We start from the raw sequence: 144,179 nt of genomic DNA on the forward strand, positions 1-144,179 counted from the left end.
CTAGTGCTTATGTGAAAGCTTGTTCACAAACCTTGAAAGATACAGATGTAGCTGACAGATAGATGCATAGATAGAAAAATGTCATTAAATCAAAGCTCCAGGAAAGGTTTGGAAAATGCCCTTTATTGCATAGGACGCTTCTATTGTCATATGATGTTAGACTGAGTGCCGGTCCCTTCATCCTCCTTCAGACCACGGCATTCTGTCTGCTACTCTCCCGAGGGTCCTTTCTTCTCCCTGGAAGGGATAAAGCAAATGAGGTAGAACAGGAAGAGACAAGAAGCACTCCAAGCTCTGCTGGTCAGGGTTACCCTCCAGCATTGCCTTAATGCTCAGAGCCACACACACCACAGTGAGCTTGGCTCCAGATCAACTACCACGCCACGAAGGTTCTGGAACATTTCCATATCTCGGGGGACCTCATTTCCACGTGACTCTCTTTCCTATTCCCCTTTGTCACAGAAGGCTAGGTCCAGTGGTCAGGGTGAGATCTCGGCTCAGGCCCAAGGCTCTCAGACCTCAAAGTTCTGGTCCTGCAAGGGCCCCTGTCCTCTCTTGAGACCACTCCTGGCTCTCTCTGCCGAGAAGGAGCTGCTGGCAGTACGTCCTCTAAGAGTTGAGGTCCATCGTGCAGACCCTGAGAAAACTCCTAGGAAAAGGCTCCACCTTCTTGTTTACGTCAACAGAGGTCAATGCCTTTGTTAGTGCTGGGTGTGTCCCATTTGATGCAACTGCAGAGCCATTAGGTCAACCAGCACATGTGTGCGGCCCCTTCCCTTAGACTCCTCTGGGCCCTCGTGACATAGGCTCAGAAGACTGCCAGCCTCAAGCCTTACCTCTTCCAAGGGACGGCCACACCGTCTTCCAGGATCTTCTGTCCCATGAATCTCAGTTGCTGTTTGGAACTCAAAGGAGAGAAAAGACCCTGCCTGCGGGGTCTCTTTGGGCTGGGGCCTTCCCCCGTGGGCTGCTCTCCCTCATTCTCCTTTTCTTCTTGCTTCTCTTCATCCTCCTCCTCCTCCTCCTCCTCCTCCTCGTTCTCCTCCTCCTCCTCCTCGTCCTCCTCCTCATGCATGCTCTCGGATTCCACATTGCCCATCCACTGGGCCATGTTGAGATGAAAGACACGGCAGCTGAAGCCCTGCAGGACACTGAACTTCACGTGCTGCTGGAGGATCTCCAAGGTGGGGAAGACCCGGCAGCAGGCCATGCACCTGAAGCCGGTCTCCATGGTCACCATCCAGTCCGCTGTCTTGGCGCTGGGTCTCTCCTCGACGGCAGGTGGCCCTGATGGGCTGCCTGGCTCTGCCCTTTCCTCATACTCTTTCTCCTCCCCAGTGGGCTCACTGTCAGACAGGAGGCTTTCGGTGGACACATTAGAAGAGGGGTCAGTGGCTACTGCACACACATCCTCAGGAAGGGTCACTTCTTCTATCGTCAGCTGCTTTTCAGGCAACTCCAAGGGTTTCTTTGTCTTCCAGGAGACAGCGACACCCTTGTTCACTTGTACCTGCATGTAGTATATTTTCGTGCCCCTTTCCTCTTTGTCTGGGTGCAGATAGTTCTTACAGGGTGAAGAGGGTGAGGAGGAGACACAGTGTGATGGGGAAGCGGTCTCTCCTTCTTCCTGATCCTGGGCTAGGGGTGGTCTAGGCTGGGCAGTGTCTCGATGAAATCTCCGGATTCCTGAAAAAGGAAATGAAAATCATAATAACATGCATGGGCCATGCCGGAAGCTGAGGGAGCAGGTGTGGTAGACGAGAGAGGGACATTGGCATGACATAGCTATGTCGTGAGCTTGGTGTCTATTGGCCGTAGGACGGAGTGGTGTATCTGGTGTCATCTGTGGGCTTTTCATGTGCGTGGGGGGGGATACTGGAGCGGTGTCTGTATTCAGGGGTGTGGAGTATGGTGGTGAGGGCTGTAGTATGTGAGGGATGCGGCTGGATGCGTGTACGACGAGGAGTGTGAGTTTGGGAATATCGGTGGTGCATTCCTTGTGGAATGGGGCTGTGGTGCAGGAGAGTACTGTGGAGCACGTGCTTGGGGTTGATGTGCACTGAGAAGGGCTGTGCCTGGAGGGCGCGTGTATGTGTGAGCTGTGTGGACCTGAGCTGGATGGTCCTGCTCTCAGGCTGGAGGTGTATAATGCAGAACTCTGTCCTTCTCTGGAAGCAAAGGCAAAGACAAAGCCTACATTTTCCTCTGAAGATGCTTAATCTGGTCCCTCTTCCCTCCACCTCAAGCCCAGACCTTTCCGGCCCCTGCTTCTTGACTTCCCCACCATGGTAGTAGCAGTATTCACACACACACTCCCAGACTCAGCTGGCATCCATGCCCTCGTAACAGCTCAGCCATCCTGCCCAGGCTCCTCCACAGAGCCCTCATCACCTCTGATGACCCTGGATTTCCTCTCAGCCTCCCTGGGATCTGTGTGCCTCCTGCCTCACAGCCAAGCACCCCCTCACCTGAGGAGCCCCGCGCCCTTACCAGCGTAGCTGAGCTTGTGCAGAGTAGAAGTACAGAAGAAGTCTTTAGAGGCAGAGGAGACCTCCCCTGCCCCTGGGCTGCAGCCTTGGGCCACCACAGTGGATCCAAGGCGAGGGGGATCCTCTCGTGACTTCGAGATTCCTGAGGGAGGAATGAAAGGCTCAGGGTGGGTTCATCAGTCCTCTGTCCACAAATATTTACTGAGTGTGTGACACGTGTCAGGTGCAGTGAATACACACAGTTGAGAGTGTGGTTCCCAGTGGATCCTCCAGGATTTAATTCCAATCAATACTTATTCTCTCACTGTCTAGTTGGTAATGAAGGCCTCGGTGGTGACTGTGAGTGTGTGGGAAGAGTGAGTGATGTGTATCAGTTAAGTCTGTGGTAAGTGTGGGGTTGGCATGGGGAGCACAGTGCAGACGTGTCTATCTGTGTCTGTGGCCTTTGTGTGCATTTTTTCTTTTCACAAGTCAGGAATTCTGGGACATGTAACTTTTCCTCATTACATGGTGTGGCTTGTATTTATGGTGCGTGTTCATTCATTCATTCACCAAGATTCAGTAAGCAGCTACTCCTGTGTATCCGGCACTCTTCCATTGTTGTAGTCTTTGGTAACGCTGCACATTCTAGTAGGGGAAGACACACACTAAACAAAACTACAATAAATATATAATACATCAGCTGGTGGTAAGTATATAAGGGTTGCCAGACTTAGCGAACAAGAATACAAGGCACCCAGTTAAATTTCAGTTTCAGATAAACCCAGAATAATTTTTAGTGTAAGTATTCCCATGCAGTATTTGTTCTTACTTAGTTTTATTGTAAGTATGACCCATACAATATGTGGGACATACGGATACTGAAAAATTACTTGTTGTTTATCTGGAATTCAAATTGAACTGGATAGCCCATATTTTCTCTGGCAATCCTGACATGGGTTACTGAGACTGTGGTTTACTGTGGTTTGTACAAAGCGGGTCTGGCATTACTCAAGAATGTGTTACAAGTGTGGTGTGTATGACACGTGACTGGATCTTACAGTGGTATTTAGCGATGGCTGAAGTTAGCTGTGTTTGTGCAAGAGTTGAGGAGATACATGTATATATAGTGTGTGTGTGTGTGTGTGTGTGTGTGTCCTATATATATAGTGTGTGTGTCTATATACATATCTCATCTCCAGCGTTTGGTGTTGGAGGAGAGGATTGTGATACAGGTGGGTTGTATGAGAACGTAGTACAGGAGGGATCCGTGTATATACCTCCATGTGCTGTGTGTGGTTTACTAAGGAAGTTATATGTGGGGTGTGTGATATTTTTGCTGCATCAGAGTGTACATGGGTGTATGAGTTACTGTCTCATAAAACACCCCTAACAACAATTCTGTATACACTCTTACGTACACCGAGTGTCAGCCAGGTCCAGGCAGGGTGACAAGAACTTTACCATGCAGACTTTATATCTGGTAAGCACTCTAACCCCATTCATCTCGCTCTTCTCTGCACTACCACACACACACACACAGACACACACACACACACAAACACACAGGAACATAGAGCAAAATATTCTGAATGGTCAGGTGCAGTCATTGCCTTCCCCAGCCTGTCTCAGCCACTGCCTGGAAATCTGCCTGCTGTGTAGAGCTCCATTCCCAGGGTCCATCCTACAGTCTCCAGGGCCCTGGGCCTGGTAGGAGCTACTGGGCTCTAATCTGGGGCAGAGGGCTCTACCTGGAGCTCTGGGGTGACCACCCCTCTCCCAGGGCAAGCTACTCGCCTACGTTTAATGCACACAGGCACCACGTGGCCCGTGGCTCTCAGCTCCCCACAGGACCCTGAGGACATTTCTCACCCCCGCTCACGCGGTCTCAGTCTCTGGAAAACCCTTCCCTTCCCTTGATCTCCTTTGGGAAATTCTTCCTGTTGAAGGAATAAATCCTCCTTGCTTTCAATATGACACCATCCCTAGACAAACAATCTTCTTTCAAAGTACATTCCACTTGTCAAGATATTTTTCAACAGGGCCTTCAACTCATGGGGCTTCTCTTTCCACTTTGGTAAAAGAGGCCAAGCAACTCATGGGTCTCTCTCAGCATCCTTGCATCCTTCACATCCCCCACCTCATGACCCCAGGGAAAGATCCAAGAGAATAAGAGAGAAATCGGGGACTGAGAAAAGCTGCACCTCTAGGTCTGTGCAAGCAGGATGCAGCCTGCTGTGAGTCCGACAAAGCTCCAGGCCTGGCTGCCCCAGGAGAGAGTCCTCAGACCAGCGGAGCTGACCTCCCATCTCCCAGGGGGCATCTGGCCGTTCTGTGCCGTCTTACACCACAGGGGCCCTCCAGATAGATACGGCAGCATCAGTGAGACAAGGTCTCTCGCTCCCTGCTTCACAGGTGACACGTTCTCAGTCCCCCGCTTCCTAGAGAAGGTTCAGTTTGGCAGAAACCCATGTGCCCCAGACAAGTTGCCCCCCACATACCTCCTCCGTTCTCGGCAGGTTCCTGGGACTCTTCATTTTCCAGATGTTTCCTCTTTTGTCGCCGTTCCATCGTACCAACTAGAAGTCTCCCTTAGAAGATGCCTCAAGAGATGTCCAACTCCTCCTCTTCCCTACAGGTTGGCCCTTCTTGGCTCTTGGGCAATCCATTGAAATGATTCAATACAAACAAAAATAGTCAAGTCTCCTAAATGGCTGAAAAACTTGTACCACTTAGTGAACCAGCAGTACTGCCTAGTGATCACCAGGGCTGTTATGTTTGCAAGGTTGCCAGGCACACAGTGGAATTCTGTGACCTCAGTGCTGACATCAGAGCATTCGGTGGACCTAGGTTGAGCACAGTGTCTGCAGTAGCACAGGCCCCATTTTCAAGAACAATTCCTTTTTCCCAGCCGAACCTTTCCCGTGAAAGGGAAAGGTTCATACCTTATCTATTATAAATTGTATCATACCATGTCTATTATAAAATTCACATTTTGATTGGAGATCTTTTAATGTCTTTTCTAGAGAGATTTAATATGAATATTTTAAATGGTCTCCAGTTTCCCTGTGGATTATTGACATTTTAAACTCTGCACTTCAATTTTCCCTCAATACGTGTAATTTTGTCACGGCTATTTCTGTACTTAAAGATGAGGAACTATATACTTGATTTCTTCATTTTTTCCCCATCTCTTTCCAAGGTACTGCATTTGATTGTGTCTTGCGACTGAGTGAAAAATGCTAGTCCTTGAGTCAGGACATTGGGCCCTTTACCAAGTAACTCAACCTATCTGGGCTTCAGCTTCTGTATGTGCGATCAAGAGGCTTGGACTAGCTGACTTTTCAAATGCTGTGTTTCTTTGATTCACTCTCACTTACTGATCTGCTCCGTAAGAAGAGGGTCTGTTCTCATAAAGTAACAACAGTCTTTTCCTAACCTTGGGTTGGGCGGAGTTTAACTGTTCGTACTCAGTTTGTTAGTTATATTGCCTTCTATGTATGCTTAGCTCTAAATAATTTATATGGCTCTTGTGACTATTTTTAGATCTTCTTTTTTTCTTATTTTCTTTTACAGTTTCTAATTTGTTATCGCCAGTGTAGAGGAGCCTGATTGAGTTTTAAAATTTCTTGATCTTGTATGTGTGTGCCTTGTTGAACCGTCTTATTAGTTCCTGCTAGTTTATCTGTGGGTTCTTTTGGGTCTCCTAAATAAATGAGCATATTAAATGTAAATAATGTGTTCTTTGGATAAAGTTTATTTTCTTGCATCTCTCTATATAGAAGCAATATGTTGAATTGATTTAAATATTTAAATACTTACATACCTGTTATCACAATCTAACATTCTTTATCTTATTTTCTTTCAATCAATATTATGTTTTCAAGATTTATCCACGTGAATCCATATAGATCTAGGTCTTTGATTTTTGACTGTTTGATATTATTTGATCACATGCATATAGCATCATTTATTTTCCATTCAAGCATTATTGGACAATTGGATTGTTTCCCTCCCTTCTCTAGAACAAACAATATTTCCTAGAATATCCCTGAAGACGTCTGACAGTCGAGAAGGGCCAGGCTGCCCGAAGGATTGCTACTTGCTTTTAGCCACCTTCCAACAGGCCGTCTCCAGCCAGCAATTTGAAGCACAGCTGAAATGAGAACTGCCCCAAATGTGAAGATCTTAGGAGCTTCCTAGAAGGTGGGAGGTTAATGATAGGCATCCTGCTGGGATCCCAGGGGAGTCTGAGCTGGCCTGAAGCTCATCTTCCTCCTCCACCTCTCAAGAGAAATGTGGAGGAAAGGAGACTTCAAAAACTGTGAGCAGGCAGAGGGAGAGATATTGGGGGCCGAAGCTGTAACTGAGGTCTTGGAGTGGGCTGTGAGCACGCAGAGCCTCTAGAGAGCCAGGCTCTGCCTTCTGAGGACTTCTCCCCTAAGGCTGCTCATAATTCACGTGATACCAGCCATATAGAGCCGACTTGGCCCACACTGTCACAGAAAGCCTTATCAGAATCTCTTCTTCTTCATACACTCTTGTGTCTGTTACTTGGTTATTGCCTTTGGTACTCCACTGATGTGAACCAGAGTCGCCGGGGGATGGAGGACACTAGTGACCCATCTTGCTCTGTGGCCTCAGTCCACAGCTTGAGGGTAAGGGAAGAGGCCAAATGAAGGTTAAGAAGGAAAGATGGAGTTTGAAGAGAAGACCTGAGTTAAGGGTGACTTCTCAAGTCCTGTTGACTGAAATGTAGCTCCAGTACCTGAAGTCCTGCTTGTTCTCAAGGCTGACCGCGGGGCTGGGTGCACTCAGTGAAGGAACCGTATACACTTAGTATTTCCTTGCTTGCTCACACTTGCCCTCCTCTGATACACCCTCTGCAAGACTGATCTTCCCCTGAAACAACTTTCCACCTGCCACTGTCATCTCATGAACATTTGCTTCCCCTTCCTAGTGTCCCCCTAGAATGCCATTGCAGCCAATTCATAATTTGATAATCATGCTGCTTACCATATTCTCAGCAACTTCTGATAAATTTTATTCACTTTATTCCATAGTCTTCACCCATCAATAATCTTCCTTAACTTCCTAGCTGCAGGTTAACCCATTCGGAATCATTTCTTTTTCTTTCTCTTCTTTGCCAAATCCTTTCTATATTTTAAGGTCTTTTTCTTGTCTCTCTACCATCTTGCCTTCGTGAACTCTTTTTTTTTTTTCGTTTATGTAACCTTTCAATCTCCTTCCCCAATTTCCTCATAAACATTGAGAGTTTATTCCTCACACGTTAGACAGCGGTTTATGAATGGCCAGGCATAACGGACTCAGAATGAGTTGGCAACACCGAGGTACCTGTCTTGCTGGGGAGCCACAGGTGAAGGGCTGTTTGCTGGACATATGTTTGCATGGAGTCAGGCTGAGTGGCCTCAGGGTGTTTCCTCTGCACTTGTGTGTGTTTCTCTCTAGTTGGTTTCCTTGTCCAGCCACCTGTGACCTCCCTCCATCCAGCCCAGGGAATCCTTCTCATCACAGGGGTAGGATGTTTGTCTCATTTTCCATCACATGCTTTCCCCAAAGTTTGGTTGTGAGTTGTTCCCATTCCAAAGACCTTTCCTCTTTGAAGAGAAAAGAGAAAATCTTTTCTCTCCTTTCTTCTCACTTCACTTCTGCTCTATTATCTCCTCCGTCCAGAATGGCCCACTGACTCACATGGGTGTAGATCCGAAGATGGCAAGAACTGCCAGCAATTCTGAGATAATAATATGGATGGATCAGGAAAACTTGAAAACCTTTATCCCGCCACATTAAAAAAATTTGCACTTCCAGTGTATTCAGAGTCTCAGTGTAGAAACACAAATGATAGAGAAATTGAATGACACTCAAGTTTTTCTTTCCTCCTTTCCTGATTTATTCTAATCCTCCATGCTAACATGATGAACTATTTGTTAGGTAAAGTTTCAGACATTTTCTACCCATGCACACTTTTCTTCTTTTCACATAAGAGTGTGAACTAGGTCACTTTCAACATGCTGTGATTCTGTGATTCACTGTCTCCCACCGTGTCATGCACTGATAAAGTCATCTGTTTCACGGAGAACTATTTCCAATAGCTAATAGCCAATGTCTGTGGAGTGCTTACTCTGTGTCGGTTTCTTGTTACTACCTTACAGATCATTGGTACAACGTACCCATGGACCAGGTACAATTATGACCCCCAAGAGACAGATAAGTGCAGATAAGTACAAATAAATACAGAGGCCAAGTGACTTGCCCAAGACACTGGAGCAAATCAAAATCCATGCCTCTGTAATCATTTTGCTCTATTGCCTCTGTCTGGGAGGCTTGATGATTTGGCAACTAAAACCTTAAATAGCATGTTCCATTTTTATACCTGTGACACAAGCGTGGGGCTGTGATATGGGGTAACTAACCTGACTACTTTTGAAAACCCTTATGCACCTGGATGAAAGTAAGCCAGGGACTGCAAGCTATAGATTTAAGGTTTCCTACCAACTTTTTTTTTTTTTTTTTTTTTTTTTTTTTTTTTTTTTTCTTTTTGCGGTATGCGGGCCTCTCACTGTTGTGGCCTCTCCCGTTGCGGAGCACAGGCTCCGGATGCGCAGGCCCAGCGGCCATGGCTCACGGGCCCAGCCGCTCCGCGGCATATGGGATCCTCCCAGACCGGGGCACGAACCCGTATCCCCTGCATCGGCAGGCGGACTCTCAACCACTGCGCCACCAGGGAGGCCCCTCCTACCAACTTTTAAAAATAGCTTCTTGAATGCAATTTACGTAGTGTCAAGTCTAGGATGTAGTCCAAATAGTAACAGAAAAATGGAGATATGTAGAAAAATACTTAAAGTTGACAAGTATTGGGAGTGTAGTATTTTGGGGGCCAGTGTGTAGACCACAGGAAAACTTGCTGTTTCCATCCCAAAGGGAAGAGCCCTACCTTGCAACTGCCAAGGTCCCTGGGGCAGCAAGTTTGCTCACTGCTTAGTAAAGAAGCATCCTCAGTTTGATAGAATCATATGGGAGCCTTACATTTGGTTAGCAGTTCTACATTCTTGATGTAAAAATATTTTCAGGGTGTGGGAGGGTATCAAGCTCTGAAAATACCCTTGGAGAGATTTGCTTATTAAGTTTGGCTTTTTCAATCTCCCTACTACTTCTTGACTAAACACCAGACGGTTTCCTTCACTTTTCAGAACCATGTTGTTTTTCCCTTGTCTAATGAACTTTGAAATACTTTTGGATGAGCTATTAAGTTTGGGAGAAAATAAACATCTCTTTAAAATAAGGAAGATAATAACAATGACAAGTAGAAAAAGCTCTAAAACAGAGAATATCCTCCATTCTAGCCAATGACTGGGAGTGGAAGGTGCGTGCTCGCTGTCCAGGACATAGAAATAAAAGCTGAGGAGGCGCTGAGGCGTCTCCTGGATCTCTATGAGCCTCCTTCATTTCTGAAGGGTAGGGTTGACAGATAAAATATAGGCTGTTTAGATAAATATGAATGTCAGAAAAACAACAAGTATATTTTTAAGATAAGTATGCCCCAAATAGTTCATAGGATCTACTTATACTAAAAATAATGACTTATTATTCATGTGAAGTTCAAGTTTAACTGGGTATCCTGTACTTTTATTTACTAAATCTGACAGCCCTACTGATGATCCACAATGGAGGCAGTTGAGGAGCGGTACATGCTGGCTCTCGGACAGTCAGAAATGGCTTCAGCAGATCCAGGTACAGTATGAAATTCTTTTTGGATGTAGCTCAGAAGCCATGGCCAGCCCTTGACTGCAAGTACTGCCTCGGGTTTCCCTGAGGTGGGGTAAACCTTCCTCTTAATGGCCTTTTGGTAAGTCTGGAAGACCATATCCAAGGGGAGCCCCAAAGTCAGTTTCATCCTCACAACCATGTTTCCAATTCCTGGAATTGGCTGCATGTGACTCACAAGAGCTGAGGAGGTTTGTGGAAATTGGGAGTGTCATAGCTTGAACCCTTTGTAGGTAAAGTTTTGCTGTTGTGAGAGTTTTAACAGGAGCAATGTGAAAGACTCCAGGTCCCCAGGTAGATAGAAATAATCCTGTTCTACTTCTGTGTATGTGACAAGTCTCTAATAGTTCAGAGAGCAAGTATCTGGTCTTAGAAAGACTGATCCAAGCTTGGATGTTTCTGGCGACAAGGCAAGGTCCTGAGTTTCAAGTTCACCTTTTATGGTTGAGGAGACAATAAGGTGGTCAGAAGGGAAATCATGGAGGAGACGTTGGCTTCATCCATTGTGCAGGCTTGTATATGTGGTTCTATGTAGATTGTGTTTCAAAGGTGGAGCTTGTTTACAACTATGAACATTCTCCGATGTGCTTTTTGGACTTTCATTCCCAGAGCGAGAGCAGTGCCGAGGCTCTAGAAATGCCATGGATATTCTGAGCTGTCAGTGGCATTTCCCAGGTACTGTTCCCCTGGTGCCGCTCTTAGAAATGTCCGAAGGGATTATCATCTGTCTTGTGGCGGGTCCTAGCATTGTGAAAGGAAGCTGCTGCACCTGGCTCAGAGGACTTCGGATGTGGTGGGAGGAGTAGTAGTACTACGACTATAAATTGTATCACAGCATATCAATTCCATCTTGAGAGTGGGGTTGGGGGGTTATGAAGGGGGGCTTTTATTGTACTTTTTTACATTGTACCCTTGAAACTAATTCAATTTTTTAAAATTAATTAATTTATTTTGGGCTGCATTGGGTCTTTGTTGCTGCTAGCGGGCGTTCTCTAGTTGCAGTGCGCCGGGGCTCCTCTTGGCTGCGGTGCATGGGCTTCTCATTGCAGTGGCTTCTCTTGTTGCGGAGCATGGGCTCTAGGCACGCAGGCTTCCGTAGTCGTGGCACGTGGGCTCGGTTGATGTGGCACACGGGCTCTAGAGCGCAGGCTCAGTAGTTGTGGCGCGCGGGCTTAGTTACACCGTGGCACGTGGGATCTTCCCAGGCCAGGGCTCGAACCCATGTCCCCTGCATTCGCAGGCATATTCTTAACTACTGCTCCACCAGGGAAGCCCAATAATTCAGTTTTTTATAAAGAGAAGTTTCCTAATATTATTCCAAAATTTTAAAAATATGTAGTTGGATAACACTATGAAAAATTAACTGATATATTCTTTTATTATTTCTCTTTGCTCCCTGGATTTTTTTTCCTCATCCAGTCAGCTAGGCACTGTGAGCTCACTGCATTAGGAAGGTAAAGACTCAGCAGAAATGAGGGAGAAAAAAAGAAAATTCTCAGCTTTGGAATGTTCACAACGGAGGCCACAGTAGAAGAGGTGAGAATTCTGTGAACAAAAAATAAATGTCGTCTCAAATGCAAAAATGTATTCTCTGCACTGGGAGGCAGGAGAGGGAGGGAGGGAAGGACTGAAGGAGAGAGATCAGTGTGGCCAGGGACATGGAAACTGTGCTTGAGGACGATAGGCCCAGGAAGAGAATCAGAATCTGGAGAAGGTTCAGCCTGCACGTGATCATTGTCTCCAGCCAGCACCCTCATCTCAGACGTTGGGAAATTCAGAGAGAGAGTGGGAGTACGTCAGGAGGGCCACGCGCAGAGTCTGTGTGGCAGGGGTTGTGGCCGTTCCCTATTTGTGAGGAGTCCCCAGCAATTTGCAGGCCTCTTCTGGAAAATGCTGGCGGACGTCTCTAGTGCTTATGTGAAAGCTTGTTCACAAACCTTGAAAGATACAGATGTAGCTGACAGATAGATGCATAGATAGAAAAATGTCATTAAATCAAAGCTCCAGGAAAGGTTTGGAAAATGCCCTTTATTGCATAGGACGCTTCTATTGTCATATGATGTTAGACTGAGTGCCGGTCCCTTCATCCTCCTTCAGACCACGGCATTCTGTCTGCTACTCTCCCGAGGGTCCTTTCTTCTCCCTGGAAGGGATAAAGCAAATGAGGTAGAACAGGAAGAGACAAGAAGCACTCCAAGCTCTGCTGGTCAGGGTTACCCTCCAGCATTGCCTTAATGCTCAGAGCCACACACACCACAGTGAGCTTGGCTCCAGATCAACTACCACGCCACGAAGGTTCTGGAACATTTCCATATCTCGGGGGACCTCATTTCCACGTGACTTTCTTTCCTATTCCCCTTTGTCACAGAAGGCTAGGTACAGTGGTCAGGGTGAGATCTCGGCTCAGGCCCAAGGCTCTCAGACCTCAAAGTTCTGGTCCTGCAAGGGCCCCTGTCCTCTCTTGAGACCACTCCTGGCTCTCTCTGCCGAGAAGGAGCTGCTGGCAGTACGTCCTCTAAGAGTTGAGGTCCATCGTGCAGACCCTGAGAAAACTCCTAGGAAAAGGCTCCACCTTCTTGTTTACATCAACAGAGGTCAATGCCTTTGTTAGTGCTGGGTGTGTCCCATTTGATGCAACTGCAGAGCCATTAGGTAAACCAGCACATGTGTGCGGCCCCTTCCCTTAGACTCCTCTGGGCCCTCGTGACATAGGCTCAGAAGACTGCCAGCCTCAAGCCTTACCTCTTCCAAGGGACGGCCACACCGTCTTCCAGGATCTTCTGTCCCATGAATCTCAGTTGCTGTTTGGAACTCAAAGGAGAGAAAAGACCCTGCCTGCGGGGTCTCTTTGGGCTGGGGCCTTCCCCCGTGGGCTGCTCTCCCTCATTCTCCTTTTCTTCTTGCTTCTCTTCATCCTCCTCCTCCTCCTCCTCCTCCTCCTCCTCCTCCTCCTCCTCAGGGGTGCTCTCGGTTTCCACATTGCCCATCCACTGGGCCATGTTGAGATGAAAGACACGGGAGCTGAAGCCCTGCAGGACGCCGAACTTCACGTGCTGCTGGAGGATCTCCAAGGTGGGGAAGACCCGGCAGCAAGCCATGCACCTGAAGCTAGTCTCCATGGTCAGCATCCAGTCTGCTGTCTTGGCGCTGGGTCTCTCCTCGACAGCAGGTGGCCCTGATGGGCTGCCTGGCTCTGCCCTTTCCTCATACTCTTTCTCCTCCCCAGTGGGCTCACTGTCATACAGGAGGCTTTTGGTGGACACATCAGAAGAGGGGTCAGTGGCTACTGCGCACACATCCTCAGGAAGGGTCACTTCTTCTATCGTCAGCTGCTTTTCAGGCAACTCCAAGGGTTTCTTTGTCTTGCAGGAGACAGCGACACCGTTGTTCACTTGTACCTGCATGTAGTATATTTTCATGCCCCTTTCCTCTTTGTCTGGGTGCAGATAGTTCTTACAGGGTGAAGAGGGTGAGGAGGAGACACAGTGTGATGGGGAAGCGGTCTCTCCTTCTTTCTGATCCTGGGCTAGGGGTGGTCTAGGCTGGGCAGTGTCTCGATGAAATCTCCGGATTCCTGAAAAAGGAAATGAAAATCATAATAACATGCATGGGCCATGCCGGAAGCTGAGGGAGCAGGTGTGGTAGACGAGAGAGGGACATTGGCACGACATAGCTATGTCGTGAGCTTGGTGTCTGTTGGCCGTAGGACGGAGTGGTGTATCGGGTGTCATCTGTGGGCTTTTAATGTGCGTGGGGGGGTATACTGGAGCGGTGTCTATATACAGGGGTGTGGAGTATGGTGGTGAGGGCTGTAGTATGTGAGGGATGCGGCTGGATGCGTGTACGACGAGGAGTGTGAGTTTGGGAATATCGGTGGTGCATTCCTTGTGGAATGGGGCTGTGGTGCAGGAGAGTACTGTGGAGCACGTGCTTGGGGTTGATGTGCACTGAGAAGGGCTGTGCCTGGAGGGCGCGTGTATGTGTGATCTGTGTGGACCTGAGCTGGATGGTCCTGCTCTCAGGCTGGAGGTGTATAAGGCAGAACTCTGTCCTTCTCTGGAAGCAAAGGCAAAGACAAAGCCTACATTTTCCTCTGAAGATGCTTAATCTGGTCCCTCTTCCATCCACCTCAAGCCCAGACCTTTCCGGCCCCTGCTTCTTGACTTCCCCACCATGGTAGTAGCAGTATTCACACACACACTCCCAGACTCAGCTGGCATCCATGCCCTCGGAACAGCTCAGCCATCCTGCCCAGGCTCCTCCACAGAGCCCTCATCACCTCTGATGACCCTGGATTTCCTCTCAGCCTCCCTGGGATCTGTGTGCCTCCTGCCTCACAGCCAAGCACCCCCTCACCTGAGGAGCCCCGCGCCCTTACCAGCGTAGCTGAACTTGCGCAGAGTAGAAGTACAGAAGAAGTATTTAGAGGCAGAGGAGACCTCCCCTGCCCCTGGGCTGCAGCCTTGGGCCACCACAGTGGATCCAAGCCGAGGGGGATCCTCTTGTGACTTCGAGATTCCTGAGGGAGGAATGAAAGGCTCAGGGTGGGTTCATCAGTCCTCTGTCCACAGATATTTACTGAGTGTGTGACACGTGTCAGGTGCAGTGGATACACACAGTTGAGAGTGTGGTTCCCAGTGGATCCTCCAGGATTTAATTCCAATCAATACTTATTCTCTCACTGTCTAGTTGGTAATGTAGGCCTCGGTGGTGACTGTGAGTGTGTGGGAAGAGTGAGTGATGTGTATCAGTTAAGTCTGTGGTAAGTGTGGGGTTGGCATGGGGAGCACAGTGCAGACGTGTCTATCTGTGTCTGTGGCCTTTGTGTGCATGGTTTCTGTTCACAAGTCAGGAATTCTGGGACATGTAACTTTTCCTCATTACATGGTGTGGCTTGTATTTATGGTGCGTGTTCATTCATTCATTCACCAAGATTCAGTAAGCAGCTACTCCTGTGTATCCGGCACTCTTCCATTGTTGTAGTCTTTGGTAACACTGCACATTCTAGTAGGGGAAGACACACACTGAACAAAACTACAATAAATATATAATACATCAGCTGGTGGTAAGTATATAAGGGTTGCCAGACTTAGCGAACAAGAATACAAGGCACCCAGTTAAATTTCAGTTTCAGATAAACCCAGAATAATTTTTTAGTGTAAGTATTCCCATGCAGTATTTGGCCTGACTTAGTTTTAGTGTAAGTAGGGCCCATACAATATGTGGGACACACGGATACTGAAAAATTACTTGTTGTTTATCTGGAATTCAAATTGAACTGGATAGCCCATATTTTCTCTGGCAATCCTGACATGGGTTACTGAGACTGTGGTTTCCTGTGGTTTGTACAAAGCGGGTCTGGCATTACTCAAGAATGTGTTATAAGGGTGGTGTGTATGACACGTGACTGGTTCTTACAGACGTATTTAGAGATGGCTGAAGTTAGCTGTGTTTGTGCAAGAGTTGAGGAAATACATGTATATATAGTGTGTGTGTGTGTGTGTGTGTCATATATATATAGTCTGTGTGTCTCTATACATATCTCATCTCCAGCGTTTGGTGTTGGAGGAGAGGATTGTGATACAGGTGGGTTGTATGAGAACGTAGTATAGGAGGGATGCGTGTATATACCTCCATGTGCTGTGTGTGGTTTAATAAGGAAGTTATATGTGGGGTGTGTGATATTTTTGCTGTATCAGAGTGTACATGGGTGTATGAGTTACTGTCTCATAAAACACCCCTAACAAGAATTCTGTATACACTCCTAGGTACACCGAGTGTCAGCCAGCTCCAGGCAGGGTGACAAGAACTTTACCACACAGATGTTATATCTGGTAAGCACTCTACCCCCATTCATCTCGCTCTTCTCTGCACTACCACACACACACACGCACACACACACACACACACAGTCACTCTCTCACACACAAACACACAGGAACATAGAGCAAAATATTCTGAATGGTCAGGGGCAGTCATTGCCTTCCCCAGCCTGTCCCAGCCACTGCCTGGAAATCTGCCTGCTGTCTAGAGCTCCATTCCCAGGGCCCATCCTACAGTCTCCAGGGCCCTGGGCCTGGTAGGAGCTACTGGGCTCTAATCTGGGGCAGAGGCCTCTAGCTGGAGCTCTGGGGTGACCACCCCTCTCCCAGGGCAAGCTACTCGCCTACATTTAATGCACGCAGGCACCACGTGGCCCGTGGCTCTCAGAGCTCCCCGCAGGACGCTGAGGACATTTCTCACCCCCGCTCACGCGGTCTCAGTCTCTGGAAAACCCTTCCCTTCCCTTGATCTCCTTTGGGAAATTCTTCCTGTTGAAGGAATAAATCCTCCTTGCTTTCAATATGACACCATGCCTAGACAAACAATCTTCTTTCAAAGTGCATTCCACTTGTCACGATATTTTTCAACAGGGCCTTCAACTCATGGGGCTTCTCTTTCCACGTTGGTAAAAGAGGCCAAGCAACTCATGGGTCTCTCTCAGCATCCTTGCATCCTTCACATCCCCCACCTCATGTCCCCAGGGAAAGATCCAAGAGAATAAGAGAGAAATCGGGGACTGAGAAAAGCTGCATCTCTAGGTCTGTGCAAGCAGGATGCAGCCTGCTGTGAGTCCGACAAAGCTCCAGGCCCGGCTGCCCCAGGAGAGAGTCCTCAGGCCAGCGGAGCTGACCTCCCATCTCCCAGGGGGCATCTGGCCATTCTGTGCCGTCTCACACCACAGGGACCCTCCGGATAGATACGGCAGCATCAGTGAGACAAGGTCTCTCGTTCCCTGCTTCACAGGTGACACGTTCTCAGTCCCCCGCTTCCTAGAGAAGGTTCAGTTTGGCAGAAACCCATGTGCCCCAGACAAGTTGCCCCCCACATACCTCCTCCGTTCTCGGCAGTTTCCTGGGACTCTTCATTTTCCAGATGTTTCCTCTTTTGTCGCCGTTCCATCGTACCAACTAGAAGTCTCCCTTAGAAGATGCCTCAAGAGATGTCCAACTCCTCCTCTTCCCTACAGGTTGGCCCTTCTTGGCTCTTGGGCAATCCGTTGAAATGATTCAATACAAATAAAATGGTCAAGTCTCCTAAATGGCTGAAAAACTTGTACCACTTAGTGAACCAGCAGTACTGCCTAGTGCTCACCAGGGCTGTTATGTTTGCAAGGTTGCCAGGCGCACAGTGGAATTCTGTGACCTCAGTGATGACATCAGAGCATTCGGTGGACCTAGGTTGAGCACAGTGTCTGCAGTAGCACACGCCCCATTTTCAAGAACAATTCCTTTTTCCCAGCCGAAGCTTTCCCTTTGAAATAGAAAGGTTCATACCATATCTATTATAAATTGTATCATACCATGTCTATTATAAAATTCACATTTTGATTGGAGATCTTTTAATGTCTTTTCTAGAGAGATTTAATATGAATATTTTAAATGGTCTCCAGTTTCCCTGTGGATTATTGACATTTTAAACTCTGCACTTCAATTTTCCCTCAATACGTGTAATTTTGTCACGGCTATTTCTGTACTTAAAGATGAGGAACTATATAATTGATTTCTTCATTTTTTCCCCATCTCTTTCCAAGGTACTGCATTTGATTGTGTCTTGCGACTGAGTGAAAAATGCTAGTCCTTGAGTCAGGACATTGGGCCCTTTAGCAAATAACTCAACCTATCTGGGCTTCAGCTTCTGTATGTGCGATCAAGAGGCTTGGACTAGCTGACTTTTCAAATGCTGTGTTGCTTTGATTCACTCTCACTTACTGATCTGCTCCGTAAGAAGTGGGTCTGTTCTCATAAAGTAACAACAGTCTTTTCCTAACCTTGGGTTGGGCGGAGTTTATCTGTTCGTACTCAGTTTGTTAGTTATATTGCCTTCTACGTATGCTTAGCTCTAAATAATTTATATGGCTCTTGTGACAATTTTTAGATCTTCTTTTTTTCTTATTTTCTTTTACAGTTTCTAATTTGTTATCGCCGGTGTAGAAGAGCCTGATTGACTTTTAAAATTTATTGATCTTGTATGTGTGTGCCTTGTTGAACCGTCTTATTAGTTCCTGCTAGTTTATCTGTGGGTTCTTTTGGGTCTCCTAGATAAATGAGCATATTAAATGTAAATAATGTGTTCTTTGGATAAAGTTTATATTCTTGCATCTCTATGTATAGAAGCAATATGTTGAATTGATTTAAATATTTAAATATTACATACCTGTTATCACAATCTAACATTCTTTATCTTATTTTCTTTCAATCAATATTATGTTTTCAAGATTTATCCACGTGAATCCATATAGATCTAGGTCTTTGATTTTTGACTGTTTGATATTATTTGATCACATGCATATAGCATCATTTATTTTCCATTCAAGCATTATTGGACAATTGGATTGTTTCCCTCCCTTCTCTAGAACAAACAACATTTCCTAGAATATCCCTGAAGATGTCTGACAGTCGAGAAGGGCCAGGCTGCCCGAAGGACTGCTACTTGCTTTTTGCCACGTTCCAACAGGCCGTCTCCAGCCAGCAATTTGAAGCACAGCTGAAATGAGAACTGCCCCAAATGTGAAGATCTTAGGAGCTTCCTAGAAGGTGGGAGGTTAATGATAGGCATCCTGCTGGGATCCCAGGGGAGTCTGAGCTGGCCTGAAGCTCATCTTCCTCCTCCACCTCTCAAGAGAAATGTGGAGGAAAGAAGACTTCAAAAACTGTGAGCAGGCAGAGGGAGAGATATTGGGGGCCGAAGCTGTAACTGAGGTCTTGGAGTGGGCTGTGAGCACGCAGAGCCTCTAGAGAGCCAGGCTCTGCCTTCTGAGGACTTCTCCCCTAAGGCTGCTCATAATTCATGTGATACCAGCCATATAGAGCCGACTTGGCCCACACTGTCACAGAAAGCCTTATCAGAATCTCTTCTTCTTCATACACTCTTGTGTCTGTTACTTGGTTATTGCCTTTGGTGCTCCACTGATGTGAACCCGAGTCGCCGGGGGATGGAGGACACTAGTGACCCATCTTGCTCTGTGGCCTCCGTCCACAGCTTGAGGGTAAGGGAAGAGGCCAAATGAAGGTGAAGAAGGAAAGATGGAGTTTGAAGAGAAGACCTGAGTTAAGGGTGTCTTCTCAAGTCCTGTTGACTGAAATGTAGCTCCAGTACCTGAAGTCCTGCTTGTTCTCAACGCTGACCGCGGGGCTGGGTGCACTCAGTGAAGGAACCGTATACACTTAGTATTTCCTTGCTTGCTCACACTTGCCCTCCTCTGATACACACTCTGCAAGACTGATCTTCCCCTGAAACATCTTTCCACCTGCTACTGTCATCTCATGAACATTTGCTTCCCCTTCCTAGTGTCCCCCTAGAATGCCATTGCAGCCAATTCATAATTTGATAATCATGCTTCTTACCATAGTCTCAGCAACTTCTGATAAATTTTATTCACTTTATTCCATAGTCTTCACCCATCAATAATCTTCCTTAACTTCCTAGCTGCAGGTTAACCCATTTGGAATCATTTCTTTTTCTTTCTCTTCTTTGACAAATCCTTTCTATCTTTTAAGGTCTTTTTCTTGTCTCTCTACCATCCTGCCTTCCTGAACTTCTTTTTTTTTTCCGTTTAAGTAACCTTTCAATCTCCTTGCCCAGTTTCCTCATAAACATTGAGAGTTTATTCCTCACACGTTAGACAGAGGTTTATGAATGCCCAGGCATAACGGACTCAGAATGAGTTGGCACCCCAGAGGTACCTGTCTTGCTGGGGAGCCACAGGTGAAGGGCTGTCTGCTGGACACATGTTTGCATGGAGTCAGGCTGAGTGGCCTCAGGGTGTTTGCCCTGCACTTGTGTGTGTTTCTCCCTAGTTGGTTTCCTTGTCCAGCCACCTGTGACCTCCCTCCATCCAGCCCAGGGAATCCTTCTCATCACAGGGGTACGATGTTTGTCTCATTTTCCATCACATCCTTTCCCCAAAGTTTGGTTGTGAGTTGTTCCCATTCCAAAGACCTTTCCTCTTTGAAGAGAAAAGAGAAAATCTTTTCTCTCCTTTCCTCTCACTTCACTTCTGCTCTATTATCTCCTCCGTCCAGAATGGCCCACTGACTCAGATGGGTGTAGATCCGAAGATGGCAAGAACTGCCAGCAATTCTGAGATAATAATACGGATGGATCAGGAAAACTTGAAAACCTTTATCCCGCCACATTAAAAAAATTTGCACTTCCAGTGTATTCAGAGTCTCAGTGTAGAAACACAAATGATAGAGAAATTGAATGACACTCAAGTTTTTCTTTCCTCCTTTCCTGATTTATTCTAATCCTCCATGCTAACATGATGTACTATTTGTTAGGTAAAGTTTCAGACATTTTCTACCCATGCACACTTTTCTTCTTTTCACATAAGAGTGTGAACTAGGTCACTTTCAACATGCTGTGATTCTGTGATGCACTGTCTCCCACCGAGTCATCCACTGATAAAGTCATCTGTGTCACGGAGAACTATTTCCAATAGCTAATAGCCAATGTCTGTGGAGTGCTTACTCTGTGTCGGTTTCTTGTAACTACTTTACAGATCATTTGTACAACGTACCCATGGACCAGGTACAATTATGACCCCCAAGAGACAGATAAGTGCAGATAAGTACAAATAAATAGAGAGGCCAAGTGACTTGCCCAAGACACTGGAGCAAATCAAAATCCATGCCTCTGTAATCATTTTGCTCTATTGCCTCTGTCTGGGAGGCTTAATAATTTGGCAACTAAAACCTTAAATATCATGTTCCATTTTTATATCTGTGACACAAGCGTGGGGCTGTGATATGGGGTAACTAACCTGACTACTTTTGAAAACCCTTATGCACCTGGATGAAAGTAAGCCAGGGACTGCAAGCTATAGATTTAAGGTTTCCTACCAACTTTTAAAAATAGCTTCTTGAATGCAATTTACGTAGTGTCAAGTCTAGGATGTAGTCCAAATAGTAACAGAAAAATGGAGATATGTAGAAAAATACTTAAAGTTGACAAGTATTGGGAGTGTAGTATTTTGGGGGCCAGTGTGTAGACCACAGGAAAACTTGCTGTTTCCATCCCAAAGGGAAGAGCCCTACCTTGCAACTGCCAAGGTCCCTGGGGCAGCAAGTGTGCTCACAGCTTAGTAAAGAAGCATCCTCAGTTTGATAGAATCATATGGGAGCCTTACATTTGGTTAGCAGTTCTACATTCTTGATGTAATAATATTTTCAGGGTGTGGGAGGGTATCAAGCTCTGAAAATACCCTTGGAGAGATTTGCTTATTAAGTTTGGCTTTTTCAATCTCCCTACTACTTCTTGACTAAACACCAGGCGGTTTCCTTCACTTTTCAGAACCATGTTGTTTTTTCCCTTGTCTAATGAACTTTGAAATACTTTTGGATGAGCTATTAAGTTTGGGAAAAAACAAACATCTCTTTAAACTAAGGAAGATAATAACAATGACAAGTAGAAAAAGCTCTAAAACAGAGAATATCCTCCATTCTAGCCAATGACTGGGAGTGGAAGGTGCGTGCTCGCTGTCCAGGACATAGAAATAAAAGCTGAGGAGGCGCTGAGGCATCTCCTGGATCTCTATGAGCCTACATCATTTCTGAAGGGTAGGGTTGACAGATAAAATATAGGCTGTTTAGTTAAATATAAATGTCAGAAAAACAACAAGTATATTTTTAAGATAAGTATGCCCCAAATAGTTCATAGGATCTACTTATACTAAAAATAATGACTTATTATTCATGTGAAGTTCAAGTTTAACTGAGTATCCTGTACTTTTATTTACTAAATCTGACAGCCCTACTGATGATCCACAATGGAGGCAGTTGAGGAGCAGTACATGCTGGCTCTCGGACAGTCAGAAATGGCTTCAGCAGATCCAGGTACAGTATGAAATTCTTTTTGGATGTAGCTCAGAAGCCATGGCCAGCCCTTGACTGCAAGTACTGCCTCGGGTTTCCCTGAGGTGGGGTAAACCTTCCTCTTAATGGCCTTTTGGTAAGTCTGGAAGACCATATCCAAGGGGAGCACCAAAGTCAGTTTCATCCTCACAACCATGTTTCCAATTCCTGGAATTGGCTGCATGTGACTCACAAGAGCTGAGGAGGTTTGTGGAAATTGGGAGTGTCATAGCTTGAACCCTTTGTAGGTAAAGTTTTGCTGTTGTGAGAGTTTTAACAGGAGCAATGTGAAAGACTCCAGGTCCCCAGGTAGATAGAAATAATCCTGTTCTACCTGTGTGTATGTGACAAGTCTCTAATAGTTCAGAGAGCAAGTATTTGGTCTTAGAAAGACTGATCCAAGCTTGGATGTTTCTGGTGACAAGGCAAGGTCCTGAGTTTCAAGTTCACCTTTTATGGTTGAGCAGACAATAAGGTGGTCAGAAGGGAAATCATGGAGGAGACCTTGGCTTCATCCATTGTGCAGGCTTGTATATGTGGTTCTATGTAAATTGTGTTTCAAAGGTGGAGCTTGTTTACAACTATGAACATTCTCCAATGTGCTTTTTGGACCCTCATTCCCAGAGCGTGAGCAGTGCCGAGGCTCTAGAAATGCCATGGATATTCTGAGCTGTCAGTGGCATTTCCCAGGTACTGTTGCCTTGTGCCGCTCCATGAAATGTCCAAAGGGATTATCATCTGTCTTGTGGCGGGTCCTAGCATTGTGAAAGGTAGTTGCTGCACCTGGCTCAGAGGATTTCGGATGTGGTGGCAGGAGTAGTAGTACTACGGCTATAAATTGTATCACAGCATATCTATTCCATCTTGAGAGTGGGGTTGGGGGGTTATGAAGGGGGGCTTTTATTGTACGTTTATACATTGTACCCTTGAAACTAATTCAATTTTTTTAAATTAATTAATTTATTTTGGGCTGCATTGGGTCTTTGTTGCTGCTAGCGGGCGTTCTCTAGTTTCAGTGAGCGGGGGCTACTCGTGGCTGTGGTGCACGGGCTTCTCATTGCAGTGGCTTCTCTTGTTGCGGAGCATGGGCTCTAGGCACGCAGGCTTCCGTAGTTGTGGCACGTGGGCTCAGTAGTTGTGACAAATGGGCTCTAGAGCGCAGGCTCAGTAGTTGTGGCGCGCGGGCTTAGTAACTCCGTGGCACGTGGGATCTTCCCAGGCCAGGGCTCGAACCCATGTCCCCTGCATTCGCAGGCATATTCTTAACCACTGCCCCACCAGGGAAGCCCGATAATTCAGTTTTTTATAAAGAGAATATTCCTAATATTATTCCAAAATTTTAAAAATATGTAGTTGGATAACACTATGAAAAATTAACTGATATATTCTTTTATTATTTCTCTTTGCTCCCTGGATCTTTTTCCCCATCCAGTCAGCTAGGCACTCTGAGTTCACTGCATTAGCAAGGTAAAGACACAGCAGAAATGAGGGAGATAAAAAGAAAAGTCTCAGCTTTGGAATGTTCACAACGGAGGCCACAGTAGAAGAGGTGAGAATTCTGTGAACAAAAAATAAATGTCGTCTCAAATGCAAAAAAAGTATTCTCTGCACTGGGGGGCAGGAGAGGGAGGGAGGGAAGGACTGAAGGAGAGAGATCAGTGTGGCCAGGGACATGGAGACTGTGCTTGAGGACGATAGGCCCAGGAAGAGAATCAGAATCTGGAGAAGATTCAGCCTGCACGTGATCATTTCTCCAGCCAGCACCCTCATCTCAGACGTTGGGAAATTCAGAGAGAGAGTGGGAGTACGTCAGGAGGGCCACGCGCAGAGTCTGTGTGGCAGGGGTTGTGGCCGTTCCCTATTTGTGAGGAGTCCCCAGCAATTTGCAGGCCTCTTCTGGAAAATGCTGGCGGACGTCTCTAGTGCTTATGTGAAAGCTTGTTCACAAACCTTGAAAGATACAGATGTAGCTGACAGATAGATGCATAGATAGAAAAATGTCATTAAATAAAAGCTCCAGGAAAGGTTTGGAAAATGCCCTTTATTGCATAGGATGCTTCTATTGTCATATGATGTTAGACTGAGTGCCGGTCCCTTCATCCTCCTTCAGACCACGGCATTCTGTCTGCTACTCTCCCGAGGGTCCTTTCTTCTCCCTGGAAGGGATAAAGCAAATGAGGTAGAACAGGAAGAGACAAGAAGCACTCCAAGCTCTGCTGGTCAGGGTTACCCTCCAGCATTGCCTTAATGCTCAGAGCCACACACACCACAGTGAGCTTGGCTCCAGATCAACTACCACGCCACGAAGGTTCTGGAACATTTCCATATCTCGGGGGACCTCATTTCCACGTGACTCTCTTTCCTATTCCCCTTTGTCACAGAAGGCTAGGTACAGTGGTCAGGGTGAGATCTCGGCTCAGGCCCAAGGCTCTCAGACCTCAAAGTTCTGGTCCTGCAAGGGCCCCTGTCCTCTCTTGAGACCACTCCTGGCTCTCTCTGCCGAGAAGGAGCTGCTGGCAGTACGTCCTCTAAGAGTTGAGGTCCATCGTGCAGACCCTGAGAAAACTCCTAGGAAAAGGCTCCACCTTCTTGTTTACGTCAACAGAGGTCAATGCCTTTGTTAGTGCTGGGTGTGTCCCATTTGATGCAACTGCAGAGCCATTAGGTCAACCAGCACATGTGTGCGGCCACTTCCCTTAGACTCCTCTGGGCCCTCGTGACGTAGGCTCAGAAGACTGCCAGCCTCAAGCCTTACCTCTTCCAAGGGACGGCCACACCGTCTTCCAGGATCTTCTGTCCCATGAATCTCAGTTGCTGTTTGGAACTCAAAGGAGAGAAAAGACCCTGCCTGCGGGGTCTCTTTGGGCTGGGGCCTTCCCACGTGGGCTGCTCTCCTTCATTTTCCTTTTCTTCTTGCTTCTCTTCATCCTCCTCCTCCTCCTCCTCCTCCTCCTCCTCCTCGTTCTCCTCCTCCTCCTCCTCGTCCTCCTCCTCAGGGATGCTCTCGGATTCCACATTGCCCATCCACTGGGCCATGTTGAGATGAAAGACACGGCAGCTGAAGCCCTGCAGGACACTAAACTTCACGTGCTGCTGGAGGATCTCCAAGGTGGGGAAGACCCGGCAGCAGGTCATGCACATGAAGCCGGTCTCCATGGTCAGCATCCAGTCTGCTGTCTTGGCGATGGGTCTCTCCTCGACGGCAGGTGGCCCTGATGGGCTGCCTGGCTCTGCCCTTTCCGCATACTCTTTCTCCTCCCCAGTGGGCTCACTGTCAGACAGGAGGCTTTCGGTGGACACATCAGAAGAGGGGTCAGTGTCTACTGCACACACATCCTCAGGAAGGGTCACTTCTTCTATCGTCAGCTGCTTTGCAGGCAACTCCAAGGGTTTCTTTGTCTTCCAGGAGACAGCGACACCCTTGTTCACTTGTACCTGCATGTAGTATATTTTCATGCCCCTTTCCTCTTTGTCTGGGTGCAGATAGTTCTTACAGGGTGAAGAGGGTGAGGAGGAGACACAGTGTGATGGGGAAGCGGTCTCTCCTTCTTCCTGATCCTGGGCTAGGGGTGGTCTAGGCTGGGCAGTGTCTCGATGAAATCTCCGGATTCCTGAAAAAGGAAATGAAAATCATAATAACATGCATGGGCCATGCCGGAAGCTGAGGGAGCAGGTGTGGTAGACGAGAGAGGGACATTGGCACGACCTAGCTATGTCGTGAGCTTGGTGTCTCTTGGCCGTAGGACGGAGTGGTGTATCTGGTGTCATCTGTGGGCTTTTCATGTGCGTGGGGGGGGATACTGGAGCGGTGTCTGTATACAGGGGTGTGGAGTATGGTGGTGAGGGCTGTAGTATGTGAGGGATGCGGCTGGATGCGTGTACGACGAGGAGTGTGAGTTTGGGAATATCGGTGGTGCATTCCTTGTGGAATGGGGCTGTGGTGCAGGAGAGTACTGTGGAGCACGTGCTTGGGGTTGATGTGCACTGAGAAGGGCTGTGCCTGGAGGGCGCGTGTATGTGTGAGCTGTGTGGACCTGAGCTGGATGCTCCTGCTCTCAGGCTGGAGGTGTATGATGCAGAACTCTGTCCTTCTCTGGAAGCAAAGGCAAAGACAAAGCCTACATTTTCCTCTGAAGATGCTTAATCTGGTCCCTCTTCCCTCCACCTCAAGCCCAGACCTTTCCGGCCCCTGCTCCTTGACTTCCCCACCATGGTAGTAGCAGTATTCACACACACACTCCCAGACTCAGCTGGCATCCATGCCCTCGGAACAGCTCAGCCATCCTGCCCAGGCTCCTCCACAGAGCCCTCATCACCTCTGATGACCCTGGATTTCCTCTCAGCCTCCCTGGGATCTGTGTGCCTCCTGCCTCACAGCCAAGCACCCCCTCACCTGAGGAGCCCCGCGCCCTTACCAGCGTAGCTGAGCTTGTGCAGAGTAGAAGTACAGAAGAAGTATTTAGAGGCAGAGGAGACCTCCCCTGCCCCTGGGCTGCAGCCTTGGGCCACCACAGTGGATCCAAGCCGAGGGGGATCCTCTCGTGACTTCGAGATTCCTGAGGGAGGAATGAAAGGCTCAGGGTGGGTTCATCAGTCCTCTGTCCACAAATATTTACTGAGTGTGTGACACGTGTCAGGTGCAGTGAATACACACAGTTGAGAGTGTGGTTCCCAGTGGATCCTCCAGGATTTAATTCCAATCAATGCTTATTCTCTCACTGTCTAGTTGGTAATGAAGGCCTCGGTGGTGACTGTGAGTGTGTGGGAAGAGTGAGTGATGTGTATCAGTTAAGTCTGTGGTAAGTGTGGGGTTGGCATGGGGAGCACAGTGCAGACGTGTCTATCTGTGTCTGTGGCCTTTGTGTGCATTTTTTCTTTTCACAAGTCAGGAATTCTCGGACATGTAACTTTTCCTCATTACATGGTGTGGCTTGTATTTATGGTGCGTGTTCATTCATTCATTCACCAAGATTCAGTAAGCAGCTACTCCTGTGTATCCGGCACTCTTCCATTGTTGTAGTCTTTGGTAACGCTGCACATTCTAGTAGGGGAAGACACACACTAAACAAAACTACAATAAATATATAATACATCAGCTGGTGGTAAGTATATAAGTGTTGCCAGACTTAGCAAACAAGAATACAAGGCACCCAGTTAAATTTCACTTTCAGATAAACCCAGAATAATTTTTAGTGTAAGTATTCCCATGCAGTATTTGTTCTTACTTAGTTTTAGTGTAAGTATGACCCATACAATATGTGGGACATACGGATACTGAAAAATTACTTGTTGTTTATCTGGAATTCAAATTGAACTGGATAGCCCATATTTTCTCTGGCAATCCTGACATGGGTTACTGAGACTGTGGTTTACTGGGGTTTGTACAAAGCGGGTCTGGCATTACTCAAGAATGTGTTACAAGTGTGGTGTGTATGACACGTGACTGGATCTTACAGAGGTATTTAGCGATGGGTGAAGTTAGCTGTGTTTGTGCAAGAGTTGAGGAGATACATGTATATATAGTGTGTGTGTGTGTGTGTGTGTCCTCTATATATAGTGTGTGTGTCTATATACATATCTCATCTCCAGCGTTTGGTGTTGGAGGAGAGGATTGTGATACAGGTGGGTTGTATGAGAACGTAGTACAGGAGGGATCCGTGTATATACCTCCATGTGCTGTGTGTGGTTTACTAAGGAAGTTATATGTGGGGTGTGTGATATTTTTGCTGCATCAGAGTGTACATGGGTGTATGAGTTACTGTCTCATAAAACACCCCTAACAACAATTCTGTATACACTCTTACGTACACCGAGTGTCAGCCAGGTCCAGGCAGGGTGACAAGAACTTTACCATGCAGACTTTATATCTGGTAAGCACTCTAACCCCATTCATCTCGCTCTTCTCTGCACTACCACACACACACACACAGACACACACACACACACAAACACACAGGAACATAGAGCAAACTATTCTGAATGGTCAGGTGCAGTCATTGCCTTCCCCAGCCTGTCCCAGCCACTGCCTGGAAATCTGCCTGCTGTGTAGAGCTCCATTCCCAGGGCCCATCCTACAGTCTCCAGGGCCCTGGGCCTGGTAGGAGCTACTGGGCTCTAATCTGGGGCAGAGGCCTCTAGCTGGAGCTGTGGGGTGACCACCCCTCTCCCACGGCAAGCTACTCGCCTACATTTAATGCACACAGGCACCACGTGGCCCATGGCTCTCAGCTCCCCACAGGACCCTGAGGATATTTCTCACCCCCGCTCACGCGGTCTCAGTCTCTGGAAAACCCTTCCCTTCCCTTGATCTCCTTTGGGAAATTCTTCCTGTTGAAGGAATAAATCCTCCTTGCTTTCAATATGACACCATCCCTAGACAAACAATCTTCTTTCAAAGTACATTCCACTTGTCAAGATATTTTTCAACAGGGCCTTCAACTCATGGGGCTTCTCTTTCCACTTTGGTAAAAGAGGCCAAGCAACTCATGGGTCTCTCTCAGCATCCTTGCATCCTTCACATCCCCCACCTCATGACCCCAGGGAAAGATCCAAGAGAATAAGAGAGAAATCGGGGACTGAGAAAAGCTGCACCTCTAGGTCTGTGCAAGCAGGATGCAGCCTGCTGTGAGTCCGACAAAGCTCCAGGCCTGGCTGCCCCAGGAGAGAGTCCTCAGACCAGCAGAGCTGACCTCCCATCTCCCAGGGGGCATCTGGCCGTTCTGTGCCGTCTCACACCACAGGGGCCCTCCCGATAGATACGGCAGCATCAGTGAGACAAGGTCTCTCGCTCCCTGCTTTACATGTGACACGTTCTCAGTCCCCCGCTTCCTAGAGAAGGTTCAGTTTGGCAGAAACCCATGTGCCCCAGACAAGTTGCCTCCCACATACCTCCTCCGTTCTCGGCAGTTTCCTGGGACTCTTCATTTTCCAGATGTTTCCTCTTTTGTCGCCGTTCCATCGTACCAACTAGAAGTCTCCCTTAGAAGATGCCTCAAGAGATGTCCAACTCCTCCTCTTCCCTACAGGTTGGCCCTTCTTGACTCTTGGGCAATCCGTTGAAATGATTCAATACAAACAAAAATAGTCAAGTCTCCTAAATTGCTGAAAAACTTGTACCACTTAGTGAACCAGCAGTACTGCCTAGTGATCACCAGGGCTGTTATGTTTGCAAGGTTGCCAGGCGCACAGTGGAATTCTGTGACCTCAGTGATGACATCAGAGCATTCGGTGGACCTAGGTTGAGCACAGTGTCTGCAGTAGCACACGCCCCATTTTCAAGAACAATTCCTTTTTCCCAGCCGAACCTTTCCCGTGAAAGGTTAAGGTTCATACCTTATCTATTATAAATTGTATCATACCATGTCTATTATAAAATTCACATTTTGATTGGAGATCTTTTAATGTCTTTTCTAGAGAGATTTAATATGAATATTTTAAATGGTCTCCAGTTTCCCTGTGGATTATTGACATTTTAAACTCTGCACTTCAATTTTCCCTCAATACGTGTAATTTTGTCACGGCTATTTCTGTACTTAAAGATGAGGAACTATATACTTGATTTCTTCATTTTTTCCCCATCTCTTTCCAAGGTACTGCATTTGATTGTGTCTTGCGACTGAGTGAAAAATGCTAGTCCTTGAGTCAGGACATTGGGCCCTTTTCCAAGTAACTCAAACTATCTGGGCTTCAGCTTCTGTATGTGCGATCAAGAGGCTTGGACTAGCTGACTTTTCAAATGCTGTGTTTCTTTGATTCACTCTCACTTACTGATCTGCTCCTTAAGAAGAGGGTCTGTTCTCATAAAGTAACAACAGTCTTTTCCTAACCTTGGGTTGGGCGGAGTTTAACTGTTCGTACTCAGTTTGTTAGTTATATTGCCTTCTATGTATGCTTAGCTCTACATAATTTATATGGCTCTTGTGACAATTTTTAGATCTTCTTTTTTTCTTATTTTCTTTTACAGTTTCTAATTTGTTATCGCCAGTGTAGAGGAGCCTGATTGAGTTTTAAAATTTATTGATCTTGTATGTGTGTGCCTTGTTGAACCGTTTTATTAGTTCCTGCTAGTTTATCTGTGGGTTCTTTTGGGTCTCCTAAATAAATGAGCATATTAAATGTAAATAATGTGTTCTTTGGATAAAGTTTATTTTCTTGCATCTCTCTATATAGAAGCAATATGTTGAATTGATTTAAATATTTAAATACTTACATACCTGTTATCACAATCTAACATTCTTTATCTTATTTTCTTTCAACCAATATTATGTTTTCAAGATTTATCCACGTGAATCCATATAGATCTAGGTCTTTGATTTTTGACTGTTTGATATTATTTGATCACATGCATATAGCATCATTTATTTTCCATTCAAGCATTATTGGACAATTGGATTGTTTCCCTCCCTTCTCTAGAACAAACAATATTTCCTAGAATATCCCTGAAGATGTCTGACAGTCGAGAAGGGCCAGGCTGCCCGAAGGACTGCTACTTGCTTTTTGCCACGTTCCAACAGGCCGTCTCCAGCCAGCAATTTGAAGCACAGCTGAAATGAGAACTGCCCCAAATGTGAAGATCTTAGGAGCTTCCTAGAAGGTGGGAGGTTAATGATAGGCATCCTGCTGGGATCCCAGGGGAGTCTGAGCTGGCCTGAAGCTCATCTTCCTCCTCCACCTCTCAAGAGAAATGTGGAGGAAAGGAGACTTCAAAAACTGTGAGCAGGCAGAGGGAGAGATATTGGGGGCCGAAGCTGTAACTGAGGTCTTGGAGTGGGCTGTGAGCACGCAGAGCCTCTAGAGAGCCAGGCTCTGCCTTCTGAGGACTTCTCCCCTAAGGCTGCTCATAATTCACGTGATACCAGCCATATAGAGCCGACTTGGCCCACACTGTCACAGAAAGCCTTATCAGAATCTCTTCTTCTTCATACACTCTTGTGTCTGTTACTTGGTTATTGCCTTTGGTACTCCACTGATGTGAACCAGAGTCGCCGGGGGATGGAGGACACTAGTGACCCATCTTGCTCTGTGGCCTCAGTCCACAGCTTGAGGGTAAGGGAAGAGGCCAAATGAAGGTTAAGAAGGAAAGATGGAGTTTGAAGAGAAGACCTGAGTTAAGGGTGTCTTCTCAAGTCCTGATGACTGAAATGTAGCTCCAGTACCTGAAGTCCTGCTTGTTCTCAAGGCTGACCGCGGGGCTGGGTGCACTCAGTGAAGGAACCGTATACACTTAGTATTTCCTTGCTTGCTCACACTTGCCCTCCTCTGATACACCCTCTGCAAGACTGATCTTCCTCTGAAACAACTTTCCACCTGCCACTGTTATCTCATGAACATTTGCTTCCCCTTCCTAGTGTCCCCCTAGAATGCCATTGCAGCCAATTCATAATTTGATAATCATGCTGCTTACCATATTCTCAGCAACTTCTGATAAATTTTATTCACTTTATTCCATAGTCTTCACCCATCAATAATCTTCCTTAACTTCCTAGCTGCAGGTTAACCCATTCGGAATCATTTCTTTTTCTTTCTCTTCTTTGGCAAATCCTTTCTATCTTTTAAGGTCTTTTTCTTGTCTCTCTACCATCTTGCCTTCGTGAACTCTTTTTTTTTTTTCGTTTATATAACCTTTCAATCTCCTTCCCCAATTTCCTCATAAACATTGAGAGTTTATTCCTCACACGTTAGACAGCGGTTTATGAATGGCCAGGCATAATGGACTCAGAATGAGTTGGCAACCCTGAGGTACCTGTCTTGCTGGGGAGCCACAGGTGAAGGGCTGTCTGCTGGACACATGTTTGCATGGAGTCAGGCTGAGTGGCCTCAGGGTGTTTGCCCTGCACTTGTGTGTGTTTCTCCCTAGTTGGTTTCCTTGTCCAGCCACCTGTGACCTCCCTCCATCCAGCCCAGGGAATCCTTCTCATCACAGGGGTAGGATGTTTGTCTCATTTTCCATCACATCCTTTCCCCAAAGTTTGGTTGTGAGTTGTTCCCATTCCAAAGACCTTTCCTCTTTGAAGAGAAAAGAGAAAATCTTTTTTCTCCTTTCCTCTCACTTCACTTCTGCTCTATTATCTCCTCCGTCCAGAATGGCCCACTGACTCACATGGGTGTAGATCCGAAGATGGCAAGAACTGCCAGCAATTCTGAGATAATAATATGGATGGATCAGGAAAACTTGAAAACCTTTATCCCGCCACATTAAAAAAAATTGCACTTCCAGTGTATTCAGAGTCTCAGTGTAGAAACACAAACGATAGAGAAATTGAATGACACTCAAGTTTTTCTTTCCTCCTTTCCTGATTTATTCTAATCTTCCATGCTAACATGATGAACTATTTGTTAGGTAAAGTTTCAGACATTTTCTACCCATGCACACTTTTCTTCTTTTCACATAAGAGTGTGAACTAGGTCACTTTCAACATGCTGTGATTCTGTGATTCACTGTCTCCCACCGTGTCATCCACTGATAAAGTCATCTGTTTCACGGAGAACTATTTCCAATAGCTAATAGCCAATGTCTGTGGAGTGCTTACTCTGTGTCGGTTTCTTGTAACTACCTTACAGATCATTGGTACAACGTACCCATGGACCAGGTACAATTATGACCCCCAAGTGACAGATAAATGCAGATAAGTACAAATAAATACAGAGGCCAAGTGACTTGCCCAAGACACTGGAGCAAATCAAAATCCATGCCTCTGTAATCATTTTGCTCTATTGCCTCTGTCTGGGAGGCTTGATGATTTGGCAACTAAAACCTTAAATAGCATGTTCCATTTTTATACCTGTGACACAAGCGTGGGGCTGTGATATGGGGTAACTAACCTGACTACTTTTGAAAACCCTTATGCACCTGGATGAAAGTAAGCCAGGGACTGCAAGCTATAGATTTAAGGTTTCCTACCAACTTTTAAAAATAGCTTCTTGAATGCAATTTACGTAGTGTCAAGTCTAGGATGTAGTCCAAATAGTAACAGAAAAATGGAGATATGTAGAAAAATACTTAAAGTTGACAAGTATTGGGAGTGTAGTATTTTGGGGGCCAGTGTGTAGACCACAGGAAAACTTGCTGTTTCCATCCCAAAGGGAAGAGCCCTACGTTGCAACTGCCAAGGTCCCTGGGGCAGCAAGTGTGCTCACTGCTTAGTAAAGAAGCATCCTCAGTTTGATAGAATCATATGGGAGCCTTACATTTGGTTAGCAGTTCTACATTCTTGATGTAATAATATTTTCAGGGTGTGGGAGGGTATCAAGCTCTGAAAATACCCTTGGAGAGATTTGCTTATTAAGTTTGGCTTTTTCAATCTCCCTACTACTTCTTGACTAAACACCAGGCGGTTTCCTTCACTTTTCAGAACCATGTTGTTTTTTCCCTTGTCTAATGAACTTTGAAATACTTTTGGATGAGCTATTAAGTTTGGGAGAAAATAAACATCTCTTTAAAATAAGGAAGATAATAACAATGACAAGTAGAAAAAGCTCTAAAACAGAGAATATCCTCCATTCTAGCCAATGACTGGGAGTGGAAGGTACGTGCTCGCTGTCCAGGACGTAGAAATAAAAGCTGAGGAGGCGCTGAGGCGTCTCCTGGATCTCTATGAGCCTCCATCATTTCTGAAGGGTAGGGTTGACAGATAAAATATAGGCTGTTTAGATAAATATGAATGTCAGAAAAACAACAAGTATATTTTTAAGATAAGTATGCCCCAAATAGTTCATAGGATCTACTTATACTAAAAATAATGACTTATTATTCATGTGAAGTTCAAGTTTAACTGGGTATCCTGTACTTTTATTTACTAAATCTGACAGCCCTACTGATGATCCACAATGGAGGCAGTTGAGGAGCGGTACATGCTGGCTCTCGGACAGTCAGAAATGGCTTCAGCAGATCCAGGTACAGTATGAAATTCTTTTTGGATGTAGCTCAGAAGCCATGGCCAGCCCTTGACTGCAAGTACTGCCTCGGGTTTCCCTGAGGTGGGGTAAACCTTCCTCTTAATGGCCTTTTGGTAAGTCTGGAAGACCATATCCAAGGGGAGCCCCAAAGTCAGTTTCATCCTCACAACCATGTTTCCAATTCCTGGAATTGGCTGCATGTGACTCACAAGAGCTGAGGAGGTTTGTGGAAATTGGGAGTGTCATAGCTTGAACCCTTTGTAGGTAAAGTTTTGCTGTTGTGAGAGTTTTAACAGGAGCAATGTGAAAGACTCCAGGTCCCCAGGTAGATAGAAATAATCCTGTTCTACCTGTGTGTATGGGACAAGTCTCTAATAGTTCAGAGAGCAAGTATCTGGTCTTAGAAAGACTGATCCAAGCTTGGATGTTTCTGGCGACAAGGCAAGGTCCTGAGTTTCAAGTTCACCTTTTATGGTTGAGGAGACAATAAGGTGGTCAGAAGGGAAATCATGGAGGAGACCTTGGCTTCATCCATCGTGCAGGCTTGTATATGTGGTTCTATGTAGATTGTGTTTCAAAGGTGGAGCTTGTTTACAACTATGAACATTCTCCGATGTGCTTTTTGGACCTTCATTCCCAGAGCGAGAGCAGTGCCGAGGCTCTAGAAATGCCATGGATATTCTGAGATGTCAGTGGCATTTCCCATGTACTGTTCCCCTGGTGCCACTACTTGAAATATCCAAAGGGATTATCATCTGTCTTGTGGCGGGTCCTAGCATTGTGAAAGGAAGCTGCTGCACCTGGCTCAGAGGATTTCGGATGTGGTGGGAGGAGTAGTAGTACTACGGCTATAAATTGTATCACAGCATATCTATTCCATCTTGAGAGTGGGGTTGGGGGGTTATGAAGGGGGGCTTTTATTGTACGTTTATACATTGTACCCTTGAAACTAATTCAATTTTTTTAAATTAATTAATTTATTTTGGGCTGCATTGGGTCTTTGTTGCTGCTAGCGGGCGTTCTCTAGTTGCAGTGCGCCGGGGCTCCTCTTGGCTGCGGTGCACGGGCTTCTCATTGCAGTGGCTTCTCTTGTTGCGGAGCATGGTCTCTAGGCACGCAGGCTTCCGTAGTTGTGGCACGTGGGCTCAGTAGTTGTGACAAATGGGCTCTAGAGCGCAGGCTCAGTAGTTGTGGCGCGCGGGCTTAGTTACTCCGTGGCACGTGGGATCTTCCCAGGGCAGGGCTCGAACCCATGTCCCCTGCATTCGCAGGCATATTCTTAACTACCGCTCCACCAGGGAAGCCCAATAAGGTTTTCAAGTTTTCCTGATCCATCCGTATTATTATCTCAGAATTGCTGGCAGTTCTTGCCATCTTCGGATCTACACCCATGTGAGTCAGTTGGCCATTCTGGACGGAGGAGATAATAGAGCAGAAGTGAAGTGAGAGGAAAGGAGAAAAAAGATTTTCTCTTTTCTCTTCAAAGAGGAAAGGTCTTTGGAATGGGAACAACTCACAACCAAACTTTGGGGAAAGGATGTGATGGAAAATGAGACAAACATCCTACCCCTGTGATGAGAAGGATTCCCTGGGCTGGATGGAGGGAGGTCACAGGTGGCTGGACAAGGAAACCAACTAGGGAGAAACACACACAAGTGCAGGGCAAACACCCTGAGGCCACTCAGCCTGACTCCATGCAAACATGTGTCCAGCAGACAGCCCTTCACCTGTGGCTCCCCAGCAAGACAGGTACCTCGGGGTTGCCAACTCATTCTGAGTCCATTATGCCTGGCCATTCATAAACCGCTGTCTAACGTGTGAGGAATAAACTCTCAATGTTTATGAGGAAATTGGGGAAGGAGATTGAAAGGTTATATAAACGAAAAAAAAAAAAAGAGTTCACGAAGGCAAGATGGTAGAGAGACAAGAAAAAGACCTTAAAAGATAGAAAGGATTTGCCAAAGAAGAGAAAGAAAAAGAAATGATTCCGAATGGGTTAACCTGCAGCTAGGAAGTTAAGGAAGATTATTGATGGGTGAAGACTATGGAATAAAGTGAATAAAATTTATCAGAAGTTGCTGAGAATATGGTAAGCAGCATGATTATCAAATTATGAATTGGCTGCAATGGCATTCTAGGGGGACACTAGGAAGGGGAAGCAAATGTTCATGAGATAACAGTGGCAGGTGGAAAGTTGTTTCAGGGGAAGATCAGTCTTGCAGAGGGTGTATCAGAGGAGGGCAAGTGTGAGCAAGCAAGGAAATACTAAGTGTATACGGTTCCTTCACTGAGTGCACCCAGCCCCGCGGTCAGCCTTGAGAACAAGCAGGACTTCAGGTACTGGAGCTACATTTCAGTCATCAGGACTTGAGAAGACACCCTTAACTCAGGTCTTCTCTTCAAACTCCATCTTTCCTTCTTAACCTTCATTTGGCCTCTTCCCTTACCCTCAAGCTGTGGACTGAGGCCACAGAGCAAGATGGGTCACTAGTGTCCTCCATCCCCCGGCGACTCTGGTTCACATCAGTGGAGTACCAAAGGCAATAACCAAGTAACAGACACAAGAGTGTATGAAGAAGAAGAGATTCTGATAAGGCTTTCTGTGACAGTGTGGGCCAAGTCGGCTCTATATGGCTGGTATCACGTGAATTATGAGCAGCCTTAGGGGAGAAGTCCTCAGAAGGCAGAGCCTGGCTCTCTAGAGGCTCTGCGTGCTCACAGCCCACTCCAAGACCTCAGTTACAGCTTCGGCCCCCAATATCTCTCCCTCTGCCTGCTCACAGTTTTTGAAGTCTCCTTTCCTCCACATTTCTCTTGAGAGGTGGAGGAGGAAGATGAGCTTCAGGCCAGCTCAGACTCCCCTGGGATCCCAGCAGGATGCCTATCATTAACCTCCCACCTTCTAGGAAGCTCCTAAGATCTTCACATTTGGGGCAGTTCTCATTTCAGCTGTGCTTCAAATTGCTGGCTGGAGACGGCCTGTTGGAACGTGGCAAAAAGCAAGTAGCAGTCCTTCGGGCAGCCTGGCCCTTCTCGACTGTCAGACATCTTCAGGGATATTCTAGGAAATGTTGTTTGTTCTAGAGAAGGGAGGGAAACAATCCAATTGTCCAATAATGCTTGAATGGAAAATAAATGATGCTATATGCATGTGATCAAATAATATCAAACAGTCAAAAATCAAAGACCTAGATCTATATGGATTCACGTGGATAAATCTTGAAAACATAATATTGATTGAAAGAAAATAAGATAAAGAATGTTAGATTGTGATAACAGGTATGTAATATTTAAATATTTAAATCAATTCAACATATTGCTTCTATACATAGAGATGCAAGAAAATAAACTTTATCCAAAGAACACATTATTTACATTTAATATGCTCATTTATCTAGGAGACCCAAAAGAACCCACAGATAAACTAGCAGGAACTAATAAGATGGTTCAACAAGGCACACACATACAAGATCAATAAATTTTAGAAGTCAATCAGGCTCTTCTACACTGGCGATAACAAATTAGAAACTGTAAAAGAAAATAAGAAAAAAAGAAGATCTAAAAATTTTCACAAGAGCTATATAAATTATTTAGAGCTAAGCATACGTAGAAGGCAATATAACTAACAAACTGAGTACGAACAGATAAACTCCGCCCAACCCAAGGTTAGGAAAAGACTGTTGTTACTTTATGAGAACAGACCCACTTCTTACGGAGCAGATCAGTAAGTGAGAGTGAATCAAAGAAACACAGCATTTGAAAAGTCAGCTAGTCCAAGCCTCTTGATCGCACATACAGAAGCTGAAGCCCAGATAGGTTGAGTTATTTGCTAAAGGGCCCAATGTCCTGACTCAAGGACTAGCATTTTTCACTCAGTCGCAAGACACAATCAAATGCAGTACCTTGGAAAGAGATGGGGAAAAAATGAAGAAATCAATTATATAGTTCCTCATCTTTAAGTACAGAAATAGCCGTGACAAAATTACACGTATTGAGGGAAAATTGAAGTGCAGAGTTTAAAATGTCAATAATCCACAGGGAAACTGGAGACCATTTAAAATATTCATATTAAATCTCTCTAGAAAAGACATTAAAAGATCTCCAATCAAAATGTGAATTTTATAATAGACATGGTATGATACAATTTATAATAGATATGGTATGAACCTTTCTATTTCAAAGGGAAAGCTTCGGCTGGGAAAAAGGAATTGTTCTTGAAAATGGGGCGTGTGCTACTGCAGACACTGTGCTCAACCTAGGTCCACCGAATGCTCTGATGTCATCACTGAGGTCACAGAATTCCACTGTGCGCCTGGCAACCTTGCAAACATAACAGCCCTGGTGAGCACTAGGCAGTACTGCTGGTTCACTAAGTGGTACAAGTTTTTCAGCCATTTAGGAGACTTGACCATTTTATTTATATTGAATCATTTCAACGGATTGCCCAAGAGCCAAGAAGGGCCAACCTGTAGGGAAGAGGAGGAGTTGGACATCTCTTGAGGCATCTTCTAAGGGAGACTTCTAGTTGGTACGATGGAACGGCGACAAAAGAGGAAACATCTGGAAAATGAAGAGTCCCAGGAAACTGCCGAGAACGGAGGAGGTATGTGGGGGGCAACTTGTCTGGGGCACATGGGTTTCTGCCAAACTGAACCTTCTCTAGGAAGCGGGGGACTGAGAACGTGTCACCTGTGAAGCAGGGAACGAGAGACCTTGTCTCACTGATGCTGCCGTATCTATCCGGAGGGTCCCTGTGGTGTGAGACGGCACAGAATGGCCAGATGCCCCCTGGGAGATGGGAGGTCAGCTCCGCTGGTCTGAGGACTCTCTCCTGGGGCAGCCGGGCCTGGAGCTTTGTCGGACTCACAGCAGGCTGCATCCTGCTTGCACAGACCTAGAGATGCAGCTTTTCTCAGTCCCCGATTTCTCTCTTATTCTCTTGGATCTTTCCCTGGGGACATGAGGTGGGGGATGTGAAGGATGCAAGGATGCTGAGAGAGACCCATCAGTTGCTTGGCCTCTTTTACCAACGTGGAAAGAGAAGCCCCATGAGTTGAAGGCCCTGTTGAAAAATATCTTGACAAGTGGAATGCACTTTGAAAGAAGATTGTTTGTCTAGGGATGGTGTCATATTGAAAGCAAGGAGGATTTATTCCTTCAACAGGAAGAATTTCCCAAAGGAGATCAAGGGAAGGGAAGGGTTTTCCAGAGAGTGAGACCGCGTGAGCGAGGGTGAGAAATGTCCTCAGGGTTCTGCGGGGAGCTCTGAGAGCCACGGGCCACGTGGTGCCTGCGTGCATTAAATGTAGGCGAGTAGCTTGCCCTGGGAGAGGGGTGGTCACCCCAGAGCTCCAGCTAGAGGCCTCTGCCCCAGATTAGAGCCCGGTAGCTCCTACCAGGCCCAGGGCCCTGGAGACTGTAGGATGGGCCCTGGGAATGGAGCTCTAGACAGCAGGCAGATTTCCAGGCAGTGGCTGGGACAGGCTGGGGAAGGCAATGACTGCCCCTGACCATTCAGAATATTTTGCTCTATGTTCCTGTGTGTTTGTGTGTGAGAGAGTGACTGTGTGTGTGTGTGTGTGTGCGTGTGTGTGTGTGGTAGTGCAGAGAAGAGCGAGATGAATGGGGGTAGAGTGCTTACCAGATATAACATCTGTGTGGTAAAGTTCTTGTCACCCTGCCTGGAGCTGGCTGACACTCGGCGTACCTAGGAGTGTATACAGAATTCTTGTTAGGGGTGTTTTAGGAGACAGTAACTCATACACCCATGTACACTCTGATACAGCAAAAATATCACACACCCCACATATAACTTCCTTATTAAACCACACACAGCACATGGAGGTATATACACGCATCCCTCCTATACTACGTTCTCATACAACCCACCTGTATCACAATCCTCTCCTCCAACAGCAAACGCTGGAGATGAGATATGTATATAGACACACACACTATATATATAGGACACACACACACACACACACTATATATACATGTATTTCCTCAACTCTTGCACAAACACAGCTAACTTCAGCCATCTCTAAATACGTCTGTAAGAACCAGTCACGTGTCATACACACCACCCTTATAACACATTCTTGAGTAATGCCAGACCCGCTTTGTACAAACCACAGGAAACCACAGTCTCAGTAACCCATGTCAGGATTGCCAGAGAAAATATGGGCTATCCAGTTCAATTTGAATTCCAGATAAACAACAAGTAATTTTTCAGTATCCGTATGTCCCACATATTGTATGGGCCCTACTTACACTAAAACTAAGTCAGGCCAAATACTGCATGGGAATACTTACACTAAAAAATTATTCTGGGTTTATCTGAAACTGAAATTTAACTGGGTGCCTTGTATTCTTGTTCGCTAAGTCTGGCAACCCATATATACTTACCACCAGCTGATGTATTATATATTTATTGTAGTTTTGTTCAGTGTGTGTCTTCCCCTACTAGAATGTGCAGCGTTACCAAAGACTACAACAATGGAAGAGTGCCGGATACACAGGAGTAGCTGCTTACTGAATCTTGGTGAATGAATGAATGAACACGCACCATAAATACAAGCCACACCATGTAATGAGGAAAAGTTACATGTCCCAGAATTCCTGACTTGTGAACAGAAACCATGCACACAAAGGCCACAGACACAGATAGACACGTCTGCACTGTGCTCCCCATGCCAACCCCACACTTACCACAGACTTAACTGATACACATCACTCACTCTTCCCACACACTCACAGTCACCACCGAGGCCTACATTACCAACTAGACAGTGAGAGAATAAGTATTGATTGGAATTAAATTCTGGAGGATCCACTGGGAACCACACTCTCAACTGTGTGTATCCACTGCACCTGACACGTGTCACACACTCAGTAAATATCTGTGGACAGAGGACTGATGAACCCACCCTGAGCCTTTCATTCCTCCCTCAGGAATCTCGAAGTCACAAGAGGATCCCCCTCGGCTTGGATCCACTGTGGTGGCCCAAGGCTGCAGCCCAGGGGCAGGGGAGGTCTCCTCTGCCTCTAAATACTTCTTCTGTACTTCTACTCTGCCCAAGCTCAGCTACGCTGGTAAGGGCGCGGGGCTCCTCAGGTGAGGGGGTGCTTGGCTGTGAGGCAGGAGGCACACAGATCCCAGGGAGGCTGAGAGGAAATCCAGGGTCATCAGAGGTGATGAGGGCTCTGTGGAGGAGCCTGGGCAGGATGGCTGAGCTGTTCCGAGGGCATGGATGCCAGCTGAGTCTGGGAATGTGTGTGTGAATACTGCTACTACCATGGTGGGGAAGTCAAGAAGCAGGGGCCGGAAAGGTCTGGGCTTGAGGTGGAGGGAAGAGGGACCAGATTAAGCATCTTCAGAGGAAAATGTAGGCTTTGTCTTTGCCTTTGCTTCCAGAGAAGGACAGAGTTCTGCATTATACACCTCCAGCCTGAGAGCAGGACCATCCAGCTCAGGTGTACACAGCTCACACATACACGTGCCCTCCAGGCACAGCCCTTCTCAGTGCACATCAACCCCAAGCACGTGCTCCACAGTACTCTCCTGCACCACAGCCCCATTCCACAAGGAATGCACCACCGATATTCCCAAACTCACACTCCTCGTCGTACACGCATCCAGCCGCATCCCTCACATACTACAGCCCTCACCACCATACTCCACAACCCTGTATATAGACACCGCTCCAGTATACACCCCCACGCACATTAAAAGCCCACAGATGACACCCGATACACCACTCCGTCCTACGGCCCACTGACACCAAGCTCACGACATAGCTATGTCGTGCCAATGTCCCTCTCTCGTCTACCACACCTGCTCCCTCAGCTTCCGGCATGGCCCATGCATGTTATTATGATTTTCATTTCCTTTTTCAGGAATCCGGAGATTTCATCGAGACACTGCCCAGCCTAGACCACCCCTAGCCCAGGATCAGAAAGAAGGAGAGACCGCTTCCCCATCACACTGTGTCTCCTCCTCACCCTCTTCACCCTGTAAGAACTATCTGCACCCAGACAAAGAGGAAAGGGGCATGAAAATATACTACATGCAGGTACAAGTGAACAAGGGTGTCGCTGTCTCCTGGAAGACAAAGAAACCCTTGGAGTTGCCTGAAAAGCAGCTGACGATAGCAGAAGTGACCCTTCCTGAGGATGTGTGTGCAGTAGCCACTGACCCCTCTTCTGATGTGTCCACCAAAAGCCTCCTGTCTGACAGTGAGCCCACTGGGGAGGAGAAAGAGTATGAGGAAAGGGCAGAGCCAGGCAGCCCATCAGGGCCACCTGCTGTCGAGGAGAGACCCAGCGCCAAGACAGCAGACTGGATGCTGACCATGGAGACTAGCTTCAGGTGCATGGCTTGCTGCCGGGTCTTCCCCACCTTGGAGATCCTCCAGCAGCACGTGAAGTTCGGCGTCCTGCAGGGCTTCAGCTCCCGTGTCTTTCATCTCAACATGGCCCAGTGGATGGGCAATGTGGAATCCGAGAGCACGCATGAGGAGGAGGACGAGGAGGAGGAGGAGGAGAACGAGGAGTAGGAGGAGGAGGAGGAGGAGGAGGATGAAGAGAAGCAAGAAGAAAAGGAGAATGAGGGAGAGCAGCCCACGGGGGAAGGCCCCAGCCCAAAGAGACCCCGCAGGCAGGGTCTTTTCTCTCCTTTGAGTTCCAAACAGCAACTGAGATTCATGGGACAGAAGATCCTGGAAGACGGTGTGGCCGTCCCTTGGAAGAGGTAAGGCTTGAGGCTGGCAGTCTTCTGAGCCTATGTCACGAGGGCCCAGAGGAGTCTAAGGGAAGGGGCCGCACACATGTGCTGGTTGACCTAATGGCTCTGCAGTTGCATCAAATGGGACACACCCAGCACTAACAAAGGCATTGACCTCTGTTGACGTAAACAAGAAGGTGGAGCCTTTTCCTAGGAGTTTTCTCAGGGTCTGCACGATGGACCTCAACTCTTAGAGGACGTACTGCCAGCAGCTCCTTCTCGGCAGAGAGAGCCAGGAGTGGTCTCAAGAGAGGACAGGGGCCCTTGCAGGACCAGAACTTTGAGGTCTGAGAGCCTTGGGCCTGAGCCGAGATCTCACCCTGACCACTGGACCTAGCCTTCTGTGACAAAGGGGAATAGGAAAGAGAGTCACGTGGAAATGAGGTCCCCCGAGATATGGAAATGTTCCAGAACCTTCGTGGCGTGGTAGTTGATCTGGAGCCAAGCTCACTGTGGTGTGTGTGGCTCTGAGCATTAAGGCAATGCTGGAGGGTAACCCTGACCAGCAGAGCTTGGAGTGCTTCTTGTCTCTTCCTGTTCTACCTCATTTGCTTTATCCCTTCCAGGGAGAAGAAAGGACCCTCGGGAGAGTAGCAGACAGAATGCCGTGGTCTGAAGGAGGATGAAGGGACCGGCACTCAGTCTAACATCATATGACAATAGAAGCGTCCTATGCAATAAAGGGCATTTTCCAAACCTTTCCTGGAGCTTTGATTTAATGACATTTTTCTATCTATGCATCTATCTGTCAGCTACATCTGTATCTTTCAAGGTTTGTGAACAAGCTTTCACATAAGCACTAGAGACGTCCGCCAGCATTTTCCAGAAGAGGCCTGCAAATTGCTGGGGACTCCTCACAAATAGGGAACGGCCACAACCCCTGCCACACAGACTCTGCGCGTGGCCCTCCTGACGTACTCCCACTCTCTCTCTGAATTTCCCAACGTCTGAGATGAGGGTGCTGGCTGGAGGCAATGATCACGTGCAGGCTGAACCTTCTCCAGATTCTGATTCTCTTCCTGGGCCTATCGTCCTCAAGCACAGTTTCCATGTCCCTGGCCACACTGATCTCTCTCCTTCAGTCCTTCCCTCCCTCCCTCTCCTGCCTCCCAGTGCAGAGAATACATTTTTGCATTTGAGACGACATTTATTTTTTGTTCACAGAATTCTCACCTCTTCTACTGTGGCCTCCGTTGTGAACATTCCAAAGCTGAGAATTTTCTTTTTTTCTCCCTCATTTCTGCTGAGTCTTTACCTTCCTAATGCAGTGAGCTCACAGTGCCTAGCTGACTGGATGAGGAAAAAAAATCCAGGGAGCAAAGAGAAATAATAAAAGAATATATCAGTTAATTTTTCATAGTGTTATCCAACTACATATTTTTAAAATTTTGGAATAATATTAGGAAACTTCTCTTTATAAAAAACTGAATTATTGGGCTTCCCTGGTGGAGCGGTAGTTAAGAATATGCCTGCGAATGCAGGGGACATGGGTTCGAGCCCTGGCCTGGGAAGATCCCACGTGCCACGGAGTAACTAAGCCCGCGTGCCACAACTACTGAGCCTGCGCTCTAGAGCCCGTGTGCCACATCAACCGAGCCCACGTGCCACGACTACGGAAGCCTGCGTGCCTAGAGCCCATGCTCCGCAACAAGAGAAGCCACTGCAATGAGAAGCCCGTGCACCGCAGCCAAGAGGAGCCCCGGCGCACTGCAACTAGAGAACGCCCGCTAGCAGCAACAAAGACCCAATGCAGCCCAAAATAAATTAATTAATTTTAAAAAATTGAATTAGTTTCAAGGGTACAATGTAAAAAAGTACAATAAAAGCCCCCCTTCATAACCCCCCAACCCCACTCTCAAGATGGAATAGATATGCTGTGATACAATTTATAGTCATAGTACTACTACTCCTCCCACCACATCCGAAATCCTCTGAGCCAGGTGCAGCAGCTTCCTTTCACAATGCTAGGACCCGCCACAAGACAGATGATAATCCCTTCGGACATTTCTAAGAGCGGCACCAGGGGAACAGTACCTGGGAAATGCCACTGACAGCTCAGAATATCCATGGCATTTCTAGAGCCTCGGCACTGCTCTCGCTCTGGGAATGAAAGTCCAAAAAGCACATCGGAGAATGTTCATAGTTGTAAACAAGCTCCACCTTTGAAACACAATCTACATAGAACCACATATACAAGCCTGCACAATGGATGAAGCCAAGGTCTCCTCCATGATTTCCCTTCTGACCACCTTATTGTCTCCTCAACCATAAAAGGTGAACTTGAAACTCAGGACCTTGCCTTGTCGCCAGAAACATCCAAGCTTGGATCAGTCTTTCTAAGACCAGATACTTGCTCTCTGAACTATTAGAGACTTGTCACATACACACAGGTAGAACAGGATTATTTCTATCTACCTGGGGACCTGGAGTCTTTCACATTGCTCCTGTTAAAACTCTCACAACAGCAAAACTTTACCTACAAAGGGTTCAAGCTATGACACTCCCAATTTCCACAAACCTCCTCAGCTCTTGTGAGTCACATGCAGCCAATTCCAGGAATTGGAAACATGGTTGTGAGGATGAAACTGACTTTGGGGCTCCCCTTGGATATGGTCTTCCAGACTTACCAAAAGGCCATTAAGAGGAAGGTTTACCCCACCTCAGGGAAACCCGAGGCAGTACTTGCAGTCAAGGGCTGGCCATGGCTTCTGAGCTACATCCAAAAAGAATTTCATACTGTACCTGGATCTGCTGAAGCCATTTCTGACTGTCCGAGAGCCAGCATGTGCCGCTCCTCAACTGCCTCCATTGTGGATCATCAGTAGGGCTGTCAGATTTAGTAAATAAAAGTACAGGATACCCAGTTAAACTTGAACTTCACATGAATAATGTCATTATTTTTAGTATAAGTAGATCCTATGAACTATTTGGGGCATACTTATCTTAAAAATATACTTGTTGTTTTTCTGACATTCATATTTATCTAAACAGCCTATATTTTATCTGTCAACCCTACCCTTCAGAAATGATGGAGGCTCATAGAGATCCAGGAGACGCCTCAGCGCCTCCTCAGCTTTTATTTCTACGTCCTGGACAGCGAGCACGCACCTTCCACTCCCAGTCATTGGCTAGAATGGAGGATATTCTCTGTTTTAGAGCTTTTTCTACTTGTCATTGTTATTATCTTCCTTATTTTAAAGAGATGTTTCTTTTCTCCCAAACTTAATAGCTCATCGAAAAGTATTTCAAAGTTCATTAGACAAGGGAAAAACAACATGGTTCTGAAAAGTGAAGGAAACCGTCTGGTGTTTAGTCAAGAAGTAGTAGGGAGATTGAAAAAGCCAAACTTAATAAGCAAATCTCTCCAAGGGTATTTTCAGAGCTTGATACCCTCCCACACCCTGAAAATATTATTACATCAAGAATGTAGAACTGCTAACCAAATGTAAGGCTCCCATATGATTCTATCAAACTGAGGATGCTTCTTTACTAAGCAGTGAGCACACTTGCTGCCCCAGGGACCTTGGCAGTTGCAAGGTAGGGCTCTTCCCTTTGGGATGGAAACAGCAAGTTTTCCTGTGGTCTACACACTGGCCCCCAAAATACTACACTCCCAATACTTGTCAACTTTAAGTATTTTTCTACATATCTCCATTTTTCTGTTACTATTTGGACTACATCCTAGACTTGACACTACGTAAATTGCATTCAAGAAGCTATTTTTAAAAGTTGGTAGGAAACCTTAAATCTATAGCTTGCAGTCCCTGGCTTACTTTCATCCAGGTGCATAAGGGTTTTCAAAAGTAGTGAGGTTAGTTACCCCATATCACAGCCCCACGCTTGTGTCACAGGTATAAAAATGGAACATGCTATTTAAGGTTTTATTTGCCAAATCATCAAGCCTCCCAGACAGAGGCAATAGAGCAAAATGATTACAGAGGCATGGATTTTGATTTGCTCCAGTGTCTTGGGCAAGTCACTTGGCCTCTGTATTTATTTGTACTTATCTGCACTTATCTGTCACTTGGGGGTCATAATTGTACCTGGTCCATGGGTACGTTGTACCAATGATCTGTAAGGTAGTTACAAGAAACCGACACAGAGTAAGCACTCCACAGACATTGGCTATTAGCTATTGGAAATAGTTCTCCGTGAAACAGATGACTTTATCAGTGGATGACACGGTGGGAGACAGTGCATCACAGAATCACAGCATGTTGAAAGTGACCTAGTTCACACTCTTATGTGAAAAGAAGAAAAGTGTGCATGGGTAGAAAATGTCTGAAACATTACCTAACAAATAGTTCATCATGTTAGCATGGAGGATTAGAATAAATCAGGAAAGGAGGAAAGAAAAACTTGAGTGTCATTCAATTTCTCTATCATTTGTGTTTCTACACTGAGACTCTGAATACACTGGAAGTGCATTTTTTTTTTAATGGGGCGGGATAAAGGTTTTCAAGTTTTCCTGATCCATCTGTATTATTATCTCAGAATTGCTGGCAGTTCTTGCCATCTTCGGATCTACACCCATGTGAGTCAGTGAGCCATTCTGGATGGAGGAGATAATAGAGCAGAAGTGAAGTGAGAGGAAAGGAGAGAAAAGATTTTCTCTTTTCTCTTCAAAGAGGAAAGGTCTTTGGAATGGGAACAACTCACAACCAAACTTTGGGGAAAGGATGTGATGGAAAATGAGACAAACATCCTACCCCTGTGATGAGAAGGATTCCCTGGGCTGGATGGAGGGAGGTCACAGGTGGCTGGACAAGGAAACCAACTAGGGAGAAACACACACAAGTGCAGGGCAAACACCCTGAGGCCACTCAGCCTGACTCCATGCAAACATGTGTCCAGCAGCCAGCCCTTCACCTGTGGCTCCCCAGCAAGACAGGTACCTCTGGGGTGCCAACTCATTCTGAGTCCGTTATGCCTGAGCATTCATAAACCTCTGTCTAACGTGTGAGGAATAAACTCTCAATGATTATGAGGAAACTGGGGAAGGAGATTGAAAGGTTACTTAAACGGAAAAAAAAAGAAGTTCAGGAAGGCAGGATGGTACAGAGACAAGAAAAAGACCTTAAAAGATACAAAGTATTTGTCAAAGAAGAGAAAGAAAAAGAAATGATTCCAAATGGGTTAACCTGCAGCTAGGAAGTTAAGGAAGATTATTGATGGGTGAAGACTATGGAATAAAGTGAATAAAATTTATCAGAAGTTGCTGAGAATATGGTAAGAAGCATGATTATCAAATTATGAATTGGCTGCAATGGCATTCTAGGGGGACACTAGGAACGGGAAGCAAATGTTCATGAGATGACAGTGGCAGGTGGAAAGTTGTTTCAGGGGAAGATCAGTCTTGCAGAGGGTGTATCAGAGGAGGGCAAGTGTGAGCAAGCAAGGAAGTACTAAGAGTATACGGTTCCTTCACTGAGTGCACCCAGCCCCGCGGTCAGCCTTGAGAACAAGCAGGACTTCAGGTACTGGAGCTACATTTCAGTCATCAGGACTTGAGAAGACACCCTTAACTCAGGTCTTCTCTTCAAACTCCATGTTTCCTTCTTGACCTTCATTTGGCCTCTTCCCTTACCCTCAAGCTGTGGACTGAGGCCACAGAGCAAGATGGGTCACTAGTATCCTCCATCCCCCGGTGACTCTGGTTCACATCAGTGGAGCACCAAAGGCTATAACCAAGTAACAGACACAAGAGTGTATGAAGAAGAAGAGATTCTGATAAGGCTTTCTGTGACAGTGTGGGCCATGTCGGCTCTATATGGCTGGTATCACGTGAATTATGAGCAGCCTTAGGGGAGAAGTCCTCAGAAGGCAGAGCCTGGCTCTCTAGAGGCTCTGCGTGCTCACAGCCCACTCCAAGACCTCAGTTACAGCTTCGGCCCCCAATATCTCTCCCTCTGCCTGCTCACAGTTTTTGAAGTCTTCTTTCCTCCACATTTCTCTTGAGAGGTGGAGGAGGAAGATGAGCTTCAGGCCAGCTCAGACTCCCCTGGGATCCCAGCAGGATGACTATCATTAACCTCCCACCTTCTAGGAAGCTCCTAAGATCTTCACATTTGGGGCAGTTCTCATTTCAGCTGTGCTTCAAATTGCTGGCTGGAGACGGCCTGTTGGAACGTGGCAAAAAGCAAGTAGCAGTCCTTCGGGCAGCCTGGCCCTTCTCGACTGTCAGACATCTTCAGGGATATTCTAGGAAATGTTGTTTGTTCTAGAGAAGGGAGGGAAACAATCCAATTGTCCAATAATGCTTGAATGGAAAATAAATGATGCTATATGCATGTGATCAAATAATATCAAACAGTCAAAAATCAAAGACCTAGATCTATATGGATTCACGTGGATAAATCTTGAAAACATAATATTGATTGAAAGAAAATAAGATAAAGAATGTTAGATTGTGATAACAGGTATGTAATATTTAAATATTTAAATCAATTCAACATATTGCTTCTATACATAGAGATGCAAGAAAATAAATTTTATCCAAAGAACACATTATTTACATTTAATATGCTCATTTATCTAGGAGACCCAAAAGAACCCACAGATAAACTAGCAGGAACTAATAAGACGGTTCAACAAGGCACACACATACAAGATCAATAAATTTTAGAAGTCAATCAGGCTCTTCTACACCGGCGATAACAAATTAGAAACTGTAAAAGAAAATAAGAAAAAAAGAAGATCTAAAAATTGTCACAAGAGCCATATAAATTATTTAGAGCTAAGCATACGTAGAAGGCAATATAACTAACAAACTGAGTACGAACAGATAAACTCCGCCCAACCCAAGGTTAGGAAAAGACTGTTGTTACTTTATGAGAACAGACCCTCTTCTTACGGAGCAGATCAGTAAGTGAGAGTGAATCAAAGAAACACAGCATTTGAAAAGTCAGCTAGTCCAAGCCTCTTGATCGCACATACAGAAGCTGAAGCCCAGATAGGTTGAGTTATTTGCTAAAGGGCCCAATGTCCTGACTCAAGGACTAGCATTTTTCACTCAGTCGCAAGACACAATCAAATGCAGTACCTTGGAAAGAGATGGGGAAAAAATGAAGAAATCAATTATATAGGTCCTCATCTTTAAGTACAGAAATAGCCGTGACAAAATTACACGTATTGAGGGAAAATTGAAGTGCAGAGTTTAAAATGTCAATAATCCAGTGGGAAACTGGAGACCATTTAAAATATTCATATTAAATTTCTCTAGAAAAGACATTAAAAGATCTCCAATCAAAATGTGAATTTTATAATAGACATGGTATGATACAATTTATAATAGATATGGTATGAACCTTTCTATTTCACGGGAAAGCTTCGGCTGGGAAAAAGGAATTGTTCTTGAAAATGGGGCCTGTGCTACTGCAGACACTGTGCTCAACCTAGGTCCACCAAATGCTCTGATGTCATCACTGAGGTCACAGAATTCCACTCTGTGCTGGCAACCTTGCAAACATAACAGCCCTGGTGAGCACTAGGCAGTACTGCTGGTTCACTAAGTGGTACAAGTTTTTCAGCCATTTAGGAGACTTGACCATTTTTATTTGTATTGAATCATTTCAACGGATTGCCCAAGAGCCAAGAAGGGCCAACCTGTAGGGAAGAGGAGGAGTTGGACATCTCTTGAGGCATCTTCTAAGGGAGACTTCTAGTTGGTACGATGGAACGGCGACAAAAGAGGAAACATCTGGAAAATGAAGAGTCCCAGGAAACTGCTGAGAACGGAGGAGGTATGTGGGGGGCAACTTGTCTGGGGCACATGGGTTTCTGCCAAACTGAACCTTCTCTAGGAAGCGGGGGACTGAGAACGTGTCACCTGTGAAGCAGGGAGCGAGAGACCTTGTCTCACTGATGCTGCCGTATCTATCCGGAGGGTCCCTGTGGTGTGAGATGGCACAGAATGGCCAGATGCCCCCTGGGAGATGGGAGGTCAGCTCCGCTGGTCTGAGGACTCTCTCCTGGGGCAGCCGGGCCTGGAGCTTTGTCGGACTCACAGCAGGCTGCATCCTGCTTGCACAGACCTAGAGATGCAGCTTTTCTCAGTCCCCGATTTCTCTCTTATTCTCTTGGATCTTTCCCTGGGGACATGAGGTGGGGGATGTGAAGGATGCAAGGATGCTGAGAGAGACCCATGAGTTGCTTGGCCTCTTTTACCAAAGTGGAAAGAAAAGCCCCATGAGTTGAAGGCCCTGTTGAAAAATATCTTGACAAGTGGAATGCACTTTGAAAGAAGACTGTTTGTCTAGGGATGGTGTCATATTGAAAGCAAGGAGGATTTATTCCTTCAAAAGGAAGAATTTCCCAAAGGAGATCAAGGGAAGGGAAGGGTTTTCCAGAGACTGAGACCGCGTGAGCGGGGGTGAGAAATGTCCTCAGTGTCCTGCGGGGAGCTCTGAGAGCCACGGGCCACGTGGTGCCTGCGTGCATTAAATGTAGGCGAGTAGCTTGCCCTGGGAGAGGGGTGGTCACCCCAGAGCTCCAGCTAGAGGCCTCTGCCCCAGATTAGAGCCCAGTACCTCCTACCAGGCCCAGGGCCCTGGAGACTGTAGGATGGGCCCTGGGAATGGAGCTCTAGACAGCAGGCAGATTTCCAGGCAGTGGCTGGGACAGGCTGGGGAAGGCAATGACTGCCCCTGACCATTCAGAATATTTTGCTCTATGTTCCTGTGTGTGTGTGTGTGAGACAGTGAGTGTGTGTGTGTGTGTGTGTGCGTGTGTGTGTGTGGTAGTGCAGAGAAGAGCGAGATGAATGGGGGTAGAGTGCTTACCAGATATAACATCTGTTTGGTAAAGTTCTTCTCACCCTGCCTGGAGCTGGCTGACACTCGGCGTACCTAGGAGTGTATACAGAATTCTTGTTAGGGGTGTTTTAGGAGACAGTAACTCATACACCCATGTACACTCTGATACAGCAAAAATATCACACACCCCACAAATAACTTCCTTATTAAACCACACACAGCACATGGAGGTATATACACGCATCCCTCCTATACTACGTTCTCATACAACCCACCTGTATCACAATCCTCTCCTCCAACCCCAAACGCTGGAGATGAGATATGTATATAGACACACAGACTATATATATAGGACACACACACACACACACACACTATATATACATGTATTTCCTCAACTCTTGCACAAACACAGCTAACTTCAGCCATCTCTAAATACCTCTGTAAGAACTAGTCACGTGTCATACACACCACCCTTATAACACATTCTTGAGTAATGCCAGACCCGCTTTGTACAAACCACAGGAAACCACACTCTCAGTAACCCATGTCAGGATTGTCAGAGAAAATATGGGCTATCCAGTTCAATTTGAATTCCAGATAAACAACAAGTAATTTTTCAGTATCCGTATGTCCCACATATTGTATGGGCCCTACTTACACTAAAACTAAGTCAGGCCAAATACTGCATGGGAATACTTACACTAAAAAATTATTCTGGGTTTATCTGAAACTGAAATTTAACTGGGTGCCTTGTATTCTTGTTCGCTAAGTCTGGCAACCCTTATATATTTACCATCAGCTGATGTATTATCTATTTATTGTAGTTTTGTTCAGTGTGTGTCTTCCCCTACTAGAATGTGCAGCGTTACCAAAGACTACAACAATGGAAGATTGCCGGATACACAGGAGTAGCTGCTTACTGAATCTTGGTGAATGAATGAATGAACATGCACCATAAATACAAGCCACACCATGTAATGAGGAAAAGTTACATGTCCCAGAATTCCTGACTTGTGAACAGAAACCATGCACACAAAGGCCACAGACACAGATAGACACGTCTGCACTGTGCTCCCCATGCCAACCCCACACTTACCACAGACTTAACTGATACACATCACTCACTCTTCCCACACACTCACAGTCACCACCAAGGCCTACATTACCAACTAGACAGTGAGAGAATAAGTATTGATTGGAATTAAATCCTGGAGGATCCACTGGGAACCACACTCTCAACTGTGTGTATCCACTGCACCTGACACGTGTCACACACTCAGTAAATATCTGTGGACAGAGGACTGATGAACCCACCCTGAGCCTTTCATTCCTCCCTCAGGAATCTCGAAGTCACAAGAGGATCCCCCTCGGCTTGGATCCACTGTGGTGGCCCAAGGCTGCAGCCCAGGGGCAGGGGAGGTCTCCTCTGCCTCTAAATACTTCTTCTGTACTTCTACTCTGTGCAAGCTCAGCTACGCTGGTAAGGGCGCGGGGCTCCTCAGGTGAGGGGGTGCTTGGCTGTGAGGCAGGAGGCACACAGATCCCAGGGAGGCTGAGAGGAAATCCAGGGTCATCAGAGGTGATGAGGGCTCTGTGGAGGAGCCTGGGCAGGATGCCTGAGCTGTTCCGAGGGCATGGATGCCAGCTGAGTCTGGGAGTGTGTGTGTGAATACTACTACTACCATGGTGGGGAAGTCAAGGAGCAGGGGCCGGAAAGGTCTGGGCTTGAGGTGGAGGGAAGAGGGACCAGATTAAGCATCTTCAGAGGAAAATGTAGGCTTTGTCTTTGCCTTTGCTTCCAGAGAAGGACAGAGTTCTGCATTATACACCTCCAGCCTGAGAGCAGGACCATCCAGCTCAGGTGTACACAGCTCACACATACACGTGCCCTCAAGGCACAGCTCTTCTCAGTGCACATCAACCCCAAGCACGTGCTCCACAGTACTCTCCTGCACCACAGCCCCATTCCACAAGGAATGCACCACCGATATTCCCAAACTCACACTCCTCGTCGTACACGCATCCAGCCGCATCCCTCACATACTACAGCCCTCACCACCATACTCCACACCCCTGTATATAGACACCGCTCCAGTATCCCCCCCACGCACATTAAAAGCCCACAGATGACACCAGATACACCACTCCGTCCTACGGCCAACAGACACCAAGCTCACGACATAGCTATGTCGTGCCAATGTCCCTCTCTCGTCTACCACACCTGCTCCCTCAGCTTCCGGCATGGCCCATGCATGTTATTATGATTTTCATTTCCTTTTTCAGGAATCCGGAGATTTCATCGAGACACTGCCCAGCCTAGACCACCCCTAGCCCAAGATCAGGAAGAAGGAGAGACCGCTTCCCCATCACACTGTGTCTCCTCCTCACCCTCTTCACCCTGTAAGAACTATCTGCACCCAGACAAAGAGGAAAGGGGCATGAAAATATACTACATGCAGGTACAAGTGAACAAGGGTGTCGCTGTCTCCTGGAAGACAAAGAAACCCTTGGAGTTGCCTGAAAAGCAGCTGACGATATAAGAAGTGACCCTTCCTGAGGATGTGTGCGCAGTAGCCACTGACCCCTCTTCTGATGTGTCCACCAAAAGCCTCCTGTATGACAGTGAGCCCACTGGGGAGGAGAAAGAGTATGAGGAAAGGGCAGAGCCAGGCAGCCCATCAGGGCCACCTGCTGTTGAGGAGAGACCCAGCGCCAAGACAGCAGACTGGATGCTGACCATGGAGACTAGCTTCAGGTGCATGGCTTGCTGCCGGGTCTTCCCCACCTTGGAGATCCTCCAGCAGCACGTGAAGTTCGGCGTCCTGCAGGGCTTCAGCTGCCGTGTCTTTCATCTCACCATGGCCCAGCTGATGGGCAATGTGGGATCCGAGAGCACCCCTGAGGAGGAGGAGGAGGAGGAGGAGGAGGAGAAGGAGGAGGAGGAGGAGGAGGAGGAGGAGGAGGAAGAGAAGCAAGAAGAAAAGGAGAATGAGGGAGAGCAGCCCATGGGGGAAGGTCCCAGCCCAAAGAGACCCCGCAGGCAGGGTCTTTTCTCTCCTTTGAGTTCCAAACAGCAACTGAGATTCATGGGACAGAAGATCCTGGAAGACGGTGTGGCCGTCCCTTGGAAGAGGTAAGGCTTGAGGCTGGCAGTCTTCTGAGCCTATGTCACGAGGGCCCAGAGGAGTCTAAGGGAAGGGGCCGCACACATGTGCTGGTTGACCTAATGGCTCTGCAGTTGCATCAAATGGGACACACCCAGCACTAACAAAGGCATTGACCTCTGTTGACGTAAACAAGAAGGTGGAGCCTTTTCCTAGGAGTTTTCTCAGGGTCTGCACGATGGACCTCAACTCTTAGAGGACGTACTGCCAGCAGCTCCTTCTCGGCAGAGAGAGCCAGGAGTGGTCTCAAGAGAGGACAGGGGCCCTTGCAGGACCAGAACTTTGAGGTCTGAGAGCCTTGGGCCTGAGCCGAGATCTCACCCTGACCACTGGACCTAGCCTTCTGTGACAAAGGGGAATAGGAAAGAGAGTCACGTGGAAATGAGGTCCCCCGAGATATGGAAATGTTCCAGAACCTTCGTGGCGTGGTAGTTGATCTGGAGCCAAGCTCACTGTGGTGTGTGTGGCTCTGAGCATTAAGGCAATGCTGGAGGGTAACCCTGACCAGCAGAGCTTGGAGTGCTTCTTGTCTCTTCCTGTTCTACCTCATTTGCTTTATCCCTTCCAGGGAGAAGAAAGGACCCTCGGGAGAGTAGCAGACAGAATGCCGTGGTCTGAAGGAGGATGAAGGGACCGGCACTCAGTCTAACATCATATGATAATAGAAGCATCCTATGCAATAAAGGGCATTTTCCAAACCTTTCCTGGAGCTTTGATTTAATGACATTTTTCTATCTATGCATCTATCTGTCAGCTACATCTGTATCTTTCAAGGTTTGTGAACAAGCTTTCACATAAGCACTAGAGACGTCCGCCAGCATTTTCCAGAAGAGGCCTGCAAATTGCTGGGGACTCCTCACAAATAGGGAACGGCCAAAACCCCTGCCACACAGACTCTGCGCGTGGCCCTCCTGACGTACTCCCACTCTCTCTTTGAATTTCACAACGTCTGAGATGAGGGTGCTGTCTGGAGGCAATGATCACGTGCAGGCTGAACCTTCTCCAGATTCTGATTCTCTTCCTGGGCCTATCGTCCTCAAGCACAGTTTCCATGTCCCTGGCCACACTGATCTCTCTCCTTCAGTCCTTCCCTCCCTCCCTCTCCTGCCTCCCAGTGCAGAGAATACTTTTTTGCATTTGAGACGACATTTATTTTTTGTTCACAGAATTCTCACCTCTTCTACTGTGGCCTCCGTTGTGAACATTCCAAAGCTGAGAATTTTCTTTTTTTCTCCCTCATTTCTGCTGAGTCTTTACCTTCCTAATGCAGTGAGCTCACAGTGCCTAGCTGACTGGATGAGGAAAAAAAATCCAGGGAGCAAAGAGAAATAATAAAAGAATATATCAGTTAATTTTTCATAGTGTTATCCAACTACATATTTTTAAAATTTTGGAATAATATTAGGAAACTTCTCTTTATAAAAAACTGAATTATTGGGCTTCCCTGCTGGAGCGGTAGTTAAGAATATGCCTGCGAATGCAGGGGACATGGGTTCGAGCCCTGGCCTGGGAAGATCCCACGTGCCACGGAATAACTAAGCCCACGCGCCACAACTACTGAGCCTGCGCTCTAGAGCCTGGGTGCCACATCAACCGAGCCCACGTGCCACGACTACGGAAGCCTGCGTGCCTAGAGCCCATGCTCCACAACAAGAGAAGCCACTGCAATGAGAAGCCCGTGCACCGCAGCCAAGAGGAGCCCCGGCGCACTGCAACTAGAGAACGCCCGCTAGCAGCAACAAAGACCCAATGCAGCCCAAAATAAATTCATTAATTTAAAAAAATTGAATTAGTTTCAAGGGTACAATGTATAAAAGTACAATAAAAGCCCCCCTTCATAACCCCCCAACCCCACTCTCCAGATGGAATAGATATGCTGTGATATAATTTATAGTCGTAGTACTACTACTCCTCCCACCACATCCGAAATCCTCTGAGCCAGGTGCAGCAGCTTCATTTCACAATGCTAGGACCCGCCACACGACAGATGATAATCCCTTTGGACATTTCAAGGAGCGGCACCAGGGGAACAGTACGTGGGAAATGCCACTGACAGCTCAGAATATCCATGGCATTTCTAGAGCCTCGGCACTGCTCACGCTCTGGGAATGAAGGTCCAAAAAGCACATCGGAGAATGTTCATAGTTGTAAACAAGCTCCACCTTTGAAACACAATCTACATAGAACCACATATACAAGCCTGCACAATGGATGAAGCCAAGGTCTCCTCCATGATTTCCCTTCTGACCACCTTATTGTCTCCTCAACCATAAAAGGTGAACTTGAAACTCAGGACCTTGCCTTGTCGCCAGAAACATCCAAGCTTGGATCAGTCTTTCTAAGACCAGATACTTGCTCTCTGAACTATTAGAGACTTGTCACATACACACAGGTAGAACAGGATTATTTCTATCTACCTGGGGACCTGGAGTCTTTCACATTGCTCCTGTTAAAACTCTCACAACAACAAAACTTTACCTACAAAGGGTTCAAGCTATGACACTCCCAATTTCCACAAACCTCCTCAGCTCTTGTGAGTCACATGCAGCCAATTCCAGGAATTGGAAACATGGTTGTGAGGATGAAACTGACTTTGGGGCTCCCCTTGGATATGGTCTTCCAGACTTACCAAAAGGCCATTAAGAGGAAGGTTTACCCCACCTCAGGGAAACCCGAGGCAGTACTTGCAGTCAAGGGCTGGCCATGGCTTCTGAGCTACATCCAAAAAGAATTTCATACTGTACCTGGATCTGCTGAAGCCATTTCTGACTGTCCGAGAGCCAGCATGTACCGCTCCTCAACTGCCTCCATTGTGGATCATCAGTAGGGCTGTCAGATTTAGTAAATAAAAGTACAGGATACCCAGTTAAACTTGAACTTCACATGAATAATAAGTCATTATTTTTAGTATAAGTAGATCCTATGAACTATTTGGGGCATACTTATCTTAAAAATATACTTGTTGTTTTTCTGACATTCATATTTATCTAAACAGCCTATATTTTATCTGTCAACCCTACCCTTCAGAAATGATGGAGGCTCATAGAGATCCAGGAGACGCCTCAGCGCCTCCTCAGCTTTTATTTCTACGTCGTGGACAGCGAGGACGCACCTTCCACTCCCAGTCATTGGCTAGAATGGAGGATATTCTCTGTTTTAGAGCTTTTTCTACTTGTCATTGTTATTATCTTCCTTATTTTAAAGAGATGTTTCTTTTCTCCCAAACTTAATAGCTCATCCAAAAGTATTTCAAAGCTCATTAGACAAGGGAAAAACAACATGGTTCTGAAAAGTGAAGGAAACCGCCTGGTGTTTAGTCAAGAAGTAGTAGGGAGATTGAAAAAGCCAAACTTAATAAGCAGATCTCTCCAAGGGTATTTTCAGAGCTTGATACCCTCCCACACCCTGAAAATATTATTACATCAAGAATGTAGAACTGCTAACCAAATGTAAGGCTCCCATATGATTCTATCAAACTAAGGATGCTTCTTTACTAAGCAGTGAGCACACTTGCTGCCCCAGGGACCTTGGCAGTTGCAACGTAGGGCTCTTCCCTTTGGGATGGAAACAGCAAGTTTTCCTGTGGTCTACACGCTGGCCACAAAAATACTACACTCCCAATACTTGTCAACTTTAAGTATTTTTCTACATATCTCCGTTTTTCTGTTACTATTTGGACTACATCCTAGACTTGACATTACATAAATTGCACTCAAGAAGCTATTTTTAAAAGTTGGTAGGAAACCTTAAATCTATAGCTTGCAGTCCCTGGCTTACTTTCATCCAGGTGCATAAGGGTTTTCAAAAGTAGTCAGGTTAGTTACCCCGTATCACAGCCCCACGCTTGTGTCACAGATATAAAAATGGAACATGATATTTAAGGTTTTAGTTGCCAAATCATCAAGCCTCCCAGACAGAGGCCATAGAGCAAAATGATTACAGAGGCATGGATTTTGATTTGCTCCAGTGTCTTGGGCAAGTCGCTTAGCCTCTGTATTTATTTGTACTTATCTGCACTTATCTGTCACTTGGGGGTCATAACTGTACCTGGTCCACGGGTACTTTGTACAAATGATCTGTAAAGTAGTTACAAGAAACCGACACAGAGTAAGCACTCCACAGACATTGGCTATTAGCTATGGAAATATTTCTCCATGAAACAGATGACTTTATCCTTGGATGACTCGGTGGGAGACAGTGAATCACAGAATCACAGCATGTTGAAAGTGACCTAGTTCACACTCTTATGTGAAAAGAAGAAAAGTGTGCATGGGTAGAAAATGTCTGAAACTTTACACAACAAAGAGTTCATCATGTTAACTTGGAGGACTAGAATAAATCAGGAAAGGAGGAAAGAAAAACTTGAGTGTCATTCAATTTCTCTATCATTTGTGTTTCTACACTGAGACTCTGAATACACTGGAAGTGCAATTTTTTTTAATGTGGCGGGATAAAGGTTTTCAAGTTTTCCTGATCCATCCGTATTATTATCTCAGAATTGCTGGCAGTTCTTGCCATCTTTGGATGTACACCCATGTGAGTCAGTGGGCCATTCTGGACGGAGAATATAATAGAGCAGAAGTGAAGTGAGAGAAAAGGAGAGACAAGATTTTCTCTTTTCTCTTCAAAGAGGAAAGGTCTTTGGAATGGGAACAACTCACAACCAAACTTTGGGGAAAGGATGTGATGGAAAATGAGACAAACATCCTACCCCTGTGATGAGAAGGATTCCCTGGGCTGGATGGAGGGAGGTCACAGGTGGCTGGACAAGGAAACCAACTAGAGAGAAACACACACAAGGGCAGAGCAAACACCCTGAGGCCACTCAGCCTGACTCCATGCAAACATATGTCCAGCAGACAGCCCTTCACCTGTGGCTCCCCAGCAAGACAGGTACCTCGGGGTTGCCAATTCATTCTGAGTCCCTTATGCCTGGCCATTCATAAACCACTGTCTAACGTGTGAGGAATAAACTCTCAATGTTTATGAGGAAATTGGGGAAGGAGATTGAAAGGTTACATAAACGGAAAAAAAGAAGTTCAGGAAGGCAGGATGGTAGAGAGACAAGAAAAAGACCTTAAAAGATAGAAAGGATTTGCCAAAGAAGAGAAAGAAAAAGAAGTGATTCCAAATGGGTTAACCTGCAGCTAGGAAGTTAAGGAAGATTATTGATGGGTGAAGACTATGGAATAAAGTGAATAAAATTTATCAGAAGTTGCTGAGAATATGGTAAGCAGCATGATTATCAAATTATGAATTGGCTGCAATGGCATTCTAGGGGGACACTAGGAAGGGGAAGCAAATGTTCATGAGATGACAGTGGCAGGTGGAAAGTTGTTTCAGGGGAAGATCAGTCTTGCAGAGGGTGTATCAGAGGAGGGCAAGTGTGAGCAAGCAAGGAAATACTAAGTGTATACGGTTCCTTCACTGAGTGCACCCAGCCCCGCGGTCAGCCTTGAGAACAAGCAGGACTTCAGGTACTGGAGATACATTTCAGTCATCAGGACTTGAGAAGACACCCTTAACTCAGGTCTTCTCTTCAAACTCCATCTTTCCTTCTAGACCTTCATTTGGCCTCTTCCCTTACCCTCAAGCTGTGGACTGAGGCCACAGAGCAAGATGGGTCACTAGTGTCCTCCATCCCCTGGCGACTGTGGTTCACATCAGTGGAGTACCAAAGGCAATAACCAAGTAACAGACACAAGAGTGTATGAAGAAGAAGAGATTCTGATAAGGCTTTCTGTGACAGTGTGGGCCAAGTCGGCTCTATATGGCTGGTATCACGTGAATTATGAGCAGCCTTAGGGGAGAAGTCCTCAGAAGGCAGAGCCTGGCTCTCTAGAGGCTCTGCGTGCTCACAGCCCACTCCAAGACCTCAGTTACAGCTTCGGCCCCCAATATCTCTCCCTCTGCCTGCTCACAGTTTTTGAAGTCTTCTTTCCTCCACATTTCTCTTGAGAGGTGGAGGAGGAAGATGAGCTTCAGGCCAGCTCAGACTCCCCTGGGATCCCAGCAGGATGCCTATCATTAACCTCCCACCTTCTAGGAAGCTCCTAAGATCTTCACATTTGGGGCAGTTCTCATTTCAGCGGTGCTTCAAATTGCTGGCTGGAGACGGCCTGTTGGAAGGTGGCTAAAAGCAAGTAGCAATCCTTCGGGCAGCCTGGCCCTTCTCGACTGTCAGACATCTTCAGGGATATTCTAGGAAATGTTGTTTGTTCTAGAGAAGGGAGGGAAACAATCCAATTGTCCAATAATGCTTGAATGGAAAATAAATGATGCTATATGCATGTGATCAAATAATATCAAACAGTCAAAAATCAAAGACCTAGTTCTATATGGATTCACATGGATAAATCTTGAAAACATAATATTGATTGAAAGAAAATAAGATAAAGAATGTTAGATTGTGATAACAGGTATGTAAGTATTTAAATATTTAAATCAATTCAACATATTGCTTGTATATATATAGTTGCAAGAAAATAAACTTTATCCAAAGAACACATTATTTACATTTAATATGCTCATTTATCTAGGAGACCCAAAAGAACCCACAGATAAACTAGCAGGAACTAATAAGGGTCCATCAAGGCACACACATACAAGATCAATAAATTTTAAAAGTCAATCAGGCTCCTCTACACTGGCGATAACAAATTAGAAACTGTAAAAGAAAATAAGAAAAAAAGATCTAAAAATTGTCACAAGAACCATATAAATTATTTAGAGCTAAGCATATGTAGAAGGCAATATAACTAACAAACTGAGTACGAACAGTTAAAGTCCGCCCAACCCAAGGTTAGGAAAAGACTGTTGTTACTTTATGAGAACAGACCCTCTTCTTAAGGAGCAGATCAGTAAGTGAGAGTGAATCAAAGAAACACAGCATTTGAAAAGTCAGCTAGTCCAAGCCTCTTGATCGCACATACAGAAGCTGAAGCCCAGATAAGTTGAGTTATTTGCTAAAGGGCCCAATGTCCTGACTCAAGGACTAGCATTTTTCACTCAGTCGCAAGACACAATCAAATGCAGTACCTTGGAAAGAGATGGGGAAAAAATGAAGAAATCAATTATATAGTTCCTCATCTTTAAGTACAGAAATGGCCGTGACAAAATTACACGTATTGAGGGAAAATTGAAGTGCAGAGTTTAAAATGTCAATAATCCACAGGGAAACTGGAGACCATTTAAAATATTCATATTAAATCTCTCTAGAAAAGACATTAAAAGATCTCCAATCAAAATGTGAATTTTATAATAGACATGGTATGATACAATTTATAATAGATATGGTATGAACCTTTCCCTTTCACGGGAAAGCTTCGGCTGGGAAAAAGGAATTGTTCTTGAAAATGGGGCCTGTGCTACTGCAGACACTGTGCTCAACCTAGGTCCACCGAATGCTCTGATGTCATCACTGAGGTCACAGTATTCCACTGTGCGCCTGGCAACCTTGCAAACATAACAGCCCTGGTGAGCACTAGGCAGTACTGCTGGTTCACTAAGTGGTACAAGTTTTTCAGCCATTTAGGCTGTTTGTATTGAATCATTTCAACGGATTGCCCAAGAGCCAAGAAGGGCCAACCTGTAGGGAAGAGGAGGAGTTGGACATCTCTTGAGGCATCTTCTAAGGGAGACTTCTAGTTGGTACCATGAAACGGCGACAAAAGAGGAAACATCTGGAAAATGAAGAGTCCCAGGAAACTGCCGAGAACGGAGGAGGTATGTGGGGGGCAACTTGTCTGGGGCACATGGGTTTCTGCCAAACTAAACCTTCTCTAGGATGGGGGGGACTGAGAACGTGTCACCTGTGAAGCAGGTAGTGAGAGACCTCGTCTCACTGATGCTGCCGTATCCATCCGGAGCGTCCCTGTGGTGTGAGACGGCACAGAACGGCCAGATGCCCCTGGGAGATGGGAGGTCAGCTCCGCTGGTCTGGCGACACTCTCCTGGGGCTGGCGGGCCTGGAGCTTTGTCGATCTCACAGCAGGCTGCATCCTGCTTGCACAGACCTAGAGGTGCAGCTTTTCTCAGTCCCCGATTTCTCCCTTATGCTCTTGGATCTTTCCCTGGGGTCATGAAGTGGGGGATGTGAAGGATGCAAGGATGCTGAGAGAGACCCATGAGTTGCTTGGCCTCTTTTACTAAAGTGGAAAGAGAAGCCCCATGAGTTGAAGGCCATGTTGAAAAGTATCTTGACAAGTGGATTGCAGTTCGAAAGAAGAGTGTTTGTCTAGGGATGATGTCATATTGAAAGCAAGGAGGTTTTATTCCTTCAACAGGAAGAATTGCCCAAAGGAGATCAAGGGAAGGGAAGGGTTTTCCAGAGACTGAGACCACGTGGGCGGGGGTGAGAAAGGTCCTCATGGTCCTGCGGGGAGCTCTGAGAACCACGGGCCACGTGGTGCCTGCGTGCATTAAATGTAGGTGAGTAGCATGCCCTGGGCGGGAGTGCTCACCTCAGAGTTCCAGCTAGAGGCCTCTGCCCCAGATTAGAGCCCTGTAGCTCCTACCAGGCCCAGGACACTGGAGACTGTAGGGTGGGCCCTGGCAATGGAGGTCTAGACAGCAGGCAGATTTTCAGGCAGTGGCTGGGACAGGCTGGGGAAGGCAATGACTGCCCCTAACCATTCTGAATATTTTTCTCTATGTTTCTGTGTGTGTGTGTGTGACTGTGTCTGTGCGTGTGTGTGTGTCATAGTGCAGAGATGAGCAGGATGAATGGGGGTAGAGTGCTTATCAGATATAAAGTCTGCGTGGTAAAGTTCTTGTCACCCTGCCTGGACGTGGGTGACACTCGGTGTACGTAAGAGTGAATACAGAATTCTTGTTAGGGGTGTTTTATGAGACAGTAACTCATACACCCATGTACACTCTGATACAGCAAAAATATCACTCACCCCATATATAACTTCCTTAGTAAACCACACACAGCACACGGAGGTATATACACGCATCCCTCCTATACTACGTTCTCATACAACCCATCTGTACCACAATCCTGTCCTCCAACACCAAACGCTGGAGATGAGATATGTATATAGACACACACACTATATATATAGGACACACACACACACACACACACTATATATATATGTATCTGCTCAACTCTCGCACAAACACAGCTAACTTCAGCCATCTCTAAATACCTCTATAAGAACCAGTCACGTGTCATACACACCACACTTATAACACATTCTTGAGTAATGCCAGACCCGCTTTGTACAAACCACAGTAAACCACAGTCTCAGTAACCCATGTCAGGGTTGCCAGATAAAATATGGGCTATCCAGTTCAATTTGAATTCCAGATAAACAACAAGTAATTTTTCAGTATCTGTATGTCCCAAATATTGTACGGGCCATACTTACACTAAAAGTAAGTAAGACCAAATACCGCATGGGAATACTTACACTAAAAAATTATTCTGGGTTTATCTGAAACTGAAATTTAACTGGGTGCCCTGTATTTTTCTTTGCTTAGTTTGGCAACCCTTATATACTTACCAGCAGCTCAGGTATTATATATTTAATGTATTTTTGTTTAGTCTGTGTCTTCCACTACTAGAATGTGCAGCATTACCAGAGACTAGAACAATGGAAGAGTGCCAGATACACAGGAGTAGCTGCTTACTGAATCTTGGTGAATGAATGAATGAACACACACCATAAATACAAGCCCCACCATGTAATGAGGAAAAGTTACATGTCCCAGAATTGCAGACTTGTGAACAGAACCCATGCACACAAAGGCCACAGACACAGATAAGACACATCTGCACCGTGCTCCCCATGCTAACCCCACACTTACCACAGACTTAACTGATACACATCACTCACTCTTCCCACATACTCACAGTCACCACCGAGGCCGACATTACCAACAAGACAGTGACAGAGTAAGTACTGATTGGAATTAAATCCTGGAGTATACACTGGGAACCACACTCTCAACTGTGTGTATTCACTGCACCTGACACGTGTCACACACTCAGTAAATATTTGTGGACAGAGGACTGATGAACCCACCCTGAGCCTTTCATTCCTCCCTCAGGAATCTCGAAGTCACAAGAGGATCCCCCTCGGCTTGGATCCACTGTGGTGGCCCAAGGCTGCAGCCCAGGGGCAGGGGAGGTCTCCTCTGCCCCTAAACACTTCTCCTGTGCTTCTTCTCCGCACAAGCTCATCTACGCCGGTAAGGGCGTGGGGCTCCTCAGGTGAGGGGGTGCTTGGCTGTGAGGCAGGAGTCACACAGATCCCAGGGAGGCTGAGAGGAAACCCAGGGTCATCAGAGGTGATGAGGGCTCTGTGGAGGAGCCTGGGCAGGATGGCTGAGCTGTTACGAGGGCGTGGATCCCAGCTGAGTCAGGGGTGGGGGGCGGGTGTCAATCCTGGTACTACCATGGTGGGGAAGTCAAGGAGCAGGGGCCGGAAAGGTCTGGACTTGAGGTGGAGGGAAGAGGGACCAGATTAAGCATCTTCAGAGGAAAATGTAGGGTTTCTCTTTGCCTTTGCTTCCAGAGAAGGACAGAGTTCTGCATCATAGACCTCCAGGCAGAGAGCAGCACCATCCAGCTCAGGTCCACACAGCTCACACACACATGCACCCTCCAGGCACAGCCCTTCTCAGTGCACACATGAACCCCAAGCACGTGATCCACAGTACTCTCCTCCTGCACCACCGCCCCATTCCACAAGGAATGCACCACCGATATTCCCAAACTCACACTCCTCATCATACACGCATCCATCCGCATCCCTCACATACCACAGTCCTCACCACTATACTCCACACCCGTGTATACAGACACCACTCCAGTATCCCCCAACACGCAGAAAAAAGCCCACAGATGACACCAGATACACCACTGCCTCCTACGGCCAACAGACACCAAGCTCATGACATAGCTACGTCATGCAAGTGTCCCTCTCTCGTCTACCACACCTGCTCCCTCAGCTTCTGGCATGGCCCATGCATGTTATTATGTTTTTAATTTCCTTTTTCAGGAATCCGGAGATCACATCGAGACACTGCCCAGCCTACCGCACACCTAGCCCAGGTTCAGGAAAAAGGGGAGACCGCTCCCCCATCACACTGTGTCTCCTCCTCACCCTCTTCACCCTGTAAGAACGATCTGCACACAGACAAAGAGGAAAGGGGCATGAAAATATACTACATGCAGGTACAAGTGAACAAGGGTGTAGCTGTCTCCTGGAAGACAAACAAACCCTTGGAGTTGCCTGAAAAGCAGCTGACGATAGAAGAAGTGACCCTTCCTGAGGATGCGTGCACAGTAGGCACTTACCCCTCTGATGTGTACACCGAAAACCTCCTGTCTGACAGTGAGCCCACTGGGGAGGAGAAAGAGTATGAGGAAAGGGCAGAGCCAGGCAGCCCATCAGGGTCACCTGCCGTCGAGGAGACACCCAGGGCCAAGACACCGGACTGGATGGTGACCATGGAGACCGGCTTCAGGTGCATGGCCTGCTGCCGGGTCTTCCCCACCTTGGAGGTCCTCCAGCAGCACGTGAAGGGCGGCGTCCTGGAGGGCTTCAGCTGCCGTATCTTTCATCTCAACATGGCCCACTGGATGGGCAATGTGGAATCCGAAATCACCCCGAGGAGGAGGACAAGGAGGACGAGGAGGACGAGGAGGAGGAGGAAGAGAAGCAAGAAGGCCCCAGCCCAAAGAGACCCCGTAGGCAGGCTCTTTCCTCTCTTTTGATTTCCACACAGCAACTGAGATTCATGGGACAGAAGATCCTGGAGACGGTGTGGTCTTGGAAGAGGTAAGGCTTGAGGCTGGCAGTCTTCTGAGCCTATGTCACGAGGGCCCAGAGGAGTCTAAGGGAAGGGGCCACACACATGTGCTGGTTTACCTAATGGCTCTGAAGTTGCATCAAATGGGACACACCCAGCACTTCCAAAGGAATTGAGCTCTGTTGACTTAAACAAGAAGGTGGAGCCTTTTCCTAGGAGTTTTCTCAGGGTCTGCACGATGGACCTCAACTCTTAGAGGACGTACTGCCAGCAGCTCCTTCTCGGCAGAGAGAGCCAGGAGTGGTCTCAAGAGAGGACAGGGGCCCTTGCAGGACCAGAACTTTGAGGTCTGAGAGCCTTGGGCCTGAGCTGAGATCTCACCCGGACCACTGGACCTAGCCTTCTGTGACAAAGGGGAATAGGAAAGAGAGTCACGTGGAAATGAGGTCCCCCGAGATATGGAAATGTTCCAGAACCTTCGTGGCGTGGTAGTTGATCTGGAGCCAAGCTCACTGTGGTGTGTGTGGCTCTGAGCATTAAGGCAACGCTGGAGGGTAACCCTGACCAGCAGAGCTTGGAGAGCTTCTTGTCTCTTCCTGTTCTACCTCAGTTGTTTTATCCCTTCCAGGGAGAAGAAAGCACCCTCGGGATAGTTGGTAGTAAACCAGGGTATATCCTCCCTCAAGGGGACACGGCCTGCCCTTCATTCAAGATGCTCTGGAAATGGGAACTGACTCATGTTATCGAATTGGCTGAGGGAGCACAACTCCCATGTTGATTCCGGTCAGACATGTTCATCAGACCTAGAGCTTTTCTCCTGATTCAAATCAAGTAGGGTATTAGTAGACTTCCCATTTATTTCAGCCCTAGAGATAGCACATGAGCAAATATAAAAAATCTCTGTGTATCAAAGCATTCTAATGAGCCCTTTCATTTTGCTGTTCATTGTGAAAAACACGCTCACTTTATCTCTGCCAATGAAGTGTTTCCACTTGACCCATGATGCCCCACGATCCCATTAGCCTCACTGAATTTAGGGAGCCCATTATGATGACATAATTTCCCTCTCATTCCTGGCCTGCAGAGAAGAGCAGCTACAGAGCATTCCAAGACTGCTAACGCTCCTCTCACCAATACGTTTCTTAAACCTCTGGCAAAGGAAGTGTCCTCTGAGCCCTCCCAGGGCACATAGGGGGTTTGGGTGAGCAGATCTTATGTGATAAACCCACTCCAGTGGTCTGGCATTCCTATGCCTTTGTAAACCTTCTACAATGGTGGTTCTCAGCTGGGGACACTTTTGGTCCCCCCTCCCAGGAAATATGTGGCAGTGTCTTGAGACTTTTTTTTTTTGTGTGGTATGCAGGCCTCTCACTGTTGTGGCCTCTCCTGTTGTGGAGCACAAGCTCCGGACGCACAGGCTCAGTGGCCGTGGCTCACGGGCCTAGCTGCTCCACGGCATGTGGGATCTTCCCGGGCCCTGGCACGGACCCATGTCCCCTGCATCGGCAGGCGGACTCTCAACCACTGCGCCACCGGGGATGCCCCTTGAGACTTTTTTCTTTAAGGAGCTGTGTTATGAATGAGCCCCACGTGGCTGGTGCACACGGATGTATCAAGGCACTTTTTTTTTGGTATGTGGGCCTCTCACTGTTGTGGTCTCTCCCGTTGCGAAGCACAGGCTCCGGACGCACAGGCTCAGCGGCCATGGCTCACGGGCCCAGCTGCCCCGCGGCATGTGGGATCTTCCCGGACCGGGGCACAAACCCGTGTCCCCTGCATCGGCAGGCGGACTCTCCATCACTGTGCCACCAGGGAAGCCCTCAAGGCACTTTTTATTGTTACAACTAGGGTGGCAGGGAAGAGTATGTGCCACTGGCCCATCTTACATTGCACAGGACAGCTCCCAACAACAAAGAGCTATCCAGTTCAAAATGTCAGTCATGCCAACGTCAAGAAATTTTGCTACAACATACTTAGAAAGTCCTGGCATTTTGACTTTAGCATACACTAACTTTGGGTACAGGTGTCAGTCATTTGAGCAAACTGTTGAAGGCATTCCCAGGTAGCCAAGCTAACACGCTGAGTCTGGAATGGGTGTTGAATGCACTCGTATCAACAAATCCAGCCTAACCCAATATTACATTACTCCCACCTGCTTCAATACCTACAAAATCCACACACATTATTTCTCAGGTTTCTATTGATATAAATTATACAATTCCTTATTTTAGCAGATAGTGTCTCCTCATGGTCATCCTTTATACCCGGTGGGTACCCACCCCTTCCCTGCTCCCGTCCCCATTTCAAGGACTCTAGTCTGATTACTAGGTCTGGAAAAACGAGAGGTAGTGGAGGCAAGTCTTGAGGATCCACAGACCCCTGCAAGGAAACTATCTCAGAGTAGAGGCAGACTTCCTTCTAATAGCACAGCAGGCTCAACTAAGAGGTCACAGGTCAGAGGTCACAGGCCTCAGCTTTGTTGGAATCTGCCCATGTATTTCCACCTCAAAGTTCCAGGATTCTACTCCTTCCCACTGATGCCCTAGGACATAAGAGAATCTACAAGGTTGTGAATCAATGTGTTGTCATTCAGCCACTGACTGAATTTGACTTTGGATCCCCTTAAAAAAATAAATAAATAAAAAGGAAGGAAAGAAAGATAGAAATGCTGATTATAACAAGTCCCCCAAAGTGTTGCTATGTAGCCAAGCTCAAAGCTAAGACAGAAAATCCCCAACGGTAAAAACAGATTTCGAGCTCAAGCTATCAACTGGGAGTTGAAACTGAAGGCCCTACAAAGGCCAATGGAACTGGATACAAAGCTAAAGATTTAGTCTTTAGCATAGGTGGGAGTCAAGGTTAGAGGAAGCCATGCACTGGGAGTGAGTTGTGAACTACTCAACACTAAGAATGGAAGAGCAGCTCTTTCATTGAATGTGAAGAAAGAAACAGGTAGTCCCTAGTTGCTACCACTGTCTTTGAACCAAACTAAAGAACAAGGTCAACCAGAAGGGCAGATATGAGAATCAAAAAGGAAACCTCTCTGGAATCCTCACTGAACCAAGTCTAAGTTCTGCTCTACTTGTGGTCTTTCACTTACAGAGACAAACCTTTTGGGCTTACCACAGGGGATCAACAGACTTTTTCTCTCAAGGGCCAGAAAGTAAATAGTTTAGGTTTTGTGGGCCATCAGTGCTCGTCACAACCACTGAACACTGTCAGCACAATGGGAAACACTCAAAGATGGTAAATAAATGGATGGGCCAATAAAGAGCTTTTATGTTCCAATAAAGCTTTAAAGGCAATGAGCCAGGTTGGGCTCACAGGAGGTAGTTTTCCAGCCCTTGACTTAACTCACTAAACTACAAATTACCTTGAGAGTTGGTGGTTTGATAGCTACCAAACCAAACCAAACAAGAAAGCCCTAGGATTTCTGACATCTAATGCAATGCAATTTGAGGTAGCATGGACTTTACATACACATGTGAAGGTGTGGTCTAGGAAACCAATCTTGGAAACCTGCCTCTCACATTAAATACATCTTTTGCTGAGTAAAGCCCTTTAACCAAGTAAGTGTTAAACATCAGTGAAATGACTAAGAAGTAGGAAATGGTATGCAAACCTCCTCCTTAGCAACTTGTTCCCATCATTCTAGGTTTCTTCCCTATGCACATTTTTCCTTAGGGAATCGTTGATAAATTTTACCTCTAAAACTTACCTATTTCCACTCTCTATCTTCAGGATTTGCCCAATCACTGTTACTTTGTAAACAATTTTAAAAAGTTTTTTTGGGGGGTAAGTTCCTTTTTCCCTACAGCTAATGGTTCTCTGTGTCATAGTGTCTGGAGCGACCCAGCTACTTCTCCAGTCAGACCAAGCACTTGAAAGGACAAGCCGGTACCCCGAGCTATCCATCCATTCACCCAGTAAGGAAGCCTGATGAGGAGAACTAGGATGTGTAAATTTCTACTGTTGGAATTAAAACAGAATATTCTGGGCTGCATGGATTTATCCTAAACTTCAAATGCATTAATTATAAATAGACCGTTACACTGACTACTATTCTGTATCTTTGAATAACCATATACATTTTTTCTTTTTATAACTGATTTCTAGAGGTCTATTCCTTAATTTTGGCCATATATATGTAGACCTCATGATGATAGGATTTCTTACTGTGAGGGATTAATATGTTCTTAGTAATTTTTAATATTATATTTTACATTATTTTACTACCTATGTTACTATAAAAGTAACAGTATTTTACTGGAAAATTGATGCTCAATGAAAAATTTAAAATATGGAAGTTACATGTGGAAAAAATCCCTGAAAATCTTGCCACTGTTTACCGAAGGGTGAATATCCCTTTACAGATGATAGGATGCATTAACACACACACATACATGTTTGATTAAGGTATGTGATGTACCTACCTAAAATACATTAAACTGTTACATGCTTCTGTCATTAAGTTTAAGCCATCATTTTAACAGACCTGTTATTACATAACTATCTTAAAATATAAAGACATTCCTATTGAATATTTCACTTTTACAAAATTTAGTAACATTGACATGCTACTCACCTTTTCTATTTGAATTTCCTAATTATACGGTCCTATTCTGTGATTTCTATATCAAAGGGACGCACGTTCTATGTTTTGATATGTACTCAGCAACTTCACTTTGAAAATCAATTTTTCAATCCACCGCTAGGAAAAAGTGTGCAAGTCAGTCGTTGAATAAATATGTTTGATGAAATTACCAGATTTCAACAAATAATTTTTTTCTTTTTATCTCAGGCCAGAGAGGAGTAAGGAGATAGAGAACTTGACAAAAGTAATCTACTTCAAACAGCCTCTTTTCTCTACTTAAGAAGTCTTGATGAAAGTAATGCTAAAACCCTTGGGAGACAATCACATCAAAACCTAGACGGAAATGTGGTGAATAAGAAACCAACGATCAGTTCATTTACTAAGAAATGTTTGTCCTCTGTCACTGTCATTAGTAACTCTTTCTGACACTTAAACCTCTGCCTTGACATTCTTGAAAAAAGGGTCAACAGTATGCTTTCTGTATTGCAAGATGAACAATCCATTTTCAGTAAGTCTATACTGTCACAAAAGATAACTAAATTTGTACTGTATAAGATTCACAGAATATTAGATAGACGAAGTCCAAGATAAGATCCAACTTGAAGCGAGGCTGGGGGGAGACAAATGGAGCTCATCATAACAGGACGATGCCACATTAATATTACAAATTGCAATACTGAGTGGTTTTCTAACACTTCAAATTTTTGTCTCCCTGAATTACTTTTAAGGCCAGATTTAGGTTAACTGCTCTGAATACAAATTTTTATGAAATTTTGGAGGGGATTGCAACATAATTTTCAAAAAGTTTTTCCTCATTCATTAACTGAACAAATATCGAGCACCTACAAAGTAGCTGACAATGTTCAGACTGTAGATTCAGAACAAACGTCGCTGCATTCGTGGAATTTACGTTGTAATGGGCATACATTTTGGCATGTTCATCATACTTTTGTACAAGGCCTGCTAAAACTCACACTAAGGCTTCTCCCCTAATATTTAATAGAGGTCAAAGTTCCAACTTACTACACCATTTACCAGAGTTCTCTGCCGTGTGGCCTCCTGACTACTGGGACATGTTGAGCTATGGCTGAAACACCGACTTTAATGAAACAAATGATTTATTTTTCTTTTGAACTTGATGACTGGAAGAATTCACATGACACCTGAGTTGTTTTTGTTTTTGTTTTACTCATTTTATGGAACTTTTCTCGTGTGTGGGCTCTCTGATGGTCTTACCACTCCTCTCACTTTTATAGGATTTATCAGCAGCATGGATTCTGTGATGAACTGTTAGACTGGAGCGCCAACTGAAGCTCTTACCACAGGTCTCACACTTGTAAGGCTTCTCCCCTGTGTGCACTCTTTGATGAGACTGTAGCTGTGAAGGCCGACTGAAGACCTTACTGCATCTGTCACATCTGTACGGCTTCTCTCCAGTGTGGACGCTTTGATGAAGCTGAAGACTTGAGGCCTGAATGAAGTGCTTCCCACACTCCCCACACTTATATGGTTTCTCTCCTGTGTGGACCCTCTGATGCATGTCGAGGTTCAGGCTCCACTTGAAGCCCTTCCCACACTCCTCACATTTGTATGGCTTTTCTCCAGTGTGGACTTTTTGATGGGCTTGAAGGTGTGAACTCCGACCAAAGCTCTTCCCACACTCTTCACATTTGAATGGTTTTTCTCTGCTGTGGACTCTCTCATGGGCCAGAAGATTTGAGGCCTGCCTGAAGACTTTCCCACACTCCTCACAATTATACGGTTTCTCTCCGGTGTGGATTCTGCAATGAATTTTAAGATCTGCTCTACGACTGAATCCCTTCCCACACTCTTCACATTTGTATGGTTTCTCACCGGTATGGATCAGCTGGTGGATCTGAAGTCGTGAACTCTGATTGAAGCCCTGCCCACACTCCTCACACTTGTAAGGTTTCTCTACACTGTGGGCCTTCTGATGGATTTGAAGATATGAACTCTGACGGAAGCCCTTCCCACATACCTCACATTTATAGGGCTTCTCCCCTGTGTGGACAACCAGATGAACTTGATAATGGGAGTTCCTCCTGAAGCTCTTCCCACACTCATTACATGTGTATGGTTTCTCTCCTGTATGGACTCTTTGATGTGCCTGAAGGTTTGAACTCAGAGTAAAGCCTTTACCACACACATTGCGTATGTATGATTTCTCTCCAGTGTGGACTCCCTGATGGGCCTGAAGACTTGAAGGCCGACTAAAGCCTTTCCCACATTCCTCACATTTGTAGGGTTTTTCTCCTGTGTGGACCCTCTGATGAATGTATAGATTTGAGCTACAAATGAAGCCCTTCCCACACTCCTCACATTTGTACGGTTTCTCTCCCGTATGGACTCTCTGATGGGACTGAAGTTGTGAATTCCGACTGAAGCTCTTATCACATGTGTCACATTTGAATGGTTTCTCCCCAGTGTGGACTCTCTGATGGTCCTGAAGGTGAGAGGCCTGACTGAAGGCCCTCCCACACTCCTCACAATTACAAGGTTTCTCTCCCGTGTGGACTTCACAATGAATAGTTAAGTGCTGACCTACGGCTGAAGCCTTTCCCACATTCCCCACATTTGAATGGTTTCTCTACAGTGTGGACTTTCTGAGGAGTCTGCAGCTGTGAGCTCTGACTGAACTCCTTGCCACACTCATCACACTCACTATGTTTTCCTCCCGCGTGAACTCTCTGATGAATATGAAGAACCGAGCTGTAACGGAAGCCTTTTCCACACTCACTGCACGTATGAGACTTCTCTTTTGAGTGCAATTGCTGGTGAAGATCAAAGGTGGAGAGGTCGGTGAAGGTTTCTTTACGTTCATTACACTGGTAAGGTTTTTGTCCTGTGTGAATCATGGTATTCTGATCCAGTGTTGAAACCCTCGTGCTATCTTTTCTATAATCACTGTAGCCATAAGATTTTTGACCCTTGTGTACTCCATGAGCATCAAGGTGGTGTGAAATCCAACTGATGGTGTCAACATCCTCTTTACACTGACACCGTTTATTTTTCATGGAAATTTGCTGGTGTCTATTCTGATCATTCTGTGACTCAGCCAATGAAGTTTTCCTCCAAGAATCCTGGGCTCTCAAAGTTGCAAGCCTTGCATTTCCAGTACTACTGGGATCACCTGCTTTATCATTTCATATACGGTTCTCACCTTCAGAAATTTGAATAGAGTCCTGCCCCAATCTGGCAGGGGGAATCACCTTGTTTGTGGAACTGACAACTATTTATCATGGAGTCTTGGCATCTGGTTAAGTCATTTGCAATTTGTTGCCAGATTTTCCAGCAGGAAAGCTCTTCACGTGATCCTCTGTCTTGAACGGCCCTCAACTCACTTTGATTGTTTTCTTCTAGAAGGACAGAGAATTCAGAGATGTGGACACGTGAAAGCTTTGTTCAAAGATTCAAGATTTTACACTTAAGACACAGTGTGAGACTTTAATGAGCCTCAGGATGGTTCAGCTTATCTTTCGCACGACAAATGAAGTTCTCTGGTTTATATACTAACAGAAACCAAGAGATGGTCTGTTAAACTCCCAAATACTTAGCATTAATGAAACCCATTTAAAACCAAATGACTACTCTGACATACTATTTAAATCATCTTTCAAAAATTACATGTCATTCCTACCATAACACAGTATCAATAAAGACAAGCATTTTGCTGTGCTCACAGCTTTAACAGTGCCTAGCAGTTAGTCAGGGCTCAAGAAATGCATGCACAGGTGAACTCAGTTTGATTTCTAGGATTCTCTACAATTCTGAATCCCAGGTTAAGTTTGAACCAAGTCAGAGAAGCGAAACAGCTTTTACAAGTCAGGTATCAGATACAGGAAAAGGACTGGAAAGTACAGTTTTGCTTAAGTTGAAAGGCTGCACCCGAGGTGGCAGCACACCAAGGGGGTTAGTGCTGAGGAGGATATGAAAGGGGCTAAAAACCGGGACTGCCCCGGTGGCACAGTGGTTAATAATCTGCCTGCCAGTGCAGGGGACACAGGTTCGAGCCCTGGTCCGGGAAGATCCCACATGCCGCAGAGCAACTAAGCCCGTGAGCCACAACTACTGAGCCCACGTGCCACAACTACTGAAGCCCGCGTTCCTAGAGACCGTGCTCTGAAACAAGAGAAGCCACTGCAATGAGAAGCCTGCGCACCACAACCAAGAGCTGCTCCCACTCACCACAACTAGAGAAAAGCCCATATGCAGCAATGAAGACCCAATGCAACCAACAATTAATTAATTTTAAAAAAGGGTCTAAGAATCAGTGGGGTTAAAAAAGAGCATGAAGACCTATGCACTGGATCCTTCTCAGGCATTTGTGCTGCCTAATATGTTCCTCCACTCCCCCTGCCAAGCAGGAGTCAAAATTTAGAGGCTAGGGAAGAATGCTGTCTCTTTAAAAACAGCATGGAAAATTTTTGGACACAGATACATTGGTCTTTAACAAGAATGAGTTCCAAAGTGAAGAATGGGCTTTATGAGTGAGCTGGGAATAAATTCCATAGCCTGTGATAAGTATTGAGAAGAAACAGACTAGAAACTATTGAAGAATGATCAAAGCACTCAAGGTGACATTATCTAAAATGCCTTCTACAAGGTACATACAAATGCACACACACACACACACAAAATGTTTGTAGAGCTAACAAAGATCGATTTCTTATTAGTGAGGTGGGCTTTGGAGGAGGCAAATGGGACGCAGCGGGGCAAATCTTTTAAGGGAAAGGCTAACTCACCAGCTGGCTGTTTTCTGAGACCTGTTCTCCCCTGGTATAAGGGATAAGGAAATAGAAATTTCTTTCCTTCTATGGGAGGGTTACCTAAGAAGTAGACATAAGAATCCTCATTCCAAACACTATTTCCTCCCCAAATGAATTTGCTCTGCTACTGAGAGCTCAAGGAAAGTCACAGGGAAAGCATTTTACTCAGTTTGGTTATAATTACAGGTTCTATACATATTTTTTGTGCAAGTTGATGAGGGCCAACTTGTGCAGAAAGGCAAACACACACATACACACATCATGGGCACCTGAGAAGTTAGAATTAGGCTAGGAATTCATTTGAAGACAAAAAAACATTTAGCAATATCCCTTATTCACTCGGATTTGTTCACCGCCTACTAGCTATTTTCATGGAAGGCTAATTTCTCTATCCATTAACTCATTCGTTTATTCAAGAAATATTTAAGAGTTCCTGTCATGTACCAAGACTATGCTAAGCACTGAGGCTAGTGAGCAATAAACATATAACAGCCCGAATTCCTCCTGCACTCCTGGATTACCCTCCAGTGGAAGACAGAGAGGTGAGAAACAGGTGAACAAAATGTACATGAGTGAAACGCTTAGAGACAAAACAAGGCAGGGCAGAGAGAGTAAGAAAGAGAGGACTGTATTTTCCATAGGGTGGTCAGAGGACAGCCACCTCCTCATCTTTAAGGTGACTGACTGAAAGAAGTAGAGGCCTAAAAGATTACAGGTGAAAGAGTATTCCAGGCAGACAGAAGGACCAGGAAAAGGCTCTGTGGCAGAAGCATCCTCTGCAGGTCTGGAAAAGATAGGGTAAGAGGGAGGAGAGGTGGTGTATTCAGGGAGGTGGTGGAGAACGAACAGCAGCCCACAGAAGGCTCTAGAAGCCACTTTAAGTGGTTTTTATTCTAAGTAAAAGAAGCCACAAGAGAATTTTGAAACAAGAACATAACCTGACTTAAAGTTACAAAAGATCACTTTGCCACCTAAAGAACAAACTGTGGGAGGAGAAGGGTGGCAACAGGTGACCAGTACAAAGACTATGCAATAATCCTGGAAAGAGATTTCCAACTGGGACCAGGTGATGGACAGCACAGGGCTGGTGAGAAGCAAAACAGATAGAGAGCTAACCACAGGAACTCACGGCTGCTTGGTTCTCACCTAAATTTCTATCTGGGTTGCTGAATTCATCAACCAAAGCCTCTCTTCTCTTTCTATATGTTTTGTATCTCGGTTGAAGAATGAGAACATGCAAAGTCACAAGTTCACATGAACGGGCTAGAGCGAAAGTTTACTAGAAATTTGAGTTCCAACTGCATATTCAAGGTATTGAAAGCTGTGTTTTTCAAACTTTGTATCACGACCCACTGAAGAAACAGCATTTATTTCACAACCTAGATACACAGGTAGAAAAGTATACATTACTAAAACGAAGCTTGAATGACCTATATCTAACCAATGTCTCCTTTCATGAAATCTGTTCCCACTGGCTCTCACACCACTCATGCCATCGCCCAGAGTTTCTGCTGCAATGTGTTGTACTCTTCCTAAGAAACTCTGATATTTTCTATACTATTTTATTTCATTAAAAAATCACACGTAGGGCTCAATAAATTGGCTTTATGATCCACTAATGGCGGGGAGGGAAATCTGAAGAAGAATACACAAGGTACAGCAAGATACTGTCGATTTACAGTTCTTTTACAAAATAATTGAAAAGGACCTGAAACACACTGTTTGGAAAGACCAGAGACATCCTCTCGTGTCCCACAGGAATTGCAAAAGTCTGGTCCCCAAACTCAGGGAACCACCTCAAGAGGCCCAAAGCCTTGAAACACCAAGGTCACAAAGACACTCGCAGAGAAAGGCTGTCCTCACCCACTGAGACCAGGTTCCGGAAGTTTTCCACCATCACATCCTGGTACAGCTTCCTCTGGGCCGAGTCCAGCAGCCCCAGCTCCTCCTCTGTGAAGGCCACGGCCACGTCCTTGAAGGTCACCGCCTCCTACGACAAACAACACCACCTCAATCTTATACCCAGTGGCCAGTGGAAGAGGGGCAGCCCCGAGGAGACGAGGAGGATGGGAAGTTGCTCCGGCTCCTGTGAGGTGTGCAGACTTCCCAGCACCCCCTCCTTCCATCCTGCCAATGCCACACACTGACTTTCCTCAGCCTCACCGGACGTGCAGCTATGAAAGAGAAAGCTTTGTGTATTTACCTGGGGCTCTCAGACAACTCATAAGTAAACTCCCTAGAATTCTAACCACTGGATCCTGAACTAAAAAGCTTTCACTCTTTAATTATTATTGCCAAGTGCCCCAGAAACAGTTACCAATTTAGTCCTGGCAGTATTTGATGGCACCTGCTTTCTCACTGAGGTGGGAACCAGCTGAGAAGGAGTGTTATATGTGGAAACTAACCAAAAGGCCGTGCCAGGTCTCTGAATGAAAACTCTCTCTTTCCCCGTTCCTGTCTTTCGCTTGAATGCAATACTCTGACTCCAGACCCTTGGTTTTCTGGGTGAGTCTGAGTTGGTTCCTCCTTTTTTCACAACCCCGATTCTTTATATTTAAAACAAAGATGAAACCAAGCACCTCTTTATACAATTGTTCTGAGCTGTCTATGCAGTGACAAGTGCTTTAAGTACCACTGGACTTTTTCAACTAAGGTCATGTATTACTCTGATTAGAAAAAAATATAAGATGGAAAAAGAAACAAACCAGTAAATAAAATACACAAAGGGTCTGACTCAAGCATGGGGAAGACTGAATCTAACTCTGGTCGTGAGAAAACTTCTAACAATACATGACTTTTTCTGCGTGAAGCAGCAGTTTGATCCTGCTGTGCTCTGCCGTATTTGGATATTCTACCAAAAAACATCCAAGGCACCACATGTAAAACATACCTCTTAAATTCTGAATACCTAAACCTACTATGTTAAGGGCAAAAAGGGGCAATATTCTTCAGAACAGATATTTTGAGAAACAGGTTAAATCAGGAAAACCGTCACTGTAGTGCTCCTGAAACAGGAGAAGTCTTTAAACTAAATGTCTGTGAATAAAGAATAGTTTAAAAAATAGGTGCAGGGCTCCCCTGGTGGCGCAGTGGTTGAGAGTCCGCCTGCCGATGCAGGGGACACGGGTTCGTGCCCCGGTCCGGGAAGATCCCACATGCCGCGGAGCAGCTGGGCCCGTGAGCCACGGCCGCTGAGCCTGCGCGTCCGGAGCCTGTGCCCCGCAACGGGAGAGGCCACAACAGTGAGAGGCCCGCATACCAGAAAAAAAAAAAAAAGGTGCATAAGTTTGCAGGAACATGATAAAGCAATTAAAAGTGAACGTTAGCTAGTATTAAATGAAAAAAACAATTTAAAACTGTATCTATGTTATAAATACAAATACACATCCATGAATACATATGATGGAGAGATTACAGAAATATAAAAGCAGCTAATTTGTAAGCAGGTAAGCAGTAGACTGGAAGATGTCCTTCATTTCCCTTAATTTTTCTTTTACTTGTAAAATAAAAAAAGATGAAATAAAACAAAAATTAAAACCGAAACCAATTAAATTTAACAGGAATTTTTAAAAAAAGCACACATGGCACACTCAGGTCCTCATATGCTTAGACTCTCCTTGAAAGAGAAAACCCATATGGAACTATACCCAATATTTCGTAATAACCTATAAGGGAAAAGAATCTGAAAATACATGTACATATATGTATAACTGAATCACTTTGCTGTACACCTGAAATTAATACATTGTAAATCAACTATACTCCAATCAAAAAAAAAAAAAGAAAAAGGAAAAAAAAGAGGAAAACCTGTGTCCAACCTGAGTACAAAAATGGCGTTTTTAACAGCAAGAAAGGCAAGCTCTACTCACCTGGAATGTGCTCATTTTCTCTCTCCTTCTGGGGCAGTGCAGAGTCCTAGCAAGACAGACAGGGAAAGAAGAAGTCAAACTGGAAACTGGTTTAAAGAAAAAGAAGTCACTAACCCACGTGGTGCTCATTGTGAATTACCAAGGCTCCCAGTCCTCGGGGTGGCTACAGCTGATTATGCTTGATGAGCAGAGCCCCACGCAGATACCAGATGCCCCCGTGAACCCCCTCAGTGGCTGTGTGAGGAATGACCTGCCCATCCATACACAGTGGCCCCCTCACAGGGTGCCTGCAGCTTCCACAGGGGTCATTCTTATTCTGGGTATGGTGTAAACAGAGACCATGTAAGTCAGAGTAGGTTTTGGAGTCAATATGCGTGGGCTCTGATCAGGCTACGCCATTCACGAGCAGTGTCACCCTGGGCAAGTTATTCACATCTCTTCGCCTCAGTTCTGTCCTCTGCCAGTAGGGGAGAACACGGGCATCCACCTCGTGAGATCGTCATAAGGTAGGAAGCTCTGAGAACACCACTGTCAGGGTTTCTTATTTCTTAGCAACTGCGGTAAAGCAGATGATATTTTAGTGAGAAATTATCCTTAGAGATGTGATTTCTACCAACAGAAGACTGTCAGACATGTGGAGGTCCTACGTTGTTGCCCTGTTATGTGAGAGTCTTTATAGACTTCTGAAAATCTCTGCTTGTCTTCCTAAAGATTTTGTGACTGCAACAATAATATTTAAATTGACATGGACAACTTTTTACAAAAGGTATAAAAAGACGTTAAGTTTCCTTTTAAACAGGAAGTACCCTTTTGACAATTATGCACAGAGGTAAAGAGAACTAATAAAAGCCAGGATTCTGCAACAACAGTAAAAAATAGTTTGACAGTCCATACCTAATTCAAATGAAAAAAAGACAGGAATCTGAATTGTAATTATATCATTATAAATATAGGAAAGTTTAAGAAATAAATGGGAGACTTCCCTGGTGGTGCAGTGGATAAGACTCCACATTCCCAATGCAGGGGGCCCGGGTTCGATCTAGTACAAAAGATGGCAATGATTCCACTCCCCAAAGCTTGGGAGAGAGATATCTTCACAACTTCTAACGACCTCCATTTTGACTCTACACTTGCTAGCTGTCTTCTGCTCAATTCAGGATTCTGAAAGGGGCCCTGACAGTTGACAATAATTAGTGGGGGAATAAAATCATTGGACTAAGTAGGCCTTTTGTGAGTCCAGCTCAGTTTTATCTGTGACATCCAGCAGGGTCAATTTCCTCGGCCTCAGTTTCCAGAAAAGACCCTCTCTTGAGCTTCTCGAATTTTCACGTGCATGTGAATTACTGCGGGATCTTGTTGGAACGCAGCCTCCTGGACCCCCTACGCAGAAATTATAAATCCGAAGGTCTCGAATGGGGCTCAAGGCTGGGCACTTCTATCCAAGTGATGCCAAGGCCGCTGGTTTGTGGACCACAATTTGAGTAGCCCTGCAGTGTAACATCAGTCCCACAAAAAACAGCCTCCACTACACAGAAACATACACAAAGAGTAACCAGACAAAAAGGCACGAAAACATTAACAACTGGTATCTTTACATCCTAAAGTTACAGATAATTAAAATTTTTCTTTATGTATATATCTGCATTTTTCCATAATGATTATGCTACTTCTATGATATACATATTATTTGAAATAAAATAAATGACCCAGTTGAGAAAACTATCTTAAAAACTCATAAAATAGCCTAAACCTTGCTCTCAAGGTCCCCACAATTAAGTCCCGACCTCCTTTCATGATATGATTCTAGCCAGTACCCTATGCTCAAAGAGAATATACCAAAGGGATTAGCAAACTCAGCTGCTGGACTCAAACTGCCTGGGTCCCAACCCCAGCTCTGCCTCCTACCATCTGGGTGAGGATGGGCCAACAGGGTTGTGTTCCCTGCCCCCAGCTCCTCAGCCTTAAAGTAGAGAAAACAGCAGTACCAATTCACAGAGCCACCGCCTGATGGAAAAGTGTTCATTTGCATAAAGCTTTTAGAATGGAAATTAGTGACCAAGGCTCAGTTATCATCGTTACCCATGTCTCATACGTTCTACAATTTATAGGAATACCTTAAGGAGAAGAATGCCAAGTCCTACTCACGTGGGGCTCTGTTGCCTCTTCCTCCGTGCAGTGCTTTGTGAGAAGCCAGGGCTGGGGAAGGAAAGGAGACTGTGAAATACCAGGGCTGTGTTTCCATCCCCACTAATTCATACCGCACCCCCTTCCGCCCCCGTACCAGCTACAAGTCCTCTCCTCCCAAAACAGGCCAGGAGTCCAGGACAATTCAGCTTCCTGGGCTCACAGAATCCCGCTGCGAAATGGGTGCCTCCCGAATTAGCGTAGTATTAATACCAACCATGTATCAGGCAGTTGTAGACCTTTTACTTGTGCTATCTCGTTTCTTCTCACAACACTATATTAACAAGGCGTTCCTTTTTCCCCCCTTTTACCGAACAGCAACCGAGGCACAGAGGAGTTAAGCAACTCACCCAGTGTGACGCCGTATGAAGCGGTAGGGCTAGCTCATAGGTGGGGGACGGGGTCAGGTTAGGGGTGAAGAAAACCGGGGAGACCCTCAAACCCCAGGAGGCACGACCTGAGCCCACCCCATCCCGGGTACGTTACCAAACGCAAAGAAGCTCCGCCCGCGGGGCGTACATCACCACTCCAGGCCCTCAAACCTCCGCTTTTAGCCGCTCCTCCTCTTTCTCCCCAAACGAAAGGTCTGCAAAGGGGAAGCTTGAATGGGTCGTGAAGAGCGGACCTGAAACACCGTCATCAGGCAAAACATGGCTGCTGCGTGTCCTCCTGGGGCGGAAGTGCCTGCGACTAACCCGGAACTCCTGGACCACATTTCCCAGAATTCCGCGGGTAAACCTTTACAGCGAAGCGTTACTGTAGCTGCAGTATATGGGACTACACGAGTTTACGAGCTCTGGACTACATGTCCCAGAATGCAAGGGTGGTTGCGGGGGTGTCTACCGGCACGAGCTCTGGACTACATGTTTTCACTCTGGTTTTCACTTTCCGGAATCCCTGAGAAGGTCTCAGGCCGTCTTGCCGTTCTACTGTGTAGGCCTCAGAAGAGTGTAGATTCTGTTCATTGAAAGGCGTACAAACTCAGTAGAATTTTGGACGTCTTCCAGAGGCTAAGCGACATAAAAGCATTACCAGCCACGAAGGCTTCCTGGTAAACCCCAAAGAGTTTCACCATTGGAATAAGGGGAGAAGGAAACTGGGCTTTCTTTGGCAGGGACTGAAGCCAAACGCCAAAACACCTCATTCCCTGAAATTGTGTAAAGGTGAACGTGTTTTGTTAGCATCTTACAACCCGTGCAGAAGCAAGGGAAAATCCTTTCTAGAGACAGACATCAACATCCTAGGTCTCAAGTTATTTCTGTAATTATAAAATCTGTGACATTGCTATTTGACCAAGTGAACTTTAAGGGGAAGGAAAAAGCATTACTTGACATACGGAGGGACACTTCACAGTCATAAAAGTTTCAAATTCTCAGAAACTAATAACTTCAGCTGATAATTTATAAAGCAAACATTGACAGAACCATGAAGAGAAACATTCAAATTCATAATTGGATCTGGAGATTTGAACACATACATAGAGGGAAATGTTGAGCCTTAAAAGCATATATTAAAGTAGAAAGGGGGGCTTCCCTGGTGGCGCAGTGGTTGAGAGTCCGCCTGCCGATGCAGGGGACACGGGCTCGTGCCCTGGTCCGGGAAGATCCCACATACCACGGAGCGGCTGGGCCCGTGAGCCATGGCCGCTGAGCCTGGGCGTCCGGAGCCTGTGCTCCACAACGGGAGAGGCCACAACAGTGAGAGGCCCGCGTACAGCAAGGAAAACAAAAACAAAACAAAACAAAACAAAGTAGAAAGGAAGTTGAAAATTGATTCAGAAAACATCCATTTCAGGAAATTAATAAATGAATAATAAAACTGAAGAAGGCAGATGGAAAAATATAAGATCAGATGAATGAAATACAAAATAAAGTAGATCCCACACACCCCCACAAAACAGAAATTAAAGAAACAAACAAAACAAACAAAAAAAGATCATCCATAGTATAAACAAAGATTTTTTCAAAAATGTGTTCCAAATTCTTTCAGGAGAATATCCTCCAAGAACTATTCCTGACTTAAGCCAACATAGCACACAGGATTTCTTTCCACTACAAGTAAAGTGAAATCTTGGATATAGCATGATGAAATACGGTAACATGATTAAGTTTTATTTATTCACCTCCTGTTCCCTATGGCACCCTCCACTCCCTTCTCTACCCCGTAAGCTACCATTCTAATTTGTTTGATGTGTTTTCTTTTGGGTGTGTTCTTGTGCAAAATGTGCACTTGTGTATAGTTTCAATTCATATAAATAATATTGTGTCATACAATTCATTCTGGTGTTTATTTCCTTCATTCAGGAGTATATTTTTAAGATTCACCCATCCAGGCTTCCCTGGTGGCACAGTGGTTGAGAGTCTGCCTGCCGATGCAGGGGACGCGGGTTCACGCCCCAGTCTGGGAAAATCCCACATGCCGTGGAGCGGCTGGGCCCGTGAGCCATGGCTGCTGAGCCTGCACGTCCGGAGCCTGTGCTCCGCAGCGGGAGAGGCCACAACAGCGAGAGGCCCACGTACCGCAGAAAAACAAACAAACAAAAAAACATTCACCCATCTATCTAATTTGTTTCATAGAGTTCCATTTTCTGCACCCACATTTTACCTGTACTCTTCCAACTGCCATGCCAATGATAATAAAATAAACATCTTCTTACATTTGTTTATAGACGTATCTGAGAATTTCTTTGGAGTACATACCCGAGGGAAATTATTTCATAGCAAATATGTATACCTTAATAATATAGCCAGATTGACTTCCTGAACGGCTACACCAGTCCAGATTATCAAAGAGTTGCACGTCAGGTTTTTGTGCAACTACTTACCTTCATTTGGACGACTCATCACCATTTTGCTAGTGTATTAAATGTATAGTAGTATCTTGTTTTAGTTAAATTTCTCTGATTTCTAATAAGTTTGATCTTTTTTTCAAATGCTTGGTAGCTTCATCTATAAGTGTCTACTTACAACTTTTGCCCCATTTTCTAATGTGGATGCTATCTTTTTCTTCCTCATTTCTATTACATATTCTGATTATTAATACCTTTTCAGTTTTACCAATTACAAGTATCCTTTCCTAATTGGGCACGTGTTTCTAAAATTTTTCTATTGTGTTCTTCATGGAATAGAAGTCTTTAATTATAAGATAATCAACCAATAATTTCTTCATATCTGTGCTTCTGAAACTCCTCAGGTGAAAAAATATATTTCTACCTTTTAAAAATTAACTTTCTAGACTTATCTTTCACATGTAGGTCCTTTAAATATTTTGGAGTCTATTTATGTACATTTTATTACATGGGATCCACTTTTATTTTTCTCCAAGAGAAATTCTTAAAAATAGTGATATTCATGGCTTGAAGGTTCAATATTACAAAGATATCAGTAATCCTCAAAATGATCTATAGGCTCAATCAAACCCCAATAAAAACATCAGCATTTTTTCCCTTGGAAATTGATGAGATGTTTACAAATATTATGTGGGAAAGCAAAGAGCTACAAGAAGAGCTGGGGGCTTCCCTGGTGGCGCAGTGGTTGAGAATCTGCCTGCTAATGCAGGGGACACGGGTTTGAGCCCTGGTCTGGGAAGATCCCACATGCCACGGAGCAACTAGGCCCGTGAGCCACGTACTGAGCCTGCGCGTCTGGAGCCTGTGCTCCACAACAAGAGGCCATGATAGTGAGGCCCACGCACCATGATGAAGAGTGGCCCCCACTTGCCACAACTAAAGAAAGCCCTCGCACAGAAACGAAGACCCAACACAGCAAAAATAAGTAAATAAACTCCTACCCCCAACATCTAAAAAAACATAAAAATAAAAAATAAAAGAAGAGCTGGGACAATCTGAAAGAAGAATGAAAAGAAAGATATGAGTCACATTAAATCTTACTATAAATCTACAATATAAGATAGTCTGGTGTTTGCTCAAGGATAGACAAGATAATACACATCAAAATCCATGTTGAAACAGACATTATAACAACGTGTAAAAAGAAAACACTGCAGGGAACTCCCTGGTGGTCTAGTGGTAAGGATTTGGTGCTTTCACTGTGGTGACCCTGGTTCAATCCCTGGTCAGGGAACTGAGATCCTGCAAGCCACGCAGCACGGCCAAAAGAAAAAAGAAAGAAAAGAAAACACTGCAGCAGAGAGGGGAAAGAACTCTTGTTAATACAGTTGATCCTTGAACTAGGGTTCAAGGGGGTTAGGGGTGCCAACCCTCTGCTAAGTTGAAAATCCAAGTATAACTTATAGCCAGTCCTCTGTACGTACATGGTTCCTCCATAATCGGCAATTCTGCATCTGAGGATTGAACCAACCTTGGATCGTGTAGTAGTGCAGTATTTACTATTAAAAAAAAATCCTCGGGCTTCCCTGGTGGCGCAGTGGTTGAGAATCTGCCTGCTAATGCAGGGGACACGGGTTCGAGCCCTGGTCTGGGAGGATCCCACATGCCATGGAGCAACTAGGCCCGTGAGCCACAACTACTGAGCCTGCGCGTCTGGAGCCTGTGCTCTGCAACAAGAGAGGCCGCCATAATGAGAGGCCCGCGCACCGTGATGAAGAGTGGCCCCCACTTGCAACAACTGGAGAAAGCCCTCGCACAGAAACGAAGAGCACACAGCAAAAATAAATAAATTAATTAATAAACTCCTACCCACAACATCTTCTTTAAAAAAAAAAAATCCTCGTATAAGTGCACTTGTGTAGTTTAAACCCATGTTGTCCAAGGGTCAACTATTGGTTCTCAGTCAGCTGGATATCCATATGGGAAAAATATTAATCATTACTGCAAAGGATATAAAAATATAAATTCCAGAAGATCTGCAGACTTAAATTTGAAAAGTAAACAATGATGCTTTAGGAAAGAAACGTAAGATAACAGCCTTTTTGCCTTGGAGTAGGAAGAATTTCTTAAGACCAAAAAAATCACCAACTGTGAAAGAAAAAATTGAAAAATTAGACTATTTCAAAGTTAAGAAACACCGTAAACCCAAACGCAGCACTCTTGGGCCAAAAGTGAGAGAGATTTTAAAAACATCTATGGAATAAAAGACTCAGATGCATCCCTCATGCCCATGCATTCTTCAAGGGTCAACTGTATCTACCAAAGTTGAACATATACCCTATAACCCTTTGGTTCCACCCATAGAAATATCCCTCAAACAAGTGCACAAGGCACATTCTAGATTGCTCACATCACCACTAACTGTGATAGCCAAGAATGGGGAAGTACCCAATACCCACCAATAATGGGATTAATAAATAGATTTTGATATGTTTACACACTGCAATAATATCCACCAATGAAAATGAATCAACGGTATCCACTCCCATCAATATGGATAAATGTCATGGATATACTGTGGAGCAAATGAAGCCAACACAAAATAGCACCTATTACATGACTCCATTTATATCAAGTACAAAATAGGCTAAGTGAATCTACACCATTACAAACTAGTGGCTACCATATGGAAAGGAAGGTTACTAGAAAGAGCCAAAAAGGGATGCTTCTAGGGTTTGGGGTTTGTCCTGGTCCTCCAAGAACTAGACGGCAAAGTGCTGAGAAAGACTTTAATGAACAAATATTTCATTAGGGGAAACATCGGAGAGAAAATGGCAGGGAGCTCTGGAAGGCTGGCAGAACTATCAGCGCATAGTGCAAGTCTGACCCTGAGTGAAGATTTGGAAGAAAGATTTGGTAAATCATCCGAGACTGCCTTGTCATCTACGTAAAATCCTTCAAGGCTGTCAGAGTCCTTGAAAACAGGTCACTGGACAGAGGAATCCTGGTCTCCAAGAAATGGCCTGCCTTAGGATCCCTGCTGTGCTGACTAGGAGCAATCAGGGGCAAGGCCGGCCTCCAGGCAAACGTGGTGATGGATTTAAGAGCAGCAGCTGGGACCTTTGGCCAGTTATGCTCCCTGTGGTCATAACTGTGAAACAGGAGACTCTCAACGTGGATGCTTCCTTGTGATAAGATCGGGTTGTTTATTTCTGTCAGAAATAATACTGAAGCAACGTTGCGTCCTTCTCAGTATATCATACCCCAGAGATCTAAAACGTTCGTTTGTTCTGTTATTGATAATGTTCACCTCTTGGCTAAGGTAGTGTTCACCAAATTTATACCTACTCTATTTCTTGTTGTGATCAATACTTTGTGGAGAGATATTTTGGGTTTTGTAGCATCCTGCTCCTTGTAAACTTTCAACCAGTAGTTTTATAATTCATTGATTACTCTTGCCAGAACCTATCATTACTATGATGGTTGTAAATAATGATTTTTACATTACGTCATTCCTTCTATATATTTATGGTTTGGCATTCTATTATGAGAGCCCTTCCTTCCCTCCCTTCCTCTTTTTTTATTCATATTCTGTATGATAATTATTTATTTTAGGGTCAAATTGCTCAGATTTACCCAGTGTGAGTCTCTTCAAGCTGGATCTTTTTACACGTCCCACCACTCTTTCCTACTTTCTGGCACAGTAAATTTTCTCCAGGATCATTCTACACTTTCCTTGCTCCAGCCCTGAAATAGAAACGTGGATATACATGCTTATATACATCACATGCACATGTGTGTGTTTGTATATCCTCGCACTTCCATATCTACTTCTGTAAATACCTAGCACGTGCACTCACTCCCTCTCTCTCTCTACAGATGGGTGGACGGATGGATGGATGGGTAGACAGATCTGTATAAATAACTTATGGTCAGACTTCCATATCCGTGGTTCCTCTGTATCTGCAATTCTGCAACCATGGGTTCAACCAACCACAGATCATGTAGTACTGTAGTAATTACTATTAAAAAAAACCCTGCATATAAGTGGACCTGCCCAGTTCAAACCCATATTGTTCAAGGGTCAACTGTAACTTGCTAAATAAAGCCCTTTAACCAACTATATTAAAAATACCACCATTGGTCTGCGTATGGAATGCCATCCAAACCTGCTTTGTCCTTACTGGTTCCACATCCAGAGGGTCCTCTGCTATTATGCTCAGTTCTCTCCTCATGTGCATCTTTTCAACAAGAGAGACTTTTTTTTTTTAAACCTCCACAATGTAGGTATATCCACTTTTGTTTCTAGCTCCAGGATTTTCCCTCTCCCTATTATGGATCTGTAGTTAAAGCACAGCATAAATAATAAAGCTTCAACTGTTGAAACTCATGAATTTTTCTGTGTATGCAAAATAATCTGAGAACTGTTTTGTTTTTGAAATTGGCTTCCAGAGTTCATACCATAATTTTGATCTTATATGCCTTATGACAATATAGAACAATCATATGAGGTCTTAACTGCAAGGGATAATTATTTAATACTTTTTCTAATTCTATTAAAATAATTTCCTGCTTTGGCAATACCCACTATTCAATGAAAAAAATATAACATGAAGTTATAAAATGGAAAAATATCACAAAATGCTCCTTGCCTAGGAAAACCACTCTGGAAGAGTATCCCTTTACACATGATCTTATGCATGTACACATACATGTGTGCACATGCACACATACACAAACACTAACAAAGATTTATGGTTGATTATACTATGAAGGCTACAATCTGTGACCTCTCAAAGCCCATATTGTGTATCTCCTGCGATTATGATATGTCATAAATTTTTAAAATAAATTTTTATTTAATTTATTTATTTTTGGCTGCATTGGGTCTTCGTTGCTGCGTGCGGGCTTTCTCTAGTTGCAGTGAGTGTGGGCTACTCTTCATTGCGGTGCACGGGCTTCTCATTGCAGTGGCTTCTCTTGTTGCGGAGCACAGGCTCTAAGCACGTAGGCTTCAGTTGTTGTGGCACACAGCCTCAGTAGTTGTGGCACACGGGCTTAGTTGCTCCACAGCATGTGGGATCTTCCTGGACCAGGGCTCGAACCCGTGTCCCCTGCATTGGCAGGCGAATTCTTAGCCACTGTACCACCAGGGAAGTCCCTGTCATCATTTTACCGGCTTCAGATTAATATAGGAATCTATCAAAACTCAAATTCTTACAGCTGTACACTAATTTCCATTAAAAAATTTAGTGACATCATTGATGTGGTGTTCATCTTTTTGGTATTTTAATCTCATAATCAATAACTTCCAATTCTATGATTTCTAAATCAAAGAGATCTAATATATTCTGATATATATACTCCTTTCCTGAAACCATGCTTTACTGCAACCAATAGGGAAAAGCACATAAATGTCAGTCTTGTCTCAATAATACACTGGATAATTTTATCAAATTCCTACAAGTTTTCTGGGTATTTGCCTCATGGATGTGGGGGAAGAATATGGCATAGCCCCTACCTGAGAAGTTTAGAAGAAATGCTACAATAATTAGAAGGCAAACATTTCAAAGTCTGGATGAAAATGCAGAGAAATAGAAATCAGTAAGTTCAAGGTCAACTAAAAATTTTTTTTCTAGGGACAAACAATTTTTGTGATACTTTCAAAGTGTTACAGTAAACCCTGCCTTAATATTGACAGACAAAAAATCAATTGTATACCATGCAGTTACTGTTGTTGCAAAGTTAATCATGTTTTTTCACTCTGTACCATCAGAAAAAAAAATCACAAGGTAGTTCAATTTCTACTGAACACAGTCCTTGGAAAACTAGACGGGGTCTCAAATAACCACCCAACTTGAGAACAGAGGCTGCGGGAGGCAAGGAGCCAGTTGCGATAGGCTAATAGCATATTAATATTGAAGACTGGGGGGCTTCCCTTCCCTGGTGGCGTAGTGGTTAAGAATCTGCCTGCCAATGCAGGGGACACGGGTTTGAGCCCTGGTCCAGGAAGATCCCACATGCTGCACAGCAGCTCAGCCGCGTGCCACAACTACTGAAGCCTGCACACCTAGAGCCCGTGCTCCACAAAGAGAAGCCACTGCAATGAGAAGCCCACACACTGCAATGAAAAGTAGCCCCCACTCACTGCAACTAGAGAAAGCCTGCGTGCAGCAATAAAGACCCAAGGCAGCCAAAAATAAATTAAAAAAATATATATTGCAGATTGGTTTTCTGCAGTGGTTTTCAGTATTTCAACAAAAGTTCATGTCCTGAATTAATTTTATTTTGCAGGTTTCCCCATCTGGATACAACTTTCATATATTATACATTTCCCCCTTTTGGTTTATTTAAAACACAAGTACTGAGCACACCTAAAAGCACTAGTCAATGATAAGGTTGTGTAGATTCAGCAGCCAAGTCCCTGCCCTCATGGAGCGCACATTCTCATGGACATCAATTTTGACTAGCTCATCCTTACACTTTTGTTAAAGCCCAGACCAAACTCTTTTCCTTTCTAAGTGCTATCTCCTAAGTGACATCTGATAAATGTCAAAGTTCTGAATGCAGCCCTTACTGCACCACTCAGAAGGGATCTCTGCTGGGTGCTCTGCTGAACACTAGGATCTGTTTAGCTACTGCTTCAACACCAACTAATTTAAAATACTTTCTCTCCTATGAGACCTGACGCTTGCAAGAATTCACGTTGCACGTGAGTTTTTTGAAAACAACATTTTGTAGAACTTCTATCCTCTGACAGTTCCTTGATGTTCTTACCACTCTCACTGCTTTCATAAAATGTATCCCCAGTATGCATTTTGTGATGACTTATAAGATTGGAGCACCAACTGAAGCTTTTACCACACGTCTCACACTGGTAAGGTTTCTCCCCTGTATGAACTCGCCTGTGATACTGAAGCTGTGAAGACCGACTAAAGACTTTACCACACACATCACATCTGTATGGCTTCTCTCCAGTGTGGATGCTCTGATGAAGCTGAAGACTTGAGGCCTGACTGAAGTGCTTACCACGCTCCCCACACGTATATGGTTTCTCTCCTGTGGGGACCTTCCGATGCATGTCGAGGTTCAGGCTCCACATGAAGCCCTTCCCAGTGTCTTGGGCAAGTCACTAGGCCTCTGTATTTATTTGTACTTATCTACACTTATCTGTCACTTGGGGGTTATAATTGTACCTGTTTCATGGGTACGTTGTACAAAAGATCTGTAAAGTAGTTACAAGAAACGGACACAGAGTAAGCACTCCACAGACATTGGCTATTAGCTATTGGAAATCTTTCTCCATGAAACAGATGACTTTATCAGTGGATGACTCGGTGGGAGACAGTGAATCACAGAATCACAGCAAGTTGAAAGTGACCTAGTTCACACTCTTATGTGAAAAAAAGAAAAGTGTGCATGGGTAGAAAATGTCTGAAAGTTTACATAACAAATAGTTCATCATGTTAACTTTGAGGATTAGAATAAATCAGGAAAGGAGGAAAGAAAAACTTGAGTGTCATTCAATTTCTCTATCATTTGTGTTTCTACACTGAGACTCTGAATACACTGGAAGTGCAATTTTTTTTAATGTGGCGGGATAAAGGTTTTCAAGTTCTCCTGATACATCCGTATTATTATTTCAGAATTGCTGGCATTTCTTGCCATCTTTGGATCTACACCCATGTGAGTCAGTGGGCCATTCTGGACGGAGGAGATAATAGAGCAGAAGTGAAGTGAGGAAAGGAGAGAAAAGATTTTCTCTTTTCTCTTCAAAGAGGAAAGGTCTTTGGAATGGGAACAACTCACAACCCAACTTTGGGGAAAGGATGTGATGGAAAAGGAGACAAACATCCTAAACCTGTGATGAGAAGGATTCCCTGGGCTGGATGGAGGGAGGTCACAGGTGGCTGGACAAGGAAACCAACTAGCGAGAAACGCACACAAGTGCAGAGTAAACACCCTGAGGCCACTCAGCCTGACTCCATGCAAACATATGTCCAGCAGACAGCCCTTCACCTGTGGCTCCCCAGCAAGACAGGTACCTCGGGGGTGCCAACTCATTCTGAGTCCATTATGCCAGGCCATTCATAAACCACAGTCTAACGTGTGAGGAATAAACTCTCAATGTTTATGAGGAAATTGGGGAAGGAGATTGAAAGGTTACTTAAACGGAAAAAAAAGAAGTTCAGGAAGGCAGGATGGTAGAGAGACAAGAAAAAAACATTAAAAGATAGAAAGGATTTGCCAAAGAAGAGAAAGAAATAGCAATGATTCCGAATGGGTTAACCTGCAGCTAGGAAGTTAAGGAAGATTATTGATGGGTGAAGACTATGGAATAAAGCGAATAAAATTTATCCGAAATTGCTTAGAATATGGTAAGAAGCATCAGTATCAAATTATGAATTGGCTGCAATGGCATACTAGGGGGGCGCTAGGAAGGGGAAGCAAATGATACTGAGATGACAGTAGCAGGTGGAAAGTGGTTTCAGGGGAAGATCAGTCTTGCAGAGGGTGTATCAGAGGAGGGCAAGTGTGAGCAAGCAAGGAAATACTAAGTGTATACGGTTCCTTCACTGAGTGCACCCAGCCCCGTGGTCAGCCTTGAGAACAAGCAGGACTTCAGGTACTGGAGCTACATTTCATACATCAAGACTTGAGAAGACACCGTTAACTCAGGTCTTCTCTTCAAACTCCATCTTTCCTTCTTGACCTTCATTTGGCCTCTTCCCTTACCCTCAAGCTGTGGACGGAGGCCACAGAGCAAGATGGATCACTACTGTCCTCCATCACCTGGCGACTGTGGTTCACATCAGTGCAGTACCAAAGGCAATAACCAAGTAACAGACACAAGAGTGTATGAAGAAGAAGAGATTCTGATAAGGCTTTCTGTGACAGTGTGGGCCAAGTCGGATCTATATGGCTGGTATCACCTGAATTATGAGCAGCCTTAGGGGAGAAGTTCTCAGAAGGCAGAGCCTGGCTCTCTAGAGGCTCTGTGTCCTCACAGCCCACTCCAAGACCTCAGTTACAGCTTCGGCCCCAAATCTCTCTCCATCTGCCTACTCAGAGTTTTTGAAGTCTTCTTTCCTCCACATTTCTCTTGAGAGGTGGAGGAGGAAGATGAGCTTCAGGCCAGCTCAGACTCCCCTGGGATCCCAGCAGGATGACTATCATTAACCTCCCACCTTCTAGGAAGCTCCTAACATCTCCACATTTGGGGGAGTTTTCATTTCAGCTGTGCTTCAAATTGCTGGCTGGAGATGGCCTGTTGGAAGGTGGCTAAAGGCAAGTAGCAATCCTTCGGGCAGCCTGGCCCTTCTCGACTGTCAGACATCTTCAGGGATATTCTAGGAAATGTTGTTTGTTCTAGAGAAGGGAAGGAAACAATCCAATTGTCCAATAATGCTTGAATGGAAAATAAATGATGCTATATGCATGTGATCAAATAATATCAAACAGTCAAAAATCAAAGACCTAGATCTATACGGATTCACGTTTATAAATCTTTAAAACATAACATTGATTGAAAGAAAATAAGATAAGATAAAGAATGTTAGATTGTCATAACAGGTATGAAAGTATTTAACTATTTAATTCAATTCAAAATATTGCTTCTATATATAGAGATGCAAGAAAATAAAATTTATCCAAAGAACACATTATTTACATTTAATATGCGCATTTATCTAGGAGACCCAAAAGAACCCACAGATAAACTAGCAGGAACTAATAAGACGGTTCAACAAGGCACACACATACAAGATCAATAAATTTTAAAACTCAATCAGGCTCCTCTACACTGGCGATAACAAATTAGAAACTGTAAAAGAAAATAAGAAAAAAAAGAAGATCTAAAAATTGTCACAAGAGCAATATAAATTATTTAGAGCTAAGCATATGTAGAAGGCAATATAACTAACAAACTGAGTACGAACAGTTAAACTCCGCCCAACCCAAGGTTAGGAAAAGACTGTTGTTACTTTATGAGAACAGACCCTCTTCTTAAGGAGCAGATCAGTAAGTGAGACTGAATCAACGAAACACAGCATTTGAAAAGTGAGCTAGTCCAAGCCTCTTGATCGCACATACAGAAGCTGAAGCCCAGATAGGTTGAGTTACTTGGTAAAGGGCCCAATGTCCTGACTCAAGGACTAGCATTTTTGACTCAGTCGCAAGACACAATCAAATGCAGTAACTTGGAAAGAGATGGGGAAAAAATGAAGAAATCAAGTATATAGTTCCTCATCTTTAAGTACAGAAATAGCCGTGACAAAATTACACGTATTGAGGGAAAATTGAAGTGCAGAGTTTAAAATGTCAATAATCCACAGGGAAACTGGAGACCATTTAAAATATTCATATTAAATCTCTCTAGAAAAGACATTATAAGATCTACAAACAAAATGTGAACTTTATAATAGATATGGTATGATACAATTTATAATAGATATGGTATGAACCTTTCCCTTTCACGGGAAAGGTTCGGCTGGGAAAAAGGAATTGTTCTTGAAAATGGGGCCTGTGCTATTGCAGACACTGTGCTCAACCTAGGTCCACCGAATGCTCTGATGTCATCACTGAGGTCACAGAATTCCACTGTGCGCCTGGCAACCTTGCAAACATAACAGCCCTGGTGAGCACTAGGCAGTACTGCTGGTTCACTAAGTGGTACAAGTTTTTCAGCCATTTAGGAGACTTGACCATTTTTATTTGTATTGAATCATTTCAACGGATTGCCCAAGAGCCAAGAAGGGCCAACCTGTAGGGAAGAGGAGGAGTTGGACATCTCTTGAGGCATCTTCTAAGGGAGACTTCTAGTTGGTACGATGAAACGGCGACAAAAGAGGAAACATCTGGAAAATGAAGAGTCCCAGGAAACTGCCGAGAACGGAGGAGGTATGTGGGGGGCAACATGGCTGGGGCACATGGGTTACTGCCAAACTGAACATTCTCTAGGAAGCGGGGGACTGAGAACGTCTCACCTGTGAAGCAGGGAGCGAGAGACCTTGTCTCACTGATGCTGCCGTATCTATCCGGAGGGTCCCTGTGGTGTGAGACGGCACAGACGGCCAGATGTCCCCTGGGAGATGGGAGGTCAGCTCCTCTGGTCTGAGGACTCTCTCCTGGGGCAGCCGGGCCTGGAGGTTTGTCGGACTCACAGCAGGCTGCATCCTGCTTGCACAGACCTAGAGGTGCAGCTTTTCTCAGTCCCCGATTTCTCTCTTATTCTCTTGGATCTTTCCCTGGGGTCATGAGGTGGGGGATGTGAAGGATGCAAGGATGCTGAGAGAGACCCATGAGTTGCTTGGCCTCTTTTACCAAAGTGGAAAGAGAAGCCCCATGAGTTGAAGGCCCTGTTGAAAAATATCTTGACAAGTGGAATGCACTTTGAAAGAAGATTGTTTGTCTAGGCATGGTGTCATATTGAAAGCAAGGAGGTTTTATTCCTACAACAGGAAGAATTTCCCAAAGGAGATCAAGGGAAGGGAAGGGTTTTCCAGAGACTGAGACCGCGTGAGCGGGGGTGAGAAATGTCCTCAGGGTCCTGCGGGGAGCTCTGAGAGCCACGGCCCACGTGGTTTCTGCGTGCATTAAATGGAGGCGAGTAGCTTGCCCTGGGAGATGGGTGGTCACCCCAGAGCTCCAGCTAGAGGCCTCTGCCCCAGATTAGAGCCCAGTAGCTGCTACCATGCCCAGGGCCCTGGAGTCTGTAGGATGGGCCCTGGGAATGGAGCTCTAGAGAGCAGGCAGACTTTCAGGCAGTGGCTGGGACAGGCTGGGGAAGGCAATGACTGCCCCTGACCATTCAGAATATTTTGTTCTATGTTCCTGTGTGTGTGTGTGTGTGTGTGTGTGTGTGTGTGTGTGTGTGGTAGTGCAGAGAAGAGCAAGATGAATGGGGGTAGAGTGCTTACCAGATATAAAGAGTGCGTGGTAAATTTCTTGTCACCCTGCCTGACCTGGCTGACACTCGGTGTACGTAAGAGTGTATACAGAATTCTTGTTAGGGGTGTTTTATGAGACAGTAACTCATACACCCATGTGCACTCTGATACAGCAAAAATATCACACACACCACATATAACTCCCTTAGTAAACCAAACACGACACATGGAGGTATATACACGCATCCCTCCTATACTACGTTCTCATACAACCCACCTATATCACAATCCTCTCCTCCAACACCAAACGCTGGAGATGAGATATGTATATAGACACACACACTATATATATAGGACAAACACACACACACTATATATATATATATGTATCTCCACAACTCTCGCACAAACTCAGCTAACTTCAGCCATCACCAAATACCTCTGTAAGAACCAGTCACGTGTCATACACACCACACTTGTAACACATTCTTGATTAATGCCACACCCGCTTTGTATAAACCACAGTAAACCACAGTCTCAGTAACCCATGTCAGGATTGCCAGAGAAAATATGGGCTATCCAGTTCAATTTGAATTCCAGATAAAGAACAAGTAATTTTTCAGTATCAGTATGTCCCAAATATTGTATGGGCCCTACTTACAGTAAAACTAAGTAAGAACAAATACTGCATGGGAATACTTACACTAAAAAATTATTCTGGGTTTATCTGAAACTGAAATTTAACTGGGTGCCTTGTATTCTTGTTCACTAAGTCTGGCAACCCTTATATATTTACCATCAGCTGATGTATTATATATTTATTGTAGTTTTGTTTAGTGCGTGTCTTCCCCTACTAGAATGTGCAGCGTTACCAAAGACTACAACAATGGAAGAGTGCCGGATACACAGGAGTAGCTGCTTACTGAATCTTGGTGAATGAATGAATGAACACGCACCATAAATACAAGCCACACCATGTAATGAGGAAAAGTTACATGTCCCAGAATTCCTGACTTGTGAACAGAAACCATGCACACAAAGGCCACAGACACAGATAGACACGTCTGCACTGTGCTCCCCATGCCAACCCCACACTTACCACAAACTTAACTGATACACATCACTCACTCTTCCCACACACTCACAGTCACCACCGAGGCCTACATTACCAACTAGACAGTGAGAGAATAAGTATTGATTGGAATTAAATCCTGGAGGATCCACTGGGAACCACACTCTCAACTGTGTGTATCCACTGCACCTGACACGTGTCACACACTCAGTAAATATTTGTGGACAGAGGACTGATGAACCCACCCTGAGCCTTTCATTCCTCCCTCAGGAATCTCGAAGTCACAAGAGGATCCCCCTCGGCTTGGATCCACTGTGGTGGCCCAAGGCTGCAGCCCAGGGGCAGGGGAGGTCTCCTCTGCCTCTAAATACTTCTTCTGTACTTCTACTCCACGCAACCTCAGCTACGCTGGTAAGGGTGAGGGGCTCCTCAGGTGAGGGGGTGCTTGGCTGTGAGGCAGGTGGCACAAGGATCCCAGGGAGGCTGAGAGGAAATCCAGGGTCATCAGAGGTGATGAGGGCTCTGTGGAGGAGCCTGGGCAGGATGGCTGAGCTGTTCCGAGTGTGTGGATGCCAGCTGAGTCTGTGGGGGCGGTGTGAATACTGCTACTACCATGGAGGGGAAGTCAAGGAGCAGGGGCCGGAAAGGTCTGGGCTTGAGGTGGAGGGAAGAGGGACCAGATTAAGCATCCTCAGAGGAAAATGTAGGCTTTGTCTTTGCCTTTGCTTCCAGAGAAGGACAGATTTCTGCATCATACACATCCAGCCTTAGAGCAGGACCATCCAGCTCAGGTCCACACAGCTCACACATACATCTGCCCTCCAGGCACAGCCCTTCTCAGAGCACACATAAACCCCAACCACCACAGCCCCATTCCACAAGTAATGCACCACCGATATTACCAAAATCACACTCCTCGTCGTACACGCATCCAGCCGCATCCCTCACATACCACAGCCCTCACAACCATACTCCACACCCCTGTATACAGACACCGCTCCAGTATCCCCCCCACGCACATGAAATGCCCACAGATGACACTAGATACACCGCTCCATCCTACAGCCAACAGACACCAAGCTCACGACATAGCTACATCATGCAAATGTCCCTCTCTCGTCTACCACACTTGCTCCCTCACTTCCGGCATGGCCCATGCATGTTATTATGGTTTTAATTTCCTTTTTCAGGAATGCGGAGATTTCGAGACACTGCCTGGCCTACAGCACCCCTAGCCCACGTTCAGGAAGAAGGGGAGACTGCTCCCCCATCACACTGTGTCTCCTCCTTACTCTCTTCACCCTGTAAGGACTATCTGCACCCAGACAAAGAGGAAAGGGGCATGAAAATATACTACATGCAGGTACAAGTGAACAAGGGTGTCGCTGTCTCCTGGAAGACAAAGAAACCCTTGGAGTTGCCTGAAAAGCAGCTGACGATAGAAGAAGTGACCCTTCCTGAGGATGCGTGCCCAGTAGGCACTTGCCCCTCTGATGTGTTCACCGAAAGCCTCCTGTCTGACAGTGAGCCCACTGGGGAGGAGAAAGAGTATGAGGAAAGCGCAGAGCCAGGCAGACCATCAGGGTCACCTGCCATCGAGGAGGGACCCAGCGCCAAGACAGCGGACTGGATGCTGACCATGGAGACCGGCTTCAGGTGCATGGCCTGCCGCCGGGTCTTCCCCACCTTGGAGATCCTCCAGGAGCACATGAAGTTCGGTGTCCTGCAGGGCTTCAGCTGCCGTGTCTTTCATCTCAACATGGCCCAGTGGATGGGCAATCTGGAATCTGAGAGCACCCCTGAGGAGGAGGAGGAGGAGGAGGAGGAGGAGGAGGATGAAGAGAAGCAAGAAGAAATGGAGAATGAGGGAGAGCAGCCCACGGGGGAAGGCCCCAGCCCAAAGAGACCCCTCAGGCAGGGTCTTTTCTCTCCTTTGAATTCCAAACAGCAACTGAGATTCATGGGACAGAAGATCCTGGAAGACGGTGTGGCCGTCCCTTGGAAGAGGTAAGGCTTGAGGCTGGCAGTCTTCTGAGCCTATGTCACGAGGGCCCAGAGGAGTCTAAGGGAAGGGGCCGCACACATGTGCTGGTTGACCTAATGGCTCTGCAGTTGCATCAAATGGGACACACCCAGCACTAACAAAGGCATTGACCTCTGTTGATGTAAACAAGAAGGTGGAGCCTTTTCCTAGGAGTTTACTCAGGGTCTGCACGATGGACCTCAACTCTTAGAGGACGTACTGCCAGCAGCTCCTTCTCGGCAGAGAGAGCCAGGAGTGGTCTCAAGAGAGGACAGGGGCCCTTGCAGGACCAGAACTTTGAGGTCTGAGAGCCTTGGGCCTGAGCCGAGATCTCACCCTGACCACTGGACCTAGCCTTCTGTGACAAAGGGGAATAGGAAAGAGAGTCACGTGGAAATGAGGTCCCCCGAGATATGGAAATGTTCCAGAACCTTCGTGGCGTGGTAGTGGATCTGGAGCCAAGCTCACTGTGGTGTGTGTGGCTCTGAGCATTAAGGCAATGCTGGAGGGTAACCCTGACCAGCAGAGCTTGGAGAGCTTCTTGTCTCTTCCTGTTCTACCTCAGTTGTTTTATCCCTTCCAGGGAGAAGAAAGGACCCTCGGGAGAGTAGCAGACAGAATGCCGTGGTCTGAAGGAGGATGAAGGGACCGGCACTCAGTCTAACATCTTATGACAATAGAAGCGTCCTATGCAATAAAGGGCATTTTCCAAACCTTTCCTGGAGCTTTTATTTAATGACATTTTTCTATCTATGCATCTATCTGTCATCTACATCTGTATCTTTCAAGGTATGTGAACAATCTTTCACATAAGCACTAGAGACGTCCACCAGCATTTTCCAGAAGAGGCCTGCAAATTGCTGGGGACTCCTCACAAACAGGGAACGGCCACAACCCCTGCCACACAGACTCTGTGCGTGGCCCTCCTGACGTACTCCCACTCTCTCTCTGAATTTCCCAACGTCTGAGATGAGGGTGCTGGCTGGAGGCAATGATCACGTGCAGGCTGAACCTTCTCCAGATTCTGATTCTCTTCCTGGGCCTATCGTCCTCAAGCACAGTTTCCATGTCCCTGGCCACACTGATCTCTCTCCTTCAGTCCTTCCCTCCCTCCCTCTCCTGCCTCCCAGTGCAGAGAATACTTTTTTGCATTTGAGACGACATTTATTTTTTGTTCACAGAATTCTCACCTGTTTTACTGTGGCCTCCGTTGTGAACATTCCAAAGCTGAGAATTTTATTTTTTCTCCCTCATTTCTTCTGAGTCTTTACCTTCCTAATGCAGTGAGCTCACAGTGCCTAGCTGACTGGATGAGGAAAAAAAATCCAGGGAGCAAAGAGACATAATAAAAGAATATATCAGTTCATTTTTCATAGTGTTATCCAACTACATATTTTTAAAATTTTGGAATAATATTAGGAACCTTCTCATTATAAAAAACTGAATTATTGGGCTTCCCTGGTGGAGCAGTAGTTAAGAATATGCCTGCGAATGCAGGGGACATGGGTTCGAGCCCTGGTCTGGGAAGATCCCACGTGCCATGGAGAAACTAAGCCCGCGCTCCACAACTATTGACCCTGCGCTCTAGAGCCCGTGTGCCACATCAACCGAGCCCACGTGCCACGACTACGGAAGCCTGCGTGCCTAGAGCCCATGCTCCGCAACAAGAGAAGCCACTGCAATGAGAAGCCCGTGCACCACAGCCAAGAAGAGCCCCGGCTCACTGCAACTAGAGAACGCCCGCTAGCAGCAACAAAGACCCAATGCAGCCCAAAATAAATTAATTTATTTTAAAAAATTGAATTAGTTTCAAGGGTACAATGTATAAAAGTACAATAAAAGCCCCCCTTCATAACCCCCCAACCCCACTCTCAAGATGGAATAGATATGCTGTGATACAATTTATAGTCGTAGTACTACTACTCCTCCCACCACATCCGAAATCCTCTGAGCCAGGTGCAGCAGCTTCATTTCACAATGCTAGGACCCGCCACAAGACAGATGATAATCCCTTTGGACATTTCAAGGAGCGGCACCAGGGGAACAGTACCTGGGAAATGCCACTGACAGCTCAGAATATCCATGGCATTTCTAGAGCCTCGGCACTGCTCTCGCTCTGGGAATGAAGGTCCAAAAAGCACATCGGAGAATGTTCATAGTTGTAAACAAGCTCCACCTTTGAAACACAATCTACATAGTACCACATATACAAGCCTGCACAATGGATGAAGCCTAGGTCTCCTCCATGATTTCCCTTCTGACCACCTTATTGTCTCCTCAACCATAAAAGGTGAACTTGAAAGTCAGGACCTTGCCTTGTCGCCAGAAACATCCAAGCTTGGATCAGTCTTTCTAAGACCAGATACTTGCTCTCTGAACTATTAGAGACTTGTCACATACACACAGGTAGAACAGGATTATTTCTATCTACCTGGGGACCTGGAGTCTTTCACATTGCTCCTGTTAAAACTCTCACAACAACAAAACTTTACCTACAAAGGGTTCAAGCTATGACACTCCCAATTTCCACAAACCTCCTCAGCTCTTGTGAGTCACATGCAGCCAATTCCAGGAATTGGAAACATGGTTGTGAGGATGAAACTGACTTTGGGGCTCCCCTTGGATATGGTCTTCCAGACTTACCAAAAGGCCATTAAGAGGAAGGTTTACCCCACCTCAGGGAAACCCGAGGCAGTACTTGCAGTCAAGGGCTGGCCATGGCTTCTGAGCTACATCCAAAAAGAATTTCATACTGTACCTGGATCTGCTGAAGCCATTTCTGACTGTCCGAGAGCCAGCATGTACCGCTCCTCAACTGCCTCCATTGTGGATCATCAGTAGGCCTGTCAGATTTAGTAAATAAAAGTACAGGATACCCAGTTAAACTTGAACTTCACATGAATAATAAGTCATTATTTTTAGTATAAGTAGATCCTATAAACTATTTGGGGCATACTTATCTTAAAAATATACTTGTTGTTTTTCTGACATTCATATTTAACTAAACAGCCTCTATTTTATCTGTCAACCCTACCCTTCAGAAATGATGGAGGCTCATAGAGATCCAGGAGACGCCTCAGCGCCTCCTCAGCTTTTATTTCTACGTCCTGGACAGCGAGCACGCACCTTCCACTCCCAGTCTTTGGCTAGAATGGAGGATATTCTCTGTTTTAGAGCTTTTTCTACTTGTCATTGTTATTATCTTCCTTATTTTAAAGAGATGTTTATTTTCTTCCAAACTTAATACCTCATCCAAAAGTATTTCAAAGTTCATTAGACAAGGGAAAAACAACATGGTTCTGAAAAGTGAAGGAAACCGCCTGGTGTTTAGTCAAGAAGTAGTAGGGAGATTGAAAAAGCCAAACTTAATAAGCAAATCTCTCCAAGGGTATTTTCAGAGCTTGATACCCTCCCACACCCTGAAAATATTATTACATCAAGAAGGTAGAACTGCTAACCAAATGTAAGGCTCCCATATGATTCTATCAAACTGAGGATGCTTCTTTACTGAGCAGTGAGCACACTTGCTGCCCCAGGGACCTTGGCAGTTGCAACGTACGGCTCTTCCCTTTGGGATGGAAACAGCAAGTTTTCCTGTGGTCTACACACTGGCCCCCAAAACACTACACTCCCAATACTTGTCAACTTTAAGTATTTTTCTACATATCTCCATTTTTCTGTTACTATTTGGACTACATCCTAGACTTGACACTACGTAAATTGCATTCAAGAAGCTATTTTTAAAAGTTGGTAGGAAACCTTAAATCTATAGCTTGCAGTCCCTGGCTTACTTTCATCCAGGTGCATAAGGGTTTTCAAAAGTAGTCAGGTTAGTTACCCCATATCACAGCCCCACGCTTGTGTCACAGATATAAAAATGGAACATGCTATTTAAGGTTTTAGTTGCCAAATCATCAAGCCTCCCAGACAGAGGCAATAGAGCAAAATGATTACAGAGGCATGGATTTTGATTTGCTCCAGTGTCTTGGGCAAGTCGCTTGGCCTCTGTATTTATGTGTACTTATCTGCACTTATCTGTCACTTGGGGGTCATAATTGTACCTGGTCCATGGGTACGTTGTACAAGTGATCTGTAAAGTAGTTACAAGAAACCGACACAGAGTAAGCACTCCACAGACATTGGCTATTAGCTATTGGAAATAGTTCTCCGTGAAACAGATGACTTTATCAGTGGGTGACTCGGTGGGAGACAGTGCATCACAGAATCACAGCATGTTGAAAGTGACCTAGTTCACACTCTTATGTGAAAAGAAGAAAAGTGTGCATGGGTAGAAAATGTCTGAAACTTTACCTAACAAATAGTTCATCATGTTAGCATGGAAGATTAGAATAAATCAGGAAAGGAGGAAAGAAAAACTTGAGTGTCATTCAATTTCTCTATCATTTGTGTTAATACACTGAGACTCTGAATACACTGGAAGTGCAATTTTTTTTAATGTGGCGGGATAAAGGTTTTCAAGTTTTCCTGATCCATCCGTATTATTATCTCAGAATTGCTGGCAGTTCTTGCCATCTTCGGATCTACACCCATGTGAGTCAGTGGGCCATTCTGGATGGAGGAGATAATAGAGCAGAAGTGAAGTGAGAGGAAAGGAGAGAAAAGATTTTCTCTTTTCTCTTCAAAGAGGAAAGGTCTTTGGAATGGGAACAACTCACAACCAAACTTTGGGGAAAGGATGTGATGGAAAATGAGACAAACATCCTACCCCTGTGATGAGAAGGATTCCCTGGGCTGGATGGAGGGAGGTCACAGGTGGCTGGACAAGGAAACCAACTAGGGAGAAACACACACAAGTGCAGGGCAAACACCCTGAGGCCACTCAGCCCGACTCCATGCAAACATGTGTCCAGCAGACAGCCCTTCACCTGTGGCTCCGCAGCAAGACAGGTACCTCGGGGGTGCCAACTCATTCTGAGTCCATTATGTCTGGCCATTCATAAACCGCTGTCTAATGGGTGAGGAATGAACTCTCAATGTTTATGAGGAAATTGGGGAAGGAGATTGAAAGGTTACATAAACGAAAAAAAAAAAAAAGAGTTCAGGAAGGCAAGATGGTAGAGAGACAAGAAAATGACCTTAAAAGATAGAAAGGATTTGCCAAAGAAGAGAAAGAAAATGAAATGATTCCGAATGGGTTAACCTGCAGCTAGGAAGTTAAGGAAGATTATTGATGGGTGAAGACTATGGAATAAAGTGAATAAAATTTATCAGAAGTTGCTGAGACTATGGTAAGCAGCATGATTATCAAATTATGAATTGGCTGCAATGGCATTCTAGGGGGACACTAGGAAGGGGAAGCAAATGTTCATGAGATGACAGTGGCAGGTGGAAAGTTGTTTCAGGGGAAGATCAGTCTTGCAGAGGGTGTATCAGAGGAGGGCAAGTGTGAGCAAGCAAGGAAATACTAAGTGTATACGGTTCCTTCACTGAGTGCACCCAGCCCCGCGGTCAGCCTTGAGAACAAGCAGGACTTCAGGTATTGGAGCTACATTTCAGTCATCAGGATTTGAGAAGACACCCTTAACTCAGGTCTTCTCTTCAAACTCCATCTTTCCTTCTTGACCTACATTTGGCCTCTTCCCTTACCCTCAAGCTGTGGACGGAGGCCACAGAGCAAGATGGGTCACTAGTGTCCTCCATCCCCTGGCGACTGTGGTTCACATCAGTGGAGTACCAAAGGCAATAACCAAGTAACAGACACAAGAGTGTATGAAGAAGAAGAGATTCTGATAAGGCTTTGTGTGACAGTGTGGGCCAAGTCGGCTCTATATGGCTGGTATCACGTGAATTATGAGCAGCCTTAGGGGAGAAGTTCTCAGAAGGCAGAGCCTGGCTCTCTAGAGGCTCTGCGTGCTCACAGCCCACTCCAAGACCTCAGTTACAGCTTCGGCCCCCAATATCTCTCCCTCTGCCTGCTCACAGTTTTTGAAGTCTTCTTTCCTCCACATTTCTCTTGAGATGTGGAGGAGGAAGATGAGCTTCAGGCCAGCTCAGACTGCCTTGGGATCCTAGCAGGATGCCTATCATTAACCTCCCACCTTCTAGGAAGCTCCTAAGATCTTCACATTTGGGGCAGTTCTCATTTCAGCGGTGCATCAAATTGCTGGCTGGAGACGGCCTGTTGGAAGGTGGCTAAAAGCAAGTAGCAATCCTTCGGGCAGCCTGGCCCTTCTCGACTGTCAGACATCTTCAGGGATATTCTAGGAAATGTTGTTTGTTCTAGAGAAGGGAGGGAAACAATCCAATTGTCCAATAATGCTTGAATGGAAAATAAATGATGCTATATGCATGTGATCAAATAATATCAAACAGTCAAAAATCAAAGACCTAGATCTATATGGATTCACGTGGATAAATCTTGAAAACATAATATTGATTGAAAGAAAATAAGATAAAGAATGTTAGATTGTGATAACAGGTATGTAAGTATTTAAATATTTAAATCAATTCAACATATTGCTTCTATATATAGAGATGCAAGAAAATAAACTTTATCCAAAGAACACATTATTTACATTTAATATGCTCATTTATCTAGGAGACCCAAAAGTACCCACAGATAAACTAGCAGGAACTAATAAGACGGTTCAACAAGGCACACACATACAAGATCAATAAATTTTAAAAGTCAATCAGGCTCCTCTACACTGGCGATAACAAATTAGAAACTGTAAAAGAAAAATAAGAAAAAAAAAGATCTAAAAATAGTCACAAGAGCCATATAAATTATTTAGAGCTAAGCATATGTAGAAGGCAATAAAACTAACAAACTGAGTACGAACAGATAAACTCCGCCCAACCCAAGGTTAGGAAAAGACTGTTGTTACTTTATGAGAACAGACCCTCTTCTTAAGGAGCAGATCAGTAAGTGAGAGTGAATCAAAGAAACACAGCATTTGAAAAGTCAGCTAGTCCAAGCCTCTTGATCGCACATACAGAAGCTGAAGCCCAGATAGGTTGAGTTACTTGCTAAAGTGCCCAATGTCCTGACTCAAGACTAGCATTTTTCACTCAGTCGCAAGACACAATCAAATGCAGTACCTTGGAAAGAGATGGGGAAAAAATGAAGAAATCAATTATATAGTTCCTCATCTTTAAGTACAGAAATAGCCATGACAAAATTACACGTATTGAGGGAAAATTGAAGTGCAGAGTTTAAAATGTCAATAATCCACAGGGAAACTGGAGACCATTTAAAATATTCATATTAAATCTCTCTAGAAAAGACATTAAAAGATCTCCAATCAAAATGTGAATTTTATAATAGACATGGTATGATACAATTTATAATAGATATGGTATGAACCTTTCCCTTTCACGGGAAAGCTTCAGCTGGGAAAAAGGAATTGTTCTTGAAAATGGGGCGTGTGCTACTGCAGACACTGTGCTCAACCTAGGTCCACCGAATGCTTTGATGTCATCACTGAGGTCACAGAATTCCACTGTGCGCCTGGCAACCTTGCAAACATAACAGCCCTGGTGAGCACTAGGCAGTACTGCTGGTTCACTAAGTGGTACAAGTTTTTCAGCCATTTAGGAGACTTGAACATTTTTATTTGTATTGAATCATTTCAACGGATTGCCCAAGAGCCAAGAAGGGCCAACCTGTAGGGAAGAGGAGGAGTTGGACATCTCTTGAGGCATCTTCTAAGGGAGACTTCTAGTTGGTACGATGGAACGGCGACAAAAGAGGAAACATCTGGAAAATGAAGAGTCCCAGGAAACTACCGAGAACGGAGGAGGTATGTGGGGGACAACTTGTCTGGGGCACATGTGTTTCTGCCAAACTGAAGCTTCTCTAGGAAGCGGGGGACTGAGAACGTGTCACCTGTGAAGCAGGGAGCGAGAGACCTTATCTCACTGATGCTGCCATATCTATCTGGAGGGCCCCTGTGGTGTGAGACGGCACAGAACGGCCAGATGCCCCCTGGGAGATGGGAGGTCAGCTCCGCTGGTCTGAGGACTCTCTCCTGAGGCAGCCAGGCCTGGAGGTTTGTCGGACTCACAGCAGGCTGCATCCTGCTTGCACAGACCTAGAGGTGCAGCTTTTCTCAGTCCCCGATTTCTCTCTTATTCTCTTGGATCTTTCCCTGGGGTCATGAGGTGGGGGATGTGAAGGATGCAAGGATGCTGAGAGAGACCCATGAGTTGCTTGGCCTCTTTTACCAAAGTGGAAAGAGAAGCCCCATGAGTTGAAGGCCCTGTTGAAAAATATCTTGACAAGTGGAATGCACTTTGAAAGAAGATTGTTTGTCTAGGGATGGTGTCATATTGAAAGCAAGGAGGATTTATTCCTTCAACAGGAAGAATTTCCCAAAGGAGATCAAGGGAAGGGAAGGCTTTTCCAGAGACTGAGACTGCGTGAGCGGGGGTGAGAAAGGGCCTCATTGTCCTGCGGGGGGCTCTGAGAGCCACGGGCCACGTGGTGCATGCATGCATTAAATGTAGGCGAGTAGCTTGCCCTGGGAGAGGGGTGGTCACCCCAGAGCTCCAGCTAGAGGCCTCTGCCCCAGATTAGAGCTCAGTAGCTCCTACCAGGCCCAGGGCCCTGGAGACTGTAGGATGGGCCCTGGGAATGGAGCTCTAGACAGCAGGCAGATTTCCAGGCAGTGGCTGGGACAGGCTGGGGAAGGCAATGACTGCCCCTGACCATTCAGAATATTTTGCTCTATGTTCCTGTGTGTGTGTGTGTGAGAGAGTGAGTGTGTGTGTGTGTGTGTGTGTGCGTGTGTGTGTGTGGTAGTGCAGAGAAGAGCGAGATGAATGGGGGTAGAGTGCTTACCAGATATAAAGTCTGCGTGGTAAAGTTCTTCTCACCCTGCCTGGACCTGGCTGACACTCGGTGTACGTAAGAGTGTATACAGAATTCTTGTTAGGGGTGTTTTATGAGACAGTATCTCATAAACCCATGTACACTCTAATACAGCAAAAATATCACACACCCCACATATAACTTCCTTAGTAAACCACACACAGCACATGCAGGTATATACACGCATCCCTCCTATACTACGTTCTCATACAAACCACCTGTATCACAATCCTCTCCTCCAACACCAAACGCTGGAGATGAGATATATATATAGACACACACACTATATATATAGGACACACACACACACACACACTATATATACATGTATCTCCTCAACTCTTGCACAAACACAGCTAACTTCAGCCATCTCTAAATACCTCTGTAAGAACCAGTCACGTGTCATACACACCACCCTTATAACACATTCTTGAGTAATGCCAGACCCGCTTTGTACAAACCACAGTAAACCACAGTCTCAGTAACCCATGTCAGGATTGCCAGAGAAAATATGGGCTATCCAGTTCAATTTGAATTCCAGATAAACAACAAGTAATTTTTCAGTATCCGTATGTCCCACATATTGTATGGTCCATACTTACACTAATACTAAGTCAGACCAAATACTGCATGGGAATACTTACACTAAAAAATTATTCTGGGTTTATCTGAAACTGAAATTTAACTGGGTGCCTTGTATTCTTGTTCGCTAAGTCTGGCAACCCTTATATACTTACCACCAGCTGATGTATTATCTATTTATTGTAGTTTTGTTTAGTGTGTGTCTTCCCCTACTAGAATGTGCAGCGTTACCAAAGACTACAACAATGGAAGAGTGCCGGATACACAGGAGTAGCTGCTTACTGAATCTTGGTGAATGAATGAATGAACACGCACCATAAATACAAGCCACACCATGTAATGAGGAAAAGTTACATGTCCCAGAATTCCTGACTTGTGAACAGAAACCATGCACACAAAGGCCACAGACACAGATAGACACGTCTGCACTCTGCTCCCCATGCCAACCCCACACTTACCACAGACTTAACTGATACACATCACTCACTCTTCCCACACACTCACAGTCACCACCGAGGCCTACATTACCAACTAGACAGTGAGAGAATAAGTATTGATTGGAATTAAATCCTGGAGGATCCACTGGGAACCACACTCAACTGTGTGTATTCACTGCACTTGACACGTGTCACACACTCAGTAAATATTTGTGGACAGAGGACTGATGAACCCACCCTGAGCCTTTCATTCCTCCCTCAGGAATCTCGAAGTCACAAGAGGATCCCCCTCGGCTTGGATCCACTGTGGTGGCCCAAGGCTGCAGCCCAGGGGCAGGGGAGGTCTCCTCTGCCTCTAAATACTTCTTCTGTACTTCTACTCTGCGCAAGCTCAGCTACGCTGGTAAGGGCGCGGGGCTCCTCAGGTGAGGGGGTGCTTGGCTGTGAGGCAGGAGGCACACAGATCCCAGGGAGGCTGAGAGGAAATCCAGGGTCATCAGAGGTGATGAGGGCTCTGTGGAGGAGCCTGGGCAGGATGGCTGAGCTGTTCCGAGGGCATGGATGCCAGCTGAATCTGGGAGTGTGTGCGTGAATACTGCTACTACCATGGTGGGGAAGTCAAGGAGCAGGGGCCGGAAAGGTCTGGGCTTGAGGTGGAGGGAAGAGGGACCAGATTAAGCATCTTCAGAGGAAAATGTAGGCTTTGTCTTTGCCTTTGCTTCCAGAGAAGGACAGAGTTCTGCATCATACACCTCCAGCCTGAGAGCAGGACCATCCAGCTCAGGTGTACACAGCTCACACATACACGCGCCCTCCAGGCACAGCCCTTCTCAGTGCACATCAACCCCAAGCACGTGCTCCACAGTACTCTCCTGCACCACAGCCCCGTTCCACAAGGAATGCACCACCGATATTCCCAAACTCACACTCCTCGTCGTACACTCATCCAGCCGCATCCCTCACATACTGCAGCCCTCACCACCATACTCCACACCCCTGTATACAGACACCGCTCCAGTATCCCACCTCCATGCACATGAAAAGCCCACAGATGACACCCGATACACCACTCCTTCCTACGGCCAACAGACACCAAGCTCACGACATAGCTATGTCGTGCCAATGTCCCTCTCTCGTCTACCACACCTGCTCCCTCAGCTTCCAGCATGGCCCATGCATGTTATTATGATTTTAATTTCCTTTTTCAGGAATCCGGAGATTTCATCGAGACACTGCCCAGCCTAGACCACCCCTAGCCCAGGATCAGGAAGAAGGAGAGACCGCTTCCCCATCACACTGTGTCTCCTCCTCACCCTCTTCACCCTGTAAGAACTATCTGCACCCAGACAAAGAGGAAAGGGGCATGAAAATATACTACATGCAGGTACAAGTGAACAAGGGTGTCGCTGTCTCCTGGAAGACAAAGAAACCCTTGGAGTTGCCTGAAAAGCAGCTGAGGATAGAAGAAGTGACCCTTCCTGAGGATGTGTGTGCAGTAGACACTGACCCCTCTTCTGATGTGTCCACCGAAAGCCTCCTGTCTCACAGTGAGCCCACTGGGGAGGAGAAAGAGTATGAGGAAAGGGCAGAGCCAGGCAGCCCATCAGGGCCACCTGCCGTCGAGGAGAGACCCAGCGCCAAGACAGCGGACTGGATGCTGACCATGGAGACCGGCTTCAGGTGCATGGCCTGCTGCCGGGTCTTCCCCACCTTGGAGATCCTCCAGCAGCACGTGAAGTTCGGCGTCCTGCAGGGCTTCAGCTGCCGTGTCTTTCATCTCAACATGGCCCAGTGGATGGGCAATGTGGAATCCGAGAGCACCCCTGAGGAGGAGGAGGAGGAGGAGGAGGAGGAGGAGGAGGAAGAGAAGCAAGAAGAAAAGGAGAATGAGGGAGAGCAGCACACGGGGGAAGGCCCCAGCCCAAAGAGACCCCGCAGGCAGGGTCTTTTCTCTCCTTTGAGTTCCAAACAGCAACTGAGATTCATGGGACCGAAGATCCTGGAAGACGGTGTGGCCATCCCTTGCAAGAGGTAAGGCTTGAGGCTGGCAGTCTTCTGAGCCTATGTCACGAGGGCCCAGAGGAGTCTAAGGGAAGGGGCCACACACATGTGCTGGTTTACCTAATGGCTCTGCAGTTGCATCAAATGGGACACACCCAGCACTTCCAAAGACATTGACCTCTCTTGACATAAACAAGAAGGTGGAGCCTTTTCCTAGGAGTTTTCTCAGGGTCTGCACGATGGACCTCAACTCTTAGAGGACGTACTGCCAGCAGCTCCTTCTCGGCAGAGAGAGCCAGGAGTGGTCTCAAGAGAGGACAGGGGCCCTTGCAGGACCAGAACTTTGAGGTCTGAGAGCCTTCCTGAGCCGAGATCTCACCCTGACCACTGTACCTAGCCTTCTGTGACAAAGGGGAATAGGAAAGAGAGTCAGGTGGAAATGAGGTCCCCCGAGATATGGAAATGTTCCAGAACCTTCGTTGCGTGGTAGATGATCTGGAGCCAAGCTCACTGTGGTGTGTGTGGCTCTGAGCATTAAGGCAATGCTGGAGGGTAACCCTGACCAGCAGAGCTTGGAGTGCTTCTTGTCTCTTCCTGTTCTACCTCATTTGCTTTATCCCTTCCAGGGAGAAGTAAGGACCCTCGGGAGCGTAGCAGACAGAATGCCATGGTCTGAAGGAGGATGCAGGGACCGGCACTCAGTCTAACAACATATGACAATAGGAACGTCCTATGCAATAAAGGGCATTTTCCAAACCTTTCCTGGAGCTTTTATTTAATGACATTTTTCTATCTATGCATCTATCTGTCAGCTACATCTGTGTCTTTCAAGGTTTGTGAACAAGCTTTCACATAAGCGCTTCAGACGTCTGCCAGCATTTTCCAGAAGGATGCCAGGGAATTGCTGGGGACTTCTCACAAATAGGGAATGGCAACAATCCCTGCCACACAGACTCTGCGCGTGGCCCTCCTGACTTCCTCCCACTCTCTCTGAATTTCCCGAGGTCTGACATGAGGGTGCTGGCTGGAGGCAATGATCCCGTGCAGGCTGAATCTTCTCCAGATTCTGATTCTCTTCCTGGGCCTATCGTCCTCAAGCACAGTTTCCATGTCCCTGGCCACACTGATCTCTCTCCTTCAGTCCTTCCCTCCCTCCCTCTCCTGCCTCCCAGTGCAGAGAATACTTTTTTGCATTTGAGACGACATTTATTTTTTGTTCACAGAATTCTCACCTGTTCTACTGTGGCCTCTGTTTTGAACATTCCAAACCTGAGAATTTTCTTTTTTTCTCCCTCATTTCTGATGAGTCTTTACCTTCCTAATGCAGTGAACTCACAGTGCCTAGCTGACTGGATGAGGAAAAAAATCCAGGGAGCAAAGAGAAATAAAAAAAGAATATATCAGTTAATTTTTCATAGTGTTATCCAACTACATATTTTTAAAATTTTGGAATAATATTAGGAATCTTCTCTTTATAAAAATGTGAATTATTGGGCCTCCCTGGGGGAGCAGGGGTTAAGAATATGCCTGGGAATACAGGGGACATGGGTTCGAGCCCTGGTGTGGGAAGATCCAACGTGCCATGGAGTAACAAACCCCACGCGCCACAACTACTGAGCCTGCGCTCTAGAGCCCGTGTGCCACATCTACCGAGCCCACGTGCTACAACTACAGAAGCCTGCATGCCTAGAGCCCATGCTCCGCAACAAGAGAAGCCACTGCAATGAGAAGCCCGTGCACCACAGCCAAGAGTAGCCCCCGCTCTCTGCAACTAGAGAACGCCCGCTAGCATCAACAAGACCCAATGCAGCCCAAAATAAATTAATTAATTTAAAAAAATTGAATTAGTTTCAAGGGTACAATGTATAAAAGTACAATAAAAGCCCCCCTTCATAACCCCCCAACCCCACTCTCAAGATGGAATAGATATGCTGTGATACAATTTATAGTCGTAGTACTACTACTCCTCCCACCACATCCGAAATCCTCTGAGCCAGGTGCAGCAGCTTCCTTTCACAATGCTAGGACCCGCCACAAGACAGATGATAATCCCTTTGGACATTTCAAGGAGCGGCACCAGGGGAACAGTACCTGGGAAATGCCACTGACAGCTCAGAATATCCATGGCATTTCTAGAGCCTCGGCACTGCTCTCGCTCTGGGAATGAAGGTCCAAAAAGCACATCGGAGAATGTTCATAGTTGTAAACAAGCTCCACCTTTGAAACACAATCTACATAGAACCACATATACAAGCCTGCACAATGGATGAAGCCAAGGTCTCCTCCATGATTTCCCTTCTGACCACCTTATTGTCTCCTCAACCATAAAAGGTGAACTTGAAACTCAGGACCTTGCCTTGTCACCAGAAACATCCAAGCTTGGATCAGTCTTTCTAAGAGCAGATATTTGCTCTGTGAACTATTAGAGACTTGTCACATACACAGAAGTAAAACAGGATTGTTTCTATCTACCTGGGGACCTGGAGTCTTTCACATTGCTCCTGTTAAAACTCTCAGAGCACCAAAACTTTACCTACAAAGGGTTCAAGCTATGACACTCCCAATTTTCACAAACCTCCTCAGCTCTTGTGAGTCACATGCAGCCAATTCCAGGAATTGGACACATGGTTGTGAGGATGAAACTGACTTTGGGGCTCCCCTTGGATATGGTCTTCCAGACTTACCAAAAGGCCATTAAGAGGAAGGTTTACCCCACCTCAGGGAAACCCGAGGCAGTACTTGCAGTCAAGGGCTGGCCATGGCTTCTGAGCTACATCCAAAAAGAATTTCATACTGTACCTGGATCTGCTGATGCCATTTTTGACTGTCCAAGAGCCAGCATGTACCGTTCCTGAACTGCCTTCATTGTGGATCATCAGTAGGGCTGTCACCTTTACTAAATAAAAATACAGGATACCCAGTTAAACTTGAACTTCACATGGATAATAAGTCATCACTTTTAGTATAAGTAGATCCTATGTACTATTTGGGGCATACTTACCTTAAAACTGTACTCGTTGTTTTTCTGACATTCATATTTAACTGAAGAGCCTATATTTTATCTGTCAACCCTACTCAGCAGAAATGATGGAGGCTTATAGAGATCCAAGAGATGCCTCAGAGCATCCTCAGCTTTTATTTCTATGTCCTGGACAGTGAGCCCGAGCTTCCCACTCCCATTAATTTGCTATAATGGAGTATAGTCTCCATTTTAGAGGTTTTGCTACTTGTCATTGTTATTATCTTCCTCTCACAGCAGTGAGAGGCCCGCATATTGCAAAACAAACAAACAAACAAACAAACAAAAAGGAATAAGCTTGAATAATTCCTCCAAATCTCAGTGGTTTAAAACAACAAAGTTTCATTTCCCGCTCGTTGTACATGCCCATCATGGGCTGCCTAGGAGTTCTGCTCTTCGTTTTCCTTATTCCTGCCCCCAGCTTGACAAAGCCACCTCTCTCAGTCATCTTTGTAGAGAGAAAGAATTCTGGAGCCTCACACTGGCAGTGTGAGTTCTCGCCCAAAAGTAACACACATCACTTCCACCCAAAATTGTTGACCACAATCTTATTTTTAGGGAAACCACTGCCCAAAACTGCCTGCCCTGACCAGGCCCGACAGTAACCACTTTCACGAGTTATCTTAAAACAGGAGGTCCTGGTAAGGAACGCGGAACTAACCAACTACCACCAACCGGAAGAATTAGGGAAAGGTCAAAAGGAGAGAGGAGACTCCTGTCCATATGTCCTACCAACCTCCCAGAATCCTTCTCTCTGGAACCTATCTTAGCTGAGCAATGTGTGCACCACCAGAAAGGATCCTGAGTCAGAATGACTGGCCGGAGACAACCCAGAAACTAACCCCATCACCATAAAACCTGAGACTGCGAGCCACATGGCAGAGCAGTTCTCCTGGGTTCCCTTCCCCTCCTGCTCTGCACCCGGACACCCCCTTCCCAATAAAGTCTGTTGCTTTGTCAGCACGTGTGTCTCCTCAGAAAATTCTTTTCTGAGTGGTAGACAAGAGCCCACTCTTGGGCCCTGGAAGAGGTCCCTCTTCCTGCAACATTATCATGTGTCTCTCCATTTTCTAAACTCCTTAGGCAAAAGTAATTGTGAACAATACTACTGAATAGTACAGAAACCATACAGAAAAATTCTAATCCCTCCCTGTTAAATAGGAGACTTGACAAAACCACCAAGCTATGCATTCACAAAACTGGGTCTAGAACTCACATCTCTTAGGTCATGATTCAGAAACTTTGCCCACTATGCTATATGTTAGGATTTTTACACCAAGACAATGTAGTTGGGTTAATAATGCCTTTCATTTTTTGTTTTTGTTTTTTTTTTTTCATAAATGGATTCAGGAGGGAGGCTTTGGAAGCCCCTAAAACACTTGCCTTAAACTGAAAAGCAACTGGAAAATAATCCCACTGCCTTTTGAAATGTTTGACCTAGTAAAGATTAGATGTCTGGGAGGCTTTTATGTTCTGAATATAAGGAATAAAAAGGAAACAATCTTCCTAAGACTTTAGGAAACAGGCGGAAAAACTCTTGACTCCCACTTTGCTATTTTGATTAGCTCGTTGACACTTCAGTTCTTTGACTAATAGCAGTGGCAACAGCTGGAGTTTAGCCAAGATATAAGTATATATAATAGGGTGGCGGCCCCTGCAGAACCACATACCACTGTAAATGCTTTAGCTCAATCCTACTTGCTCATAGGTCTGTGTAAAGTAACAAATGGTTCTGAAACATTTATTCCAAATAGCTTTCTTATTATTACTTTAAAGATAACTTGGCTGCCAAATACTTGCTCCCTGGTGAAAAAGAATGCATATATGGGAGGAGGATTTATGTATCAAGATATGCTGCTTATTTCCCTCCTGCTGATACAATGCACATCTAATGAATTAGAGATAATCTTCCTCTCTTCCCCAAATTGTAGGTAAATGAGTATGTCGTTTCTCCCTCCCTTCAATTCATCCTGGTCATAGTTATTTTCTTTAAGAATATTATTCCCCTGCTTAAATCTTAAATGGCTTCCCAGTGCGAGAAGAAGAAAACCGAAAAGAGTCAACCGAACGTTCAAAGCCCCGTAGGGTTGAAGACCCTGCCGAGTTTTCCAGACTAAGCGTAACACTCACCTTCCCGCCTCCACTCAACTAGGCCAGACTTCTCTCCCTCCATCAGAGGACAGGCGCTTGCTCAACTCATTTCTTTCAAGAGCATAATTTTTCAAAGTACAAATTGTTTTTAAGTTCAATTAAAATCCCACTTTCTACAGGAAGCCCTTCCAGATATCCCAGTGAGAATGGACCACACATTTTCCCAGCATGTTAGTTGTACCTCTGTGATAACTCTTTTCACATCCTTCAATCGGGCAGACTCTTAATGAATGCGTCTGATTTCCCCCACAACATAGAGTAGGAGCCCTTGGAAAGTAAGAGGCCATGATTCCTTATCTCTGGATTTTCCACATCTCCTTGCACTGAGGATGATCCCTAGCAGGACCCTGTGGGCTCCTGGGCACAAAGCCTGTATCGGTGTCCCCCATTTCTTGATTACAGGAAATAGGCTTCATTCAGCCTCCATGACCTTCCCTGAGTTCCAAGGAGCAGGTTCAAACAGTTGCTAATTAGAGAAGGGAGGGGATGCGAGACAAGGGAGGAATAGTCAAAAGAAACACTAGTGCAGCCTTCGGGCAGGGTCTTGGTTCCCCCTTAAGGGATACACATAACAATATCTTTGAGCTGTTTTGCAGATACTGAAACCCCCACTAGGTGGGAGAAGTTAATGGTGTGCTACCCACAAACACGCAGACCCCAGAACCAGTTGGAACCGTAAGGTTGATGATGCTGACACCCACTTACCACACCACCAACCAATCAGAGAAATGTCCATGAGCTGATCATGCTCTCCTCTTTGAACGATTACTATAAAACTCCTCACTACCCTCTCCAGGTCAGGGACACAGAGTTTTGAGGGCAATCGCCTGCTCTAGCCCCCTTTGCCTGGCAAAGCAATAAAGCTATTCTTTTCTACTTCACCCACAACTCTGTCTTGAGATTTAATTCAGTGTCAGGGTATGGAGGCCGGATTCGGCTTCAAGTATGAGCTCCCCTACTTGCTCCTCTATCCCGCAAAAAAAAAACAAAAGCTTAAATAAATTACCAAAGTACTGGATCTTCTTCCTCCCTAGGCAAAACAATGTCCTGACCAGTGGCCTCTCTTCCTTTTCCCCATACCAGCACAGGAATGCCATCTCTGCATTTATGCTTGCCTGTCACCATGTTCATGTAACTGAACAAAAGTGACAGCCCTCGGGCTTCCCTGGTGGCGCAGTGGTTGGGAGTCCGCCTGCCGATGCAGGGGACACAGGTTCGTGCCCCGGTCCGGGAGCATCCCGCATGCCGCGGAGCCGCTGGGCCCGTGAGCCATGGCCGCTGGGCCTGCACGTCCGGAGACTGTGCTCCGCAACGGGAGAGGCCACAACAGTGAGAGGCCCGCGTACCGCAAAAAACAAAAAAAGTGACAGCCCTGTTCATCCCATGTCCTGTGTAATCCACCCAACTCCCTTCGTCTCCATCTAAAACTATTTTTTACACTCCCTAAAATTTAACCATAGAGAATCAGGACTTTGAATGTTTACCCTTCAAAGATTTTTATTAAAATACAAGTAACCTCATGAGAAGTGGTGCCTTAACTTACACCATCATCAGCCACTGTTTTAGCAAGGACTAGGGGAAAACAGGCTGAGAATTGGGCCATTTTTTAATGGCATTGGAAATGTAGAGACAGGAAGAAGAAGAAATGGTATCTGATCAGGAGGTAGATGTTGGGGAGGTGGTGAAAAAGTACTAAAAATAAATATTCAACTTCCTCATAAATTTGCAACAGACAAAATCTTCCTGAGCTGGTGCCCCTGTGTGAAGCAATGTATTAAGGACATAAGCCACAGAGATCCACTGCAAATTAATCATGTTAATAAACTGAGCTGAGACTCAGAGAGTTCAAATAACTAGGGTTGAGAAGAATATTCGAAGTTTATTTTTAAAGGAGCCCAGAGATTGAGGTAAAACCCACAGCTGTAAAGAACATCTTTGCATCAAGGACTTAGCTTCTATGTATGAATTGTAAGTAAGGGAAGCAGCCTTAGAAAGCAGAATCAGATGATTACTGGTGCCTAGGAAAACCTCTGGCCTAAAGAAGTCATCTGAAGTTAGCCCCATCTTCCTCTAACCCCATTTGGTAGGGTTTTGAAAATCTCCTCCATGAACATAATACACTTGACATGAATTAATGGAAGTAAATGAGGTTAACAGGATCTGACCAACACCTTAGTGTCTCTTCCAAAGGATGGGCAGTGTATCCATAATGAGGAAAGGGATATGAAATGCTCACAAATCCCATGATGAAAATGCCTCTTGGTCTATAAATCATGTTTCCCTGCTGTTCATAGCTCTGAAAAGGATTAGAGAGAAACCTACTCCTGGGTGTGACAACTGGGGTCACTGAAGATTAGATGTTGCCATGAGCCCACAGAGTCTGCCCTGCAGAAAGCAGTAAAATGATCAAACCCCCACTCCTTCTGCTGGAATATTTACTGTTGACACAAGAGTTCAGCTGTAGACTATGAGCAAAAACCTTCTGTCAATCACTTTCAGTCCTTAATTGGATAAAAAGAGCTAGAGATCTTTCAAAACAGTTGAAGATTGCTACCTGACGGGGTGGGCTGGGAGTAGTGCAACTGGCATATGGGTAATTTTTAAGGCTACTTTTAAGTGTGAAGCCCTTTGACTGGTTCTCTGTCTCATGGGTGTCCCAAAATTTCCATCTCACTGAAATTTGGAAAAGAATTCAGGTTCTGTCTTTCCCCAGAGAGGGGAGGCAGCCACAAGCTTTACAGACCTAGCGTTTGTACATACAGTGAAGTTAGATTCGCTTACTATTGGAGCCTGACAATACTTGATACCTGATAAAAATCACTGTCAAATAACATTTATAAGAACCCAATTGCATGAGATGGGGTACGATGTTGAGGATCACAAGCAGTTACAGCAAAGGCCTCCAGGTGCCCAGAGTTTAGGGCAAGCAAATGAGTATATAGGAAAGGCAAAATTTAAAAATGGCAGACCAAACTTGAATGGACCAAGTAACTGCTTTGTCATTGTACATTCTTCCTATTCCCCGTCACCCATCCATCTATCCATCCCCCCAAAACATACCTCAACCCTAGTGACAAAGGTGGAGGCAAAGCCTGGAAGGACAGTCCACAGGTACTGAGATGCTCAGGGTTGGGAAGGACTTTGATGCTTGTGAAATCCAATCCACGGTACCTTTGAATTTCCTCTGCCATGGCTCCACCAAGTAATTACTTGGCACATGTCCTAGGACCTTCAGGGACTGGGAATCCACCACTTTCTAAAACAACAGCAAAACTCAACATATTTAGGCAGATAAAACATATTTAGGCAGATAGAACAAAAAATTCTTCCTTGTAAGGACAAATCCACTTCCCCAGAGCCTGTGGCTTCTGGTTGCATCTTTTAGGGCCACAGAGAAAAAAAAAATCAACATTCCTCTTCCACAAGACAATCCTTCTAATATTTGAAGACTGTTATCTCAGCCCTTCAAGGCTTTTCTTCAGCTGCACAGCCCTATTTCCCTAAACGTCCAGATTTCATTTCCTCATTGTGATCCAAACTTTCTCCTGAATGTGGGTCCTAGTTGCTTTAGATTTATCTTAGTCTACAGTCCCCAGAACTTAACACAGTATTCCAACTAAGGTCTGACCAAGGCAAAGTAGAGTGGGGTTCTTACCTCCCCCACCAGAGATACTTCTCTTAAGACTGGCTTTTTGGTAGCCACATCAAACTGCTAACTCCTACTGAGCTGATACAGCCACTTTAAAGTAGCCAAGTCATACTTCAAAACCATTATTTCTCACCAAGTAATGGAGCTATCTGGGTTATCCAGACCTCTTCTATCCCTCACCCAAAGACCATCCATAAGCCTCACCCCACCAACATAAAAGCACAAGAAATGGGTAAAGTTTTCTGTTTTGTACTTTCCTTGGAAAAAGCTGAAAATTATTTGATTCGCCCAAGACTCCTCAAAATACCCCAGGTCAGGGGCTTCCCCGGTGGCGCAGTGGTTGAGAGTACGCCTGCCGACGCAGGGGACACGGGTTCATGCCCCGGTCCGGGAAGATCCCACATGCCATGGAGCGGCTGGGCCCGTGAGCCATGGCCGCTGAGCTTGCACGTCCGGAGCCTGTGCTCCGCAACGGGAGAGGCCACAACAGTGAGAGGCCCGCGTACCACAAAAAAAAAAAAAGAAAGAAAAAAAAATACCCCACATCAAAAATTGTCATCTCAAAACGTTATGCAACTCGGTGAGCTAATTTCGTGAATCTTTAAATCCCATGAAGGATACCTAATACGTTAGACCATTAAGTGGATCCTGCCTAATTAACAGCAAATCCTAGGGGAAAGAGTGCAGGTCTGTCATTAGAGTCACCTGAGTCTGAATCTCAGCCATATTCATAAAGTGCTGTTGGCCCAGGACAACTTACTCTGAGTCTTGCTTTCCTCCCCTAGAAATGGGGCTAATACATCCATCTTGCCATGGCCTTGTATAAAGTACTTGACACAATGCCTGGCCTGTGGCAGATGGGCAGTAAATGCTACGTTTCCCCTCGCAGCACAGATTATTACAGCTTACACCCCATTTCCCTTAGTAGATTCCCAGCTCTTAGACAAAGGGCCCGGGACTTGCTTGTCTTCACATCCCCCAGACCCTCAACACCAGCGTTAAGTAGACACACATTCCTCTTGAATATAAATGCGAGCATTTGGCTTTAAATTCAGTTGTGTATCATCTAGAAATAATTACATTTCTGCTCTGGCCTCTCAGTTTCAAAGGGGTATTTTTTAATTCCCAGGGAATAGCTAAGATTACCTATTATTAAAAAGAAAAAAGATAGACTCTACTCAAGTCTCGGGCAATCGTGTTCAAATGGTGCTCTAAGTCTCGGAGAACAGGTTGACATTGACATTTCTAATATTCTTAATGTTGACCCAACTTTAAGCTCTATTCCTCTCCTCAGGTAACCGCGTTTCAAGACACAGCCAGAAACAGGAGGGGCAAGACGAGGCTCTGACGGGGAAAGCCAACCTCTGATATATCCAATTTCTGACCTATGGCTCAGTCAGCTCAAGGAAAGTTTTGTGGGTCCCCAGTGTCTTCCCAGGGCGACAGACACTCCCACACGGCCTCAACCAGGCTGAGGTAATTGTTACTGTTATGGCTTTAACGATGTGAGTGGGAGAACATGAGAATTCTGAAAGAGATTTATTTACTGCAAAGCATCCCAAATATCTCATTAATCTGCTTTTCATTTGGCAAACTCTTCCTTCGTTGAAAGTGCCACACTCTGCTCTGCGGTTTATGACAAAGCAAAAACGTCTCTGGGAGGCAAAGCAGCAAAATGGAAAGAATGGGGGCTCTGGAACAAATCAGACGTGAGTTTGATTTCCAAGTGTGCTATTTACTTGTTCTGTGACTGTGGGCAGTTTTCCTTAGCCTGTTAGAGCCCCATCTTCCTCATCTGTCAAGGGAAGGTGATTGTCCTGTGCTGGTTTATGAATATTGAGATCAGCCCTGGGCCATAGGGCACTATGTTTGTTTCTCCTTTAAGGTTCAGTGGTCACCTGCAAAAGGAAGATCATTATATTACCAACTTCATACACTTCGTGATGAGGATTTAAATGGGTGAATGTATGTAAACTAATTAGAACAGAGTCTGGCACAGAGGAAGTTCTATACAAGTGTGTGTTATCATCAATAAGGATTAAATGACACACATAAAGGACGCTTTGAATGGTGACTTGCACCTGTTACATATGAGGTGCTCAATACATGTACGGGAAAACATCTCCCCTCCCAACTAGAGACTTTTCCTCGGGGTCTGAAGAAACTCCTTGGATGGGAGGAGCTTTTCAAAATTATATACTCAGGGCTTCCCTGGTGGCGCAGTGGTTGAGAGTCCGCCTGCCAATGCAGGGGACGCGGGTTCATGCCCTGGTCCGGGAAGATCCCACATGCCGCAGAGGGGCTGGGCCCGTGGGCCGTGGCCGCTGAGCCTGCACGTGTGGAGACTGTGCTCCGCAATGGGAGAGGCCACAACAGTGAGAGGCCCGTGTACCGCAAAAAAAAAAAAAAAATATATATATATATATATATATATATATACTTTCTTGCTCTACCATTTGAAAATAAGTTCCAGACACCATGACAGTTCATCCCTAAATATCACACATCTGCTAAGAATGAGTGTTCTCCTATATATTCAGAGTATCACTTTCATATATCCACATTCAAATTTCCCCAGTTTACCAAAATTGTTTTTTTTAATTGTTTTACTTTTTCAATCTAGGGTCAAATCAAGGTTCACACATTGCCTTTGATTATGTCTTTTAGTATCTTATCTTTTTTTTTTTTTTTGCTGTACACGGGCCTCTCACTGTTGTGGCCTCTCCTGTTGCGGAGCACAGGCTCCAGACGCGCAGGCTCAGCGGCCATTGCTCACAGGCCTAGCCGCTCCACGGCATGTGGGATCTTCCCAGACCAGGGCACGAACCCGTGTCCCCTGCATGGGCAGGCGGACTCCCAACCACTGCGCCACCAGGGAAGCCCTGTCTTTTAGTATCTTACATCTTTTCCTGAAGAGCATTCTTTTTGTTTCTGTTTCTATCTTCACAACATTGAAAAATTCAGGACAGTTGTCCTATATTATGCCCCACATTCTATATTTAATTGTTCTTCACCACAAGAATCAGGTTAAATATTTTGGCATAAGTACTACATAGCACACAGGGGACACTGTATGCCTCCCATTGTGTCAGGTATCTATTCTAAAGGTTAATTTTCCTTGGCAATGGAAACACATAATCCATGGGATAATACCTCTTGCCACCTCCAACAACATTTTACTCAAAAGTTTTAGTATTCTTTGATGATCTTTGCTTGAATTGCATTCAGGTGCAAAATGGTGATTTTTAAAAAAATTCTCTCCTTTTTCTACATTTACTATAATCTTCTGTAAAGAAGAGCTTTCCTACTTATTTCTTCTCTCTCCCTCTCTTTCCCCTCTTCTTTCTATCACTCTAGATTTATGTTCAATGTGATATAATCTCGTACCATCATTATTCTTTTCAATGCTCAAATTGTCCCATTTTGACAAGTGGAAGCCCCTTCATCCTGGCTTCTGTTATTCTTTTGACATGATCCCATTAGTCTTGGAGCACTTCCCTGCTTTACAGTATGACAAGATATCCCAGACTTACCTTGTATTGTCCTTGCCCCAAACCTGGACTTAGTTCTCCAAGAAACCCTGGTTCCTTTCAGTACACGCCAATATCTGTGCGTTGTAACCACTCTGATGAAACAGAATGGATCTCCCACCCCAAATTTGGTTGGAATGTCAAGACTGATGACACACAGGAAGAGGGTATGAAAGGTTTATTACTTACTTAATGAGGCTTTCTGGGGAGAGCAGGGTAGTCTTCATAAGCTGGACTGAAAATGGTTTGTGAGAGCTGGAAGAAGACCTGCGGGGGCTTTTATGGTGGTTAGAGGGTGAGGCTGGTATGAGGGCCTCTGTGCACAGGCAGGGGCTTGTGTGGCTTGAACTTCCCATCAACACCAAAGGTGGAAGCACTCAGACTTTCTTTTTTTTTCTGTTTTTTTTTTTTTTGTGTGTGTGTGTGGTATGCAGGCCTCTCACTGTTGTGGCCTCTCCCGTCGCGGAGCACAGGCTCCGGACACGCAGGCTCAGCGGCCATGGCTCACGGGCCCAGCCGCTCCACGGCATGTGGCATCTTCCCGGACCAGGGCATGAACCCGCATCCCCTGCATAGGCAGGCAGACTCTCAACCACTGGCGCCACCAGGGAAGCCCTCACTCAGACTTTCTTATCAGATTTCCCGGAAGTGGGGCACAAGGGGAGGAGGGAAGGATGAGGTTTAAGATGTCAGCAAACATCAAATAAATGGGGTCAGATAAAATTTAAAGTAAATAAAATCTAAAATATTTTTAAAATTTGTTTAATTTAAAAATCGTTAAAAATAGAAAAAATTTTAAATTTTTAAAAGTATTTTTAATTTTAAAAAATCAAAATAAATTAATTAAAATGCTTTACAAATGCGGTCAGACTATTACACTGGGCTACACTTACATTCTTTTACATAAGTCTATGAGATAGAGATCTGTTACATAGGTACCATGTGTGCCCAAATCACCTTCACAGGGTACATGTCAAGTACCTGGAATAAGAACACAAGGCACTTCCAGCTCTTTAAGTGGGAAACAACCTCTATTAATACACAGTAGCAGCAGCAAAATCATTATTCCTTTGCAAGTTACCTGACATTTTCCAATTGTTTCTAAATCAGTTATGGACCGGGCTATCAATTTTCTGTTTAGAAAATCAACTTTAGAAAGGATATGTGATTTCATGATGTCAGAGGGCTCCCCAGAGGGTCAAAAGCATTTAAACTTCTCTCTCAGTCAAGACATCAAGATAATTCTAAGAGCCTCTGTATTTCATAAAAATGTCAGATTAGAGCAGCTCATCACTAAATTCAATTAATAGAAATAACCATTACATTTAAACACTCAAAAAATAAACCTACAGATCTTTGTCAAAACATATAATGATAATAACAATAATATTAGCAGCTAACATGAATTGAATGTCTTTATGTTCCAAACACATTACAGTCATCCTCGTAACAGTTCTTTGGATTTACTATTATCTCAAGTTTGCAATGAGGAAATTGAAGCCCAAAGAGGTGAAGTAATGTGACCAACATCCCACAGCAGGTAAGTGAAGAAGTGAGAATTCAAACACAAAGCAGAAAAATAACATTGAAAATTCAACATTTCGGGACTTCCCTGGTGGTCCAGCGGTTGAGATTCTTTGCTCCCAGTGCGGGGGCCCCAGGTTCAATCCCTGGTCAGGGAACTAGATCCCGCATGCCGCAATTAAAAGATCCCACACGCTGCAACAAAGACTCTGCAGGTCACAACTAAGACCTGGCACAGCCAAATAAATAGACAGACAGATAGATATTTTTTTAAAAAAGAAAATTCAACATTTCATAACTGTATTTTAGCTCTGAAACTAGAACACAGATTGATTTCCACTCAAGACAGAAAGTACCAGACTGGCTCAGATTTTAACCTAGTCAGCATAAACTTTTATTCTCTGCTCTTCTATTTTTACCTTAGAATATTAGGGTCCAGCATCCAAGACAGCCAGTAGCCAAATGACCAGGGATGGGGCAGATGAACTGTTTGGACTTTTCCAATCCAAAGGATCACATCAGCAATCAGTTTGGAATTCAGTGAAGTATGCCCTGTTGCGGTCTTGAGGTGATTTTTTTTCGGCTGAAATCCAGATTTCTCTGTGTTGTAACCACTCTGAAGAAACAGAATAAACCCCCCACCCAAAATCTGGTTGGAAAGTCAAGACTGATGACACACAACAAGAAGGTATGAAAGGTTTATTACTTACATGAAATGAGAGGTATTGAGTTCAAAAGTACCTACAGACTAATGGGTTAAAAAAATTGTTCAACCACTGCTTGACCTTCAGCTTTGGAGATCTCAATATCACATGGGTAGTGTAATAGTCTACATGACATAGCTTTCAGAGCACTTGTACACACATCTCATTGAATCACCTCAATAACTGAGTGTGAATGACAGAAAATTTACCTATGCAAACGTGAAGCAAATATCTCATGGAATCAATATGTGTATTCCTGTAGGCAGAAGGTGCTAAACACCTTTATAACCCCTTGGCGCACGGCTTTGCTCAAATGGCTGTGGCAACCAGCTGTGCCGCAGATATAACCTTTGACAAAATGACACACCTCTGCTGCACTGCCCGTCACTTGCTTTCTGGCCCAAGCTTCTCTGTCCACTGAGATTCTGGGCTGTGATGGGTCATGTGCAAAACTGTAAGTACAAGGAAATTAACACCCCTGGAGCAACGCTTGATTAACATAGGATAGGAACTGGGAAATAAACACTCACCTTTCCCCATCCCTGGTGGACGATTCTGAGGCATATTCTGTATAACTCCAGTGCGGCCCTGCTAGCATTGAGCCCCAGCTGCACCCGGCCACCCTCTTAAAACTGCATCCTTGGATTGGCTTCCTTTCTTCCCTGTTCCACTCTTCCCAATCTGCTGTGCTTATCCTGCTTTATCAGATTTGGCTACAGTCGTTAATTAATAAATCGTTAATATACACTTCAAGAAAAATCACATTCCCTAGGGACCATTCATCAAGCCCTTGTCATAGAATCTGCTTTAGGGGGGAACCCAAACAAAATCAGAGAGTTTAAGTAACTTAAAAAAGAGTCAGTTAACGTTGCAGTTAGAAAATAGCTCTGCTGTCTCCTTATGGGATGTGATTAAAAGCACAGGCACTAAAGTCACATTCAACTGGGTCTCAAACTAACTGGTGTACCTTAAGAATGTGACTTGATTCTTCTGATGCTCAACCACTTAACTGGAATATTAATATAAATGGTAATAACAATGGCCAGTCATTATTGAGTGCTTCCATGTGTACACTCTTTGCATATGTTAACCTTCTAATCCTCACCGTAACCTTATGAGATATATATATATATATATATATATATATATATATATATATATATATATATATATATATATATATATTTAATTCAAGACCCATTTATTCTCTAATTCTGCCCACATGGAGACACTCTCCTGGAAAAGGCATTGAATCCTTCCATTCACTTTAACACCTTGTGCTGAAAACATGTGTTCCGAGGTTTCACCTATGAGATCCACATTCTTAAAGCACTGATTCTTAAACCTCATCTAGATTTCTCCCCTTGGATGGGGGGAGACGACGCAAACACAGCGAAGAACAGCTCAGGACTGTGGGCTCTGCTCACCCAGAAGACCTTGCAGCTCCCCTGACCACCCGGCTGGATCCAGGACTAGGGCCCTGAGACGAGGGGCGCCTGCTGGGCTGCTGCCAGCGCCCCCGCCCCCAGCTCCTGTCCTCTTCACTAGGCTGGCTGTCGCCTCTAGTTTCCCTGGAGCTCGGGGATTCCAGACGCTCTCCGCTCACACTTCTGTGTCACGCCTGCTGCCTCAGCACTGCTGATCCACACCAAGGGGGAAAAGCACACAGAACTGCTTTTCAACCCACCAACGTTCCACACAAAAGTTATTTTATAAGCCTGCGGGTTCTTTTACAGCAGGAGGAGACTCCCAAGGCCATGACTTCCCCCGGCTCCCCACTGCCCTTGCCGGCAGACTGGACGTGCGTGGCCACCGTGCTGAGCCGGGCAAACACACACCCCCCCCGGCTCCACTCCGGAGCACCCTCCTGGAGAATCCAGGACGGTTCCCTGGCCTCATCTGTCCTGAAGCCAGCCCTAGAGTGACAAGAGCCACACCTGCAGGTCTATTCCACTGACCAGCCGCACAGGACCGAGCTGGGCCCACGGACCTTGGTCTGGATTGTGTTGGCTGGTCATTCTTGTCTAGGTTCACAGGCCAACAGCCAGTGTCCTTCCTTCCCTGCTCATCACTGCACCAGCGGCTCACTCCTACCTGCTGCCGTCACACGCTTGGCAACCTCGTGTTCGGGGCCAGCCAAGAACTGAGACCCCAGCAGGCCCCTAGTTCCCAGCAGGCAAACTCCCCGTTCAACTACCGCTGCCTGGCCGTATTCTCGAGGCTTCAGAGCCGGGAAAGTGCGGAGGGCAGAGCAAGGCGCGGCGCCCCCAGCCCCCGACCCGCCATGCTCCGCGGAGGCGCCGGATCCTCGCCGCACCACTACCCCCAACACAAGCGACCTCGGCGCCTGCCTGTCCCGCGGACCCGGATGCGCCTCCGGCCACCGCGACCCAGGACGGAAGCGCGGGGCGTGGGGCTCGGCGCGCGGCGGGCGCGCGGCGGACGCTGGGGTGGGCGGGGACCCCGGGTTCCGGCCCCGAGGCCGCGCGGACCCGCCAGGCCCACCTGCGTCCCAGCCGCCCGGAAAGCGAGATATAGTAATAATAATATTCATAATAATAATAGTATTACTAATATAATAATATTAAGAGATTAGGTTAATAATAATATATAGTTATATAGTATATCATAATACTATGATAATGTTGGTATTCTATTATTAATAATAATAATTATTATATATTATTATTATTGCCACTATTCTGCAGATGAAGAAACTGGGGTACAAAAAGCTTACTATGCCCAAGATCATAGAGCCAATAGGTGACACCTCAGGTATTCCAACCCCAGACGATCAAACTCTAGGGCTCACACATTTAATCATTATTAAACACATTTAAACACTATTAGCCTCCTCACAGGGCTGTAATAATAAAATTTAAAATAAAGCATCTAGCACAGTGCCAGTTGCATCAACAAGTGCTTATGAACATTAACGCAAAAAGGAAAGAAAAATACTTTTTAAAAAGTTTAAATCCTGATGAAAAAATTGACAAATACTTCTTCTCTGTTCATTTATCTTTGTTTCTCTAATTTCCTTTTTTCTTGGACTCTCTTCCATTAAAATGTCAGTGCCCTTCCACCACTGTGACTCACTGATGTTTTATCTTTCCCTTGTTCCTGGTCCCCAATCACCTGCTCCAACTACACCCATTTCTTCCTTTCAAAGCTCATTTTTCTCAATTTCAAGGCTGCTGACACATCAGCTTGTGAAACATTAGAGAGTTTATTTTCATACCATTCCCTTCAGAATATCACCAGAATAAACGTGTTTGTGGTACTTGAGACAAACACCCCAAAATACACGGACAGTTGCAATCAGTATTTGTCAGACCCTTCAGTATGTAAACAGAGGCTTCTCCAGTGAGGATAATTTGCATATGCAAAAGATTCACTCAGGGAGCTTTAATTAAGGTCCCTGACAACTTCTCCGATTGCATTTTTCACAACTGCCAAGAAACAGTGAACTGCAGTGCGGACTTCTTTACCCTGGTGGAAGAATATTGTTTATAGAATTCTGAATGATTCAATGATCACTAGTGAAACATCAGCAGATGACACATAGATGATTCCACAACTGATGCACTTTGTCTCCTTAGGCAACCTTGAATTATCCTATGTTTTAGGAAAGCAACATCTGTAACAGCTTGACTCTTCTTTGGAACTAAGCCGAGTATGAATTAATTTAGTTTAGTTTAATTATATTAGGTGTTTCCCAATGAAGAAACATTCCCAGGCACTGTAAGTAAACTTGCAATTTAGGATCTCCCATTGATATAGCCAATATTTTATGATAAGTGTCAATGAGGATAACCTTTAAAAATCGTGAAACACTACATCATAACTTATATAATATTGTACATCAACTATACCGAAATTTCTTTTAAAAAAGACCTTCCATTGAACAACCTTTTCAAGGTGGTTGGCACATTGACATTTCCAAGGTTTGCACTGGTTCCTCTATTCCTGTGGAAAACAGCCATTTGCTCTGACTTCTGCACAATGGTTAATTAATAAAAAAAATTAATCTACACATCAAAAGACCTTAATGGATCCACATCTCACACTGAAATATTCCCCCAGCTGAAGAGCTGACTACATATTGCCTACTCTTTCAGTCATCACTTGTTTCAAATGAGTAATTAAAGGAAAAGCAAAATTCTCAGGACCCACATATTCAATGGTATCTGTGTTTGTCTCATGTCCAGGATGTGCATTTCCTTGCACTTTAGGGGATAATATTTCCATGCCAAATATCAATATACTTCAGTGGTAATCATATCGATGTCTATAATTTCAATTTTCTCTCTGTGTTCCCCGTCTAGTTACCTCAAATATAGAACCCCATCTTAAACATTCTGAAACAGTGTGTCCTCCAGCTGTATCAGTTGAGGAAGTTGTACTGAACTTTAAAATCTACTGACATATGATGCTTGTAAAGGGGAATTCTTAGCACCACTTTCACAGAGCACTCTCGGTACAGGAATCACAATGATTAGCGGTGCCTTTTTTGTTTCTTGTTCTAAGAGACTTCTCATTTGGGGCTCATGGTTGCACCTCTAAATAGATTTCACGCTCCACGCTCAGAGAAAGAAAAGCACACACAGCTCTCCTAGTACCCAAATGATAATCTCTTCACTCATCATCACAAAGGTCCAATCTCTATCCCAGAACCTATTAAATTAACTACAAACTCTTTGCTGGACTCGAGGTCTCATCAAAAAAGCCTGTCTGTGAGGACACTGTACTCATTTAACCTCACTATTCTACAGGATGTTCCTACATTCCAGAATGTACCTGAAAGGGTTAAAAAAAGTCCTTTCCTGTGATCCTCTGAATTAATCATAATGACTGCTCTCGATGACAAAGAAGGTCCCACATGAGGAGAGATCTGAGTGTAAGAACTACTGCTTGGTAAAAGCTCTGGCTTAGGGATATGCCATCACTTAGCCATAGGAAGTTCAACTTATTATAGTTCAAAAACAAGAAAGGGATTACTTGCAGAATCCAACTGAAGATGCTAACAATCCAAGAGGCAATTGATTCCAAGGGAGGCACTGACGCCAAAGCTGAGCAGGGCTCTAAGACAATAGCCAACATTGGAGGTCAGAAATCGGGTCATAGAGTAAGGGTATCAGGAGGGGGCCGCAGGCAATCAGCTCAGAGGACACCTGCTCCCCAGGAGTGACACACCCCCACTGGTCCTTAAAGACCCACCACAGCAATGGTGCCTGGCAGGAAATATTCACGAGAGATGAAAGCTTTTCCTTTTGAAGCTTTGATGGCTCTCCATAGCCTAGTACTACCCAGAATCAGCCTGTGCTGCTGGAAGGCATGCAGCTAACAAGTGAGAATGGCACTTTCATCCATTTGTTTCTCGATTCTAGAATGCTATCATTTTAAAAGAATATTCGAAAGAGATCTTACAGTGACCTCGGAGAAGGGGGACATACTGGGTGCAAGTATGTTGCTGTCACACACGCTCATTTAGGGCTGACTCCACCTCTCCCGATATCACCTTCCCCACAACCATCACTATCAGTCAGTTCACCAGGAACCAATAAGCAACATCACCCAAAGCTACCAAAACTTTAATTTTAAGTTCGAAATGGTCTCAGAGGGTGTCAAAATTGTTAATGCTGCAGGGCCTAAGCCAATGCTTCTCAAACTTTAATGTGCACACAAATCTCCTGAAGGATCTTGTTAAAATTCTAGAGTTCTGGGGTGTTAACTGAGTGCTTGCATTTGTAACAAGCACTCAGGTGATGTCAAAAGCTGCTGATCTATGGATCACACCGTTGAGTCCCTTGGTGACTCAGAACCCCCATAATTGTCCAATACTCTTGATGCTCCTTCAGATTAGAATTCAGCCTAGAATCAAATCAAATTCTCCAAACCAAGGGGTCTCAAACTGAACTCCATGGGTCTCCAGCTCTGGCACCAGACTGTCTAGGTTTTCATCTCAGCTCCTCTGCTTACTTCCTCCATTTCCTCATCTTATAGAATGAGTATAACATAGAACCTGTCTCATCAGGTCATTGCTGGAATTAATTGAGATGACTCAGGTAACATGCATCACATAGTTCTTAGCATGGTAATCAGACAACAAAGGTTAGTTGTCCTTAGAGGACCCCAAGAAGAACTTCCGGGCACTCTACGAAGCCTTCCAAGTTATTTCTAAAATACTCTATGTGCTGAAATTCATTTACCCGAGAGAGAGTCTATGTCTTTCATAGATTCTCAATGGGATTCACAACCCCAAAAAGTTTGAGAACTGAATTTAACAGCACATTAAAAGTACTATACGGGCTTCCCTGGTGGCGCGGTGGTTGAGCGTCCGCCTGCTGATGCAGGGGAGGCGGGTTCGTGCCCCGGTCTGGGAGGATCCCACGTGCCGCGGAGCGGCTGGGCCCGTGAGCCATGGCCGCTGGGCCTGTGCGTCCGGAGCCTGTGCTCCGCAACGGGAGAGGCCACAACAGTGAGAGGCCCACATACTGCAAAAAAAAAAACAAAACAAAAGTACTATATACCATGCCCAAATGAAATGCAGTGATGATGAAACATATGAAAATCAATCATTGTAATACAGCAAATTAACAGAAGGAAAGACAAAACCACGTGATTATATCAACTGATGTAGAAAAAACATTTGACAAAAGTTTAATACCCTTTCCTGATAAAAACACAGTGAACTATTAATAGAAGGAAAGTACTTCAACATAATAAAAGCCATATATGAAAAACCAACAGCTAACGTCATACTCGGCAGTGAAAGACTTAAAGCTTTTCCTCTAAGACCAGGAAGACGGAAAAGATACCCACTCTCATCACTACTATTCAACATAGTACTAAATGTCCTAGCCAGAGAAATCAGACACACAAAAAAATAAAAGGCATCCAAATTTGAAAGGAAGAAGTAAAATGACCTCTGTTTACAGATGACATATTAGGCACAAAAATTCCTAAAGATTACACACACACACACACACACAAACAAACCTGCTGAACCCAAGAAATAATTTTAGTAAAGTTGCAGAATACAAAATTAACAAACACAATGCAGTTGCATTTTTATACATTAACAATGATCAATCTGAAAGAGAATTAAGAAAATAATCTCACTTACAGCAGCATCAAGAAGGAGAAAATGCTTAGGTATAAAATTAGCCAAGAAGGGGAAGAACTTGTACATTGAAAACTACAACACACTGCTTAAAGATATCAAGGAAGATTGTATTTGTATATAAATGGAAAGACATCCCATGCTCAAGGATTGGAATATCGTTAAAATGGCCAGGCTACCCAAAGAAATCTACAAATTGAATGCAATTCCGATCAAAATCCCAGTAGCAGAAAAATATCTTATGATTCTTATGGAGCCTCAAGTAGCCATAACAATCTTGTAAAAGAACAAAGTTAGAAGCCTCACACTTCCTGATTTCAAAACACAGTACAAAGCAACAGCAATCAAAGTGGTATGGTACTTGTAGAAAAACATTTAGACCAGTTTAACAGAGTAGAGAGCCTAGAAATTAACCCTTGCTTATATGGCCAAACGATTTTTGACAAAGGTGCCAAAAATACACAATGGGGAAAACACAATCTCTTCAACAAATGATATTGGAAAACTGGATATCTACTTGCAAAAGAATAAATTAAAGAACGAAGTACAGAAGTTCCCTGTGGCGCAGTGGTTGAGAGTCCACCTGCTGATGCAGGGGACATGGGTTCGTTCCCCTGGTCCAGGACGATCCCACATGCCGTGGAGCGGCTAGGCCCATGAGCCATGGCTGCTGAGCCTGCGCATGTGGAGCCTGTGCTCCACAACAGGACAGGCCACAACAATGAGAGGCCCGCATACCGCAAAAAAAAAAAGAAAGAAAGAAGTACAGGACCAAAACTATAAAACTCCTAGAAGCAAGCATAGGGTAAAAATTTTAGGACATTACATTTGGCAATAACTTCTGGGATACGATACTAAAAGCACATACAACAATGCAAAAGTAGACAAATAGGACTACATCAAATTTTAAAACTTCCATGCAGGTAAGGAAACAATCAACAGAATGACAAGGCAACCTATTGGAATGGGAAAAAATATTTGAAAATCTTATATCTAATGTGGGATTAATATCCAAAATATCTGAGGAACTTCCACAACTCAACAAGAAAACCCACAAATAACTGATTTTTTAAGTGCAAAGAACTTGAATAGACAAGTCTCCAGTGAAGATATACAAATGGCCAACAAGCATATGAAAAGATGCTCAACATCACTAAACTTAAGAGAAATGCAAATCAAGGCCACAATGAGACATTATCTCACACCCATTGGGATGGCCACTGTCAAAAGAACAGAAATAACAAGTGTTGGAGAGGACACGGAGAGGTTAGAACCCTGTGCCCTCTTGCTGGGAATGAGAAATGGTGCAGCCACTATAGAAAATAGTACAGAAGTTCCTCAAAAAATTAAAAATAAAATTACCATATGATCCAGCAATCCCACTTCTGGGTTTATATGCAAAATAATTCAAAGCAGGATCTCAGAAATAAATCTGCACACTCTGCAACATTATCCACAATAGTCAGGAGGTGGAAGCAAACAAAATATTCCTTCACAGATGAATGGACATACAAACAATGAAATATTATACAGCCTTAAAAAAAAAGAAGGGAATCCTGTCAAATGCTACAACATGGATGAATCCTGAGGACATGATGCTAAGCAAAATAAGCCAGTCACAAAAGGACAAATACTGTATGATTCCTCTCATATGAAGTATGTAGAGCACTCAGAATCATAGAAACAGAAAGTAGAAAAGTGGTTGCCAAGGAAGGGCTGGAAGAAGGAGGGTGGGGGAATTAGTGTTTAATGGGTATCGAGCTTCAGTTCTGCAAGATGAAAAAGTTCTAGAAGTCTGTTGCACAACAATGTGAATACACTTAAAACACTAAACTGTACGCTTAAAATGACTTAGATGATAATCACTGTCATGTGTTTTTAGTACAATTTTTTAAATATATACTGACGTCTGAGTGCTAACCACAGAGAATATCATTTAATTTGTCTGGGATGCAGACTGGACACTGGGATTTTATTTTATTTTATTAAATTTTTTTTTGCGGTACGCGGGCCTCTCGCTGTTGTGGCCTCTCCCGTTGCGGAGCACAGGCTCCAGAGGCGCAGGCTCAGCGGCCATGGCTCACGGGCCTAGCCGCTCCATGGCATGTGGGATCTTCCCAGACCGGGGCACGAACCCGTGTCCCCTGCATCGGCAGGCGGACTCTCAACCACTGCGCCACCAAGGAAGCCCGACACTGGGAGTTTTTAAAGGCCTCCTGTAATTCATCAGTGCCATACAGGACCATGGGCCTAGTGTCACATGTTATGATTTTTCCAAGACAGGCTAAAATCAAGATTTTTATCTTTATTTGTAATGTTTATATAAACACTGATGGTTTTTTTTTAATGCTGGCAACTAATTTTTTAAATTCTGTGCAAACCAAACACACCACTCTTGCTGCCTCTTGGGCTACCGATCTCCAAGTTCCTTTCTAGTTTAAAATGTCTGTGGATCAAAATTAAGTTTCCTGTGTCTCAGTAGGTGGCCTCCTTACCAGGGGACTCTCCTCTGGCTTTTGAATCTTCCTATGTGAAATACTCATCAATAAAATGGGTCACTATGCACAATGGGGTGTCCCAAGAAGTGTATCATGTATCATGGTTACAAGTCCTTGGCATGTGTGGGTTATCGTTTTGGTCAGTAAAGTCGATTGGAGGTTTCTGAACAACAATTTCAGGCAGAGAAACCTGGTTGTTTTGAGGGGGTGGGGGGATGTTTGTTTATTTGATTTCCAGTTTGAGAGAACCCTGTAGTTTAAGCTGAATAGTACATGGATTCCTAAATACATTTACCATACAAAAGTTGAATTGCTTTGATGTAAGTAGGACTGGAGAAGTGGGAAGTGAATGACTGTAATTCATCTCCTGCCTTATCAACAGGCTTTTCTGTCCTGAGCAAACTCGGCTCCACAGAGCCTCCATCCAGGTTCAAAGGGAAAGGTTCAAGGGCTGGAGGAGGGAAAGCAGTGAGCTGAACATCTTCATTCCCTGCTCCTGAGTAACCACTGCTCTTACCCACTGTATTGAGCTTCTACTTAAGCTTTTGTTAGAAAAGGGGTTCAAGTGCTTTAAAGAAAGAAGTTAAAAAAACCCTGACCTAGATGAGGGTATCTAGAATACTCATTAATTTTTCAGATAACACTAATAGAAAAGTAACTGCACAAATAGAAAATACAAGCACCAATGAACAGTGAATACATGGATGGAAAAGAAAGTGGAATTCTGAGGCTATCCAACAAACCAAATCATACGTTATTGTTTATAACACAACTTCAACCTAGAGAAAGCCTAAGTAAAAGCATGGGGATGTAAGGTCCCTTGCAGCCTGCCCACTCACCTTCCACGTGGAGCATCACTCCAGGCTAGATTTTAGTGTCTGTGAGAATGAAAAGCATGCTTAGCAGTGAGGTTAAGTAAAGGTCTATAACATGAATCTTGAGGAAAGAGTAAAATAACCAAGATTATTCTTTCAAGATAAAAACACTATAAAAGATTGAATCTAAAAAGACAAAGGCTGCAGAAGCAGCCAAAGAAAAAAATAGGTAAATTGGACTATATCAAAATTTAAAACTTTTATGCATCCAACTTTTGTACTATCAACAAAGTGAAAAGGCAGCTCTTGGAATGAAACAAAATATTTGCAAATTATATGTCTGACAAAGGGTTAATATCAAGAATATAAACAGAACTCCTACAACTCAACAACAAAACAAACAAACAACTCAATTTAAAAATGGGCAAAGGACTTGAATAGGAATTTCTTCCAAGAAAATATACAAATATCTAATAAGTGCATGAAGAGATGGCTTTACATCTCTAATATTAGGGAAATACAAATCAAAACCACAGTGAGACACCACTTCCCATTCGTCAGAATGGTTATTATCAAAAAAACGGAAAATAACTATTGGTGAAGATGCGGAGAAATCGGAACTCTTGTGCGCTGCTGGTGGGAATATAAAACAGTGCAACACTGTGGAAAGTAGTGTGGCAGTTCCTCAAAAAATTAAAAATAGGATTACTATCTGATCCAACAATTCCACTTTTGGATATATACCCAAAAGAATTGAAAGCAAGGATGTGAAAAGATATTTGCCCACCCACATTCATAGCAGTAGTATTCACAATAGCCAAAAGGAGGAAACAACCCAATTGTGCACCAACGCATGCATGGATAAAGAAAATGTGGTATACACCTAGCGTGAAGTATTATGCAACCTTAAAAAGGAAAGAAATTCTGACACATGCTACAACATGGATGAACCTTGAAGATAGTATGTGAAGTGAAATAAGCCAGTCACAAAAGGACAAATACTGTATATTACCTCACCTATACACGATACCTAGAAGAGTCAAATTCATAGAGACAGAAAGTAGAATGCTAGTTGCCAGGGGCTGGGGGAAGGGAGGAAAGAGGAGTTATTGTTTAATGAGTACCGGGTTCCCATCTTACGAGATGAAAAAAGTCCTCGAAGTGGATAGTAGTGATGGTTGCACAACAGTGTGAATGCCACTGAAGTGTATACCTCTTTATAAAATGGTTAAAATGGTAAATTACATGTTATGTATATTTTACCACAATGTTTTCAAACATTTTTTAAAAACAAAGACTATAAAATCATGAAAGCATGTTAGCCCACATGCCAAGTGAGTTTCATGAGATGCCAGCCATACGGACTTAACGTATTTCTTCTTTACAATATCATCCCACTTCATTTGATAGACATGAGAACCTGTGATCCACCAGGGTGAACTCTGAGTGCACCTGCAATGGCAGGACTGGTCATAGGGACTGTGACTTAGGAAGGAAATCAATGGAAACATTAAAGAAAGCTTAGAAGGGCTGGTTGAACACAATGAGGTGAGCAGGAATACTGAAAACATTTCAGCCCAAAGGGATTTTAGTGAACCTGATGATTCTCGAACATTACTGGCAAGGCTACTTATAACAGACATCAAACTACTTATTATAACAGGGGAGATAAAAGTCAACTGGTACAGTTTGTGAGAATGAAGTCTTTAGACTACTAACAGGACAAAAGTGTAGACAGTAGGGACTGTTTATCAGACACTAAATGTAATACAGAGAGAAACTAAAGGATCTCATTCCAAAAACACATAAAATTGCCTCATGGATGCTGAAACAATCTTGCGGTTGGAGACAGCAATGATTTCACACATTTTACAATATTAGAAGGTCTGGCCCCCCTTCCTCTGGAAAAGTGAAGATGCTGATTTTTTTTTTCATCCTCTCTGCTTCAGATGGATCTGAGAAACTCAGACGTGTTTGGCATGACGTGTACCACCATTAAATATGCTTAAAGGAGTTACAATATCAACGGATAATGAATAACGTAAAATTAACCATGAATAAAAGACAGACCAAATTTGATACTTCCACGAATTGAGAACTAAGAGCAAATTCACAGCAAGTAAGAGAAAGCTCCAACAAAGGAACCTGGAAAAAGCTCCAAAAGATTTAGTTATAACGTAAAAAAGAATTTTCAAGAAAACGTGTCAATTAAGCTTTTGGCAAGATTTAAGAGCAGAGGCAAAGCTCTCAAGTTCATGGTGGTGCTAGAGGATCCAATCCCCCTGCTGTGCCTGAGGTAGGCAGTGAGGGAAGAAGACAAAGACATGATGCTTCGTGGGAGCAGGAAGATACACAAAGAGCTGCCAATGAGCTCCATCAGCAAGTGGCCCCCCAGCCCACTGGCAGCACAATGGGAACCAGACACCTGCGCACAATGCCTGAAGCACACACCAGAAGGATGCTCTGCGTCCAGAGACATGCCAAGCTTCAGCGGCAAAGACCTCTCCAGGTGGGAAAAATGTAATTGACCTATGTGCTTTTCTTCTTTTTATTCCTCTTTTTATTGATGTCAGGTCACTGAATATTCATATCATAAAAGCTATGTTCCATTTCATAGAGATAGCCATTTCAGGGTTTGGGATTTAGACAAATGATCTACTTCACAACAACCATCGGTAAGACCCACATCACTTTACTTCTCAGTATTCAACCTTCCTAAATCCTCCCAGATGGCTACATTTTACCAAAAGACGTCTCTCCATTCACAGGAGCAGGGCTTCATGGGGGAGCAATTGCTCACACTTTCTGTGACTCGCCAACCACGTTTCTTGTGAGTAAAGGTCACCACGGCTTAATAACACTTTCTGTGTAGAATACGGAGAGGAACACAATTGCATTTTATAATCAGATCTACGTTTGTCCTTGTGACATAGCAACAGAGGAGAATAAAACATTCACTGACTGTCAAGCCTCGAAAGATGACTTTAAATCACCCAGCTTTATGTTTCAGTGGCCTTTCTTATTGAAACATAATCAACTCATATTTGATGAAACAGACACAAGACTATGGGAAGAACAACGATTCCAAATGTGGAGAAGGTCTGGACTTCATACTGTTTGTTATTTCAGTAATTTAAGCATTTTGAGATTCAGGTCTATGAAACTCCTTTCTAACCCAAGTCAAGGACTTGGTCTCTCTCCAAAGTTTTTTAAAGAAAACACGGATTGAAAGTCAATGCACATCAGTCATGTGGGGGAAAGGTGGCTTTTGTAGTGAGATATGGATCTGAATCTCAGCCTTATCACTTATTAGTTACATGACCTGGCATTAGTGTCGTTACCTCTCTGAGCCTCAATTTTCTGTCTGTAACATGGTGCTGATAATGCTTACTTCTGCTGCTTGCTGAGGATATTAAATGGGGTAATGAATCAACATTACCTGGCACAGAGCCAGGGACAGGGCCAATGTTTTAAAAATTGAAGGTAAAAAGAGGTTAGGACATTTCTGGCTTCTATATGTGCTGAGGAGAAGGAAGAAGGTGGGGAGAGAAGGAAAGAAAAGAAGGAGTATCACAGCACAATGCACTGATACCCCTAAGATACGTCACTATCCTAACATCCTTTCTAACAGAAACACAGAATAGAATCGAAGACCCATCTTATGCAGCCAACTCATAAAGCAGGTATAGGACTCCCACCATAACATCAGGAGTCCAACGGGTTCCACTGTAATTAACTTGGATTTGTACTCAGACCATTCAGATGTGAGGATAAAATCATTTCTTAAATAAACTAAAGGGAACTTAAAGCTATCCCTCTACCCCCAGTCTCTACTGCAAGGGCTAAAGAATTTCCATATTCGTCTCCCTTTCCCACTCACTTCAGACATGCCATGTCCCACCAAGATGCAGTTATCCTACTTCCCTCTCTTCCGTCTCTGTTTGGGTGAAAAAAAATCATCCATTCCTGTATTGGTTCAGTCTTTTGGACCATTTCTAACCGATTTTCTTCATATCTCATCACAGAATGATAACTTTAGGCAAGGCTTGAAGAGTAAACTGCAGCCAGCTAGCAAATTCAAAACAAGCCCAAGGTCAGCAGCACACCAGTGAGACCAGGGTTCATTACTTAAACGTTAGAATCATTTCACATGAAAATGAAAAGGGGGGTTAATCAGTTAATGAATCTGGCACGGCAGCATCCAGAGCGGCAGGGGAGGACAAAACACTGAATGAGTTCAGAAACCAAGGAGACATTATAAACAAAGAGGGCCATTGCCTACATGTCCCTGCTTCTCTCCTTAAGATCTGAATGTCCTTTGAATCCTAACATTTAAGAGTGCAACCCTTTCCAGCTCTGGGAGGCTTGAATGCCTCTAGTGAAATGCCAGCATTAATGAGAGTCTAAAATACCTTTCCACCTGCAGCACCTGTGCAGACAAATTGTACCAGGCTTCAGACAAGCTGAAAAGCCTCCGTGTGCTGTAGATGGAACAGCTGGTAGAGTCAGTGTTCATTTGCTGAATGGTTCCTATAGTCCCAGCTTGAGCTGGATAGGAAACTCTACAAAGGTAGCTAACTCGGAGCTTCCACGCAAGAAACATCTGTCAACTAAACAACTTTGTGTGAGACGCCTGCCTTCTCGGCTGTGGCGAATGACGACAAAGACTGTCACCAGATAGACTGACAATGGTAGTCAACACGTCCTTTCTGAAGTGACACAGCAAGACTCCATCGCCACTAGCTCCAGTTTTGAAACAACATCTGGCACAGAACCAGGGTCATTTACCCAACCCCCTCCTTGGAATAAAATGAACACTTGGTTATTCACAATGCATTTGGTCCCCTTCCATTGAGAGGTATTTTAGCTACCTATTTGTTCTATCTATTGAGTTTATTCTGCATCATTGTATCTACTCTACAAAGCCTGTAAGCATTATTATCCAAAAGAAAGATGAAAAACACCTTTTCAGGAACAGAGTGGTAGAAACCTTCAAACCACCCAACTAACTTCAAAGCATTATCTAACTCCCAGAATTACCCCAGTGGGTACAAGCACATACTATGGAGAGAGTGTATTTTTCAATAAAATATTCCCTTTGTGGGCTGAAACATGCCCTATCTTCTTATGAAATTATTAGTTCGTTATTAAAATGCTTCAATTGAACTATTTCTTGAGATCTGTTCCTCTGCTGACTCATACCCACTATCACTGATCCTAATCCCACCCTGTACCAGAGATTCTCAGTAAAAGGGAATGAGAAGATTGTACATACACAAAGCCTACATTCACACCTTCTCTCCAAAACTAATACACCAATAAAGCCAATAAACCAGTTGAAAATCAACAAAGAGAAAAAGAGATCCTTCCATGCTCCATGCCCACCTGATCTCACATTGTCCTACTTCTACTCTCAGCTTTGTCTTCCATTTCTAGATCTTTTCCTACCTTTTGGGAAAATCTGAACTTATCTTCTGAATGAGAAAACTAAATGCCTTTAGTGAATACTCACCCCTACATCTTCCTTCACTACACAAACTTCATCATGCATTTTCAAGGCGAACACCTTATCTGAGCTCCCCCTGACTCTCCACAATGAGGGAAGGGGACTGTCCAAAATTTTCCATCAGAATGAAGTTGGATGCAAACAAAGAGCCATCCGAACTTTAAGGCTAGAATAGGTTGTTCTGAATTTCACTCTTTGAGGAAAAGCATTTCTTTAAATGATGGTCCTTTAAAATGTTAATCTATTGCCAATGTGCTTCAGCATCACTTTAGGGAAAATCAAATGACACTGTTTCCTATAGACACTTTACAGTCTACAAGCTGAGTTGATTAACGCTTGATATTCAGTACAACATGGTGGCCCAAAAGCTAATAAGAAGCTTATTATGAATGACTTCACAGCCTAAGACAGTAGCCTACAATTCCTTCCCATTACTGGTTCTGTCCTCCAAGTCTAATGAGTATTCCTGCACATAACTTTACACTTTGATTTTTTATCATTACCAAGCCATCAGACATGGATTAGGAGCAAAGTCAAAGTAATAGGAAGTTATATCCCAATATTATTTTTGAGCAACTAACAGTTCTCACTTGAATGAAATGAATTTTATTTTACACCAAACTCAATGATATAGCTGTCGTCTGGAACTTCAGTGCTATACTCTACTTCCTGGAAGTTTAGCTCATTGGATTCCTGGATTTCAGCACAGAAACCCTGAGTTCCACTCTTCAGGCCTGCCATTGAGTTACTATGTAATCATGCCTAAGTCATTTTTTGATTTGTTTGCTTTTTCTCCATTGGTAAAATGGCAATAATCCAAATTCTCCAAGCCAGGGACCTCATTTTAGGATTTATTTTTAAGCTATGTTTCTAGAAGCCCTAAAATTCTGCATAGTTGTTTCAGGTGTTACATACAAATAATTTAGTCCAAATTTTTTATTTTTAATGTATATTTTAACACTGTGGGAATATTCTAGGAGTCACTGACTCACAAGTGATATATATTAGGTTTTAACACATTTTGGTGAACCCCCTTGCAAGGCATGTCTGGTTAACTCATTCTTGTCTGCAAATCTCAGTGTAAGACTCCTACCAAATGTGTGTATATAAATGACCTTACTTTAAATATGTTATTGATTAGTAAGTGTGTAGATTGGCCCTGGTCATTTTTTTAAAACAGCAGTACCTGGTTTGCTCTCATTTCTAAAGATGTGTAATCAAGTCCTCATGTCTGTGAAAGCCTTTGTCAAAGCCTACATGCTAAACCAGTCCATATGGGGCATGTGCAGTACCTAGTCTTATCATGCAACCTTTGGGCAATGAGGCAAGATGGTGCTAGTGGTATAGTGAGAAACTGCTAGAGCCAGGTTACAAGGGCTGCTTGATTAATGGCAGATTTTGCAATCATGTTGGGGAATCATGCTGGATTTTCAGGGTGACAAACAGTTTTCAGGATCATAAAGGGTTAGATGAGACACCATTCTGGGTTTCATGCAACTGGATAGGACCTCAGAGAATGGAACATCCATGTTCCTTGAACATCGCACAGACTGGCCTATTGGTACAATTGGCTAAGTACATATCATCTAAGTTTATCACGGTAAACTGTCCCTTCTCTAAGATTTATATAATAAGAGAATTCCGTTTTCCCCTATCAGTAACCCACTTCTACAATAACATGCCCCTCCAATTTCTATACCATGTAAAATTCAGACTCATCTACCTGGAACCCAGTCTTATCACATAATAGTCAATTACTCAATAACTAATTTCTAACAGATAATGTTTTAATATTACTTAGTTATAAATCTTTTAGTACTTATTAGAAGTTTTGTGTGCTTCTTCCCTGACTTTGATGCTTATGATAAGAAATACAAGGACTTCCCTGGTGGCGCAGTGGTTGAGAGTCCGCCTGCCGATGCAGGGGATGCGCATTTGTGCCCCGGTCTGGGAAGATCCCACATGCCGCAGAGCGGCTAGGCCCGTGAGCCATGGCCGCTGAGCCTGCGCGTCCGGAGCCTGTGCTCCGCAAAGGGAGAGGCCACAGCAGTGAGAGGCCCGAGTACCGCAAAATATAAAAATGAAAAAA

At 44.9% G+C, this 144,179-nt stretch overlaps 1 pseudogene across 1 annotated transcript; it reads left to right on the top strand.

Annotated features, from left to right (window-relative positions):
• The first annotated feature begins 25,280 nt into the window (after nucleotides 1–25,280).
• On the top strand, nucleotides 25,281–112,247 carry LOC309811226 (protein FAM170A-like; annotated as a pseudogene). Its single transcript has 3 exons — nucleotides 25,281–25,304; nucleotides 53,989–54,598; nucleotides 112,198–112,247. The product of its transcript is annotated as a protein FAM170A-like (transcript).
• The last annotated feature ends 31,932 nt before the right edge of the window (nucleotides 112,248–144,179 follow it).

This window comes from Mesoplodon mirus, assembly GCF_964341445.2.
Source record: "Mesoplodon mirus genome assembly, chromosome: 10".
In the NCBI taxonomy this organism is placed as follows: domain Eukaryota; kingdom Metazoa; phylum Chordata; class Mammalia; order Artiodactyla; family Ziphiidae; genus Mesoplodon; species Mesoplodon mirus.